Source organism: Dendrobates tinctorius, unplaced genomic scaffold (assembly GCF_039654945.1).
Source record: "Dendrobates tinctorius isolate UK_male_01 unplaced genomic scaffold, ASM3965494v1 ptg000236l, whole genome shotgun sequence".
In the NCBI taxonomy this organism is placed as follows: Eukaryota; Metazoa; Chordata; class Amphibia; order Anura; family Dendrobatidae; genus Dendrobates; species Dendrobates tinctorius.
In genome coordinates, this window is record NW_027361903.1 from 4,742,521 (window position 1) to 4,856,708 (window position 114,188).

At 45.0% G+C, this 114,188-nt stretch overlaps 2 protein-coding genes across 10 annotated transcripts; one reads left to right on the forward strand and one right to left on the reverse strand.

Annotated features, from left to right (window-relative positions):
• Window positions 1-7,385: 7,385 nt before the first annotated feature.
• Window positions 7,386-83,942, reverse strand: NHLRC2 (NHL repeat containing 2). Of its 3 annotated transcripts, none has more exons than XM_073556633.1 (11): window positions 83,761-83,942; window positions 72,433-72,585; window positions 69,667-70,014; window positions 66,516-66,637; window positions 66,150-66,279; window positions 53,062-53,140; window positions 44,594-44,825; window positions 15,723-15,845; window positions 14,390-14,599; window positions 9,933-10,149; window positions 7,386-9,347 (listed from the first exon to the last, which is right to left on the reverse strand). In XM_073556633.1, exons 1-11 carry the CDS (start codon window positions 83,921-83,923, stop codon window positions 9,091-9,093), a joined length of 2,034 nt encoding a protein of 677 aa, XP_073412734.1. In that variant the 5' UTR covers window positions 83,924-83,942; the 3' UTR covers window positions 7,386-9,090. The 3 variants fall into 3 exon arrangements, with proteins under 3 accessions (XP_073412734.1, XP_073412733.1, XP_073412735.1); XM_073556632.1 differs by having other exon boundaries at window positions 69,559-70,014; XM_073556634.1 differs by lacking the exon at window positions 72,433-72,585 and having other exon boundaries at window positions 69,559-70,014.
• Window positions 83,943-83,977: 35 nt separating this feature from the next.
• On the forward strand, window positions 83,978-104,226 carry DCLRE1A (DNA cross-link repair 1A). 7 transcript variants are annotated; one of them, XM_073556629.1, is made up of 10 exons: window positions 83,978-84,095; window positions 89,211-89,631; window positions 91,376-92,521; window positions 93,090-93,223; window positions 93,939-94,057; window positions 95,153-95,296; window positions 95,915-96,060; window positions 101,982-102,136; window positions 102,639-102,780; window positions 103,382-104,226. In XM_073556629.1, exons 2-10 carry the CDS (start codon window positions 89,220-89,222, stop codon window positions 103,540-103,542), a joined length of 2,559 nt encoding a protein of 852 aa, XP_073412730.1. In that variant the 5' UTR covers window positions 83,978-84,095; window positions 89,211-89,219; the 3' UTR covers window positions 103,543-104,226. The 7 variants fall into 7 exon arrangements, with proteins under 7 accessions (XP_073412730.1, XP_073412727.1, XP_073412728.1 ...); XM_073556626.1 differs by lacking the exon at window positions 83,978-84,095 and adding an exon at window positions 84,286-84,442; XM_073556627.1 differs by lacking the exon at window positions 83,978-84,095 and adding an exon at window positions 84,322-84,448 and having other exon boundaries at window positions 102,622-102,780.
• Window positions 104,227-114,188: the final 9,962 nt, after the last annotated feature.

A 114,188-nucleotide genomic window follows, 5' to 3' on the forward strand; every position in this document is an offset into this window, starting at 1 on the left:
ATGCTTTCAAGATAAGCGATATGCTGCGCCATGAAGTGCCATTGTTATATAGTCCAATTGGTGTTTTTTACACCCCATTTGTTGTAGGTATTACCGTTGATTGACGGAGACATGTTGGGGGTTCATTTATATGACCTGTGCCTTTAGGAAGTTGATTTACCTAGGTATGTCATTGAATATTTCTAGATTACTATCTTTTGAGGCTGTACGCATGTCTGCACTGTGGGTTGCTGTGAGGGATGCGTGGTGAGTCCACAGTGTTTCCCTTGCTTTACCGGGACTGGCGTGCCCGGTTTTCATGGGACCATTGCGACATTCATCCTTGTTTTGTGCGGGCCCCATTGTTCTATACATGCGCCATGTATGCCCGCATACATAGATTCACAACACAAGTGTATATGCGCATAAGCGCGTTATTAACTTTTGTAAATTCTTGTAATTCCTAGTTTGGTATGGGCGTCACTTATGCCCTTATACATAGATTCATAATATAATATAAAATAATATAATATAAAGTTTATATGCGCGCAAGCGCAATATTAATTTTTGTAAATGGTAAATAGAAATAATATAGGACTTTTTTGCGATCATATGATATGGGTATACTCCTATCATTGGCTAATGAAACTCGTGATTTTGCACATGCGCGGTTTTTATCATATTAGGCTGGCATAGTAAGCATAGGACCTTCTTGCAATCACATGACATCTGTTCACCATTTTTATTGGCTGGTAGAACCCACGTGATTCCGCACATGCGCGGTTCACATTGCAATAGTCATAGGACCTTAAGCGCACAGGCGCAGTTGTGTTTCTACAATGAGGAAGTGTTTTTAAAATCAGGTGCGAAATCTATACTGGCCTATAGCGATAGCTGCTAGGGTATAAAAATGGGATATAGCCTCCTTCTTCCTGACAAGCCTCCATTGATGAAGCATTGCGAAACACGTGTCGGGGCATGAGGGACGCTATAGGCAGCACTTTTATACATTGGTAGGTTGTAGTGATTTTTTGTCACACTTGCACAGTATTTATATTCTATAGCTTACAATTATGCACTGTGAAATATCCGCTAGATGAGATGCTCCTTTATTGTTGCATATTTTTAGATAATTAATATTGGACATGGGAGCAAGTGAAATTCTATATCTCTCTCCTGGTGCTCTCACTGCATATTGATTTAATAGCCCTCCAATGAATATATCACTATATGGTGTTTCTATGGTTTTTGTCTCTCATAATTTATCCAGCACCTTCTCTTTTTAATGTTGTGATATTGATATTTAAATAAAAATGGTTTTTTACAAGGTACCATTGTGTGGAAACTTCTTATAAATTATTTAATGAGGTGACCACAAAAGAGGTTATCCCCATGTACAAGAATATAACTATTATAATACTGCTCCTATGTACAAGAATATAACTACTATAATACTGCCCCCTATGTACAAGAATATAACTACTATAATACTGCCCCCTATGTACAAGAATATATCTACTATAATACTGCTCCCTATGTACAAGAATATAACTACTATAATACTGCCCCCTATGTGCAAGAATATAACTACTATAATACTGCCCCCTATGTACAAGAATATATCTACTATAATACTGCCCCCTATGTACAAGAATATAACTACTATAATACTGCCCCCTATGTACAAGAATATAACTACTATAATACTGCCCCCTATGTACAAGAATATAACTACTATAATACTGCCCCCTATGTACAAGAATATAACTATTATAATACTGCTCCCTATGTACAAGAATATAACTACTATAATACTGCCCCCTATGTACAAGAATATAACTACTATAATACTGCCCCCTATGTACAAGAATATAACTATTATAATACTGCTCCTATGTACAAGAATATAACTACTATAATACTGCCCCCTATGTACAAGAATATAACTACTATAATACTGCCCCCTATGTACAAGAACTACTATAATACTGCCCCTATGTACAAGAATATAACTACTATAATACTGCTCCTACGTACAAGAATATAACTACTATAATACTGCCCCCTATGTACAAGAATATAACTACTATAATACTGCCCCCTATGTACAAGAATATAACTACTATAATACTGCCCCTATATAAGAATACTAGCTGAAGAGCCCGGCACTGCCCGTGCATAGTAACTAACTGTGGTTAGTTATAGCAAATTATAATTATCCTCCATCCCATAGTCCCGTGCCCATATACCCATCATACATATCCACGATCCCATAGGCCCGTGCCCATATACATATCCGCCATCCCATAGTCGAGTGCCCATATACCCACACATCCTTCATCTCATAGTCCCATGCCCATATACCCATCATACATATCCTCCATCCCATAGTCCCATGCCTATATACATATCCGCCGTCCCATAGTCCCGTGCCCATATACCCATCACACATCCTCCATCCCATAGGCCCGTGCCCATATACCCATCATACATAGTCTCCATCCCATAGGCCCATGCCCATATACCCATCATACATATTCGCCATCCCATAGTCGAGTACCCATCACACATCCTTCATCTCATAGTCCCATGCCCATATACCCATCATACACGTGATGGTGTGATATGTTATGTGGATATCATTTTTTTGTATATTCCTATTTTTAACAATTCCAGTTATTTTCATAGTGTTTTTCTCATTACATTGTAAGTCTACAGCCTCACTGTATCTGTCTCTTGATGACCCCTTGTAGTGCATTAATCCCCAAGGCCCTTTGTTCTCCTCTGGGAGGCCTGGAAACCGCCCCAACTTGTTTTGACTACCCCTGGACAAGGAAGGGGGTGGGGAGAACAGCAGCTGGACAAGTCAGTTCCGGTGTGGACAGGATGGTGTACAGACAGCACTTCAGAGAGAGAAGGACCCATTTTATCCTCTGGTGCTAGAGTTTTGGAATCTCGTTTCCCTGGACATTTTATCCTGTTACTGGACTACATTCTTATTCTGGACTATCTTATCCTTTGTGTGGTGGACTGAATATGGACCTTTTCGTATTTTTGCCTGAATAAAGGTCTTGGAATTGTTCACGCTTTGCTTGCTCTGTTGATTGTGTGATACCAGAGAAGGACCCAGTGACAATACATATCCGCCATCCCATAGTCCCGTGCCCATATACCCATCACACATCCTCCATCCCATAGTCCCGTGCCCATATACCGTATATTTCGGACTATAAGACGCACCGAACCATAAGACGCACCCCAATTTTCAGAAGGAAAATTGGTAAAAAAAAATAATGTGTCAAATGAGGGTCCGTCTTACAGTCCGAATTCAGCTTACCTGGGAAGGGATCCGGCACAGGTGGAGTAGTCACAGGGGTAATTCAGTGGTCCAGGCTCGTGCGGTGGCGGCTCTGTGCTGGGGCAGTTGCGCTGGGGCAGGTGGGCTGTGCTGGGGCAGCTGTGCTGGGGCAGGTGGGCTCTGCGGGGTGAGGGTGGCGGCGGGTTGTGCTCCGGTGCAGGAGCGGCGGCTCTGCCGGCATTTCCTCGCAGCCCGGAGGCCCCCGCACATCCTTTGCTGGCCGCCGCCATGTTGCGGTGGCCTCCGGGAACATGGACGCCGGAAAGATGGCGCATGCGCGGGTTCAGATCTCGTCCCGAGATCTCGGGTGACGAGATCTCGTTGCCAAGATTTGAATCTCGTCCCCCGAGATCTGCATCCCATAGGCCCGTGCCCATATACCCATCATACATACATTTGTGGCCAAAAGTATTGACACCCCTGCTATTCTGTCAGATAATACTCAGTTTCTTCCTGAAAATGATTGCAAACACAAATTCTTTGGTATTATCTTCATTTAATTTGTCTTAAATGAAAAAACACAAAAGAGAATGAAGCAAAAAGCAAAACATTGATCATTTCACACAAAACTCCAAAATTGGGCCTAGAAAAAAGTATTGGCACCCTCAGCCTAATACTTGGTTGCACAACCTTTAGCCAAAATAACTGCGACCAACCGCTTCCGGTAACCATCAATGAGTTTCTTACAATGCTCTGCTGGAATTTTAGACCATTCTTCTTTGGCAAACTGCTCCAGGTCCCTGATATTAGAAGGGTGCCTTCTCCAAACTGCCATTTTTAGATCTCTCCACAGGTGTTCTATGGGATTCAGGTCTGGGCTCATTGCTGGTCACCTTAGAAGTCTCCAGTGCTTTCTCGCAAACCATTTTCTAGTGCTTTTTGAAGTGTTTTGGGTCATTGTCCTGCTGGAAGACCCATGACCTCTGAGGGAGACCCAGCTTTCTCACACTGGGCCCTACATTATGCTACCAAATTTGCTGGTAGTCTTCTGACTTCATAATGCCATGCACACTGTCAAGCAGTCCAGTGCCAGAGGCAGCAAAGCAACCCCAAAACATCAGGGAACCTCCGCCATGTTTGACTGTAGGGACAGTGTTCTTTTCTTTGAATGCCTTTTCTCCTGTAAACTCTATGTTGATGCCTTTGCCCAAAAAGCTCTACTTTTGTCTCATCTGACCAGAGAACATTCTTTCAAAACGTTTTAGGCTTTTTCAGGTAAGTTTTGGCAAACTCCAGCCTGGCTTTTTTATGTCTCGGGGTAAGAAGTGGGGTCTTCCTGGGTCTCCTACCATACAGTCCCTTTTCATTCAGACACCGACGGATAGTACGGGTTGACACTGTTGTACCCTCGGACTGCAGGGCAGCTTGAACTTGTTTGGATGTTAGTCGAGGTTCTTTATCCAACATCCGCACAATCTTGCGTTGAAACCTCTTGTCAATTTTTCTTTTCCGTCCACATCTAGGGAGGTTAGCCACAGTGCCATGGGCTTTACACTTCTTGATGACACTGCGCACGGTAGAAACAGGAACATTCAGGTCTTTGGAGATGGACTTGTAGCCTTGAGATTGCTCATGCTTCCTCACAATTTGGTTTCTCAAGTCCTCAGACAGTTCTTGGGTCTTCTTTCTTTTCTCCATGCTCAATGTGGTACACACAAGGACACAGGACAGAGGACAGAGGTTGAGTCAACTTTAATCCATGTCACCTGGCTGCAAGTGTGATTTAGTTATTGCCAACACCTGTTAGGTGCCACAGGTAAGTTACAGGTGCTGTTAATTACACGAATTAGAGAAGCATCACATGATTTTTCGAACAGTGCCAATACTTTTGTCCACCCTCTTTTATGTTTGGTGTGGAATTATATCCAATTTGGCTTTAGGACAATTCTTTTTGTGTTTTTTCATTTAAGACAAATTAAATGAAGATAATACTGCCCCTATGTACAAGAATATAACTACTATAATACTGCACCTATTTACAGGAGTATATCTACTATAATACTGCCCCTATGTACAAGAATATAAATACTATAATACTGCTCCTATGTACAAGAATATATCTACTATAATACTGCCCCTATGTACAAGAATATATCTACTATAATACTGCTCCTATGTACAAGAATATAAATACTATAATACTGCCCCCTATGTACAAGAATATAAATACTATAATACTGCCCCCTATGTACAAGAATATAACTACTATAATACTGCACCTATTTACAGGAGTATATCTACTATAATACTGCCCCTATGTACAAGAATATAACTACTATAATACTGCCCCCTATGTACAAGAATATAACTACTATAATACTGCTACTATGTACAAGAATATAAATACTATAATACTGCTCCTATGTACAAGAATATAAATACTATAATACTGCCCCTATGTACAAGAATATAAATACTATAATACTGCCCCCTATGTACAAGAATATAACTACTATAATACTGCTCCTATGTACAAGAATATATCTACTATAATACTGCTCCTATGTACAAGAATATAAATACTATAATACTGCTCCTATGTACAAGAATATATCTACTATAATACTGCTCCTATGTACAAGAATATATCTACTATAATACTGCTCCTATGTAGAAGAATATAAATACTATAATACTGCTCCTATGTACAAGAATATAACTACTATAATACTGCCCCCTATGTACAAGAATATAACTACTATAATACTGCTCCTATGTACAAGAATATATCTTCTATAATACTGCTCCTATGTACAAGAATATAACTACTATAATACTGCTCCTATGTACAAGAATATATCTACTATAATACTGCTCCTATGTACAAGAATATATCTACTATAATACTGCCGCTATATACAAGAATATATCTACTATAATACTGCTCCTATGTACAAGAATATATCTTCTATAATACTGCTCCTATGTACAAGAATATAACTACTATAATACTGCTCCTATGTACAAGAATAAATCTGCTATAATACTGCTCCTATGTACAAGAATAAATCTACTATAATACTGCTCCTATGTACAAGAATATATCTACTATAATACTGCCCCTATGTACAAGAACATAACTACTATAATACTGCTCCCTATGTACAAGAATATAACTACTATAATACTGCCCCTATGTACAATATAACTACTATAATACTGCTCCTATATACAAGAATATAACTACTATAATACTGCCCCCTATGTACAAGAATATAACTAATACTGCTTCATATGTACAAGAATATAACTACTATAATACTGCCCCCTATATACAAGAATATAACTACTATAATACTGCTCCCTATGTACAAGAATATAACTACTATAATACTGCTCCCTATGTACAAGAATATAACTACTATAGTACTGCTCCTATGTACAAGAATATATCTACTATAATACTGCTCCTATGTACAAGAATATATCTACTATAATACTGCCCCTATGTACAAGAACATAACTACTATAATACTGCTCCCTATGTACAAGAATATAACTACTATAATACTGCCCCTATGTACAATATAACTACTATAATACTGCTCCTATATACAAGAATATAACTACTATAATACTGCCCCCAATGTACAAGAATATAACTAATACTGCTTCATATGTACAAGAATATAACTACTATAATACTGCCCCCTATATACAAGAATATAACTACTATAATACTGCTCCCTATGTACAAGAATATAACTACTATAATACTGCTCCTATGTACAAGAATATAACTACTATAATACTGCCCCTATGTACAATAATATAACTACTATGATTCTTTTGATACTGACAGAACCAATTATATCCTATATGGGCCTTCTGGTTCTGGGTGACGATCCTTACCTGCATTTCCTTGTCTCTAGAGCATCTCACAGTAGAGCGCTTGTCACCATGAATACCTGTAGACAGCCTTCTTTGGTATCACGGATTCCTTGATTTTCCTAACAGTTTGTTACAATGTGTCAGTGCAGATATAATGTGCAGTAATGTGGCTTCAGACTGTAAAGACACCAGAGGAACCAGTTTTTACACCAATCTGTAAAGTGTCATTTTTGTACTTTAATAATCGAAATCTTAACAGTAGACAGCCAGGGAGCGGCGCACAGAGCGGTGTCAGTGCAGTGAGGGGTCATCTAGACATGTGTAAATAAGGCGATGTGCACCTTTGTCGTGAAGGCCAAAACCTCTATGTCTCTGCTGAGGCTTCGGCTGCTCTTTGTGCTGCTGGATTGTGGAGCTGCAGGTTGCGACCTCCGTGGGCCTTCCCTGTGCAGCCGATCGCTCTGTTCCCACTTCTCTCCATGTCACTGACTTGCTGCAGATCGAAGCAGGAGGAGAGCGAGAAGCAGAAATAAGGCACCAAAGTCATCAGTCATATGTGACAAGGTAACGGCGCTGCTTTATCCGTCCCATCAGCGCCTCGGAGGGTGGGTTCCTCACCATCAGTCAGGTGATCCGTCCAGCGCCTCGGAGGGCGGGTACCCCGCCATCAGTCAGGGGATCTGTCCAGCGCCTCGGAGTGTGGGTAACCCGCGATCAGTCAGGGGATCCGTCCAGCGCCTCGGAGGGCGGGTACCTCACTATCAGTCAGGGGATCTGTCCAGCGCCACGGAGTGTGGGTAACCCGCGATCAGTCAGGGGATCCGTCCAGCGCCTCGGAGGGCGGGTACCTCACTATCAGTCAGGGGATCTGTCCAGCGCCACGGAGTGTGGGTAACCCGCGATCAGTCAGGGGATCCGTCCGGCGCCTCAGAGGGCGAGTTCCCTGCTATTAGTTAGGGGATCGGTCCAGCGCCTCAGAGGGCGAGTTCCCCGCTATTAGTTAGGGGATCGGTCCAGCGCCTCAGAGGGCGAGTTCCCCGCTATTAGTTAGGGGATCGGTCCAGCGCCTCAGAGGGCGAGTTCCCCGCTATTAGTTAGGGGATCGGTCTAGAGCCTCGGTGGGTGGGTACCCCGCTATTAGTCAGGGGATCCGTCCAGCGCCTCAGAGGGCGAGTACCCCGCTATCAATCAGGGGATCCATCCAGCGCCTCAAAGGGCAAGTACCCCGCTATCAATCAGGGGATCTGTCCAGCACCCTGGTGTAGTTTCTATTATGGATGCAGACAGAACCCGATATATGAACGCTGGACCTGACTACATCGCAGACATACAGGTTTACACAGGAGCCGTATACACAACAGTGGTCGCTGCTGAAGGTTCACATCTCATTGTAGAAGGGAAGGTTCGCAAACTTACTCTGCGTTTCTATACCCCATCACTGATGAGATCTCTGCTTGCTGTCAGATCACAGAACCGCACAGGACTGTGGTTTTGCTACAACGTATCGGTCAGATCAATCCAGAACAGGATCTGATGATCCCGCTGAGATTTCCTACAGACACATCATATCCAGCCTTCAGCTTTGTGACCGGACCCAGGCAGGACAAGCTATCCCCGCTCACTGACAGAATGCAGAGATCTGAGGAAGCACAAATTATTATTATTATTTTAGATAGAAGCAGAACTTAATGCATTGATGAAGCCATATAACATGGGACTGGATTTAAAGGGCACCTGTCACACATTATGGGCTCGGTGGGTGACATGTAAGGCACTTGGGTCCACAAATATCATGTGATGTGGGGCAGGTTTAAGGCACTAGTAATAAATAAGAATTTGTGAGGGGCTTCACAAGTCGCCGGGGGGGGGGGGGGGGGGGGGGGTAGGACAGGGCGCCTTCCCCATCTGCTACCGGCAGTGAGCTAGAAGGTGTAGGACAGGGGCAGCGGAGCGGCGCTGCTCTTCTCCCCAGGGGTAACATGCAGCGGCTGCGAGAAGGACACGGACTTCATCATACACACGGTGTCCTGGGTGCAGTAGTACACACAGACGCCGACGCGCAGCTCTGGATCAGCGCAGGGGAACTGCAGGGGGAGCGTCACCTCCATGGGGACGGGTGTAGTCAGCGTCCCCATCTCACCGTAGGTTTTCTGTCCAGCAAGAAGCCAATCATGATGACCTGGGGAGGACAAGCAGATCTCTTACTCCAGGCACAATGGCACCTGAGCAGACAGTGTAAAGGAGAAGGCAAAATGCATGCAATGCATAGTGTTAACTACACTCTCTGCCCCATTATGGGCTGAGCGTTGCTGTTCGTCCCCCGTGCTTTACACTGCAGTTCAGCTCCATTAGTGTCTTTAGCTGTGCTAATCTATCACCCAAAAAGACTGCAGATAAATTTAATCAGCGATGAGACAATGATTCTCTGCTGCACTGGGAGCGATGGAAGCTACAGAGAAGCACGTTATACTCCGGTCACATCCAGAGCTGCACTCACAGTTCTACAAGCTGCTCTTTGGAGCTCACCTTCATTCTGCAGGCAGGTCTGCACTCTGGAGCAGCCTTTGTGCTGAGCATTCCTGTAGCGAACCAAGAGGGATTGTGCGACTGCAGCTTTGGAAGTGACTACAGTACAAATGGACATATTATATGTCACCCAGTAGGGGGCGGCGGTGAGATACTTGATCCTGATAAATTGTGCATGCAGCTTTGGATGTGATTAGAGCAGAAACCATGATGTAAGTAAGCATTACACGTGGATTACCTTCTGTGAATAGAAACCAGAAGCTGGGGGCGCCTTCCGTCAGCTTTGCCCCTGCAGGAAGCTGGAGATTCAGGACAAGTTGCAGGGTCTGGCCGGGGGATACAGGTAGGGGCTCCAGCTGAACATTAGGGGTAGATTTCGGCAGCTTTGGGCTCTTGATCCGTATCGGCAGCGCACTGTCCGTCACATCACCCACCTCGCTGGAGAGCACGGGAAGCTGCAAGAGAGGCGTAAATATCAATGACCCAGTATACAAAATTACCTCCAACCCCAGGAGCAAAAAAATCTCACTGAGCACCCACAGCCCGGACCCGAGCGTGAAAATCACTGCAACGGCCTCCATGACAGAGTTCCTGCCGTTACGCGTCTACAGCTCCTAGCAGAGCAGTGTGTCGCCATGGTGACCAATGTCAAACCCTGCTGTCCTGGTTCCACAGAAATGATGGGAGGCAGGAAGGGTGGACACAGTCCGGGAGACCGTGCTCTGCCAGGAGCGGTCTCACAGATTACCACCATCATTTGTAAAGTTCATTTTATTTATTTGCTTGCACTGTAGTAAAGGGTGTGTAAACTTCGGCAATATTTTTATATTGGTATCGGTTTTTGAAATTTTGAACATTTAGTAAACCAGAGAATTAAAACCGCTCTGCCCCGACCCCTCCTCAAGCTCTGACCGCCGATTCCCGAATCTTCGCTGATTGACTGGCTGTGTACAGCAGGGCGACACTATGGACACATTTGGTGGAACTAAAGCTGCACAACTAAATGATCACATAGTAGACAGACAATGTATATTTAACATCTCTGCTGCAGAGCTGCATTCATAATGATGCTCAGTGGAAACTGTGTAAGCTCTGTGTAGGCCCTGAAAACGATGGGAGATTTCAGCTCCGCAGCCTGCAGAACTCTGAATGCAGTGGTCATATAACAAGACGCCACTATATCACATCTATGTGCACGCTTAGGTCAGCACTAGATCTGCACCTAATATACCGCCACGGACTAGAGATCTATAGCGGCCATCTCTGGTATCTGTGGGGAGCGGCCTGATTGTAAGATAAGCGGCGCCAAGATGGTCTGGTTGCTGCTCATCCAGCCCCTGAAATAAGACTGGTGATGTCCGGATACATGTGGCTGGTGAGGCTCGGACCCCAGGACTTCTACTCTCCCCGAGAACGGGAATGGCTTGGTACGTCGCCCCAGTGACTCAGAATCCACAATGGCTTGGTAAATTTCCCCCGTGGCTCAGATTCCTGACGGCTTGGCACGTCTCCCCATGGCTCAAATTCCGGAATAGCTTGGTACGTCTCCCACGTGGCTCAGATTCCAGAATGGCATGGTACGTTTCACGTTCGTTTGGCTCAGATTCAGGAATGGCTTGGTACGTCTCTCCCGTGGCTCAGATTCTGGAATGGCTTGGTACATCTCCCACGTGGCTCAGATTCCAGAATGGCATGGTACGTTTCACGTTCGTTTGGCTCAGATTCAGGAATGGCTTGGTACATCTCCCCCATGGCTGTTTCCGGAATGGCGTGGTATGTCTCCCCTGTGGCTCAGATTCCAGAATAGCATGGTACGTTTCACGTTTGTTTGGCTCAGATTCAGGAATGGCTTGGTACGATTCCCGCGTGGCTCAGATTCCAGAATGGCTTGGTACATCTGTCACGTGGTTCAGTTTCCGGAATGGCTTGGTATGTCTCCCCTGTGGCTCAGGTTCCGGAATGGATTGGTTCGTCTCCCGCGTGGCTCAGTTCCTGGAATGGCTTGGTACATCTCCCCTGTGGCTCAGATTCCAGAATGGCATGGTACGTCTCACATTTGGCTAAGATTCAGGAATGGCTTGGCACGTCTCCCGCTTGGCTCAGATTCCGAAATGGCTTGGTACGTCTCCCCTGTGGCTCAGATTCCAGAATAACTTGGTACGTTTAACCCAAGGCTCAGATTTTGTAAAGGCTTGGTACGTCTCCCCCGTGGCTCAGATGCTGGAATGGCTTGGCACGTCTCACGCGTGGCACAGATTCCGGAATGGCTTGGCACATCTTCCCCATGGCTGAGATTCCGGAATGGCTTGGTACATCTCCATGGCTCAGATTCCGGAATGGCTTGGTACATCTCCCCTGTGGCTCAAATTCCGGAATAGCTTGGTACGTCTCCCTCGTGGCTCAGATTCCAGAATGGCTTGGTACGTCTCCTGCGTGGCTCAGATTCCAGAATGGCATGGTACATCTCCCTCGTGGCTGAGTTTCCAGAATAGATTGGCACGTCTCACACGTGGCTCAGATTCCAGAATGGCTTGGCAACTCTCACACGTGGCTCAGATTCCGGAACGGCTTGGCACGTCTCCGCCAAGGCTCAGATTCTGTAAAGGCTTGGTACATCTCCCCTGTGGATCAGATTCTGGAATGGCTTGGCACGTCTCCCACGTGGCTGATTCCGGAATGGCTAGGTACGTCTCCCTCGTGGCTGATTTTCCAGAATAGCTTGGCACGTCCCACACGTGGCTCAGATTCCGGAACGGCTTGGCATGTCTCCCCCAAGGCTCAGATTCCGGAAGGGTTTGGTACATCTCCCCTGTGGCTCAGATTTCGGAATGACTTGGTAAGTCTCCCTCGTGGCTCAGATTCCGGAATGGCTTGGTACGTCTCCCTCGTGGCTCAGATTTCGGAATGACTTGGTACGTTTCCCTCGTGGCTCAGATTCCGCGTCTGGTATAGTTTTGTTGTTAGAGAAGTTCTGGGAGTTTATAAAAGTCAACAATAAAAGAAGATTTGTACAGAACAAAAGACGCCGATTCTGTGCTGACAGCGAAATGAAGCCCGGCAGCGGCGTGCGGAGTTCACCGCGGCGGTAGCTCTGCATATTGTGGGATCCGGGGAAGCAGTTGTACACATCCACACAGCACAATGTGTGTGGGTGTCAGCGGGGGGGAGGGCGCCTTTATTTGATGACTGATGCGTCTCATTATATTGGCAGGTCCTGCGATGCATCTCACCCCAGATTTCTGCACTGTCTGCCGGATTGATGTGCGGACGCCCACCTCGCTGAGAAAACAAAGACCCCGACTTACAGGAAAGTTTTGCTGCGGCGCAGAGTAATCCAATAGAAACTCACACAATTCAATTATCAGGCAGGACGGCGAACACAAAATGTATCCGGAGATGAGCGGTGCCGCTTCTCCGCACCCGTCATGGAGGTCACAAACAGCAACTTCTTAAAGAGACAGAGTCAAACTATACACACGTCTTAAAGGAATATTCTCATTTTACCCTCAACCAGGGTTGCTGATTTAAAGCAGTAGTTTGCGGCTGAATTTGCCATTGTGTATTGGGAGATGTTTACCGGCATATATATGCATAGTATTTTCTTATCTGTAAAGGAGCCCACGAGACGACCATCTTTTGGGTAGAGTTCTCAGGTGGCACCTGGCAAGGGTTAAAATGTCCCATGTATGGATATGCCATAAAGGAGTATGTTGGGAATACCCCTTTAAGGGCGTGGCGCTTTAAGCCAATTTTTTTTGTATTTTCCATTTGTCTGGTTTCTGGTGCAGGTGTCGGCTTCTAGTAGGAGGCCGTGAGCACGGACAGCACACACGGCGTACGATCGCCGCCTGCTCCTGACAATCACATGTACGGCAACATACTGCTGAGGTGTAATTTATCGCTACAAAAGTGTAAAAGTGCAGAGACAGATCTGGTGACGTCGTTCAGGACGGGGGACGTGGGGTGGAATAGGACCAGAAATGTTCACCGGGGACAAGATCGATGGGAGCCCAACCTCATACAGAACAGGCCGATGCGCGGGGGAAAGAGCCAGAACGGCCGACGTGCGGGGGGGGGGGAAGAGCGGCGCATTGCAGCTCAGCACAACATGGTTATATCCGGCCGCCACTGCTGGAGCAAGTAACATCTGAGTGGGAAGGAGCGGAGTCCCGGGAGCTCCAGACGTACAATGAAGGTATGCAGTGAGGTTTGATCATCAGCGGAGGGTCCGATCCAGCAGGTGAAGGCAGCCACAATGAGGACAAGAAAAGGGTCTCATGCCATCCTATGACTACAGGCACTTTTCTGTGCCAGAAACGCATCAGGTTTCCTTTATTTTATCTGAATCAATAAATGTTACCATTGTATCAGGATGGGAGTGACGAGGTAAACCATGTTCTTTTCCTAACAGCTGATTAATGGGGTCAGACTCCTACCGATCTGCCCTGGGGCGCTGGGCCCCCTGATTCATTACCGATGACTTATCCGAAGAATCAATCTATTGTGATGGGACATAATATCCTGTAACACGGATCGGATTACCTGGCCCGACCGCCGGGACGTCTGGTCTCAGCCTTGTGTATGACGGACACCAGCAGTCGGGACAGGTAATCCGGTCAGAGATTCACGAGGTGCAAAGCTTAAATATGGACATGAGAGATACAAGAAGAATCAGAACAAACCCCAGCCACGCACCACAGACACCATCTTGGTTTGCATGTCCAGAACTTTTATCTGGTGATTATTGGTATCGGCGACGTACAGTAACCTTCCATCTGGCGCGGCGCAGAGACCTCCCGGTTCACTGAATGATGCCTCCATGAAGCTCGGGCCCGGAGCATTGCCCGCCTGCCCTGTACCCGCCAACGTGACGCAGCTCTTGGAATTCGGATCCACGGCTTTGATCTGAAAAGAAAATGGATCAATATAATAACTTTTGATTTAATTGACGCGATATCAGGAAATGTCTCTGGAGAACGACAACTGGACATTTGTCCGCGCACTTTACAACCCAGATCATTAGTGATCGTCGTCAGGTCTGACCTGGAATAGGCCTTTCTTCACAAGCTGGATCCATAAACAGCATTCAGTCTGTGGCGGGACAATTTCCACCTGATCTGCGCTGCAGGATATTTCCCAGAGGTGCTAGAAGTGAACGTGAGCTGCAGAACTGAAAACGGCCATGGCGCGGTGTATGGAGCCATGCACATCCGGGGGCTGCAAACAGCTGAACAGTGAGGGTCCCGCGTGTCAGATCCCCACCCTATCCAATCAACACCTTCCGAGCTGTATGAACTCTAGCACTATCCAAAAAATCAATGCGCCTCTGCTGCCTCCAGAAGCCTCCGCTGTCACAAGAGTTGCAGGCAAATGCGTGCAAACCGGCCTGCGGCCGACAAATAATCTGGTCTACTCCCGGAAATTAGTTGGAAACGCTTCCCCCACACAGTCACTCCCATTCTCCCGTATCATATGAATGCGGAGCATGATGTCACATAACACAATGGATTTTACTTAATGCAAAAAATTATAATTATGGTAGATTACGAAAAAAAAAAAAAAAATCACTATTTAAAAAAATAATAAAAACAATAGGACGCCTTCAGAAACGTGCGGCCTCCACAAGACGTCAGCGCAATCTGCCGCATTATCATATCACAAAAAAACTGATCACAGATTCAGAATTAAGATTTGAGCACAAAGGACTCGATCTGTGATTAATTGCTGCAGATCTAGAAGAACAAAAACCAAGAATCACATTATCCTCCAAATCACGGACAATATGGAGGAGGAGGGCGGGGAGGATATTCATCATAAAATACAGGACGCGGAGAACTGAACCCGATCCGACCACAGACCCAGACTGGTCACTGCAAGATAAACAATGATAACACCGGCAGTCCTATGTAACGCCACAGGCCGAACTCTGGATTTATTAATGTTTCACTAATGATATTTCTTACAATCAGCACAAACACATTTTGTTTTCTGCCTTTAATTTAAAAAATAAAAAGTAAATCAGCCTCACCTTATGATTATAAGAATCTGCCACATACAAGACCCCACTAGTCTGCGCCCAGGACACCCCCAGTGGATGCTGCAGCTTCACATTGATCCCTGCTCCATCGACATCACCGAACGCAAAAAGGTTCTGAGAAAGCAACAAAGTATAAAAATCATTGCCAGAGAAGAAACGCGGAAGATACCGAAACCACAAGTAGGTACAAGAATATTAAATAACTACTATAATACTGCCCCCTATGTACAAGAACATAACTACTATAATACTGCCCCCTATGTACAAGAATATAACTACTATAATACTGCTCCTATGTACAAGAATATAACTACTATAATACTGCCCCCTATGTACAAGAATATAACTACTATAATACTGCCCCCTATGTACAAGAATATAACTACTATAATACTGCCCCTATGTACAAGAATATAACTACTATAATACTGCTCCTATGTACAAGAATATAACTACTATAATACTGCTTCTATGTATGAGAATATAACTACTATAATACTGCCCCTATGTAAAAGAATATAACTACTATAATACTGCTCCTATGTACGAGAACATAACTACCATAATACTGTCCCCTGTGTACAAGAATATAACTACTATAATACTGCTCCTATGTACAAGAATATAACTACTATAATACTGCCCCTATGTACAAGAATATAACTACTATAATACTACTCCTATGTACGAGAACATAACTACTATAATACTGCACCCTGTGTACAAGTATGTAACAACTATAATACTGTCCCCTATGTACAAGAATATAACTACTATAATACTGCTCCTTATGTACAAGAATGTAACTACTATAATAATGCCCCTATATACAAGAATATAACTACTATAATACTAATCCCTCTGTACAAGAATATAACTACTATAATACTGCTCCTATGTACAAGAATATAACTACTATAATACTGCCCCTATGTACAAGAATATAACTACTATAATAGTGCCCCCTATGTACAAGAATATAACTACTATAATACTGCTCCTATGTACAAGAATATAACTACTATAATACTGCCCTTATGTACAAGAATATGACTACTATAATACTGCCCCCTATGTACAAGAATATAACTACTATAATACTGTCCCCTATGTACAAGAATATAACTACTATAATACTGCTCCTTATGTACAAGAATATAACTACTATAATACTAATCCCTATGTACAAGAATATAACTACTATAATACTGTCCCCTATGTACAAGAATATAACTACTATAATACTGTCCCCTATGTACAAGAATATAACTACTATAATACTGCTCCTTATGTACAAGAATATAACTACTATAATACTAATCCCTATGTACAAGAATATAACTACTATAATACTGCCCCCTATGTACAAGAATATAACTACTATAATACTGCCCCCTATGTACAAGAATATAACTACTATAATACTGTCCCCTATGTACAAGAATATAACTACTATAATACTGCTCCTTATGTACAAGAATATAACTACTATAATACTAATCCCTATGTACAAGAATATAACTACTATAATACTGCCCCCTATGTACAAGAATATAACTACTATAATACTAATCCCTATGTACAAGAATGTAACTACTATAACACTGCCCCTATATACAAGAATATAACTACTATAATACTAATCCCTCTGTACAAGAATATAACTACAATAATACTGCTCCTTATGTACAAGAATATAACTACTATAATACTAATCCCTCTGTACAAGAATATAACTACTATAATACTAATCCCTCTGTACAAGAATATAACTACTATAATACTGCCCTTATGTACAAGAATATGACTACTATAATACTGCCCCCTATGTACAAGAATATAACTACTATAATACTGTCCCCTATGTACAAGAATATAACTACTATAATACTGCCCCCTATGTACAAGAATATAACTACTATAATACTAATCCCTATGTACAAGAATGTAACTACTATAACACTGCCCCTATATACAAGAATATAACTACTATAATACTAATCCCTCTGTACAAGAATATAACTACTATAATACTGCCCTTATGTACAAGAATATGACTACTATAATACTGCCCCCTATGTACAAGAATATAACTACTATAATACTGTCCCCTATGTACAAGAATATAACTACTATAATACTGCCCCCTATGTACAAGAATATAACTACTATAATACTAATCCCTCTGTACAAGAATATAACTACTATAATACTGCTTCTATGTACGAGAATATAACTACTATAATACTGCTACTATGTACAAGAATATAACTACTATAATACTGCCCCTATGTACAAGAATATAACTACTATAATACTGCCCCTATGTACGAGAATATAACTACTATAATACTGCCTCCTATGTACGAGAACATAACCACTATAATACTGCCTCCTATATACGAGAACATAACTACTATAATACTGTCCCCTTAGTACAAGGATATAACTACTATAATACTGGCCCCTATGTACAAGAATATAACTACTATAATACTGCCCCCTATGTACAAGAATATAACTACTATAATACTGCCCCCTATGTACAAGAATATAACTACTATAATACTGCCCCCTATGTACAAGAATATAACTACTATAATACTGTCCCCTATGTACAAGAATATAACTACTATAATACTGCTCCTTATGTACAAGAATATAACTACTATAATACTAATCCCTATGTACAAGAATATAACTACTATAATACTGCCCCCTATGTACAAGAATATAACTACTATAATACTAATCCCTATGTACAAGAATGTAACTACTATAACACTGCCCCTATATACAAGAATATAACTACTATAATACTAATCCCTCTGTACAAGAATATAACTACAATAATACTGCTCCTTATGTACAAGAATATAACTACTATAATACTAATCCCTCTGTACAAGAATATAACTACTATAATACTAATCCCTCTGTACAAGAATATAACTACTATAATACTGCCCTTATGTACAAGAATATGACTACTATAATACTGCCCCCTATGTACAAGAATATAACTACTATAATACTGTCCCCTATGTACAAGAATATAACTACTATAATACTGCCCCCTATGTACAAGAATATAACTACTATAATACTAATCCCTATGTACAAGAATGTAACTACTATAACACTGCCCCTATATACAAGAATATAACTACTATAATACTAATCCCTCTGTACAAGAATATAACTACTATAATACTGCCCTTATGTACAAGAATATGACTACTATAATACTGCCCCCTATGTACAAGAATATAACTACTATAATACTGTCCCCTATGTACAAGAATATAACTACTATAATACTGCCCCCTATGTACAAGAATATAACTACTATAATACTAATCCCTCTGTACAAGAATATAACTACTATAATACTGCTTCTATGTACGAGAATATAACTACTATAATACTGCTACTATGTACAAGAATATAACTACTATAATACTGCCCCTATGTACAAGAATATAACTACTATAATACTGCCCCTATGTACGAGAATATAACTACTATAATACTGCCTCCTATGTACGAGAACATAACCACTATAATACTGCCTCCTATATACGAGAACATAACTACTATAATACTGTCCCCTTAGTACAAGGATATAACTACTATAATACTGGCCCCTATGTACAAGAATATAACTACTATAATACTGCCCCCTATGTACAAGAATATAACTACTATAATACTAATCCCTCTGTACAAGAATATAACTACTATAATACTGCTTCTATGTACAAGAATATAACTACTATAATACTGCTCCTATGTACAAGAATATAGCTACTATAATACTGCTCCTATGTACAAGAATATAACTACTATAATACTAATCCCTCTGTACAAGAATATAACTACTATAATAATGTCCCTATGTATAAGAATATAACTATTATAATACTAATCCCTCTGTACAAGAATATAACTACTATAATACTGCCCCCTCTGTACAAGAATATAACTACTATAATACTGCCCCTCTGTACAAGAAAAAACTACTATAATACTGCCCCTATGTACAAGAATATAACTACTATAATACTGCCTCCTATGTACGAGAACATAACTACTATAATGCTGCCTCCTATATACGAGAACATAACTACTATAATACTGCCCCCTGTGTACAAGAATATAACAACTATAATACTGTCCCCTATGTACAAGAATGTAACTACTATAATACTGCCCCTATATACAAGAATATAACTACTATAATACTAATCCCTCTGTACAAGAATATAACTACTATAATACTGCTCCTATGTACAAGAATATAACTACTATAATACTGCTCCTATGTACAAGAATATAACTACTATAATACTGCCCCTATGTACAAGAATATAACTACTAGAATAGTGCCCCTATATACAAGAATATAACTACTATAATACTAATCCCTCTGTACAAGAATATAACTACTATAATACTGCTCCTATGTACAAGAATATAACAACTATAATACTGTCCCCTATGTACAAGAATATAACTACTATAATACTGCTCCTTATGTACAAGAATGTAACTACTATAATACTGCCCCTATATACAAGAATATAACTACTATAATACTAATCCCTCTGTACAAGAATATAACTACTATAGTACTGCTCCTATGTACAAGAATATAACTACTATAATACTGCTCCTATGTACAAGAATATAACTACTATAATACTGCTCCTATGTACAAGAATATAACTACTATAATACTGCCCCTATGTACAAGAATATAACTACTATAATACTGCCCCTATGTACGAGAATATAACTACTATAATACTGCCTCCTATGTACGAGAACATAACTACTATAATACTGCCTCCTATATACGAGAACATAACTACTATAATACTGTCCCCTTAGTACAAGGATATAACTACTATAATACTGGCCCCTATGTACAAGAATATAACTACTATAATACTGCCCCCTATGTACAAGAATATAACTACTATAATACTGCCCTTATGTACAAGAATATGACTACTATAAAACTGCCCCCTATGTACAAGAATATAACTACTATAATACTAATCCCTCTGTACAAGAATATAACTACTATAGTACTGCCCCTATGTACAAGAATATAACTACTATAATATTGCTCCTTATGTACAAGAATATAACTACTATAATACTAATCCCTATGTACAAGAATATAACTACTATAATACTAAAATACTGCCCCTATATACAAGAATATAACTATTATAATAATTCTCCTATGTACAAGAATATTACTATAATACTAATCCCTCTGTACAAGAATATAACTACTATAATACTGCTCCTATGTACAAGAATATAACTACTATAATACTGCCTCCTATGTACAAGAATATAACTACTATAATAGTGCCCCTATGTACAAGAATATAACTACTATAATAGTGCCCCCTATGTACAAGAATATAACTACTATAATACTGTCCCTATGTACAAGAATATAACTATTATAATAATGCTCCTATGTACAAGAATATAACTACTATAATACTAATCCCTCTGTACAAGAATATAACTACTATAATACTGCTCCTATGTACAATATAACTACTATAACACTGCCCCTATGTACAAGAATATAACTACTATAATACTGCTCCTATGTACAAGAATATAACTACTATAATACTGCTCCTTATGTACAAGAATATAACTACTATAATACAGCCCCCTATGTACAAGAATATAACTACTATAATAATGCCCCTATATACAAGAATATAACTACTATAATACTAATCCCTCTGTACAAGAATATAACTACTATAATACTGCCCCTATGTACAATATAACTACTATAATAGTGCCCCCTATGTACAAGAATATAACTACTATAATACTGCTCCTATGTACAAGAATATAACTACTATAATAGTGCCCCCTATGTACAAGAATATAACTACTATAATACTGCTCCTATGTACAAGAATATAACTACCATAATACTGCTCCTATGTACAAGAATATAACTACTATAATAGTGCCCCCTATGTACAAGAATATAACTACTATAATACTGCTCCTATGTACAAGAATATAACTACTATAATACTGCCCCTATGTACAAGAATATAACTACTATAATACTGCTCCTATGTACAAGAATATAACTACTATAATACTGCCCCTATGTACAAGAATATAACTACTATAATACTGCCCCTATGTACGAGAACATAACTACTATAATACTGCCTCCTATATACGAGAACATAACTACTATAATACTGTCCCCTTAGTACAAGGATATAACTACTATAATACTGGCCCCTATGTACAAGAATATAACTACTATAATACTGCCCCCTATGTACAAGAATATAACTACTATAATACTGCCCTTATGTACAAGAATATGACTACTATAATACTGCCCCCTATGTACAAGAATATAACTACCATAATACTAATCCCTCTGTACAAGAATATAACTACAATAATACTGCTCCGAGGTACAAGAATATAACTACTATAGTACTGCCCCTATGTACAAGAATATAACTACTATAATACTAATCCCTCTGTACAAGAATATAACTACTATAATACTGTCCCTATGTACAAGAATATAACTACTATAATACTAATCCCTCTGTACAAGAATATAACTACTAAAATACTGCCCCCTCTGTACAGAATATAACTACTATAACACTGCCCCTCTGTACAAGAATATAACTACTATAATAGTGCCCCCTATGTACAAGAATATAACTACTATAATACTAATCCCTCTGTACAAGAATATAACTACTATAATACTGTCCCTATGTACAAGAAAATAACTACTATAATACTAATCCCTCTGTACAAGAACATAACTACTATAATACTGCCCCTATATACAAGAATATAACTACTATAATAATGCTCCTATGTACAAGAATATAACTACTATAATACTAATCCATATGTACAAGAATATAACTACTATAATACTGCCTCCTATGTACGAGAACATAACTACTATAATACTGCCCCCTATGTACAAGAATATAACTACTATAATACTGCCCCCTATGTACAAGAATATAACTACTATAATACTGCCTCCTATGTACAAGAATATAACTACTATAATACTGCCCTTATGTACAAGAATATGACTACTATAATAGTGCCCCCTATGTACAAGAATATAACTACTATAATACTAATCCCTATGTACAAGAATATAACTACTATAATAGTGCCCCCTATGTACAAGAATATAACTACTATAATACTAATCCCTATGTACAAGAATGTAACTACCATAATACTGCCTCCTATGTACGAGAACATAACTACTATAATACTGCCTCCTATATACGAGAACATAACTACTATAATACTGCCCCCTATGTACAAGAACATAACTACTATAATACTGCCCCTATATACAAGAATATAACTACTATAATAATGCTCCTATGTACAAGAATATAACTACTATAATACTAATCCATATGTACAAGAATATAACTACTATAATACTGCCTCCTATGTACGAGAACATAACTACTATAATACTGCCTCCTATATACGAGAACATAACTACTATAATACTGCCCCCTATGTACAAGAATATAACTACTATAATACTGCCCCCTATGTACAAGAATATAACTACTATAATACTGCCTCCTATGTACAAGAATATAACTAATATAATACTGCCCTTATGTACAAGAATATGACTACTATAATACTGCCCCCTATGTACAAGAATATAACTACCATAATACTAATCCCTCTGTACAAGAATATAACTACAATAATACTGCTCCGAGGTACAAGAATATAACTACTATAGTACTGCCCCTATGTACAAGAATATAACTACTATAATTTTGCTCCTTATGTACAAGAATATAACTACTATAATACTAATCCCTATGTACAAGAATATAACTACTATAATACTAATCCCTCTGTACAAGAATATAACTACTATAATACTGTCCCTATGTACAAGAATATAACTACTATAATACTAATCCCTCTGTACAAGAATATAACTACTATAATACTGCCCCCTCTGTACAGAATATAACTACTATAACACTGCCCCTCTGTACAAGAATATAACTACTATAATAGTGCCCCCTATGTACAAGAATATAACTACTATAATACTAATCCCTCTGTACAAGAATATAACTACTATAATACTGTCCCTATGTACAAGAAAATAACTACTATAATACTAATCCCTCTGTACAAGAACATAACTACTATAATACTGCCCCTATATACAAGAATATAACTACTATAATAATGCTCCTATGTACAAGAATATAACTACTATAATACTAATCCATATGTACAAGAATATAACTACTATAATACTGCCTCCTATGTACGAGAACATAACTACTATAATACTGCCTCCTATATACGAGAACATAACTACTATAATACTGCCCCCTATGTACAAGAATATAACTACTATAATACTGCCCCCTATGTACAAGAATATAACTACTATAATACTGCCTCCTATGTACAAGAATATAACTACTATAATACTGCCCTTATGTACAAGAATATGACTACTATAATAGTGCCCCCTATGTACAAGAATATAACTACTATAATACTAATCCCTATGTACAAGAATGTAACTACCATAATACTGCCCCTACATACAAGAATATAACTACTATAATACTAATCCCTCTGTACAAGAATATAACTACAATAATACTGCTCCGAGGTACAAGACTATAACTACTATAATACTGCCCCTATGTACAAGAATATAACTACTATAATACTGCTCCTTATGTACAAGAATATAACTACTATAATACTAATCCCTATGTACAAGAATATAACTACTATAATACTAATCCCTCTGTACAAGAATATAACTACTATAATACTGTCCCTATGTACAAGAATATAACTACTATAATAATGCTCCTATGTACAAGAATACAACTACTATAATACTAATCCATATGTACAAGAATATAACTACTATAATACTGCCCCTATGTACAAGAATATAACTATTATAATAATTCTCCTATGTACAAGAATATAACTACTATAATACTGCTCCTATGTACAAGAATATAACTACTATAATACTAATCCCTCTGTACAAGAATATAACTACTATAATACTGCTACTAGGTACAATATAACTACTATAACACTGCCCCTATGTACAAGAATATAACTACTATAATACTGCTCCTATGTACAAGAATATAACTACTATAATAGTGCCCCTATGTACAAGAATATAACTACTATAATAGTGCCCCCTATGTACAAGAATATAACTACTATAATACTGCTCCTATGTACAAGAATATAACTACTATAATACTGTCCCTATGTACAAGAATATAACTACTATAATACTGTCCCTATGTACAAGAAAATAACTATTATAATAATGCTCCTATGTACAAGAATATAACTACTATAATACTAATCCCTCTGTACAAGAATATAACTACTATAATACTGCTCCTAGGTACAATATAACTACTATAACACTGCCCCTATGTACAAGAATATAACTACTATAATACTGCTCCTTATGTACAAGAATGTAACTACTATAATAATGCCCCTATATACAAGAATATAACTACTATAATACTAATCCCTCTGTACAAGAATATAACTACTATAATACTGCTCCTATGTACAAGAATATAACTACTATAATTCTGCCCCTATGTACAAGAATATAACTACTATAATAGTGCCCCCTATGTACAAGAATATAACTACTATAATACTGCTCCTATGTACAAGAATATAATTACTATAATACTGCTCCTATGTACAAGAATATAACTACTATAATACTGCTCCTATGTACAAGAATATGACTACTATAATACTGCCCCCTATGTAAAAGAATATAACTACTATAATAATGTCCCCTATGTACAAGAATATAACTACTATAATACTGCTCCTTATGTACAAGAATGTAACTACTATAACACTGCCCCTATATACAAGAATATAACTACTATAATACTAATCCCTCTGAACAAGAATATAACTACAATAATACTGCTCCGAGGTACAAGAATATAACTACTATAGTACTGCTCCTTATGTACAAGAATATAACTACTATAATACTAATCCCTATGTACAAGAATATAACTACTATAATACTAATCCCTCTGTACAAGAATATAACTACTATAATACTGCCCTTATGTACAAGAATATGACTACTATAATACTGCCCCTATGTACAAGAATATAACTACTATAATACTGTCCCCTATGTACAAGAATATAACTACTATAATACTGCCCCTATGTACAAGAATATAACTACCATAATACTAATCCCTATGTACAAGAATGTAACTACTATAACACTGCCCCCATATACAAGAATATAACTACTATAATACTGCCCCCTCTGTACAAGAATATAACTACTATAATACTGCCCCCTCTGTACAAGAATATAACTACTATAACACTGCCCCTCTGTAAAAGAATATAACTACTATAATAGTGCCCCCTATGTACAAGAATATAACTACTATAATAGTAATCCCTCTGTACAAGAATATAACTACTATAATACTGCTCCTATGTACAAGAATATAACTACTATAATACTGCTTCTATGTACGAGAATATAACTACTATAATACTGCTACTATGTACGAGAATATAACTACTATAATACTGCTTCTATGTACAAGAATATAACCACTATAATACTGCTCCCTATGTACAAGAATATAACTACTATAATACTGCTTCTATGTACAAGAATATAACTACTATAATACTGCTCCTATGTACAAGAATATAGCTACTATAATACTGCTCCCTATGTACAAGAATATAACTACTATAATACTGCTCCTATGTACAAGAATATAACTACTCTAATACTGCTCCTATGTACGAGAATATAACTACTATAATACTGCTCCTATGTACAAGAATATAACTACTATAATACTGCCCCTATGTACAAGAATATAACTACTATAATACTGCCCCTATGTACAAGAATAAAACTACTATAATACTGCCCCTATGTACGAGAACATAACTACTATAATACTGCCTCCTATGTACGAGAACATAACTACTATAATACTGCCTCCTATATACGAGAACATAACTACTATAATACTGCCCCCTGTGTACAAGAATATAACTATAATACTGTCCCCTATGTACAAGAATATAACTACTATAATACTGCTCCTTATGTACAAGAATGTAACTATAATACTGCCCCTATATACAAGAATATAACTACTATAATACTAATCCCTCTGTACAAGAATATAACTACTATAATACTGCTCCTATGTACAAGAATATAACTACTATAATACTGCCCCTATGTACAAGAATATAACTACTATAATAGTGCCCCCTATGTACAAGAATATAACTACTATAATACTGTCCCTATGTACAAGAATATAACTACTATAATACTGCCCCCTATGTACAAGAATATAACTACTATAATACTGCCCCCTATGTGCAAGAATATAACTACTATAATACTGTCCCTATGTACAAGAATATAACTACTATAATACTGCCTCCTATGTACAAGAACATAACTACTATAATACTGCCTCCTATATACGAGAACATAACTACTATAATACTGTCCCCTTAGTACAAGGATATAACTACTATAATACTGGCCCCTTAGTACAAGGATATAACTACTATAATACTGGCCCCTATGTACAAGAATATAACTACTATAATACTAATCCCTCTGTACAAGAATATAACTACTATAATACTGCTTCTATGTACAAGAATATAACTACTATAATACTGCTCCTATGTACAAGAATATAACTACTATAATACTGCTCCTATGTACAAGATTACAACTACTATAATACTAATCCCTCTGTACAAGAATATAACTACTATAATACTGCCCCCTCTGTACAAGAATATAACTACTATAATACTGCCCCTCTGTACAAAAAAAAACTACTATAATACTGCCCCTATGTACAAGAATATAACTACTATAATACTGCCTCCTATGTACGAGAACATAACTACTATAATACTGCCTCCTATATACGAGAACATAACTACTATAATACTGCCCCCTGTGTACAAGAATATAACAACTATAATACTGTCCCCTATGTACAAGAATATAACTACTATAATACTGCCTCCTATATACGAGAACATAACTACTATAATACTGCTCCTTATGTACAAGAATATAACTACTATAATACTGCCCCATATACAAGAATATAACTACTATAATACTAATCCCTCTGTACAAGAATATAACTACTATAATACTGCTCCTATGTACAAGAATATAACTACTATAATACTGCCCCTATGTACAAGAATATAACTACTATAATAGTGCCCCCTATGTACAAGAATATAACTACTATAATACTGCTCCTATGTACAAGAATATAACTACTATAATACTGCCCCTATGTACAAGAATATAACTACTATAATAGTGCCCCCTATGTACAAGAATATAACTACTATAATACTGCTCCTATGTACAAGAATATAACTACTATAATACTGCCCCTATGTACAAGAATATAACTACTATAATACTGCCCCTATGTACGAGAATATAACTACTATAGTACTGCCTCCTATGTACGAGAACATAACTACTATAATACTGCCTCCTATATACGAGAACATAACTACTATAATACTGTCCCCTTAGTACAAGGATATAACTACTATAATACTGGCCCCTATGTACAAGAATATAACTACTATAATACTGCCCCGTATGTACAAGAATATAACTACTATAATACTGCCCTTATGTACAAGAATATGACTACTATAATACTGCCCCCTATGTACAAGAATATAACTACTATAATACTAATCCCTCTGCACAAGAATATAACTACAATAATACTGCTCCGAGGTACAAGAATATAACTACTATAGTACTGCCCCTATGTACAAGAATATAACTACTATAATATTGCTCCTTATGTACAAGAATATAACTACTATAATATTTCTCCTTATGTACAAGAATATAACTACTATAATACTAATCCCTCTGTACAAGAATATAACTACTATAATACTGCCCCCTCTGTACAAGAATTTAACTACTATAACACTGCCCCTCTGTAAAAGAATATAACTACTATAATAGTGCCCCCTATGTACAAGAATATAACTACTATAATACTAATCCCTCTGTACAAGAATATAACTACTATAATAGTGCCCCCTATGTACAAGAATATAACTACTATAATACTGCCCCTATATACAAGAATATAACTACTATAATACTAATCCCTCTGTACAAGAATATAACTACTATAATACTGCTCCTATGTACAAGAATATAACTACTATAATACTGCTCCTATGTAAAAGAATATAACTACTATAATACTGCCCCTATGTACAAGAATATAACTACTATAATACTGCCCCTATGTACAAGAATATAACTACTATAATACTGCTCCTATGTACAAGAATATAACTACTATAATACTGCTCCTATGTACAAGAATATAACTACTATAATACTGCCCCTATGTACAAGAATATAACTACTATAATACTGCCCCCTATGTACAAGAATATAACTACTATAATACTGCCCCCTATGTGCAAGAATATAACTACTATAATACTGCCCCTATGTACGAGAATATAACTACTATAATACTGCCTCCTATGTACGAGAACATAACTACTATAATACTGCCTCCTATATACGAGAACATTACTATAATACTGCCCCCTATGTACAAGAATATAACTACTATAATACTGCCCCCTATGTACAAGAATATAACTACTATAATACTGCCTCCTATGTACAAGAATATAACTACTATAATACTGCCCTTATGTACAAGAATATGACTACTATAATACTGCCCCCTATGTACAAGAATATAACTACTATAATACTGCCCCCTATGTACAAGAATATGACTACTATAATACTGCCCCCTATGTACAAGAATATAACTACTATAATACTGCTCCTTATGTACAAGAATATAACTACTATAATACTGCTCCTTATGTACAAGAATATAACTACTATAATACTAATCCCTATGTACAAGAATATAACTACTATAATACTAATCCCTATGTACAAGAATATAACTACTATAATAGTGCCCCCTATGTACAAAAATATAACTACTATAATACTAATCCCTATGTACAAGAATGTAACTACCATAATACTGCCCCTATATACAAGAATATAACTACTATAATAGTAATCCCTCTGTACAAGAATATAACTACAATAATACTACTCCGAGGTACAAGACTATAACTACTATAATACTGCCCCTATGTACAAGAATATAACTACTATAATACTGCTCCTTATGTACAAGAATGTAACTACTATAACACTGCCCCTATATACAAGAATATAACTACTATAATACTAATCCCTCTGAACAAGAATATAACTACAATAATACTGCTCCGAGGTACAAGAATATAACTACTATAGTACTGCTCCTTATGTACAAGAATATAACTACTATAATACTAATCCCTATGTACAAGAATATAACTACTATAATACTAATCCCTCTGTACAAGAATATAACTACTATAATACTGCCCTTATGTACAAGAATATGACTACTATAATACTGCCCCTATGTACAAGAATATAACTACTATAATACTGTCCCCTATGTACAAGAATATAACTACTATAATACTGCCCCTATGTACAAGAATATAACTACCATAATACTAATCCCTATGTACAAGAATGTAACTACTATAACACTGCCCCCATATACAAGAATATAACTACTATAATACTGCCCCCTCTGTACAAGAATATAACTACTATAATACTGCCCCCTCTGTACAAGAATATAACTACTATAACACTGCCCCTCTGTAAAAGAATATAACTACTATAATAGTGCCCCCTATGTACAAGAATATAACTACTATAATAGTAATCCCTCTGTACAAGAATATAACTACTATAATACTGCTCCTATGTACAAGAATATAACTACTATAATACTGCTTCTATGTACGAGAATATAACTACTATAATACTGCTACTATGTACGAGAATATAACTACTATAATACTGCTTCTATGTACAAGAATATAACCACTATAATACTGCTCCCTATGTACAAGAATATAACTACTATAATACTGCTTCTATGTACAAGAATATAACTACTATAATACTGCTCCTATGTACAAGAATATAGCTACTATAATACTGCTCCCTATGTACAAGAATATAACTACTATAATACTGCTCCTATGTACAAGAATATAACTACTCTAATACTGCTCCTATGTACGAGAATATAACTACTATAATACTGCTCCTATGTACAAGAATATAACTACTATAATACTGCCCCTATGTACAAGAATATAACTACTATAATACTGCCCCTATGTACAAGAATAAAACTACTATAATACTGCCCCTATGTACGAGAACATAACTACTATAATACTGCCTCCTATGTACGAGAACATAACTACTATAATACTGCCTCCTATATACGAGAACATAACTACTATAATACTGCCCCCTGTGTACAAGAATATAACTATAATACTGTCCCCTATGTACAAGAATATAACTACTATAATACTGCTCCTTATGTACAAGAATGTAACTATAATACTGCCCCTATATACAAGAATATAACTACTATAATACTAATCCCTCTGTACAAGAATATAACTACTATAATACTGCTCCTATGTACAAGAATATAACTACTATAATACTGCCCCTATGTACAAGAATATAACTACTATAATAGTGCCCCCTATGTACAAGAATATAACTACTATAATACTGTCCCTATGTACAAGAATATAACTACTATAATACTGCCCCCTATGTACAAGAATATAACTACTATAATACTGCCCCCTATGTGCAAGAATATAACTACTATAATACTGTCCCTATGTACAAGAATATAACTACTATAATACTGCCTCCTATGTACAAGAACATAACTACTATAATACTGCCTCCTATATACGAGAACATAACTACTATAATACTGTCCCCTTAGTACAAGGATATAACTACTATAATACTGGCCCCTATGTACAAGAATATAACTACTATAATACTAATCCCTCTGTACAAGAATATAACTACTATAATACTGCTTCTATGTACAAGAATATAACTACTATAATACTGCTCCTATGTACAAGAATATAACTACTATAATACTGCTCCTATGTACAAGATTACAACTACTATAATACTAATCCCTCTGTACAAGAATATAACTACTATAATACTGCCCCCTCTGTACAAGAATATAACTACTATAATACTGCCCCTCTGTACAAAAAAAAACTACTATAATACTGCCCCTATGTACAAGAATATAACTACTATAATACTGCCTCCTATGTACGAGAACATAACTACTATAATACTGCCTCCTATATACGAGAACATAACTACTATAATACTGCCCCCTGTGTACAAGAATATAACAACTATAATACTGTCCCCTATGTACAAGAATATAACTACTATAATACTGCCTCCTATATACGAGAACATAACTACTATAATACTGCTCCTTATGTACAAGAATATAACTACTATAATACTGCCCCATATACAAGAATATAACTACTATAATACTAATCCCTCTGTACAAGAATATAACTACTATAATACTGCTCCTATGTACAAGAATATAACTACTATAATACTGCCCCTATGTACAAGAATATAACTACTATAATAGTGCCCCCTATGTACAAGAATATAACTACTATAATATTGCTCCTTATGTACAAGAATATAACTACTATAATACTAATCCCTCTGTACAAGAATATAACTACTATAATAGTGCCCCCTATGTACAAGAATATAACTACTATAATACTGCCCCTATATACAAGAATATAACTACTATAATACTAATCCCTCTGTACAAGAATATAACTACTATAATACTGCTCCTATGTACAAGAATATAACTACTATAATACTGCTCCTATGTAAAAGAATATAACTACTATAATACTGCCCCTATGTACAAGAATATAACTACTATAATACTGCCCCTATGTACAAGAATATAACTACTATAATACTGCTCCTATGTACAAGAATATAACTACTATAATACTGCTCCTATGTACAAGAATATAACTACTATAATACTGCCCCTATGTACAAGAATATAACTACTATAATACTGCCCCCTATGTACAAGAATATAACTACTATAATACTGCCCCCTATGTGCAAGAATATAACTACTATAATACTGCCCCTATGTACGAGAATATAACTACTATAATACTGCCTCCTATGTACGAGAACATAACTACTATAATACTGCCTCCTATATACGAGAACATTACTATAATACTGCCCCCTATGTACAAGAATATAACTACTATAATACTGCCCCCTATGTACAAGAATATAACTACTATAATACTGCCTCCTATGTACAAGAATATAACTACTATAATACTGCCCTTATGTACAAGAATATGACTACTATAATACTGCCCCCTATGTACAAGAATATAACTACTATAATACTGCCCCCTATGTACAAGAATATGACTACTATAATACTGCCCCCTATGTACAAGAATATAACTACTATAATACTGCTCCTTATGTACAAGAATATAACTACTATAATACTGCTCCTTATGTACAAGAATATAACTACTATAATACTAATCCCTATGTACAAGAATATAACTACTATAATACTAATCCCTATGTACAAGAATATAACTACTATAATAGTGCCCCCTATGTACAAAAATATAACTACTATAATACTAATCCCTATGTACAAGAATGTAACTACCATAATACTGCCCCTATATACAAGAATATAACTACTATAATAGTAATCCCTCTGTACAAGAATATAACTACAATAATACTACTCCGAGGTACAAGACTATAACTACTATAATACTGCCCCTATGTACAAGAATATAACTACTATAATACTGCTCCTTATGTACAAGAATATAACTACTATAATACCCCCTCTGTACAAGAATATAACTACTATAATACTGTCCCCATGTACAAGAAAATAACTACTATAATACTAATCCCTCTGTACAAGAATATAACTACTATAATACTGCCCCTATATACAAGAATATAACTACTATAATAATTCTCCTATGTACAAGAATATAACTACTATAATACTAATCCCTCTGTACAAGAATATAACTACTATAATACTGCTCCTATATACAAGAATATAACTACTATAATACTGCCCCTATGTACAAGAATATAACTACTATATTAGTGCCCCTATGTACAAGAATATAACTACTATAATAGTGCCCCCTATGTACAAGAATATAACTACTATAATACTGTCCCTATGTACAAGAATATAACTATTATAATAATGCTCCTATGTACAAAAATATAACTACTATAATACTAATATGTCAGTACAAGAATATAACTACTATAATACTGCTACTAGGTACAATATAACTACTATAACACTGCCCCTATGTACAAGAATATAACTACTATAATACTAATCCCTCTGCACAAGAATATAACTACAATAATACTGCTCCGAGGTACAAGAATATAACTACTATAGTACTGCCCCTATGTACAAGAATATAACTACTATAATATTGCTCCTTATGTACAAGAATATAACTACTATAATATTGCTCCTTATGTACAAGAATATAACTACTATAATACTAATCCCTATGTACAAGAATATAACTACTATAATACTAATCCCTCTGTACAAGAATATAACTACTATAATACTGCTCCTATGTACAAGAATATAACTACTATAATACTGCTCCTATGTACAAGAATATAACTACTATAATACTGCCTCTATGTACAAGAATATAACTACTATAATACTGCTCCTATGTGTAAGAATATCACTACTATATTACTGCCTCTATGTACAAGAATATAACTACTATAATACTGCTCCTAGGTACAAGAATATAACTACTATAATACTGCTCCTATGTACAAGAATATAATTACTATAATACTGCTCCTATGTACAAGAATATAACTACTATAATACTGCTCCTATGTACAAGAATATGACTACTATAATACTGCCCCCTATGTAAAAGAATATAACTACTATAATAATGTCCCCTATGTACAAGAATATAACTACTATAATACTGCTCCTTATGTACAAGAATGTAACTACTATAACACTGCCCCTATATACAAGAATATAACTACTATAATACTAATCCCTCTGAACAAGAATATATCTACAATAATACTGCTCCGAGGTACAAGAATATAACTACTATAGTACTGCTCCTTATGTACAAGAATATAACTACTATAATACTAATCCCTATGTACAAGAATATAACTACTATAATACTAATCCCTCTGTACAAGAATATAACTACTATAATACTGCCCTTATGTACAAGAATATGACTACTATAATACTGCCCCTATGTACAAGAATATAACTACTATAATACTGTCCCCTATGTACAAGAATATAACTACTATAATACTGCCCCTATGTACAAGAATATAACTACCATAATACTAATCCCTATGTACAAGAATGTAACTACTATAACACTGCCCCTATATACAAGAATATAACTACTATAATACTAATCCCTCTGTACAAGAATATAACTACAATAATACTGCTCCGAGGTACAGGAATATAACTACTATAGTACTGCTCCTTATGTACAAGAATATAACTACTATAATACTAATCCCTATGTACAAGAATATAACTACTATAATACTAATCCCTCTGTACAAGAATATAACTACTATAATACTGTCCCTATGTACAAGAATATAACTACTATAATACTAATCCCTCTGTACAAGAATATAACTACTATAATACTGCCCCCTCTGTACAAGAATATAACTACTATAATACTGCCCCCTCTGTACAAGAATATAACTACTATAACACTGCCCCTCTGTAAAAGAATATAACTACTATAATAGTGCCCCCTATGTACAAGAATATAACTACTATAATAGTAATCCCTCTGTACAAGAATATAACTACTATAATACTGCTCCTATGTACAAGAATATAACTACTATAATACTGCTTCTATGTACGAGAATATAACTACTATAATACTGCTACTATGTACGAGAATATAACTACTATAATACTGCTTCTATGTACAAGAATATAACCACTATAATACTGCTCCCTATGTACAAGAATATAACTACTATAATACTGCTTCTATGTACAAGAATATAACTACTATAATACTGCTCCTATGTACAAGAATATAGCTACTATAATACTGCTCCCTATGTACAAGAATATAACTACTATAATACTGCTCCTATGTACAAGAATATAACTACTCTAATACTGCTCCTATGTACGAGAATATAACTACTATAATACTGCTCCTATGTACAAGAATATAACTACTATAATACTGCCCCTATGTACAAGAATATAACTACTATAATACTGCCCCTATGTACAAGAATAAAACTACTATAATACTGCCCCTATGTACAAGAACATAACTACTATAATACTGCCTCCTATGTACGAGAACATAACTACTATAATACTGCCTCCTATATACGAGAACATAACTACTATAATACTGCCCCCTGTGTACAAGAATATAACTATAATACTGTCCCCTATGTACAAGAATATAACTACTATAATACTGCTCCTTATGTACAAGAATGTAACTATAATACTGCCCCTATATACAAGAATATAACTACTATAATACTAATCCCTCTGTACAAGAATATAACTACTATAATACTGCTCCTATGTACAAGAATATAACTACTATAATACTGCCCCTATGTACAAGAATATAACTACTATAATAGTGCCCCCTATGTACAAGAATATAACTACTATAATACTGCTCCTATGTAAAAGAATATAACTACTATAATACTGCCCCTATGTACAAGAATATAACTACTATAATACTGCTCCTATGTACAAGAATACAACTACTATAATACTGCCCCCTATGTACAAGAATATAACTACTATAATACTGCCCCCTATGTACAAGAATATAACTACTATAATACTGCCCCCTATGTGCAAGAATATAACTACTATAATACTGTCCCTATGTACAAGAATATAACTACTATAATACTGCCCCTATGTACGAGAATATAACAACTATAATACTGCCTCCTATGTACGAGAACATAACTACTATAATACTGCCTCCTATATACGAGAACATAACTACTATAATACTGTCCCCTTAGTACAAGGATATAACTACTATAATACTGGCCCCTATGTACAAGAATATAACTACTATAATACTGCCCCCTATGTACAAGAATATAACTACTATAATACTAATCCCTCTGTACAAGAATATAACTACTATAATACTGCTCCTATGTACAAGAATATAACTACTATAATACTGCTCCTATGTACAAGATTACAACTACTATAATACTAATCCCTCTGTACAAGAATATAACTACTATAATACTGTCCCTATGTACAAGAATATAACTACTATAATACTAATCCCTCTGTACAAGAATATAACTACTATAATACTGCCCCCTCTGTACAAGAATATAACTACTATAATACTGCCCCTCTGTACAAGAAAAAACTACTATAATACTGCCCCTATGTACAAGAATATAACTACTATAATACTGCCTCCTATGTACGAGAACATAACTACTATAATACTGCCTCCTATATACGAGAACATAACTACTATAATACTGCCCCCTGTGTACAAGAATATAACAACTATAATACTGTCCCCTATGTACAAGAATATAACTACTATAATACTGCCTCCTATATACGAGAACATAACTACTATAATACTGCTCCTTATGTACAAGAATATAACTACTATAATACTGCCCCATATACAAGAATATAACTACTATAATACTAATCCCTCTGTACAAGAATATAACTACTATAATACTGCTCCTATGTACAAGAATATAACTACTATAATACTGCCCCTATGTACAAGAATATAACTACTATAATAGTGCCCCCTATGTACAAGAATATAACTACTATAATACTGCTCCTATGTACAAGAATATAACTACTATAATACTGCCCCTATGTACAAGAATATAACTACTATAATAGTGCCCCCTATGTACAAGAATATAACTACTATAATACTGCTCCTATGTACAAGAATATAACTACTATAATACTGCCCCTATGTACAAGAATATAACTACTATAATACTGCCCCTATGTACGAGAATATAACTACTATAGTACTGCCTCCTATGTACGAGAACATAACTACTATAATACTGCCTCCTATATACGAGAACATAACTACTATAATACTGTCCCCTTAGTACAAGGATATAACTACTATAATACTGGCCCCTATGTACAAGAATATAACTACTATAATACTGCCCCGTATGTACAAGAATATAACTACTATAATACTGCCCTTATGTACAAGAATATGACTACTATAATACTGCCCCCTATGTACAAGAATATAACTACTATAATACTAATCCCTCTGCACAAGAATATAACTACAATAATACTGCTCCGAGGTACAAGAATATAACTTCTATAGTACTGCCCCTATGTACAAGAATATAACTACTATAATATTGCTCCTTATGTACAAGAATATAACTACTATAATATTGCTCCTTATGTACAAGAATATAACTACTATAATACTGTCCCTATGTACAAGAATATAACTACTATAATACTAATCCCTCTGTACAAGAATATAACTACTATAATACTGCCCCCTCTGTACAAGAATTTAACTACTATAACACTGCCCCTCTGTAAAAGAATATAACTACTATAATAGTGCCCCCTATGTACAAGAATATAACTACTATAATACTGCCCCTATATACAAGAATATAACTACTATAATACTAATCCCTCTGTACAAGAATATAACTACTATAATACTGCTCCTATGTACAAGAATATAACTACTATAATACTGCTCCTATGTAAAAGAATATAACTACTATAATACTGCCCCTATGTACAAGAATATAACTACTATAATACTGCCCCTATGTACAAGAATATAACTACTATAATACTGCTCCTATGTACAAGAATATTACTATAATACTGCTCCTATGTACAAGAATATAACTACTATAATACTGCCCCTATGTACAAGAATATAACTACTATAATACTGCCCCCTATGTACAAGAATATAACTACTATAATACTGCCCCCTATGTGCAAGAATATAACTACTATAATACTGCCCCTATGTACGAGAATATAACTACTATAATACTGCCTCCTATGTACGAGAACATAACTACTATAATACTGCCTCCTATATACGAGAACATTACTATAATACTGCCCCCTATGTACAAGAATATAACTACTATAATACTGCCCCCTATGTACAAGAATATAACTACTATAATACTGCCTCCTATGTACAAGAATATAACTACTATAATACTGCCCTTATGTACAAGAATATGACTACTATAATACTGCCCCCTATGTACAAGAATATAACTACTATAATACTGCCCCCTATGTACAATTATATGACTACTATAATACTGCCCCCTATGTACAAGAATATAACTACTATAATACTGCTCCTTATGTACAAGAATATAACTACTATAATACTGCTCCTTATGTACAAGAATATAACTACTATAATACTAATCCCTATGTACAAGAATATAACTACTATAATACTAATCCCTATGTACAAGAATATAACTACTATAATAGTGCCCCCTATGTACAAGAATGTAACTACCATAATACTGCCCCTATATACAAGAATATAACTACTATAATACTAATCCCTCTGTACAAGAATATAACTACAATAATACTACTCCGAGGTACAAGACTATAACTACTATAATACTGCCCCTATGTACAAGAATATAACTACTATAATACTGCTCCTTATGTACAAGAATATAACTACTATAATACCCCCTCTGTACAAGAATATAACTACTATAATACTGTCCCCATGTACAAGAAAATAACTACTATAATACTAATCCCTCTGTACAAGAATATAACTACTATAATACTGCCCCTATATACAAGAATATAACTACTATAATAATTCTCCTATGTACAAGAATATAACTACTATAATACTAATCCCTCTGTACAAGAATATAACTACTATAATACTGCTCCTATATACAAGAATATAACTACTATAATACTGCCTCCTATGTACAAGAATATAACTACTATATTAGTGCCCCTATGTACAAGAATATAACTACTATAATAGTGCCCCCTATGTACAAGAATATAACTACTATAATACTGTCCCTATGTACAAGAATATAACTATTATAATAATGCTCCTATGTACAAAAATATAACTACTATAATACTAATATGTCAGTACAAGAATATAACTACTATAATACTGCTACTAGGTACAATATAACTACTATAACACTGCCCCTATGTACAAGAATATAACTACTATAATACTAATCCCTCTGCACAAGAATATAACTACAATAATACTGCTCCGAGGTACAAGAATATAACTACTATAGTACTGCCCCTATGTACAAGAATATAACTACTATAATATTGCTCCTTATGTACAAGAATATAACTACTATAATATTGCTCCTTATGTACAAGAATATAACTACTATAATACTAATCCCTATGTACAAGAATATAACTACTATAATACTAATCCCTCTGTACAAGAATATAACTACTTTAATACTGTCCCTATGTACAAGAATATAACTACTATAATACTAATCCCTCTGTACAAGAATATAACTACTATAATACTGCCCCCTCTGTACAAGAATTTAACTACTATAACACTGCCCCTCTGTAAAAGAATATAACTACTATAATAGTGCCCCCTATGTACAAGAATATAACTACTATAATACTAATCCCTCTGTACAAGAATATAACTACTATAATAGTGCCCCCTATGTACAAGAATATAACTACTATAATACTGCCCCTATATACAAGAATATAACTACTATAATACTAATCCCTCTGTACAAGAATATAACTACTATAATACTGCTCCTATGTACAAGAATATAACTACTATAATACTGCTCCTATGTAAAAGAATATAACTACTATAATACTGCCCCTATGTACAAGAATATAACTACTATAATACTGCCCCTATGTACAAGAATATAACTACTATAATACTGCTCCTATGTACAAGAATATAACTACTATAATACTGCTCCTATGTACAAGAATATAACTACTATAATACTGCCCCTATGTACAAGAATATAACTACTATAATACTGCCCCCTATGTACAAGAATATAACTACTATAATACTGCCCCCTATGTGCAAGAATATAACTACTATAATACTGCCCCCTATGTGCAAGAATATAACTACTATAATACTGCCCCTATGTACGAGAATATAACTACTATAATACTGCCTCCTATGTACGAGAACATAACTACTATAATACTGCCTCCTATATACGAGAACATTACTATAATACTGCCCCCTATGTACAAGAATATACCTACTATAATACTGCCCCCTATGTACAAGAATATAACTACTATAATACTGCCTCCTATGTACAAGAATATAACTACTATAATACTGTCCTTATGTACAAGAATATGACTACTATAATACTGCCCCCTATGTACAAGAATATAACTACTATAATACTGCCCCCTATGTACAAGAATATGACTACTATAATACTGCCCCCTATGTACAAGAATATAACTACTATAATACTGCTCCTTATGTACAAGAATATAACTACTATAATACTGCTCCTTATGTACAAGAATATAACTACTATAATACTAATCCCTATGTACAAGAATATAACTACTATAATAGTGCCCCCTATGTACAAAAATATAACTACTATAATACTAATCCCTATGTACAAGAATATAACTACAATAATACTACTCCGAGGTACAAGACTATAACTACTATAATACTGCCCCTATGTACAAGAATATAACTACTATAATACTGCTCCTTATGTACAAGAATATAACTACTATAATACCCCCTCTGTACAAGAATATAACTACTATAATACTGTCCCCATGTACAAGAAAATAACTACTATAATACTGCCCCCTATATACAAGAATATAACTACTATAATAATTCTCCTATGTACAAGAATATAACTACTATAATACTAATCCCTCTGTACAAGAATATAACTACTATAATACTGCTCCTATATACAAGAATATAACTACTATAATACTGCCCCCTATGTACAAGAATATAACTAATATAATACTGCCTCCTATGTACAAGAATATAACTACTATATTAGTGCCCCTATGTACAAGAATATAACTACTATAATAGTGCCCCCTATGTACAAGAATATAACTACTATAATACTGTCCCTATGTACAAGAATATAACTATTATAATAATGCTCCTATGTACAAAAATATAACTACTATAATACTAATATGTCAGTACAAGAATATAACTACTATAATACTGCTACTAGGTACAATATAACTACTATAACACTGCCCCTATGTACAAGAATATAACTACTATAATACTGCTCCTATGTACAAGAATATAACTACTATAATAGTGCCCCCTATGTACAAGAATATAACTATTATAATACTGTCCCTATGTACAAGAAAATAACTATTATAATAATGCTCCTATGTACAAGAATATAACTACTATAATACTGCTCCTAGGTATAATATAACTACTATAACACTGCCCCTATGTACAAGAATATAACTACTATAATACTGCTCCTATGTACAAGAATATAACTACTATAATACTGCTCCTATGTACAAGAATATAACTACTATAATACTGCCTCTATGTACAAGAATATAACTACTATAATACTGCTCCTATGTGTAAGAATATCACTACTATATTACTGCCTCTATGTACAAGAATATAACTACTATAATACTGCTCCTAGGTACAAGAATATAACTACTATAATACTGCCCCTATGTACAAGAATATAACCACTATAATACTGCTCCTATGTACAAGAATAAAACTACTATAATACTGCCCCTATGTACAAGAATATAACTACTATAATACTGCCCCTATGTACAAGAATATAACTACTATAATACTGCCCCTATGTACAAGAATATAACTACTATAATACTGCCCCTATGTACAAGAATATTACTATAATACTGCCCCCTATGTACAAGAATATTACTATAATACTGCCCCCTATGTACAAGAATATTACTATAATACTGCCCCCTATGTACAAGAATATAACCACTATAATACTGCTCCTATGTACAAGAATATAACTACTATAATACTGCTCCCTATGAACAACAATATAACTACTATAATACTGCTCCTATGTATAAGAATATAACTACTATAATACTGCCCCTATGTACAAGAATATAACTACTATAATACGGCCTCCTATGTAGAAGAATATAACTACTATAATACTGCCCCTATGTATAAGAATATAACTACTATAATACTGCTCCTATGTATAAGAATATAACTACTATAATACTGCTCCTATGTACAAGAATATAACTACTATAATACGGCCTCCTATGCACAAGAATATAACTACTATAATACTGCCCCTATGTATAAGAATATAACTACTATAATACTGCTCCTATGTGTAAGAATATAACTTCTATATTACTGCCTCTATGTACAAGAATATAAGTTCGAATCCCACCAAGGACAACATCTGCAAGGAGTTTGTATGTTCTCCCCGTGTTTGCGTGGGTTTCCTCCCACACTCCAAAGACATACTGATAGGGAATTTAGATTGTGAGCCCCTTCAGGTACAGTGATGATAATATGTTCAAACTGTAAAGCGCTGCGGAATATGTTAGCGCTATATAAAAATAAAGATTATTATTATTACTATAATACTGCTCCTATGTACAAGAATATAACTACTATAATACTGCTCCTTATGTACAAGAATATAACTACTATAATACTGCCCCTATGTATAAGAATATAACTACTATAATACCGCTCCTATGTACAAGAATATAACTACTATAATACTGCTCCTAGGTACAAGAATATAACTACTATAATACTGCCTATATGTTCAAGAATATAACTACTATAATACTGCCCCCTATGTACAAGAATATAACTACTATAATACTGCTCCTATATACAAGAATATAACTACTATAATACTGCCCCCTATGTACAAGAATATAGCTACTATAATACTGCTCCCTATGTTCAAGAATATAACTACTATAATACTGCCCCCTATGTACAAGAATATAACTACGATAATACTGCTCCTAGGTACAAGAATATAACTACTATAATACTGCCTCTATGTTCAAGAATATAACTACTATAATACTGCCCCCTATGTACAAAAATATAACTACTATAATACTGCTCCTATATACAATATAACTACTATAATACTGCCCCCTATGTACAAGAATATAACTACTATAATACTGCCGCTATGTACAGGAATATAACTACTATAATACTGCCCCCTAAGTACAAGACTATAACTAACCTGCTGCACAGTTCTTCGCATACGTCAATGAGGCAGGTGCATTAATCCCCAGTCTGCTATATTGGGGCATGCAGAGCAGTTCTGGGTGACGGCACTGTGTTTGGCCCATACGTGCTCTCACATGCGCCCAGCACTCCTACATGTAGCTCTCGGCACAGATCGCTTCTCTCTGTATTAGGGTGGTGTCCCCTTTAAGAGAACTTACCATTGGATCGCGCTCGCCGCCCACGATATGTTTCACGGCTCCATCTTTCAAGGAAACGCTCCTGATGGAGCTGCTCTCACTGTCGGCCACAAACAGGCAGTTCCAGGGGTCTCCACTACAAACGGACAATCCGGATGGCTGAGCAAAGCCCGCCTTGTGGGGGTACGAATTGTTCCGATTTTCCTCATTTCCGCTCCCAGCAAAGCGAATGCAGGATCCTGGAGGGAGGAGGCTGGAGAGGGAGAGAAGGACCAGATTACCAAGATCCTGAAAAGAAGCGCTCACCAGAAGACCCAGCGTCCTCCACATTGTCAGGAAGTCCCAACTTATAAAGATTTCATAGGCTCCACCCTCTTATTAAAACTCCTCCCTTGTTTGTGCTGTAGCGTCTAGATAATTTTCTTTCATTTCTACACAAATGAAAATTTTCTCTCCACGTTCTGCCTATCGGCCGTGCTCGCATCCATATCTGTAAGCCAATCTGGACAAGGAGATCTGCAGTATAAAGTATGGTGGACGAGCAGCAGCCGGGGACCATGAAGACAAGACGTAATTTTCTCACACTCCTTACAACGTAGCTAAGCTGGATGTGTCCTAATGCAGAAGTGCTGTAGTGTAAAGCATGGTGGATCCACAGAACTAGAGTGCATTACATGAACGCAGCTAAGGGGGAATCTATCCTTATGCCTGCTGACAGTTTCCAAAAAACAGAATAGTGAGTGCAGCTCTGGAGTATAATACAGGAGGTAACTCAGGATCAGTAATGTAATGTATGTACACAGTGACTGCACCAGCAGAATAGTGAGTGCAGCTCTGGGGTATAATACAGGATGTAACTCAGGATCAGTAATGTATTGTATGTACACAGTGACTGCACCAGCAGAATAGTGAGCGCAGCTCTGGAGTATAATACAGGATGTAACTCAGGATCAGTAATGTATTGTATGTACACAGTGACTGCACCAGCAGAATAGTGAGCGCAGCTCTGGAATATAATACAGGAGGTAACTCAGGATCAGTAATGTAATGTATGTACACAGTGACTGCACCAGCAGAATAGTGAGTGCAGCTCTGGAATATAATACAGGAGGTAACTCAGGATCAGTAATGTAATGTATGTACACAGTGACTGCACCAGCAGAATAGTGAGTGCAGCTCTGGGGTATAATACAGGATGTAACTCAGGATCAGTACTGTATTGTATGTACACAGTGACTGCACCAGCAGAATAGTGAGTGCAGCTCTGGAGTATAATACAGGATGTAACTCAGGATCAGTAATGTATTGTATGTACACAGTGACTGCACCAGCAGAATAGTGAGCGCAGCTCTGGAATATAATACAGGAGGTAACTCAGGATCAGTAATGTAATGTATGTACACCGTGACTGCACCAGCAGAATAGTGAGCGCAGCTCTGGAATATAATACAGGAGGTAACTCAGGATCAGTAATGTAATGTATGTATACAGTGACTGCACCAGCAGAATATTGAGTACAGCTCTGGGGTATAATACAGGATGTAACCCAGGATCAGTAATGTAATGTATGTACACAGTGACTGCACCAGCAGAATAGTGAGTGCAGCTCTGGAGTATAATATAGGATGTAACGCAGGATCAGTAATGTAATGTATGTATACAGTGACTGCACCAGCAGAATATTGAGTACAGCTCTGGGGTATAATACAGGATGTAACCCAGGATCAGTAATGTAATGTATGTACACAGTGACTGCACCAGCAGAATAGTGAGTGCAGCTCTGGAGTATAATACAGGATGTAACTCAGGATCAGTAATGTAATGTATGTACACAGTGACTGCACCAGCAGAATAGTGAGTGCAGCTCTGGAGTATAATACAGGATGTAACTCAGGATCAGTAATGTAATGTATGTACACAGTGACTGCACCAGCAGAATAGTGAGTGCAGCTCTGGAGTATAATACAGGATGTAACTCAGGATCAGTAATGTAATGTATGTACACAGTGACTGCACCAGCAGAATATTGCTTACAGCTCTGGGGTATAATACAGGATGTAACTCAGGATCAGTAATGTAATGTATGTACACAGTGAATGCACCAGAAGAATAGTGAGTGCAGCTCTGGAGTATAATACAGGATGTAACACAGGATCAGTAATGTAATGTATGTACACAGTGACTGCACCTGCAGAATATTTAGTGCAGCTCTGGGGTATAATACAGGATGTAACCCAGGATCAGTAATGTAATGTATTTACACAGTGACTGCACCAGCAGAAAAGTGAGTGCAGCTCTGGGGTATATTACAGGATGTAACTCAGGATCAGTAATGTAATGTTTGTACACCGTGACTGCAACAGCAGAATAGTGAGTGCAGCTCTGGAGTATAATACAGGAGGTAACTCAGGATCATTAATGTAATGTATGCACACAGTGACTGCACCTGCAGAATAGTGAGTGCAGCTCTGGAGTATAATACAGGATGTGACTCAGGATCAGTAATGTAATGTTACTTTCCGTAACCACTCCAACCATATACACTTTCGCCCAGCCTCCCCAGTCCCACTAACAGGAGCTCTGTGGAACGCTCGCTCTATCTGCAACTAACTTTCCTTCATCCATTATCTTTTTATTACCAACAAACTTTCCTTCCTCGCCATCACCCCTTCTGACACAGTCTCTCCTGCTGCACTCTCATATGGTGGATTCCACCTTTCCCACAACCCCCGCCCCAGCTGCAAGCATGGTGGAGGAGCTGACTTTCTCCTGTCAGTTAACTGCTCCTTCACCCCAATCCCACTGCCACCCTCGGTTACCCTCCCTTCCTTCGAGGTGCACTCTGTGCGCATCTACTCCCCTCCAACTAGCTGTCATATACCGCCCTCCAGGGCCAGCCACCACCTTCTTTGACCACTTCACCACCTGGCTACTCCATTTCCTTTCCACTGATATCCCCACTATCATCTTGGGCGACTTCAACATCCCCATTGACACTTCCCTCTCAGCTGCCACTAAACTTCTATCTCTCACTTCCTCCTTCGGCCTCACTCAATGGTCTTCTGCAGCCACTCACAAAGATGGCCACACACTGGACCTCATCTTCACCCGCCTCTGCTCCCTATCTAACCTCTCTAACTCACCTCTTCCTCTCTCTGACCACAACCTACTTACATTCTCTTCCCTCTCCTCCTCAGGTCCACAATCCCCACCTCAAAAACTCACACATCCTCGCAGAAATCTTCAACACCTCGATCTACACTCACTGTCTGAATCCCTCCTCCCTCTTACAGACATAAGTTCCCTACACAATGCGGATGCCGCTCTAAATAACACCACAATAGCTGTAGCTTTGGAATCAGTTGCCCCTCTCAAACATACCAAAACTCGCAAAATCAACAGACAGCCCTGGCACACCAGTCTGACCAAAGAACTGAGGCGGGCTTCCAGGGCTGCTGAGCGGAGATGGAAAAAATCCCACTCCAATGAGGACTTCATCACATTCAAACAGTCCATCACTACTTTCAAGGCCACACTCGCCACAGCTAAACAAACCTACTTCTTATCTCTCATATCCTCCCTGTCTCACAACCCTAAACAGTTATTCAACACCTTCAATTCTCTCCTCCGCCCCCCAGCACCTCCTCCCTCTCCACTCATCTCAGCTGAAGACTTTGCCTCATTTTTCAAGCAGAAGATTGATAACATCAGAGACAGTTTTGGTCAACAACCCCCAGTGCCCTTCCTCCTACCTGCCCTGCCCTCCTCCTCCAAAACCAACTTCTCCACCATTACAGAAGATCGATTCTCCACCCTACTCTCAAGATCACATCACACTACCTGTGCACTTGACCCGATCCCATCCCACTTCATCCCAAACCTCACCACAGTCTTCATCCCAACCCTAACCCATCTCTTCAACCTATCACTAACAACTGGTGTTTTCCCCTCAAGCTTTAAACATGCCTCAATCACACCTATCCTCAAAAAGCCCTCTCTTGACCCATCCTCTGTATCTAGCTATCGCCCCATATCACTTCTCCCATATGCCTCAAGACTACTGGAACAACACGTCCATCTTGAGCTATCCTCCCACCTCTCCTCCTGTTCCCTCCTTGACCACTTGCAATCTGGCTTCCGGCCACACCACTCCACTGAAACTGCCCTAACTAAGGTCACCAATGACCTACTAGCTGCCAAGGCCAAGCGACACTACTCTGTCCTCCTCCTCCTGGACCTGTCCTCTGCCTTTGACACAGTGGACCATTCCCTATTACTACAGACCCTCTCATCCCTTGGTATCACAGACTTGGCCCTATCTTGGATTGCGTCATTCAGCGTCTCTCATTCGCACACCACCTCCTCACCGCGCCCCCTATCCGTCGGAGTCCCACAAGGTTCAGTCCTAGGGCCCCTGCTCTTCTCCATTTACACCTTCAGCCTCGGACAGCTCATAGAATCTCATGGCTTTCAGTATCATCTCTATGCTGATGACACACAGATCTACATCTCTGGACCAGATATCACCTCCCTACTAACCAGAATCCCTCAATGTCTGTCCGCTATTTCATCCTTCTTCTCCGCTAGATTTCGAAAACTTAATATGGACAAAACAGAATTCATCATCTTTCCCCCATCTCACGTGACCCCCCCCAACAGACCTATCCATTAAAGTAAACGGCTGCCCACTCTCCCCAGTCCCACAAGCTCGCTGCCTCGGGGTAATCCTTGACACTGATCTCTCCTTCAAACCACATATCCAAGCCCTTTCCACTTCCTGCCGACTTCAACTCAAAAATATTTCACGGATCTGTACATTCCTCAACCAAGAATCTGCAAAAACCCTAGTCCATGCCCTCAATCTCCCGCCTTGACTACTGCAACCTCCTGCTCTGTGGCCTCCCCTCTAACACTCTCGCACCCCTCCAATCTATTCTTAACTCTGCTTCCCGACTAATCCACCTGTCCCCCCGCTATTCCCCAGCTTCTCCTCTCTGTCAATCCCTGCACTGGATCCCCATTGCCCAGAGACTCCAGTTCAAAACCCTAACCATGACATACAAAGCCATCCACAACCTGTCTCCTCCATACATCTGTGACCTCGTCTCCCGGTACTTACCCGCATGTAACCTTTGATCCTCTCAAGATCTCCTTCTCCACTCCCCCCTTATCGCTTTTTCCCACAACCACATACAAGACTTCTCCCGTGCTACCCCAATCTCTGGAACTCTCTACCCCAACACATCAGACTCTCACCTACCATGGAAACCTTCAAAAAGAACCTGAAGACCCATCTCTTCCAACAAGCCTTTAACCTGCAGTAAGCATCGATCCACCAAACCGCTGCACGACCAGCTCTACCCTCACCTACTGTATCGTCACGCATCACTTGTAGATTGTGAGACCTCGCGGGCAGGGTCCTCTCTCCTCCTGGACCAGTCGTGACTGGTATTGTTTAAGATTACCGTACTAGTATTTATTATATACACCCCTCCTCACATGTAAAGTGCCATGAAATAAATGGCACTATAATAATAATAATAATAATAATAATAATAATAATAATAATAATAATAATAATAATAATAATAATAATAATAATAATAATAATGTGCACAGTGACTGCACCAGCAGAAAAGTGAGTGCAGCTCTGGGGTATAATACAGGGTGTAACTCAGGATCAGTAATGTATGTACACAGTGACTGCTCCAGCAGAATAGTGAGTGCAGCTCTGGGGTATAATACAGGGTGTAACTCAGGATCAGTAATGTAATGTATGTACACAGTGACTGCACCAGCAGAATAGTGAGTGCAGCTCTGGGGTATAATACAGGGTGTAACTCAGGATCAGTAATGTAATGTACAGTGGGGCAAAAAAGTATTTAGTCAGTCAGCAATAGTGCAAGTTCCACCACTTAAAAGGATGAGAGGCGTCTGTAATTTACATCATAGGTAGACCTCAACTATGGGAGACAAACTGAGAAAAAAAAATCCAGAAAATCACATTGTCTGTTTTTTTTTTCATTTTATTTGCATATTATGGTGGAAAATAAGTATTTGGTCAGAAACAAGCAATCAAGATTTCTGGCTCTCACAGACCTGTAACTTCTTCTTTTAGAGTCTCCTCTTTCCTCCACTCATTACCTGTAGTAATGGCACCTGTTTAAACTTGTTATCAGTATAAAAAGACACCTGTGCACACCCTCAAACAGTCTGACTCCAAACTCCACTATGGTGAAGACCAAAGAGCTGTCAAAGGACACCAGAAACAAAATTGCAGCCCTGCACCAGGCTGGGAAGACTGAATCTGCAATAGCCAACCAGCTTGGAGTGAAGAAATCAACTGTGGGAGCAATAATTAGAAAATGGAAGACATACAAGACCACTGATAATATCCCTCGATCTGGTGCTCCACGCAATATCCCACTCCGTGGGGTCAGAATGATCACAAGAACGGTGAGCAAAAATCCCAGAACCACGCGGGGGGACCTAGTGAATGAACTGCAGAGAGCTGGGACCAATGTAACAAGGCCTACCATAAGTAACACAGTACGCCACCATGGACTCAGATCCTGCAGTGCCAGACGTGTCCCACTGCTTAAGCCTGTACATGTCCGGGCCCGTCTGAAGTTTGCTAGAGAGCATTTGGATGATCCAGAGGAGTTTTGGGAGAATGTCCTATGGTCTGATGAAACCAAACTGGAACTGTTTGGTAGAAACACAACTTGTCGTGTTTGGAGGAAAAAGAATACTGAGTTGCATCCATCAAACACCATACCTACTGTAAAGCATGGTGGTGGAAACATCATGCTTTGGGGCTGTTTCTCTGCAAAGGGGCCAGGACGACTGATCCGGGTACATGAAAGAATGAATGGGGCCATGTATCGTGAGATTTTGAGTGCAAACCTCCTTCCATCAGCAAGGGCATTGATGATGAAACGTGGCTGGGTCTTTCAACATGACAATGATCCAAAGCACACCGCCAGGGCAACGAAGGAGTGGCTTCGTAAGAAGCATTTCAAGGTCCTGGAGTGGCCTAGCCAGTCTCCAGATCTCAACCCTATAGAAAACCTTTGGAGGGAGTTGAAAGTCCGTGTTGCCAAGCGAAAAGCCAAAAACATCACTGCTCTAGAGGAGATCTGCATGGAGGAATGGGCCAACATACCAACAACAGTGTGTGGCAACCTTGTGAAGACTTACAGAAAACGTTTGACCTCTGTCATTGCCAACAAAGGATATATCACAAAGTATTGAGATGAAATTTTGTTTCTGACCAAATACTTATTTTCCACCATAATATGCAAATAAAATGAAAAAAAAACAGACAATGTGATTTTCTGGATTTTTTTTTCTCAGTTTGTCTCCCATAGTTGAGGTCTACCTATGATGTAAATTACAGACGCCTCTCATCTTTTTAAGTGGTGGAACTTGCACTATTGCTGACTGACTAAATACTTTTTTTCCCCACTGTATGTACAGAGTGACTGCACCAGCAGAATAGTGAGTGCAGCTCTGGAGTATAATACAGGATGTAACTCAGGATCAGTAATGTAATGTATGTACACAGTGACTGCACCAGCAGAATAGTGAGTGCAGCTCTGGAGTATACTACATGAAGTTTTCAGAAAATGACGTCTTCTGTGTGCTACAGGGTGGGTCATGGGGGCACGGACTTTGCCCACCCCAACAGCCTCCTCTGCTTCTAGTACCAGGCACTTATTATTCAGTGACCTGCCTTCTTTTCATAATTCCACGCTGCCATAATTGTATGTGTGCGTTGGGAGCCGGCGTCCCTTGTGCAGGACTTTGATAAAATGGCGCCGGATGTGGAGCGTTTGGAGATCGAGATTTTGGCTTAGTGAAAAATTTACCGAGTTGAAATCTCGATCTCCGCATGCACCACATCCGGCGCCATTTTATTGAAGTCCTGCACAAGGGACGCCGGCTCCCAGCGCACACATACAATTATGGCAGCGGGGAACTTTAAGGATGCGGGTCACTGAATAATAAGTGCCTGGTACTAGAAGCAGAGGAGGCTGTGGGGCTCAGAGAAGCCCCAAAGCACAAGACGTCACATTATGAAAACTTATGAGCGGCCCCTTCCCATCAGGAGTCAGTATCGCAGCCGCTACGGCCATGGCTGCAGTGTGTCGGCCTCCAGCCTCCTTTCCATAAACCTTATAGAGACCCCTGTGAGGCGTCAGGAGCTGCCGGCGATGAGCACACGCTCACATTACACGCTCATCCCTGCACTCAGGAGCAGAGACGAGAGAATCTGGTCAGATTCGGTTCTGTATTCGATCGGTAGCGAATATCGTTCCTGCAATATTCATCACTCACAGCCGGACGTCACTGGGAGAAAAATCACCGAATATGTTCAGAACCGATCACCAAACACTGAGTCAGCGCCAGAACGGCAAATCCCGAGTCACCAACCAAATCCGAGCATTCACTCTCCTCAGGAGTCACTGCGGGGGCCGAACACTCACCTGCCCCGCGGCAACGAGCCCTCCTCCAAAAACAGAGCCCAAATCTGATGAGTCCCGGCCATCGCGATCCACAGCACCCCTGTGACAGAAGAAAGGAAATCACACAGGACCTGGAGGTTATATCAGCACTGGAGCGTTATAAGAGGGGCTGATATCAGTCACATATGGTGTAATGTCTGGGGGTTATATCAGTACTGGAGCGTTATAAGAGGGGCTGATATCAGTCACATATGGTGTAATGTCTGGGGGTTATATCAGCACTGGAGCGTTATAAGAGGGGCTGATATCAGTCACATATGGTGTAATGTCTGGAGGTTATATCAGTACTGGAGCGTTATAAGAGGGGCTGATATCAGTCACATATGGTGTAATGTCTGGAGGTTATATCAGTACTGGAGCGTTATAAGAGGGGTTGATATCAGTCACATATGGTGTAATGTCTGGGGGTTATACCGTTGTGGCCAAAAGTATTGACACCCCTGCAATTCTGTCAGATAATACTCAGTTTCTTCCTGAAAATTATTGCAAACACAAATTCTTTGGTATTATTATCTTCATTTAAATTGTCTTAAATGAAAAAACACAAAAAGAATTGTCCTAAAGCCAAATTGGATAGAATTCCACACCAAACATATAAAACAGGGTGGACAAAAGTATTGGCACTGTTGGAAAAATCATGTGATGCTTCTCTAATTTGTGTAATTAACAGCACCTGTAACTTACCTGTGGCACCTAACAGGTGTTGGCAATAACTAAATCACACTTGCAGCCAGTTAACATGGATTAAAGTTGACTCAACCTCTGTCCTGTGTCCTTGTGTGTACCACATTGAGCATGGAGAACAGAAAGAAGACCAAAGAACTGTCTGAGGACTTGAGAAACCAAATTGTGAGGAAGCATGAGCAATCTCAAGGCTACAAGTCCATCTCCAAAGACCTGAATGTTCCTGTGTCTACCGTGCGCAGTGTCATCAAGAAGTGTAAAGCCCATGGCACTGTGGCTAACCTCCCTAGACGTGGACGGAAAAGAAAAACTGACAAGGGATTTCAACGCAAGATTGTGCGGATGTTGGATAAAGAACCTCGACTAACATCCAAACAAGTTCAAGCTGCCCTGCAGTCCGAGGGTACAACAGTGTCAACCCGTACTATCCGTCGGTGTCTGAATGAAAAGGGACTGTATGGTAGGAGACCCAGGAAGACCCCACTTCTTACCCCGAGACATAAAAAAGCCAGGCTGGGGTTTGCCAAAACTTACCTGAAAAAGCCTAAAACGTTTTGGAAGAATGTTCTCTGGTCAGATGAGACAAAAGTAGAGCTTTTTGGGCAAAGGCATCAACATAGAGTTTACAGGAGAAAAAAAGAGGCATTCAAAGAAAAGAACACGGTCCCTACAGTCAAACATGGCGGAGGTTCCCTGATGTTTTGGGGTTGATTTGCTGCCTCTGGCACTGGACTGCTTGACCGTGGGCATGGCATTATGAAGTCTGAAGACTACCAACAAATTTTGCAGCATAATGTAGGGCCCAGTGTGAGAAAGCTGGGTCTCCCTCAGAGGTCATGGGTCTTCCAGCAGGACAATGACCCAAAACACACTTCAAAAAGCACTAGAAAATGGTTTGAGAGAAAGCACTGGAGCCTTCTAAGGTGGCCAGCAATGAGTCCAGACCTGAATCCCATTGAACACCTGTGGAGAGATCTAAAAATGGCAGTTTGGAGAAGGCACCCTTCAAATATCAGGGACCTGGAGCAGTTTGCCAAAGAAGAATGGTCTAAAATTCCAGCAGAGCATTGTAAGAAACTCATTGATGGTTACCGGAAGCGGTTGGTCGCAGTTATTTTGGCTAAAGGTTGTGCAACCAAGTATTAGGCTGAGGGTGCCAATACTTTTTTCTAGGCCCAATTTTGTAGTTTTGTGTGAAATGATCAATGTTTTGCTTTTTGCTTCATTCTCTTTTGTGTTTTTTCATTTAAGACAAATTAAATGAAGATAATAATACCAAAGAATTTGTGATTGCAATCATTTTCAGGAAGAAACTGAGTATTATCTGACAGAATTGCAGGGGTGTCAATACTTTTGGCCACAAGTGTATCAGTACTGGAGCGTTATAAGAGGGGCTGCTATCAGTCACATATGATATAATGTCTGGGGGTTATATCAGTACTGGAGAGTTATAAGAGGGGCTGCTATCAGTCACATATGGTGTATTGTATGGGGTTATATCAGTACTGGAGCGTTATAAGAGGGGCTGCTATCAGTCACATATGGTGTATTGTATGGGGTTATATCAGTACTGGAGCGTTATAAGAGGGGCTGATATCAGTCACATATGGTGTAATGTATGGGGTTATATCAGTACTGGAGCGTTATAAGAGGGGCTGATATCAGTCACATATGGTGTAATGTCTGGAGGTTATATCAGTACTGGAGCGTTATAAGAGGGGCTGATATCAGTCACATATGGTGTAATGTCTGGGGGTTACATCAGTACTGGAGCGTTATAAGAGGGGCTGATATCAGTCACATATGGTGTATTGTCTGGGGGTTATATCAGTACTGGAGTGTTATAAGAGGGGCTGATATCAGTCACATATGGTGTAATGTCTGGGGGTTATATCAGTACTGGAGTGTTATAAGAGGGGCTGATATCAGTCACATATGGTGTAATGTCTGGGGGTTATATCAGTACTGGAGCGTTATAAGAGGGGCTGATATCAGTCACATATGGTGTAATGTCTGGGGGTTATATCAGTACTGGAGCGTTATAAGAGGGGCTGATATCAGTCACATATGGTGTAATGTCTGGGGGTTATATCAGTACTGGAGCGTTATAAGAGGGGCTGATATCAGTCACATACGGTGTAATGTCTGGGGGTTATATCAGTACTGGAGCGTTATAAGAGGGGCTGATATCAGTCACATACGGTGTAATGTCTGGGGGTTATATCAGTACTGGAGCGTTATAAGAGGGGCTGATATCAGTCACATACGGTGTAATGTCTGGGGGTTATATCAGTACTGGAGCGTTATAAGAGGGGCTGATATCAGTCACATATGGTGTAATGTCTGGGGGTTATATCAGTACTGGAGCGTTATAAGAGGGGCTGATATCAGTCACATATGGTGTAATGTCTGGGGGTTATATCAGTACTGGAGCGTTATAAGAGGGGCTGATATCAGTCACATATGGTGTAATGTCTGGGGGTTATATCAGTACTGGAGTGTTATAAGAGGGGCTGATATCAGTCACATATGGTGTAATGTCTGGGGGTTATATCAGTACTGGAGCGTTATAAGAGGGGCTGATATCAGTCACATATGGTGTAATGTCTGGGGGTTATATCAGTACTGGAGTGTTATAAGAGGGGCTGATATCAGTCACATATGATGTAATGTCTGGGGGTTATATCAGTACTGGAGCGTTATAAGAGGGGCTGATATCATAGAATCATAGAATCGTAGAGTTGGAAGGGACCTCCTGGGCCATCTGGTCCAACCCCCTGCTCAAAGCAGGATTCGCTAAATCATCCCAGTCAGATGTCTGTCCAGCCTCTGTTTGAAGACTTCCATTGAAGGAGAACTCACCACTTCTCGTGGCAGCCTGTTCCACTCATTGATCACTCTGTCAAAAAGTTTTTTCTAATATCTAATCTGTGTCTCCTCCCATTCAGTTTCATCCCATTGCTTCTAGTCTTTCCTTGTGCAAATGAGAATAAAGTTGATCCTTCTACAATGTGACAGCCCTTTAGATATTTGTAGATAGCTATTAAGTCTCCTCTCAGTCTTCTCTTTTGCAAACTAAACATTCCCAAATCCTGCAACCTTTCCTCATAAGACAGGGTTTGCAGACCGGTCACCATTCTGGTTGCTCTTTTCTGAACTTGCTCCAGTTTGTTGATGTCTTTTTTAAAATGTGGTGCCCAAAACTGGACACAATATTCCAGATGAGGTCTGACCAAAGAGGAGTAGAGGGAAATAATGACTTCACGTGATCTAGACTGTATGCTTCTGTTAATACATCCTAGAATTGCATTTGCCTTTTTTGCTGCTGCATCACACTGTTGACTCATATTCAGTCTGTGATCTATTAGTATACCCAAGTCTTTTTCACATGATATCAGTCACATATGGTGTAATGTCTGGGGGTTATATCAGTACTGGAGCGTTATAAGAGGGGCTGATATCAGTCACATATGGTGTAATGTCTGGAGGTTATATCAGTACTGGAGCGTTATAAGAGGGGCTGATATCAGTCACATATGGTGTAATGTCTGGGGGTTATATCAGTACTGGAGCGTTATAAGAGGGGCTGATATCAGTCACATATGGTGTAATGTCTGGAGGTTATATCAGCACTGGAGCGTTATAAGAGGGGCTGATATCAGTCACATATGGTGTAATGTCTGGTGGTTATATCAGTACTGGAGTGTTATAAGAGGGGCTGATATCAGTCACATATGATGTAATGTCCCGCTTATAACACTCCAGAACAGATATGATGTAATTTATGGAGATTATATCATTATTATACAGTACAGACCAAAAGTTTGGACACACCTTCTCAAAGAGTTTTCTTTATTTTCATGACTATGAAAATTGTAGATTCACTCTGAAGGCATCAAAACTATGAATTACCACATGTGGAATTATATAATTAACAAAAAAGTGTGAAACCACTGAAAATATGTCTTATATTCTAGGTTCTTCAAAGTAGCCACCTATTGATTTGATTACTGCTTTGCACACTCTTGGCATTCTCTTGATGAGCTTCAAGAGGTAGTCACCGGAAATGGTCTTCCAACAGTCTTGAAGGAGTTCCCAGAGATGCTTAGCACTTGTTGGTCCTTTTGCCTTCACTCTGCGGTCCAGCTCACCCCAAACCATCTCGATTGGGTTCAGGTCTGGTGACTGTGGAGGCCAGGACATCTGGCGTAGCACCCCATCACTCTCCTTCTTGGTCAGATAGCCCTTACACAGCCTGGAGGTGTGTTTGAGGTCATTGTCCTGTTGAAAAATAAATGATGGTCCAACTAAACACAAACCGGATGGAATAGCATGCCGCTGCAAGATGCTGTGGTAGCCATGCTGGTTCAGTATGCCTTCAATATTGAATAAATCCTCAACAGTGTCACCAGCAAAGCACCCCCACACCATCACACCTCCTCCTCCATGCTTCACGGTGGGAACCAGGCATGTAGAGTCCATCCGTTCACCTTTTCTGCGTCGCACAAATACACGGTGGTTGGAACCAAAGATCTCAAATTTGGACTCATCAGACCAAAGCACAGATTTCCACTGGTCTAATGTCCATTCCTGGTGTTCTTTAGCCCAAACAAGTATCTTCTGCTTGTGGCCTGTCCTTAGCAGTGGTTTCCTAGCAGCTATTTTACCATGAAGGCCTGCTGCACAAAGTCTCCTCTTAACAGTTGTTGTAGAGATGTGTCTGCTGCTAGAACTCTGTGTGGCATTGACCTGGTCTCTAATCTGAGCTGCTGTTAACCTGCAATTTCTGAGGCTGGTGACTTGGATGAACTTATCCTCCGCAGCAGAGGTGACTCTTGGTCCTTTCCTGGGGCGGTCCTCATGTGAGCCAGTTTCTTTGTAGCGCTTGATGGTTTTTGCCACTGCACTTGGGGACACTTTCAAAGTTTTCCCAATTTTTCGGACTGACTTTCATTTCTTAAAGTAATGATGGCCACTCGTTTTTCTTTACTTAGCTGCTTTTTTCTTGCCATAATACAAATTCTAACAGTCTATTCAGTAGGACTATCAGCTGTGCATCCACCAGACTTCTGCACAACACAACTGATGGTCCCAACCCCATTTATAAGGCAAGAAATCCCACTTATTAAACCTGACAGGGCACACCTGTGAAGTGAAAGGTGACTACTAGAGTTGAGCGACTTTGGTCGGATCGGGTTTCGTGAAACCCGAATGAAACAAAATAAGTTTCAGATGAAACTCGTCCGACTAGAGCAAAAAAAGTCGGAGTTTCGTCCGACTTTTATTTCCCATTGACTTGCATTGGGGTCGGGTTTCGGACGAAACTCCGACTTTGTTTTGCTCTAGTCGGACGAGTTTCATCTGAAACTTATTTTGTTTCATTCGGGTTTCACGAAACCCGATCCGACCAAAGTCGCTCAACTCTAGTGACTACCTCTTGAAGCTCATCAAGAGAATGCCAAGAGTGTGCAAAGTAGTAATCAAAGCAAAAGGTGGCTACTCTGAAGAACCTAGAATATAAGACATATTTTCAGTTGTTTCACACTTTTTTGTTAATTATATAATCCCACATGTGGTAATTCATAGTTTTGATGCCTTCAGAGTGAATCTACAATTTTCATAGTCATGAAAATAAAGAAAACGCTTTGAATGAGAAGGTGTGTCCAAACTTTTGGTCTGTACTGTATGTCTGCATTATTCGGACACCGCTATGATTTATAACACCACTTTACCATATTGTTAGTAGGAGTGTTCTCTCCTTTCTCCATGCTTTACACTGCAGCTCTGCTTATTCATGTAGTTGGAAATCAGTAGAGAAAGATGTAGACTCTTACAGTGAACACAATGATTAAACTATAAGCAATTTAGAGAGTAAAAAAAATAAAATCAGAAATTGGCGCATGCACAGAGGGGGAGGAGCCTAACTGTGGGCAGGGCTGTAATATTCCGTATTCCACAGTTACATTCCTCATTACTTTTTTCACCATTATCATTTACGGCTTAGAGTCCGGATGGTGAGACCCCAGGAGCAGCGGTCACACCTGGGGGAGCGCGGGGACACGTCACATGACGTCATTATAATGGCTGCTGTTACGTAATACACAGTCCCGCTGCATCCTCCTCCGTTCACGCTCCCGGTTTGCTTCCTGGAGGGCGGGGGGCTTCTCGGATGTCCCATGGGGGCAGCAGACGACGCTGATGATATGCATTTGTTATCCCGTATGTGCAGAGCTTCCATTAATTACAGATAATTCATCTGCGGAGGGTCTCTGCTATCAGGCGTCTCCATCGTCCCCTCCCTGCGAGGAATCGTGACGGCCGCTTCCCCCATCACATGTAATTGGCGACTTGCTGACAGCTCATTGTGCCGCTTAATCACAGAGAATATTTATATTTATCACGGCGTGAAGAACAAGTCGCCATCACAGCCACGGGAACAATGCAGGAAGATTACAGCTCCGCAGGAAGTGAACGGGGGCGAACAGCGAACCGCCAGGTGACTCAGTGCAGCCTGTGAGGACCCAGATCAGTGACACTACTGACCCCACAGCGGCCCGATGCCCTCGCAGGGTTGGCCATGACCACAAGCTGCTGCTTCTTCTGAGCTTTCCAGCCATGTCGTTCCTGCAGGATGGTGGGCATGAATCAGTGGCGCGAGGCCCGGTATGGCGATAGGGGCATGCACCCCTGCAGGAGGCGGACAGGTACTACTGTGTGCGATCCTAGAGAACGTGGAAAATGCCCAAATCATATCATGGGTCAGGCCCGATGATAGACCCGAGACATAGCACCCGGCTTACCCAACGCCAGTACCTTCCTGTGCAACCTCACATTATAAGCCACACCCCTTTATCTCAGGCCACACCCACATGTCCAAGAGCAGCACAAGAACACAAGACTGATATATTTAAGGATTTTTTGGGGAGGGCGCTAACTGAATTTGTTTTGGTGATGTTAACTCCTGCTGGTTACCCCAGGATTTCTACAGAACACAAAATACCTCAAAACATAAAAAAACAAAAAAATATCAGCAAATAAAATTTTAAGAGAACTGATGATGTAGAGAGCCGGAGGCTGCAGTGCGACTCATGGCTTCTGCTTGCTCGGTGCGGCATTTAGCAGACGCCATGAAAAACCAGAACTCCTGTAAATGTCAGAAAAGGCCCAAAAGTTACCCCGACGTCTTCCAAGGCCGCAGCCCTACACTGGCGGATGGGACGGATTCTCCATGATGCTGATGTGATCTTCTACACTGACAGGTGTGTCTACTTCAGCCATACTATGGACGAGATCCTAGCGAGAGAAGGTTTGTGTCACCTGGAATGTGTTGGTTTCTGATTTCACCATTATTGCACCCGCACACGAAGGGGGCAACAAGGAAACTTCAACAGAACTCTGGAACCTGAGGAGACTCCTGACTATCCTTAACAAATTATTAAACAGCATGCTTTTAAGTACTTGGATAAGAATACAGTAATTAACCAGAGCCAGCATGGGTTTGTAGCAACCAAGTCATGCCAGACTAATCTAATTTCCTTCTATGATGGAACCACTGACTGGGTGGATGAGGAAAATGCGGTAGATATAGTGTATCTCGACTTCAGCAAAGCATTTGATAAAGTATCTCACACAATCCTTATTGAAAAAAATTACCAAGTATGGGATTGACAAGGCTACAGTTAGGTGGATTCATAACTGGCTCAGTGATCGTACTCAAAAAGTGGCGATAACTTGTTACACAGCCAATTGGAAAAGTGTTACAAGTGGGGTCCACAAGGCTCTGTCTTGGCCCCAGTGTTACAAGTGGGGTCCACAAGGCTCTGTCTTGGCCCCAGTGTTACAAGTGGGGTCCACAAGGCTCTGTCTTGGCCCCAGTGTTACAAGTGGGGTCCACAAGGCTCTGTCTTGGCCCCAGTGTTACAAGTGGGGTCCACAAGGCTCTGTCTTGGCCCCAGTGTTACAAGTGGGGTCCACAAGGCTCTGTCTTGGCCCCAGTGTTACAAGTGGAGCACCACAAGGCTCTGCCATGGCCCAAGTGTTACAAGTGGGGTACCACAAGGCTCTGTCCTGGCCCCAGTGTTACAAGTGGGGTACCACAAGGCTCTGTCCTGGCCCCAGTGTTACAAGTGGGGTACCACAAGGCTCTGTCCTGGCCCCAGTGTTACAAGTGGGGTACCACAAGGCTCTGTCCTGGCCCCAGTGTTACAAGTGGAGCACCACAAGGCTCTGTCCTGGCCACAGTGTTACAAGTGCGGTACCACAAGGCTCTGTCCTGGCCCCAGTGTTACAAGTGGAGCACCACAAGGCTCTGTCCTGGCCACAGTGTTACAAGTGCGGTACCACAAGGCTCTGTCCTGGCCCCAGTGTTACAAGTGGAGCACCACAAGGCTCTGTCCTGGCCCCAGTGTTACAAGTGGGGTACCACAAGGCTCTGTCCTGGCCCCAGTGTTACAAGTGGAGCACCACAAGGCTCTGTCCTGAACCCAGTGTTACAAGTGAGGTCCACAAGGCTCTGTCCTGGCCCCAGTGTTGATAAACATTTTTATATATGATCTAGATAAAGGAACTGAAGGTAAACTGATCAAATTTGCAGATGAAAAAGATAGGAGGGATAGCCAACACTAGAGAAGACAGAAGGATCTAAATTCAGAAGGATCTGAACAAACTAACGGTGGGCAGCGACTAACAGAATGGTTTTTAACAGGGAGAAATGCAAAGACTGGGAGGAATATAACTAAGCAACAGCACGTGTGATAAAGACTTGGGTATACTAATAGATCACATATTATACAGGAGTCAACAGTGTGATGCAGCAGCAAAAAAGGGAAACACCATTCTAGGATGTATTAAGAGAAGCATAGAGCTTAGATCATGTGAAGTCATTATCCCCCTCTACTCCTCTTTCTGGAATACTGTGTCCAGTTCTAGGTACCACATTATATAAAAAGACATTGAAAACCTGGAGCAAGTTCAGAGAAGAGCGACCAGGATGGTGGACGGACTGCAGAGTATGTCCTACAAGGAACTGTGAAAGGATCTGGGAATATTTAGTTTGCAAAAAAGAAGGCTAAGAGGAGACTTTATAGTGGTCTACAAGTATATCAAGGGCTGTCACATTGTAGAGGGATCATCTTTATTCTCATTTGCACATGGAAACACAAGAAGCAATGGGATGAAACTGAATGGGAGGAGACACAGATCAGAGAGTAAAAAAAACCTTTTTGACAGTGAGGGTGATCAATGAGTGGAAAAGGCTGCCACGAGAGGTGGTGAGTTCTGATTCAATGGAAGTCTTCAAATATAGACTGGACAGACATCGGTCTGAGATGGGTGAGTGACTTTTGCATTGAGCCGGGGGGCTGGACACGATGACCCTGGAAGTCCCTTCCAACGCAAACATCCAATGACCCGACCAAGATGCAAGGTAAATATATAACGGGCTCCAGTGTTTTCATTCTATAACCATACAGTGGCATGTAAAAGTTTGGGCACCCCTGGTCAAAATTACTGTTGTTGTGACCAGTTAAGCAAGTTAAAGATGACACATTTTCTCTGTATTTTAGGCCAAAAAAATTATATATTGTCATTTTTTACATTTTAAAAACTACAATAAGGAAAATAGGCCAATGCAAAAGTTTGGGCACCCTGCATAGTTAGTACCTAGTAGCACTCCCTTTTAAAAATATCACAGCTTGTAAACGCTTTTAGTAGCCAGCCAAGAGTCTTTCAATTCTTGTTTGATGGATTTTCATCCATTCTTCCTTGGAAAATTCTTCCATTTCTGTGAGATTCCAGGGGCGTCTTGCATGCACTGCTATTTTGAGGACTAGCCACAGATTTTCAATGATGATCGAATCGGGGGACTGTGAGGGCCATTGAAAAACCTCTAGCTATCGCCTTTTGAGGTAGTCTATTGTGGATTTTGATGTGTGTGATCATTATCCATTTTGTAGAAGCCATCCTGCTTTCAAATTCAGCTTTTTCACACATGGTGTTATGTTTGCATCAAGAATTTGTTGAAATTTCATTGACTCCATTCTTCCCTCTACCTGTGAAATGTTCCCTGTGCCATTGTCTGCAACACAACTCCAAAGCATGATTGATCCATCCCCATGCTTAATGGTTGGAGAGATGTTCCTTTCCTGAAATCCTATGCAATTTTTTCTCTGCACATATCTTTGATCATTGCGACCAAAGAGTTTTATTTTAACTTCAACGATTCACAGGACTTGTTTCTAAAATGCATTGGGCTTGTTGAGATGTTTTTTTGCATACCTCTGATGCTGAATTTTATGGTGAGGGTGCAGGAGAGGTTTTCTTCTGATGACTCTTCCATGAAGGCCATATTTGATAAGGTGTCTCTGAACAGTAGAACAATTACCACAACTCCAGAATCTGCTAAATCTTTCTGAAGGTCTTTTGCAGTCAAGTGGGGGTTCTGATATGCCTTTCTAGCAATCCTACAAGCAGCTCTCCCTGAAATTTTGCTTGGCCTTCCAGACCTTATCTTGACGTCCACTGTTCCTGTAAACTGCTATTTCTGAATTACATATTGAACTGAGGAAAGGACAACTTGAAAACGCTTTGCTATCTTCTTATAGCCTTCTCCTGCTTTGTGGGCCTGCACCATTTTCAGAGTGCTAGGCAGCTGCTCAAAAGAACCCATGGTGGCTGTTTTTTCGCACAAGGTTAGAGGAGGCTATGTGTTTCTAAACCTGTGGAATCTGCATCAGCTGGCCTTTCCTAACATTGAGGGTGAACAAGTCATAACCCTTACAGGCTAATTAAGGTCTGAAACCTTGGTCAAAGTTATCTGAGCACACAAATCTCCAAAGGTGCCCAAACTTTAGCATCGGACCATTTTTCTTTTTGTAATTTTTAAAATGTGAAAAAAATTACAATGTGTATTACTTTTTAGCCTAAAATACAAAACAAATGTGTCATCTTTAACTTTAGGCCTTTTAGAGATCATTTTATCTTCAACTTGCTTAACTGTTCACAATAACAGTAATTTTGACCATGGGTGCCTAACCTTTTACATGCCACTGTAGCTGCAGCCGTGCGCACGGTCAGCACCAGGGATTATGCCAGATTATACTGCACAGAACTTTGATTCCAATGGTCACATCTATAATAATAAATGCCCTAAACAGCTTCCGGTTGTAACAACGTCCAGTTGTAACCGGTGACGTCACCGCACGCCTCTTTCCATGTTAACCCTCAACACACACACTCCTCTCACCTTTCACCATCTCCACTCACGTCCACTCACTCTTTCACTCCACATACGACCCTTTCTCTCACTCAGTCTCTCATACTCACGCCGTCATTGCCGCTGATCCACGATCCCCGACATCTTCTTCCGCCGGCACCATCCTGGATCCAGACGTCCTCCACGCCGGCGACATGTTCTTGCGGCGACGCCATTTTGGATCGGCGAAATCCCGCGATAGTCAAGATGGCGTCGCCGCAAGAACATGTCGCCGGCATGGAGGACGTCGGGATCCAAAATGGCGCCGGCGAAATCTCGCCGACGCCATTTTGGATCCCGACCGCATCCACGCCGGCGACATGTTCCTGCGGCGACGCTATTTTGGATCGGCGAAATCCCGCGATACTCAAGATGGCGTCGCCGCAAGAACATGGCACCGGCGAGGACGACGTCGGGATCCAAAATGGCGTCGGCGAAAACTCACAAGATTTCGCCGACGCCATTTTGGATCCAGACGTCGTCCACGCCGGCGACATGTTCTTCCGGCGACGCCATCTTGAATATCGCGGGATTTCACGATACTAAAGATGGTGTCGCCACAAGAACATGTCGCCGGCGTGGACGACGTCTGGATCCAGGATGGCGCCGGCGGAAGATGTCGGGGATCGTGGAGCAGCGGCGATGACGGCGTGAGTATGAGAGACGGAGTGAGAGAAGGGGTCGTATGTGGAGTGAAAGAGTGAGTGGAGATGGTGAAAGGTGAGAGGAGTGTGTGTGTTGAGGGTTAACATGGCAAGAGGTGTGATGCTATCCTCCCGATGCGATAGCATCAGGCCATAATCTAGTTTGTTAAATAAGTGTTGACTGGACCAAATTTAAAAAAAAAAAAAAAAAAAAACAACTTTACTGGGAACCAGAAATCTGGCTGCTCTGGTTGTCTACACTCCCTTTCTTCTGTCACAGGACCGCTGCAAACAATCACACCAGATCTTAGACGGAAGATCATCACTTTTGGTGCCATCACAAACCACCAAAGCGGCGACAACAGGCGAGTACGGTTAATCTTTACCACATCCATGATCCCAATAGAGTTTATAGATCCCAAGTGATCCGTTTAAAACAAATGACTGCAGAAGATAAAACACAGACGCACCTGGAGAGCCAAAGGCAACATCCCACGGTGAGCTGACCGGCTGCTGTTCTCCTCGAGCGCCGCCTTCCTGGTCTACACCCTGACTGCCGGTCCCAGCCACAGTGCTCACCCATAGGGTGTCCAGATCCACCTGGCAGCAAGAAAGGAAAAAGAAAAGATGATACATGATAGATAATAGCCAGATAACAAACATTAAAATTGAGGCAAATTCACACACGATAAACGACAACCAGTCTAATTGCAGCAATATTGGCCGACAGTCTCCTCCATTGTGGCCTCGTGTGTGTCCCCCTCTTAGGACAGGTGACATGGTGATTCGGAGCTGGGGACACAGGGGCCCTTCTTGCATGGACAGATAACTTGTACCTTCCTGATGAGATGGTTTTCTGTATCGGCCACATAGATGGTTTTATCTCGTATAGCGACACCTTGAGGGGAATTAAATAAGCAGCGGGAGAAGCCTCCATCCCTGCGGCCGCTGTCAGGACCTGCACAGAACACAACATCCGGTCACATTAATATACATTACAGTGGTGGGACATTAAGGCTATGTACCCACGTAAGCAGAAAAAACGGACTCCTTCCCAGGAAAAACGGGCTTTTTTGCGCGATTTTTGCTCATTTTTTACGTGTTTTTTATGCATTTTTTACAGGAGCATCTTCCTGCTCATAGAATATAGTTAGAAATGCGGATTTTTCCGTGAAATTAATGAGCATGCTGCGTTTTTTACCGATGTGCACAAAAGTGCAGAATTCATTAAAATGAATGGGATGCTTCTTGTAAGTGTTTTTGCCAGTAAAAACGCTTAAAAAGACGCTTACGCGGGTACACAGCCTTAGTCTTCACAGATTTGACCCATCACTGACTGTCTCATTCAGGAAGACGAGCGCCTTTGCTAATGACATTCACCTAGTGGAGGAGGAGCAGAGGGTGCAGGAGCAGGGGGGCGCAGCGCGAGGATAGAGCAGGGGGGCGCGGGAGGAAGAGGAGCAGGGGGCCGCGGGAGGAAGAGGAGCAGGGGGGCGCTGCGGGAAGATTGAGGAGCAGGGGGCGGCGCGGGAAGATTGAGGAGCAGGGGGCGGCGCGGGAAGATTGAGGAGCAGGGGGCGGCGCGGGAAGATTGAGGAGCAGGGGGCGGCGCGGGAAGATTGAGGAGCAGGGGGCGGCGCGGGAAGATTGAGGAGCAGGGGGCGGCGCGGGAAGATTGAGGAGCAGGGGGCGGCGCGGGAAGATTGAGGAGCAGGGGGCGGCGCGGGAAGATTGAGGAGCAGGGGGCGGCGCGGGAAGATTGAGGAGCAGGGGGCGGCGCGGGAAGATTGAGGAGCAGGGGGCGGCGCGGGAAGATTGAGGAGCAGGGGGCGGCGCGGGAAGATTGAGGAGCAGGGGGCGGCGCGGGAAGATTGAGGAGCAGGGGGCGGCGCGGGAAGATTGAGGAGCAGGGGGCGGCGCGGGAAGATTGAGGAGCAGGGGGCGGCGCGGGAAGATTGAGGAGCAGGGGGCGGCGCGGGAAGATTGAGGAGCAGGGGGCGGCGCGGGAAGATTGAGGAGCAGGGGGCGGCGCGGGAAGATTGAGGAGCAGGGGGCGGCGCGGGAAGATGAGGAGCAGGGGGCGGCGCGGGAAGATGAGGAGCAGGGGGCGGCGCGGGAAGATGAGGAGCAGGGGGCGGCGCGGGAAGATGAGGAGCAGGGGGCGGCGCGGGAAGATGAGGAGCAGGGGGCGGCGCGGGAAGATGAGGAGCAGGGGGCGGCGCGGGAAGATGAGGAGCAGGGGGCGGCGCGGGAAGATGAGGAGCAGGGGGCGGCGCGGGAAGATGAGGAGCAGGGGGCGGCGCGGGAAGATGAGGAGCAGGGGGCGGCGCGGGAAGATGAGGAGCAGGGGGCGGCGCGGGAAGATGAGGAGCAGGGGGCGGCGCGGGAAGATGAGGAGCAGGGGGCGGCGCGGGAAGATGAGGAGCAGGGGGCGGCGCGGGAAGATGAGGAGCAGGGGGCGGCGCGGGAAGGTAGAGCAGGGGGCGCAGGAAGATGAGGAGCAGGGGGCGCAGCGCGAGGATAGAGCAGGGGGGCGCGGGAGGAAGAGGAGCAGGGGGCGCGGGAGCTCGGAGAAGCTCCCGGAGAGGCCATTATTATCTAGTGTATACACAGTGCACACGGAGCTCCCTCTAGTGGTGGTGGCAGACAGTATTTTACAACACTATGACCATGTCGGGGGATTTAGCGCTCTCACGCCTTTAACGATACAATAAGTAATGATTCCACATTGCATGTGGTGGAGACTTGGTGTAATCTCTTCACATTTAGGACATCCATGCACTTTTGTGAGGAGCGGTGTCCGTGCCATCAGCAGAAACAGCCGGGATCAGCTCATTAACCCTTTGCGTGCTGCAGTTCACAGTAACAATGACATTTACAGTGTCTGAGTCCTAATAGAACAGAGCTAAGAAGCAGTTTGCTCCAATGTGTCAGTGAAGGTAAATCAGTGTGAAGTCTCAGCTGTTTAAAGGGAATCTGTCGCGCAGGAGATATATCACCTATTAATATACAGGTAACAAATGTTACACCGGTCCTACTGTCGGCCTCATATTAATGGTCTTGATGCTGAGAAATGTTATATTCTGTCTTTATGTTAATGATTTCTTCCAGGCTCCGGGGCATGTGGTGCGTGGAGAAAGTCTCTGCCGCCTGTCCTCAAATACTTACCCCCTCCCATCAGCGTCAGTCCTGGCCCCGGAACCCTGCACCCTCCACAATAACCTGTACCTCATCCTCCCTTCTGTGGGCGCTGCATTCAGGGATCTTCTGTGCAGGTGCTGGCGAGTCACTGGGACCTCCGATGCACACGCACATAAGATGCTCTCCCTGCAATGTCATCACTAGGAACCATGTGTGCATGGCGATGACTATGGAGGGAGGAAATGGGGAGAGCACCTTATCGGCGCGCACACACCTGAGGTCACTGGAGCGGAAGTCACAGACGCCTGCGCATAAGATCCCTGAGTGCAGCGCCCACAGAAGGGAGGATGACGTATGTATTTCTGAGGGAGTGCAGGCGTGGGATTTCAGGCACAGAACTGATGCTGATGGGAGGGGGTAAGTATTACAACGAGGAGAGGAGGCAGTGATTTCCTCCACGCACTGCACGCCCCAAAGCCTGGAAAAAATCATTAACATAAAGACAGAATATAACATTTCTCAGCAACAAGACCATTAATATGAGGCCGACAGGTAGGACTGGTGTAACATCTCTATCACCTGTATGCCCATATTAATAGGTCATATACATCCGGGGGGACAGACTCCCTTTAATGACAGGACAGGGTTTTAGAATTCCTCAGCTGTGAGATATAATTTATAAAAACAAACAACAGATGAGAGTACAACACCATGTTCTCCATATGATCCCGTTCTCACCTCCCACAGTGTGCAGGATTCGGCCGTCCATGGACACGACCAGGATCCTGTGATGTCCGGTATCAGAGATCACCAAGGTGTCACCTGACGGATCTACGGCCACCTTACCGGGAAAGAGCAGCGGGGACGGGGGCAGCGAGTCCTTGTACAGCCGCCGCGGTATCCGGTCCTCCTTTATTTCACGTTTCTCCTTGTAGAACTTTAGCGCCATAGAAGTGAAGAGGAACAAGTTCTCCTTGTGTCCTTCTCCCACCAGAGAGAACAGGAGGTTTCCCTGAGGGCCGAGCAGGACGAGGGTCGGCCAGCAAGACACCTGCAGCTCCTGCCACAAGGTGGCGTCGGCGTCGTTCACCACCGGGTGGCTGATGCTGTACCGCAGAACGGCGCTCTTTATATTCTCCAGGACCCGCTCGTTAGGAAACTTGGCTGAATGCACCCCGATAACGACGAGTCCGTCTGCAGAAAGAAAGCTAGGTCTACAAGGACATCAAAGTGAGAACCAACATCGATCATCCCTGCAGGCTAATGGAAGAAAAGGCCGCGGACACGAAGGTAGCGGAATCCTGGTGTTTTTTATTAGTGCAGGAGCAGCAGGACCTTCGGGGGCTCAGGACCTTGTAGAATCACGGCTGGAGTTTCCCTTTAAGTGATGATGACTGCTGGAGGATAATGGAGGCCGTGCTGAGAAATGGCCGGACCTATAGAACTCCTCGTCCTTCCCACTGCCCCTCTAGGTCCCTGCTGTCCTGCAGACACATCCTGCGACTCGTCCCCTTCTGTACACCTGGACGCTGACACGTAAAGCCCCCATAAGGATGAGACCATCATCAGTCACACCGCTTCTCCACTGTCCCCTCTCCTGACTCCCCCCATAATAATAATATAATACATTTTATTTCTATAGTGCCGGCATATTCCGCAGCACTTTACATTTCAGAGGGGACTTGTACAGACGATAGACATTACAGCATAACAATAATCACATAGATCATAACAGATACCAAGAGGAGTGAGGGCCCTGCTCGCAAGCTACAGTCTATGAGGAAAGAGGGAGACACGAAAGGTGGGTGGTAACAGTTGCCCTGATTGTATGGACCAGCCATAGTGTTAAGTGTGTAACAGTACAGACACAGAGGGCTAATGGATGCATAAAGCATGTGGGAACATGATGCGGGGAACCTGGTTATGGTAAAACTTTTGGCTGTGCCACACAGGGATAGATTAGGTTAATGTGTTGAGGCGATAGGCCAGTCTGAATAAATGAGTTTTCAGGGCACGCTTAAAATTGTGGGGATTGGGGACTAATCGTATTGACCTGGGAAGTGCATTCCAAAGAATTGGCGCAGCACGTGTAAAGTCTTGGAGACGGGAGTGGAAGGTTCTGACTATTGAGGATGCTAGCCTCAGGTTATCAGCAGAACGGAGGGCACGGGTAGGGTGGTAAACTGAGACGAGGGAGGAGATGTAGGGTGGTGCTGAGCCATGGAGGGCTTTGTGGGTGAGGGTAATAAGTTTATACTGAATTCTGGAGTGGATGGGTAGCCAGTGTAATGACTGGCACAAGGTAGAGGCATCGGTGTAACGATTGGTGAGGAATATGATCCTGGCTGCAGCATTCAAGACAGATTGGAGGGGGGAGAGTTTGGTAAGAGGGAGACCGATTAGAAGAGAGTTACAATAGTCCAGACGAGAATGAATAAGAGAAACAGTAAGAGTTTTTGCAGAGTCAAAGGTAAGAAAAGGTCGAATTCTAGAAATGTTTTTGAGGCGCAGATGACAAGAGCGAGCCAGTGATCGAATGTGGGGGGCAAAGGAAAGCTCGGAGTCAAGTATGACCCCAAGACAGCGGGCCTGTTGCTGGGGAGTAATAGTGGAACCACACACAGAAATGGCAATGTCGGGTATAGGTACATTAGTAGCGGGAGGAAACACCAGGAGTTCAGTCTTTGACAGGTTCAGTTTCAGATATAGTGAGGACATGATGTTAGACACAGCGTTTAGACAATCGCCGGTGTTTTCTAGAAAGGCTGGCGTGATGTCAGGAGAAGAAGCGTATAATTGGGTGTCATCAGCATAGAGATGGTACTGGAAACCAAATCTACTGATTGACCAATAGGGGCAGTGTACAAGGAGAAGAGGAGGGGGCCTAGAACCGATCCATGAGGGACCCCAACAGTAAGGGGAAGGTGAGAGGAGGAGGAACCGGCAAAAGAAACAGTAAAGGAGCGGTCAGAGAGATAAGAGGAGAACCAGGAGAGAACGGTGTCCTTGAGGCCAATGGAGCGGAGCATAGTGAGGAGGAGCTGGTGATCCACAGTGTCAAATGCTGCAGAGACATGGACGCTCGGCTGGGCACTTGTGTTTTCTAGGACCCCCTAACCCCCTCTCACAGATCACTCTTAGGCAACTAGATATGTAGATGAAGACCAATGGAGCGGCATGTAAAGGCACCGGTTAGGTTCTTACATACTGAGGCAGTGGTTCGGTCAGGTAGATCCTTTCTAATGAAAATAAATCCTATTTTATTTAGAGATCCAAAGGGTCAGTCTGAGAAATCTGATATAAAAGCCATATGCAAATGAAGCAGTGAGTGCAAAGGGGCGTGTAAGTGTGGAGAAGAGGCGGGTCTAATGCCCTGACTCCTCCCCTTTCTCTTCCTGCCAGATTTATGGTTTCTTTGCTGGATTTCTCCTGTCTGGCACATTGGATCTCTACAGGTCCTCTATGATGCCCAGATCCTTCCCTCTGAAGAGTCGGGGGCCACACACACCTGAAGGGTGGACTTCCCCTATCGCCAGGCTGCACTCTGCAGCATACAGATATGGTGGGAGCACTCGTGCTACGGTCCCTGAGGAGTTGCGGCAGATCCAGTACCTGAGTCAGAGAAGCGCCGCTCTAGGCGGTGCAGGTCAGGGAGGACGTGCATACAGTTGATGCAACAATAGGTGAAGAAATCCAACAGCACAACCTTCCCTGCGAGATCCCGGTGTAGGGAAACTGCGCCGTCCGTGTTCAGCCATTCCAAACCTGCAAAGTGCAAAAGAGACTAATAAAAATCAAGTAAGAACAAAGCAGCCATGAAGGCACCGTCACAAGAGCAGCGCTCCCCGCCCATGTCTGCAAGTTGTGCATCATAAAAAGCAGCCTCATGACTACAATGATGGGGGTCCTGGGCACCGGCATCACAGTAGAAGAGACCCTGCGTTACCAGAAAGAAACGCGAGACTGATGAAGACACGTTGTGTAATCTGCTCCAGATTCTACACCTGAAAATTAAAAGATTACACTGTGGAGTTTACAATTCTGCAGAGCTGAAATCTCCCAGCATTCCCTCCAGTCCCATCACCGCATCTGCCAATATGTGAGGCCACACAGTGCGATAGACGGCACGCATGAATCTCCATCCACCTGCAGTGGCCTCATGGAGACACACCTTCCCATAACCGGACGGTCGGTGTCTGATGCCCGGGAGCGTAAAGTCAGTGACGCAGAGGCTGCAGCGGGCGGTGTTATGAATGAGTCACCGAAGGAGGAAAAAACAAAAATACAAGCTAAGTCCAGAAAACCGGAGAGGTTGGTAGCTATCGGATTGCAGACCCCTGATCCTATCCACAACAACTAACAGTAGCCGTGGGGGGTTCCTACGATGCCCTAGACCCCTCGATCACAGCCGGAGAACTAAATAGGCCTAAAGAAAGAAAGGGGAAATCTAAACTGCCCCAGAGAAGACCCCAAAGCAATAGGCAGCCCCCAACATATAAGGACGGTGAAGCAAGATGAAAACACTAACACAGATAGAAAGATAGATTGAGCAAACGATGGGGCCCAACCTAACTAAAAAGGACAGGATAGGAAAGCTGCTGTCTGCAATCAGCAAAAAAACCCTACCAAAAAATGTCCCAACCGTCTGATAGGAAAAACAGGCCCTGAAGTCGCTAGGACTTCAAAAAGACTATATCAGCACTCAGGTAAATTCTGAAGACAGAGCAAAGAGACAAACTGATCAGAGACAAAAATGGAATTCAGCTCACCCCCGACCGGGGATGGCTGAACTCCAAAAACCAAGGTAAACAAAACTAAAAAGTTCAATAGCAGAGCAAAAACTTATCTTTGGGAAGCAGGAGTCAGACTGGTCTCCAAGAATCCAGCAGAGAAATCACCAGCGACTCAGAAGGGCGTCGGCTGCCTTATATCCAGTCAGAATTTCCTGTTATCCAGTCATCATCTACCAGATCAGGTGTTTGGTAATCAGCCTCACTACCTTCCTTCACCAGAAGAGGGAGTTCATCAGACATCGACGGTGAAGGGGAAAATGAACTCACATCAGGGCGGCATGTGTGTGCACAGGATCAGTAATGTATGTACAGTGACTGCCCCAGCAGTATAGTGAGTGCAGCTCTGGGGTATAATACAGGATGTAACTCAGGAAATGTAATGTATGAACACAGTGACTGCACCAGCAGAATAGTGAGTGCAGCTCTGGAGTATAATACAGGATGTTTCTCAGGATCAGTAATGTAATGTATGAACACAGTGACTGCACCAGCAGAATAGTGAGTGCAGCTTGGGGGTATAATATAGGATGTTTCTCAGGATCAGTAATTTAATGTATGTGTACAGTGACTGCACCAGCAGAATAGTGAGTGCAGCTCTGGAGTATAATACAGGATGTAACTCAGGATCAGTAATGTAATGTATGTACACAGTGACTGCACCAGCAGAATAGTGAGTGCAGCTCTGGGGTATAATACAGGATGTAACTCAGGATCAGTAATTAAATGTATGTGTACAGTGACTGCACCAGCAGAATAGTGAGTGCAGCTCTGGGGTATAATACAGGATGTAACTCAGGATCAGTAATGTAATGTATGTACACAGTGACTGCACCAGCAGAATAGTGAGTGCAGCTCTGGAGTATAATACAGGATGTTTCTCAGGATCAGTAATGTAATGTCTGTACACAGTGACTGCACCAGCAGCATACTGAGTGCAGCTCTGTACACGCCCAGGAAGAGGAGGAGCGTCGCAGCTAAGCGTCTGCAGGCTGGGGTTTTGCCAAGCTCCTGGGAAGGGAGGTTTTTCATGCAAGGACTTTCCATCTGCCCCCTTCCCAGGAAAGAGGACTTTCCCTGGGACAGAGCGCCGGGGCTGTGCCCCTGGCTCCCACCCCCCGGCAAGCCAGCTGGGGGTGGGGGGGCCTCATCCACCATCAGGAGGCCCAAGGCACAGCCAGCCAGACCCAGGGATGGGGAAAAAGCGGACCCCAGGGGGCCGCAAGGCTCCAGGGTCCGGGACCCCTGAAGTGAAGGCTGTGGCGGGCCCTTCCCCCGGAGGTGCAGCAGCCGGCAGAGGTGAGGCGGGGCCCCCCCTTAACATCTGGGGCTCCAAGGTTGCGGGAGAGCCAGCTACCGCCTACGCCTCCCGCATCCATGCCCACCTCTCAGAGTACGAGGAGGCCGGCAAGCAGCTCAGGAGACTCCGGGGGGAGTTGGAGGGAGCCCAGGTCATCAGTAAGAACAGGCTCCCTGCCTCAAAGAGAGCGGAGGTCGCCGCCACAGTCAAGCGGCTGAAAGGGGAGATTCGGGCCCTGGAGGACCGGCGAAGTACCATCATGGCCGGCAGCGGCCCCTTCCAGGAGAAGCTTCACAACGAGGACCGGTTCAGGGCCATAGCCGGTGGGTCTCCTGGGGGGTCAGGAGTCCCCATCCAGGTGGAGGAAAGCGAGGAGGAGGAAGAGCAAGATGGCGCCCACACCACACCCGGGCCACCTCCACCTGAAGACCTGAAGGACACCAGCAGGCGTAACATGCAGCGGGATAGCCCCCGAGCAGGTGGCCCTCCCGCTGGACTCCAGCAACACGGAGGAAAGCGGGAGCGAGGGGGAGGATGGAGGGAGCGGGAGTAGTTCTGAGGGGGGCTGCGTCATCCTTAAACAAGTACGGCAGATGGAATCCCCAGCACGGTTTGGCACGCTGTTGTTTGGGTATGAGGTCTGCCCGGAGGATGAGGCAACCGGGAGGAGAAGAAACAGGAGGCGCAGGCGTAAGGCCTCTGAAGGCGTGGAGGAACAACTGGTTTTTGCTCCTCTTCCCGGGGCCCCTCTGTCCCGCTGTGTGGAACCCGCTACCCACCCCGGCTCAGGCCCTGTGGTGGGTCCGCAGCAAGGGAGCGGGGAGAGAGATGACTGTTGTGACCTGACTGTCGCATCTGGTGACAGTTCAGACCAGGGCAGCGACATGGAGGTCGGTGCTGGTTGTGGTGTTGGTGGTGTCCGGGCTCAGCCCTCAGTGGCAGGGGGGGCTGGCCTGGCACCAGGTAAAATTGGTACAGCCAGGGCCGCACCTCCGGCGGCGAGTGCTGGGGCTTCTGGGCCCCCCACGTACAGATCCGTTAGGTCTGGATCGCTGGTGGGGGTCCAGAAGCCAAGAAAGGGCGATCCAGCAATTAAATCGCAGCTCAAGTGGTGCAAGGTGCTGGTAGCTCCCCTATCGGCGCCCGTGGTGAGAGCGGGGTCTCCGGCACGTCGACCCAAAAAGGGGTCCGTGCAGGGGGCTCCGCCACCATTGGGTGATGAGGGGGAGTGGCCGGCCTTGCCAGTGTCGAGCGGTGGGCACACTGTGGCGGCGGTGGTCCGTGAGGGGGGCGAGGCCTCCCCGAGTGTTGCCCGGCCTGCAAAGGCTGCGGCATGCGGGGAGGGCGTGTCCTCCTCGGCCATAGTCCCGCCCGCTACGTCCGCGTCACCCGGGGGTGTGTGGCCTCGCAAAGGGGCCTCTGCTCTGCCCGTGGTGGCTGTGGCTGGCAGGGGGGGGCATGGCCTCGGCGGTCGCGGCTCCGCCCGCTGTGCTCGCATCACCCCGGGGGGCGTGGCCTCGCAAGGGGTGACTGCCCGGCGTGGAGTGACTGCGACCGGCAGGGGGGGGCGTTACCCCCTGACTGCATTGTGCCCCTGTACAGATGGTGGAGGAGGATAATGCTATGTGCTGTTATCAGGGTCTGCTGATTCCTGGAGGACGTTACCCCCTGACTGCATTGTGCCTCCTGTACAGATGGTGGAGGAGGATAATGCTATGTGCTATTATCAGGGTCTGCTGATTCCTGGAGGACGTTACTCCCTGACTGCATTGTGCCCCCTGTACAGATGGTGGAGGAGGATAATGCTATGTGCTGTTATCAGGGTCTGCTGATTCCTGGAGGACGTTACCCCCTGACTGCATTGTGCCTCCTGTACAGATGGTGGAGGAGGATAATGCTATGTGCTATTATCAGGGTCTGCTGATTCCTGGAGGACGTTACTCCCTGACTGCATTGTGCCCCCTGTACAGATGGTGGAGGAGGATAATGCTATGTGCTGTTATCAGGGTCTGCTGATTCCTGGAGGACGTTACCCACTGACTGCATTGTACCCCCTGTACAGATGGTGGAGGAGGATAATGCTATGTGCTGTTATCAGGGTCTGCTGATTCCTGGAGGATGTTACCCCCTGACTGCATTGTGCCCCCTGTACAGATGGTGGAGGAGGATAATGCTATGTGCTGTTATCAGGGTCTGCTGATTCCTGGAGGATGTTACCCCCTGACTGCATTGTGCCCCCTGTACAGATGGTGGAGGGGGATAATGCTATGTGCTGTTATCAGGGTCTGCTGATTCCAGGAGGATGTTATCCCCTGACTGCATTGTGCCCCCTGTACAGATGGTGGAGGAGGATAATGCTATGTGCTGTTATCAGGGTCTGCTGATTCCTGGAGGACGTTACCCCCTGACTGCATTGTGCCCCCTGTACAGATGGTGGAGGAGGATAATGCTATGTGCTGTTATCAGGGTCTGCTGATTCCTGGAGGACGTTAACCCCTGACTGCATTGTGCCCCCTGTACAGATGGTGGAGGAGGATAATGCTATGTGCTGTTATCAGGGTCTGCTGATTCCTGGAGGACGTTACCCCCTGACTGCATTGTGCCCCCTGTACAGATGGTGGAGGAGGGTAATGCTATGTGCCGTTATCAGGGTCTGCTGATTCCTGGATGATGTTACCCCCTGACTACATTGTGCCCCCTGTACAGATGGTGGAAGAGGATAATGCTATGTGCTGTTATCAGGGTCTGCTGATTCCTGGAGGATGTTACCCCCTGACTACATTGTACCCCTGTACAGATGGTGGAGGAGGATAATGCTATGTGCCGTTATCAGGGTCTGCTGATTCCTGGAGGACGTTACCCCCTGACTGCATTGTGCCCCCTGTAGAGATGGTGGAGGAGGATAATGCTATGTGCTATTATCAGGGTCTGCTGATTCCTGGAGGACGTTACCCCCTGACTGCATTGTGCCCCCTGTACAGATGGTGGAGGGGGATAATGCTATGTGCTGTTATCAGGGTCTGCTGATTCCTGGAGGATGTTACCCCCTGACTGCATTGTGCCCCCTGTACAGATGGTGGAGGGGGATAATGCTATGTGCTGTTATCAGGGTCTGCTGATTCCTGGAGAACGTTACCCCCTGACTGCATTGTGCCCCCTGTAGAGATGGTGGAGGAGGATAATGCTATGTGCTGTTATCAGGGTCTGCTGATTCCTGGAGGACGTTACCCCCTGACTGCATTGTACCCCCTGTACAGATGGTGGAGGAGGATAATGCTATGTGCTGTTATCAGGGTCTGCTGATTCCTGGACTTCGTTACCCCCTGACTGCATTGTGCCCCCTGTACAGATGGTGGAGGAGGATAATCCTATGTGCTGTTATCAGGGTCTGCTGATTCCTGGAGGACGTTACCCCCTGACTGCATTGTGCCCCCTGTACAGATGGTGAAGGAGGATAATGCTATGTGCTGTTATCAGGGTCTGCTGATTCCTGGAGGATGTTACCCCCTGACTGCATTGTACCCCCTGTACAGATGGTGGAGGAGGATAATGCTATGTGCTGTTATCAGGGTCTGCTGATTCCTGGACTTCGTTACCCCCTGACTGCATTGTGCCCCCTGTACAGATGGTGGAGGAGGATAATCCTATGTGCTGTTATCAGGGTCTGCTGATTCCTGGAGGACGTTACCCCCTGACTGCATTGTGCCCCCTGTACAGATGGTGAAGGAGGATAATGCTATGTGCTGTTATCAGGGTCTGCTGATTCCTGGAGGACGTTACCCCCTGACTGCATTGTGCCCCCTGTACAGATGGTGAAGGAGGATAATGATATGTGCTGTTATCAGAGTCTGCTGATTCCTGGAGGATGTTACCCCCTGACTGCATAGTGCCCCCTGTACAGATGGTGGAGGAGGATAATGCTATGTGCTGTTATCAGGGTCTGCTGATTCCTGGAGGACGTTACCCCCTGACTGCATTGTGCCCCCTGTACAGATGGTGGAGGAGGATAATGCTATGTGCTGCTATCAGGGTCTGCTAATTCCTGGAGGACGTTACCCCCTGACTGCATTGTGCCCCCTGTACAGATGGTGGAGGAGGATAATGCTATGTGCTGTTATCAGGGTCTGCTGATTCCTGGAGGACATTACCCCCTGACTGCATTGTGCCCCCTGTACAGATGGTGGAGGAGGATAATGCTATGTGCTGTTATCAGGGTCTGCTGATTCCTGGAGGATGTTATCCCCTGACTGCATTGTTCCCCTGTACAGATGGTGGAGGAGGATAATGCTATGTGCTGTTATCGGGGTCTGCTGATTCCTGGAGGACGTTATCCCCTGACTGCATTGTGCTCCCTGTACAGATGGTGGAGGAGGATAATGCTATGCGCTGTTATCGGGGTCTGATGATTCCTGGAGGATGTTACCCCCTGACTGCATTGTGCCCCCTGTACAGATGGTGGAGGAGGATAATGCTATGTGCTGTTATCAGGGTCTGCTGATTCCTGGAGGACATTATCCCCTGACTGCATTGTGCTCCCTGTACAGATGGTGGAGGAGGATAATGCTATGCGCTGTTATCGGGGTCTGCTGATTCCTGGAGGATGTTACCCCCTGACTGCATTGTGCCCCTGTACAGATGGTGGAGGAGGATAATGCTATGTGCTGTTATCAGGGTCTGCTGTCTCCTGGAGGACGTTACCCCCTGACTGCATTGTGCCCCCTGTACAGATGGTGGAGGAGGATAATGCTATGTGCTGTTATCAGGGTCTGCTGATTCCTGGAGGACGTTACCCCCTGACTGCATTGTGCCCCCTGTACAGATGGTGGAGGGGGATAATGCTATGTGCTGTTATCAGGGTCTGCTGATTCCTGGAGGACGTTACTCCCTGACTGCATTGTGCCCCCTGTACAGATGGTGGAGGAGGATAATGCTATGTCCTGTTATCAGGGTCTGCTGATTCCTGGAGGATGTTACCCCCTGACTGCATTGTGCCCCCTGTACAGATAGTGGAGGAGGATAATGCTATGTGCTGTTATCAGGGTCTGCTGATTCCTGGAGGATGTTACCCCCTGACTGCATTGTGCCCCCTGTACAGATGGTGGAGGAGGATAATGCTATGTGCTGTTATCAGGGTCTGCTGATTCCTGGAGGACGTTACCCCCTGACTGCATTGTGCCCCCTGTACAGATGGTGGAGGAGGATAATGCTATGTGCTGTTATCAGGGTCTGCTGATTCCTGGAGGACGTTACCCCCTGACTGCATTGTGCCCCTGTACAGATGGTGGAGGAGGATAATGCTATGTGCTGTTATCAGGGTCTGCTGATTCCTGGAGGATGTTACCCCCTGACTGCATTGTGCCCCTGTACAGATGGTGGAGGAGGATAATGCTATGTGCTGTTATCAGGGTCTGCTGATTCCTGGAGGACGTTACCCCCTGACTGCATTGTTCCCCTGTACAGATGGTGGAGGAGGATAATGCTATGTGCTGTTATCAGGGTCTGCTGATTCCTGGAGGATGTTACCCCCTGACTGCATTGTGCCTCCTGTACAGATGGTGGAGGAGGATAATGCTATGTGCTGTTATCAGGGTCTGCTGATTCCTGGAGGATGTTACCCCCTGACTGCATTGTGCCTCCTGTACAGATGGTGGAGGAGGATAATGCTATGTGCTGTTATCAGGGTCTGCTGATTCCTGGAGGATGTTACCCCCTGACTGCATTGTGCCCCCTGTACAGATGGTGGAGGGGGATAATGCTATGTGCTGTTATCAGGGTCTGCTGATTCCTGGAGGATGTTATCCCCTGACTGCATTGTGCCCCTGTACAGATGGTGGAGGAGGATAATGCTATGTGCTGTTATCAGGGTCTGCTGATTCCTGGAGGATGTTACCCCCTGACTGCATTGTGCCCCCTGTACAGATGGTGGAGGGGGATAATGCTATGTGCTGTTATCAGGGTCTGCTGATTCCTGGAGGATGTTACCCCCTAACTGCATTGTGCCCCCTGTACAGATGGTGGAGGAGGATAATGCTATGTGCTGTTATCAGGGTCTGCTGATTCCTGGAGGACGTTACCCCCTGACTGCATTGTGCCTCCTGTACAGATGGTGGAGGAGGATAATGCTATGTGCTGTTATCAGGGTCTGCTGATTCCTGGAGGACGTCACCCCCTGACTGCATTGTGCCCCCTGTACAGATGGTGGAGGAGGATAATGCTATGTGCTGTTATCAGGGTCTGCTGATTCCTGGAGGACGTTACCCCCTGACTGCATTGTGCCCCCTGTACAGATGGTGGAGGAGGATAATGCTATGTGCTGTTATCAGGGTCTGCTGATTCCTGGAGGACGTTACCCCCTGACTGCATTGTTCCCCTGTACAGATGGTGGAGGAGGATAATGCTATGTGCTGTTATCAGGGTCTGCTGATTCCTGGAGGACGTTACCCCCTGACTGCATTGTGCCTCCTGTACAGATGGTGGAGGAGGATAATGCTATGTGCTGTTATCAGGGTCTGCTGATTCCTGGAGGATGTCACCCCCTGACTGCATTGTGCCTCCTGTACAGATGGTGGAGGAGGATAATGCTATGTGCTGTTATCAGGGTCTGCTGATTCCTGGAGGATGTTACCCCCTGACTGCATTGTGCCCCCTGTACAGATGGTGGAGGGGGATAATGCTATGTGCTGTTATCAGGGTCTGCTGATTCCTGGAGGATGTTATCCCCTGACTGCATTGTGCCCCTGTACAGATGGTGGAGGAGGATAATGCTATGTGCTGTTATCAGGGTCTGCTGATTCCTGGAGGATGTTACCCCCTGACTGCATTGTGCCCCCTGTACAGATGGTGGAGGAGGATAATGCTATGTGCTGTTATCAGGGTCTGCTGATTCCTGGAGGATGTTACCCCCTAACTGCATTGTGCCCCCTGTACAGATGGTGGAGGAGGATAATGCTATGTGCTGTTATCAGGGTCTGCTGATTCCTGGAGGACGTTACCCCCTGACTGCATTGTGCCTCCTGTACAGATGGTGGAGGAGGATAATGCTATGTGCTGTTATCAGGGTCTGCTGATTCCTGGAGGATGTTACCCCCTGACTGCATTGTGCCCCTGTACAGATGGTGGAGGAGGATAATGCTATGTGCTGTTATCAGGGTCTGCTGATTCCTGGAGGATGTCACCCCCTGACTGCATTGTGCCTCCTGTACAGATGGTGGAGGAGGATAATGCTATGTGCTGTTATCAGGGTCTGCTGATTCCTGGAGGATGTTACCCCCTAACTGCATTGTGCCCCCTGTACAGATGGTGGAGGAGGATAATGCTATGTGCTGTTATCAGGGTCTGCTGATTCCTGGAGGATGTTACCCCCTAACTGCATTGTGCCCCCTGTACAGATGGTGGAGGAGGATAATGCTATGTGCTGTTATCAGGGTCTGCTGATTCCTGGAGGATGTTACCCCCTAACTGCATTGTGCCTCCTGTACAGATGGTGGAGGAGGATAATGCTATGTGCTGTTATCAGGGTCTGCTGATTCCTGGAGGATGTCACCCCCTGACTGCATTGTGCCTCCTGTACAGATGGTGGAGGAGGATAATGCTATGTGCTGTTATCAGGGTCTGCTGATTCCTGGAGGATGTTACCCCCTAACTGCATTGTGCCCCCTGTACAGATGGTGGAGGAGGATAATGCTATGTGCTGTTATCAGGGTCTGCTGATTCCTGGATGATGTTATCCCCTGACTGCATTGTGCCCCCTGTACAGATGGTGGAGGGGGATAATGCTATGTGCTGTTATCAGGGTCTGCTGATTCCTGGAGGATGTTACCCCCTAACTGCATTGTGCCCCCTGTACAGATGGTGGAGGAGGATAATGCTATGTGCTGTTATCAGGGTCTGCTGATTCCTGGAGGACGTTACCCCCTGACTGCATTGTGCCTCCTGTACAGATGGTGGAGGAGGATAATGCTATGTGCTGTTATCAGGGTCTGCTGATTCCTGGAGGATGTTACCCCCTGACTGCATTGTGCCCCTGTACAGATGGTGGAGGAGGATAATGCTATGTGCTGTTATCAGGGTCTGCTGATTCCTGGAGGATGTCACCCCCTGACTGCATTGTGCCTCCTGTACAGATGGTGGAGGAGGATAATGCTATGTGCTGTTATCAGGGTCTGCTGATTCCTGGAGGACGTTACCCCCTGACTGCATTGTGCCCCCTGTACAGATGGTGGAGGAGGATAATGCTATGTGCTGTTATCAGGGTCTGCTGATTCCTGGAGGATGTTACCCCCTGACTGCATTGTGCCCCCTGTACAGATGGTGGAGGAGGATAATGCTATGTGCTGTTATCAGGGTCTGCTGATTCCTGGAGGACGTTACCCCCTGACTGCATTGTGCCCCCTGTACAGATGGTGGAGGAGGATAATGCTATGTGCTGTTATCGGGGTCTGCTGATTCCTGGAGGACGTTACCCCCTGACTGCATTGTGCCCCCTGTACAGATGGTGGAGGGGGATAATGCTATGTGCTGTTATCAGGGTCTGCTGATTCCTGGAGGACGTTACCCCCCTGACTGCATTGTGCCCCCTGTACAGATGGTGGAGGAGGATAATGCTATGTGCTGTTATCGGGGTCTGCTGATTCCTGGAGGACGTTACCCCCTGACTGCATTGTGCCCCCTGTACAGATGGTGGAGGAGGATAATGCTATGTGCTGTTATCTGCTGATTGCTGCGGGGCTGAGCGATGACACTACAGTGAGGTCCGGGCAGTAAACAGTGATGGGGCAGAGTCTCCACACAGAGGAAACATGTTGGATGCTTCATATATCTACACCCACAATCCTGCCGGCAGTTCGGTACCTGGGGAGAAGTCTGGCGCCCTGAGCGCGGCCGCCCGGACATTCACGCTCTCCAGATACTCCAGCACCAGCCGCTGCCTCTTCTCCTCAGTCTCCGCCTCCTGCAGGGCGCCCTCCAGCGGGCTCTGTAACTCCAGCAAATCGTTTAGGCTGCAAGCCGCCATCTTGCTCCCCCTCTTATGATTGACAGCTGTATGTGTTACCAGGCAACAGCAGCTGCATTCATGACGTCAATTTCCCATCCGCCTATTCGCCCGTCCACTTTCAGTGTAACCCTTTACAATTTTTGGAGATCAGGCGCATATATTCCGGATCAATACTTCTCAGTGAATACAGGTTTTATTATCAATATTTATCTAGCTAAAAACTGTTTGTATTTTTACTACTGTGGCGAATGTGCGGACGACATTAATAGATTTATTTTGCAGGACTTCTTTTCTATTCCGTTTGTATCGATTCGACACAGTCAAAATATTGTAAAATTATAAAAAAGGAAAAAATCAGTGATAAAATAAATAAACGATAATTTGTTACATCGAGAAAAACTTAGATTTCATTCAAAGGAGAAAGAGAAGATTATTATTCCCGATATGTGTGGAAATCAAAGGAAAGTGCTGCCGCGGATGTGCTGGCAGAGGCGGGGAGGCCGGGAAAAGAGCGCGGAGAGCACGGAGCAGCGGCGGGTAATGGTGGGGAGCGACCCTGAGGGACTGTGGAGAGTGACCCTGCCGGGCTTTGGGGAGTGACCCTGCGTGACTGTGGGGAGTGACCCTGCGTGACTGTGGGGAGTGACCCTGCCTGGCTGTGGGGAGAGACCCTGCGTGACTGTGGGGAGTGACCCTGCGTGACTCTGGGGAGTGATCCTGCGTGACTGTGGGGAGTGACCCTGCGTGACTGTGGGGAGTGACCCTGCGTGACTGTGGGGAGTGACCCTGCGTGACTGTGGGGAGTGACCCTGCGTGACTGTGGGGAGTGACCCTGCCTGGCTGTGGGGAGAGACCCTGCGTGACTGTGGGGAGTGACCCTGCCGGGCTGTGGGGAGTGACCCTGCGTGACTGTGGGGAGTGACCCTGCGTGACTGTGGGGAGTGACTCTGCCGGGCTGTGGGCAGAGACCCTGCGTGACTGTGGGGAGTGACTCTGCCGGGCTGTGGGCAGAGACCCTGCATGACTGTGGGGAGTGACCCTGCGTGACTGTGGGCAGAGACCCTGCGTGACTGTGGGGAGAGACCTTGCGGGGCTGTGGGGAGTGACCCTGCCGGGCTGTGGGGAGTGACCCTGCGTGACTGTGGGGAGTGACCCTGCGTGACTGTGGGGAGTGACCCTGCGTGACTGTGGGGAGTGACCCTGCGTGACTGTGGGGAGTGACCCTGCGTGACTGTGGGGAGTGACCCTGCCGGGCTGTGGGGAGTGACCCTGCGTGACTGTGGGGAGTGACTCTGCCGGGCTGTGGGCAGAGACCCTGCGTGACTGTGGGGAGTGACTGCCGGCCTGTGGGCAGAGACCCTGTGTGACTGTGGGGAGAGACCTTGCGGGGCTGTGGGGAGTGACCCTGCGTGACTGTGGGGAGTGACCCTGCGTGACTGTGGGGAGTGACCCTGCGTGACTGTGGGGAGTGACCCTGCGTGACTGTGGGGAGAGACCCTGCGTGACTGTGGGGAGAGACCCTGCGTGACTGTGGGGAGAGACCTTGCGGGGCTGTGGGGAGTGACTCTGCCGGGCTGTGGGGAGTGACTCTGCCGGACTGTGGGGAGTGACCCTGCGTGACTGTGGGGAGTGACTCTGCCGGGCTGTGGGCAGAGACCCTGCGTGACTGTGGGGAGTGACTCTGCCGGGCTGTGGGCAGAGACCCTGCGTGACTGTGGGGAGAGACCTTGCGGGGCTGTGGGGAGTGACCCTGCGTGACTGTGGGCAGAGACCCTGCGTGACTGTGGGGAGAGACCTTGCGGGGCTGTGGGGAGTGACCCTGCCGGGCTGTGGGGAGTGACCCTGCCGGGCTGTGGGGAGTGACCCTGCCGGGCTGTGGGGAGTGACCCTGCCGGGCTGTGGGGAGTGACCCTGCCGGGCTGTGGGGAGTGACCCTGCGTGACTGTGGGGAGTGACTCTGCGTGACTGTGGGGAGTGTCCCTGCCGGGCTGTGGGGAGTGACCCTGCGTGACTGTGGGGAGTGACCCTGCCGGGCTGTGGGGAGTGACCCTGCGTGACTGTGGGGAGTGACCCTGCGTGACTGTGGGGAGTGACTCTGCCGGGCTGTGGGCAGAGACCCTGCGTGACTGTGGGGAGAGACCTTGCGGGGCTGTGGGGAGTGACCCTGCGTGACTGTGGCGAGTGACCCTGCCGGGATGTGGGGAGTGACCCTGCGTGACTGTGGGGAGTGACTCTGCCGGGCTGTGGGCAGAGACCCTGCGTGACTGTGGGGAGTGACTCTGCCGGGCTGTGGGCAGAGACCCTGCGTGACTGTGGGGAGAGACCTTGCGGGGCTGTGGGGAGTGACCCTGCGTGACTGTGGGCAGAGACCCTGCGGGGCTGTGGGGAGTGACCCTGCGGGGCTGTGGGGAGAGACCCTGCGGGGCTGTGGGGAGAGACCCTGCGGGGCTGTGGGGAGAGACCCTGCGGGGCTGTGGGGAGAGACCCTGCGGGGCTGTGGGGAGTGACCCTGCCTGGCTGTGGGGAGTGACCCTGCCTGGCTGTGGGGAGTGACCCTGCCTGGCTGTGGGGAGTGACCCTGCCGGGCTGTGGGGAGTGACCCTGCCGGGCTGTGGGGAGTGACCCTGCCGGGCTGTGGGGAGAGACCTTGCGGGGCTGTGGGGAGTGACCCTGCCGGGCTGTGGGGAGTGACCCTGCGTGACTGTGGGGAGTGACTCTGCCGGGCTGTGGGCAGAGACCCTGCGTGACTGTGGGGAGTGACTCTGCCGGGCTGTGGGCAGAGACCCTGCGTGACTGTGGGGAGTGACTCTGCCGGGCTGTGGGCAGAGACCCTGCGTGACTGTGGGGAGTGACTCTGCCGGGCTGTGGGCAGAGACCCTGCGTGACTGTGGGGAGAGACCTTGCGGGGCTGTGGGGAGTGACCCTGCGTGACTGTGGGCAGAGACCCTGCGTGACTGTGGGGAGAGACCTTGCGGGGCTGTGGGGAGTGACCCTGCCGGGCTGTAGGGAGTGACCCTGCCGGGCTGTGGGGAGTGACCCTGCCGGGCTGTGGGGAGAGACCCTGCGTGACTGTGGGGAGTGACCCTGCCGGGCTGTGGGGAGAGACCCTGCCGGGCTGTGGGGAGTGACCCTGCCGGGCTGTGGGGAGTGACCCTGCGTGACTGTGGGGAGAGACCCTGCGGGGCTGTGGGGAGAGACCCTGCGGGGCTGTGGGGAGAGACCCTGCGGGGCTGTGGGGAGAGACCCTGCGGGGCTGTGGGGAGAGACCCTGCGGGGCTGTGGGGAGTGACCCTGCCGGGCTGTGGGGAGTGACCCTGCCTGGCTGTGGGGAGTGACCCTGCCTGGCTGTGGGGAGTGACCCTGCCGGGCTGTGGGGAGTGACCCTGCCGGGCTGTGGGGAGTGACCCTGCCGGGCTGTGGGGAGTGACCCTGCCGGGCTGTGGGGAGAGACCTTGCGGGACTGTGGGGAGTGACTCTGCCGGGCTGTGGGCAGAGACCCTGCGTGACTGTGGGGAGTGACTCTGCCGGGCTGTGGGCAGAGACCCTGCGTGACTGTGGGGAGTGACTCTGCCGGGCTGTGGGCAGAGACCCTGCGTGACTGTGGGGAGAGACCTTGCGGGGCTGTGGGGAGTGACCCTGCGTGACTGTGGGCAGAGACCCTGCGTGACTGTGGGGAGAGACCTTGCGGGGCTGTGGGGAGTGACCCTGCCGGGCTGTGGGGAGTGACCCTGCCGGGCTGTGGGGAGTGACCCTGCCGGGCTGTGGGGAGTGACCCTGCCGGGCTGTGGGGAGAGACCCTGCGTGACTGTGGGGAGTGACCCTGCCGGGCTGTGGGGAGAGACCCTGCCGGGCTGTGGGGAGTGACCCTGCCGGGCTGTGGGGAGTGACCCTGCCGGGCTGTGGGGAGTGACCCTGCCGGGCTGTGGGGAGTGACCCTGCCGGGCTGTGGGGAGTGACCCTGCCGGGCTGTGGGGAATGACCCTGCCGGGCTGTGGGGAGTGACCCTGCCGGGCTGTGGGGAGTGACCCTGCCGGGCTGTGGGGAGTGACCCTGCCGGGCTGTGGGGAGTGACCCTGCCGGGCTGTGGGGAGTGACCCTGCCGGGCTGTGGGGAGTGACCCTGCCGGGCTGTGGGGAGTGACCCTGCCGGGCTGTGGGGAGTGACCCTGCGTGACTGTGGGGAGAGACCCTGCCGGGCTGTGGGGAGAGACCCTGCCGGGCTGTGGGGAGTGACCCTGCCGGGCTGTGGGGAGTGACCCTGCCGGGCTGTGGGGAGTGACCCTGCCGGGCTGTGGGGAGTGACCCTGCCGGACTGTGGGGAGTGACCCTGCCGGGCTGTGGGGAGTGACCCTGCGTGACTGTGGGGAGAGACCTTGCGGGGCTGTGGGGAGTGACCCTGCCGGGCTGTGGGGAGAGACCCTGCCGGGCTGTGGGGAGTGACCCTGCCGGGCTGTGGGGAGTGACCCTGCGTGGCTGTGGGGAGTGACCCTGCGTGGCTGTGGGGAGTGACCCTGCGTGGCTGTGGGGAGTGACCCTGCGTGGCTGTGGGGAGTGACCCTGCGTGACTGTGGGGAGTGACTCTGCCGGGCTGTGGGGAGAGACCCTGCGTGACTGTGGGGAGAGACCCTGCCGGGCTGTGGGGAGAGACCCTGCCGGGCTGTGGGGAGAGACCCTGCGTGGCTGTGGGGAGTGACCCTGCGTGGCTGTGGGGAGTGACCCTGCGTGGCTGTGGGGAGTGACCCTGCGTGGCTGTGGGGAGTGACCCTGCGTGGCTGTGGGGAGTGACCCTGTGTGGCTGTGGGGAGTGACCCTGCGTGACTGTGGGGAGTGACTCTGCCGGGCTGTGGGCAGAGACCCTGCGTGACTGTGGGGAGTGACCCTGCCGGGCTGTGTGGTCCCGGGAGGAGGAGCCAGACAGATAATCTTCATTCTCCTCTGTATGAAAACGTTACATTGCTCTGACCTTTGTTATTCTATGAGCCTCAGATCGGCCGAGACTTCCCAATGTTAGTCAGTGTGTGCGAGAAAGAATAATAATTTTTCCATTAATTTGTGGAGAACTCATAGATCTTGGAACATTCCCTGACCAAATACTATTTACAGCTGACGGTTTGTTACAGTTGTTTCTCACCGGTGCTGATACATTGCAGCAAACTATCAGTTTCAGAGGGCAATTTCCTCTGTTTACCTCACAGCGTTGGGCCTGATACATTGTAACAAACCCTCTGCTCAGCCTTTATGGGTTTTCATCCTCTGGGTGTGCCGCCATTTTCTCATCCTGAACATTTTCCTTCTCGTTTTCTCAGCATTTAGCAATGTCCGACAATGAAGATGATATTTGGGATTATAAATCTCTCCAGAAGCAAAAAGATCGAGTCGTGGACAAAGCAGAATGTCAGGAACAGGCGAGAAGGTCGGGGTCTCAGTCTAAAAGACGGGGTAACAAGAGGAGAAATGCCCCAAAGAAAACAAGGAACACCCAGACCGTCCCCTCAACACAGCCTGCCCCGGAGCTGGCCGTGCAGGGGCCGGGCTCTGAGGAGGACGCACCGTCTACACCCAAAAGAAAAAAAGCTGAAACTGTGGAGACTCCGACGCCAGAGACCCCTCAAAACAGACACAGCAGCCATTGTCCCAGCTGCCAGATGCCGTTCTCCATATTACTGGTACAGACGCCGCGATGGCACGTCAGCGAATGCTTGGACGCTCCGTCCACCGCACAGACAGGTACAGGAGACGCCTTTTACCGTTCTAATCTTAAGGGGATGATCACCCAGGCGGCCAAAAACATCGCGTTACTGCAATGTGTGGATAAGCACCAAAACCCATGTCAGTCTGCGTGCACAGGGTTAACCAGCAGCAAAGCCCGGAGGGGTCACACGAGCATTTTCCACTTTGGTCACAGGTTTCCCTCAAATTTCACGTTTTGTATTGTACAAAGTGAAAATTTCAATGAATTTGACACAAGATTTACACAGAATTTCTACACGTGTCCCCGCAGGAAATACATGACGGGTGCATTCACCCGAGCGAATCACTGGTGGCATCTATGAGGAATTTGACATATCCCACTGGTTGAGGCAGAATACTGCGCTCTGCTCGTGGGGGGCCTTGAAGTCTCATGGCAGTGTGTAAGCGGGACCTTAACCCCTTCATGATGTGGGACGCAAATATATGTCCTATACCAGGTGCAGATACGGAGGAACTAAGCCCGCTCCATACATGGTGGCTTCCAGATGTGTCATATAGCAGCACTTTACCAATGGCAGCGGACGGAGCGAGCTCCAATCACTGCTGTTTAACCATTTAGATGCTGCAGGTTCAGGTCCCTTGGAGGACTAAAAAAGTAAAGAGTGAAAGCTAATAAAGCTGCAAAAAAATAAAATATCGAATCATCATCCCCCTGCCCCACACTTATTCCCAGTTTAAAAAACATATAAATTAAAAAACAGCAAACTTAATATTACCATGTCCAAGAAATATAAAGGTAATAATCTAGATTATGACGCCATAAAGAAAAGATAAATTCTAGAATTGGAGTTTTTGGTCATTTCACTTTTGCAAAAAAAAAAAAAAGAATAAAAACAGATTAAAGTGATGCCAAAACAGTATCAATAAAAACATCAGCTCTTCGGATGTACAGCACCATGGAGTCAATGGTGCTATAAAAATAAATACTAATAGTGCAAAAACAAGGCATCAACCATCGGGTCTCAGAAAATGACGACGCAAATCACTTTTGTCTTTTGAAACTATTAGAATAGTAAAAGAAACTATACAAGTTTGGTGTCGCTGTGATCGCTTCGACCCGGAGAATCAGGTTATGAGTTAATTTTTACCACACAATGAATGCCGTGAACCTAAAAAACAACGCCGAGTGGATTTACATGTTTTTCTTCACCATTTTGCTGCCACTTGGATTTTTCCCCCATTTTTTAGTAAGTTTCATTGTAATATGAGTGAGGACATTCAAAGCTATATCTTGTCCTGCAAAAAAACCAACAAACCCCCATATGTTTTTGTAGGTGGAAACCTAAAAAAAATTATGGCTCTTGGAAGAAGTAGGGGGTCTTATCCGGTTGGGAAAAGGTTAAAGGGGGCTGTTGGGGTATAAGATAGGTCATTAATGTGTGATCTGTGGAGTTATGAACTTTCCCTAGGACCCGCAGCAATCAACAGAATAAAGGGGCCCCTTCATTACAGGGCCTGGTACGTATTGATGAGAGACCCCATATTGGGTACTGCAGTGGGGGGACGGCGTCATTATTGAGTTCTGAGACTGGACTGCTCTCTTTTCTGGGAAAAGAGCCGCACTCGTATTCGGTCCTCAGGGCAGCGAATTCCTGGGTAGCTATGAGCCATCTCAGCCGTAACACTTGCCACATTAGCAGTGGGGGTTGGTAAAGGAGGACAGGGGGGGATACAAGGCTCCGATCCCTTCTCATGGGTGGTCTTTCTGTTCTCTTTGCAGAATGCCCTGATGGTTTTTGCTGCTCGTCCTCGTTTCCTTCTCACTACAAGCGATATTCCCATTTCCTGCTGGCACAGAGGCGTGCTGTGGATCAGCTTTCAATCTCGCCTCCCTGCACCCCCGATCTGACACTACCTGGAGTCGATAAATCAAGTGTTTCCAGTGGTTTCATTCCCTCAATCTCTAAGGAGATGACAAAGCTGAACTCGCCCAAGTCCCAGTCTCCCTCCAGCTCCCAGGAGTCGACGAGGAGAACTTCCCTGGATATGTGGCTCTCCTCACCATCCAAAGCCTCTCAGGAAACCTCCAACCTAATCACTGCCGACGTAGACCCCGATCTATGTGATAGCGCCATTTCCTACTCCCCACTCGTCAGTGATCAGGAGCTCTTCAGTGACGATGAGGGTGACGTGCCAACCTCAGGAAGGACGCCCCTTCCCATCACATCGCCTATGAACAACAGTAAAGCAGTAGAAATCCCCCCACAGTGCAATACTAGTTATCGGCCCCCTCGCCATGATAATGGGGGCAGCTCCTCTGTGAGGACTCATTCTGGTGAGGATTATTGGTCTCAGTGCAGCACACCTGTGTCAGGTGTCAGTGAATGGCCTCCGGAGCAGCTGTGTCCAGCGGGTGCGGCCGACCTCAGCTCTAATGATCAGCTCCTCATAGATCTCATTAAGACAGAGAAAGTCGCAGCCGCTGGAGTAAAGTTTCAGCCTTGTGCACCGATCCCTCAGCACACAATAGAAGCTGAGCCTCCGACGTCAGAATTACAGGAAAGATTCACCCAGGGGTCTCAAGCCATGACGTCCGTGCCCTCGTCCAAAGCCAAGAAGCAGATGGACATTGGGGTTTTCTTTGGTTTGAAACCCAAAGTGGTGAAAGCAGCGGCCGAGGTGAAGGTGCCTCTAAAAGTGCAGAGCCTGAACGCAGTCGCCTCGCAGAACGAGAAACCGCCGCGGAAGAGAAAGGCGACGAGTTCTCTCAGCGACTCTTGCGGAGTGGTGGGGAACGTCAATGAGATCCCAGTATTGTCAACAACCGAAACCGAAAAGAAAGGTGGAAAGAGGTTCCGGCAAAACTCCACCACGGAGCAGGGGGGAAGGGGAAGGAAGCAATGTCCATTCTACAAGAAAATCCCGGGTGAGTGTTCACGCTGGTTACGTGCCCTGTCCTCTTACCTCAGTGCTGGTCTTCATGTGTGAGTCCTAGAAATAATTTTGTTGAGGCTTCTGTGCTTTTCTCATATCTGTGCTTCATCCCAAGGGTGTAAATATGGAAAATCCTGCATTATATTCCCTGCAGCGTGTGAATGGGGCCGAGCAGTAAGAATGGTGGAATAGCTGGTCAGTGAAGCCTATCTGTCCATTTCTTTGCCTTGTGCCGCTTTGTTACTGTGTGGTCATCAAACAACCTGACCAATCTCGGAGGTCCGCCATGAGGCGTGACTAATCGCACAGTGCAATGATCATGCCTCACGCTGTCCCCGGGGGCTCACACTGAGGGGCTTACTGTGAGACAGTCGGGTTGTGCTTGTCTGAGGAGATGGTGTCAGATGTCTTTACCAAAATGGCAGACGCAGGTTTTCTGGCCACCTTGTTAGGGGCTCCTGTGCCCTCCAGGCTGATGCTGTATCCGCCATGTTCACAGCTGATTCTCGCTTGTCTTTGATTTTTTTTTTTTTTTTTTTTCTTTTCTTATCTTCTCTTAGGCACTGGTTTTGCCGTGGACGCTTTCCAGTACGGGGAAATAGACGGCTGCTCTGCGTATTTCCTTACCCACTTTCACTCCGATCACTATGGTGGCCTCACAAAGAAATTCCGCTTCCCTATTTATTGCAGTAAGGTACGGGCTGCTTGTCTCTGCTCCTCAGAAATATCTGGTCTTTATGCAGAAGGTGCGACCTCGGCTGCCCTGAGTCAGTGAGTCCCATTCACTTCTGTGGTAATGGGTCTTCACCTGCTCGACTGCCTCTAGTGAACATGTTTTCTGTGGCCGGCACGTAAATGCCAGATAATTCCATTTAAGCAAATCTCCAGCTTCCTTATAGGTTTATTTTTCAATTTCTTGGTATTCTCAAGATCTCTGCTTGCTGCCAACATGAGTATCCAAAGACTGAAAACCTGTCCTGGCCAGTGCTAACACAGCTGCAGTGCTTGCTACTATGTATCGGAGCAGACGTCTTTAAGTTGCAGACCTCTGTTCACATTGCGCTCTGACCGTACAGTTGTGTTGTGTTCCTCACTGGCTCTGGGCTTTTCTAGTCTTTGGCTGTTACAATATGCAGCTGACTCCATCCTGCTGATTGTGCTGGTCGAGTGTGAGGCGTGCGGCCCCAACTATCACGTCTCGTGTGAAGGGATTTGCACACTGTCCGTGCATGAAGGCGCTGGCTGCAGTAACCACATGACGGCACAGCTGTTGTAACCTGTCATAGCTGCTCTACTCTCTGTGTCCGGTTGCTTCCAGCCTCTTCGGGGACAGGTGTAACCTGTGCTCAGCTGTATACATGTCTGCAGGATATCGATGTGCCATCTGTCATTGCTTTCATCTTTTCCAGATCACGGGGAACCTGGTGCAGACTAAACTGCGAGTAGAGAAGGAATTTATCACCTGCTTACCCATGTACACGGAGTGCCTCGTGAATGGCATCAAAGTGGTGCTGCTGGACGCCAACCAGTACGTATCCTCCGTGAATGGTGCAGCATTGACGCTGAGAAACCACTAATCATTTACTGTTTTCTGCTTTAACCTGGTTGTAAGATCACAGAGAAAATGGTAAAACATGTCTGCTCTTCCTGCTGACGACTTATAACTTAAGAGGTTGTCTGGTCTGAAGTGACAAGTCTGCAGTCACATAGCGTGAAAGTGACTGCAGACTTGTGAATCCTCACAGCTCTGCAGTGTGAAGATTCTCTGATGGGGAGAGGCAGTCACAGGAGTGTATGTATGCGATATGCATACTGCCGGCCGGAATCCGACTGTTTCCAGCCATATGCAATACATTTGCATTTAGCGAACCAAAACAATCTAATTAGATTTTGGCCTGGAGTATGTATATCATACCTGCTGTCACGTGACTGCCTTTCCCAGCACTGGAGAATCCTCACAGCCCGTTCTATGTGAGAGTCACAAGTCTGCAGTTACACAGACTGACTGCAGACTTGTCGTTTTACACCATACAGTCCCTTTAAGCTGTGAGTAATAAACCACGTGGTCTGCCTTCCCGATGGCCGTGTACACGCAGTGCGGCTTGTTACAGCAGCTCCATGTATCACAAAAAACGAGAATAAATATAATGGCTTAAACATCTGCAAGTAATGAAAAGGTTTGACCCTTTCTTATAGACTTGCTGGGCACAGATCCTCACCAGTCTCATCGTCTATTCTAATCGGTGGATAAGAAGCATTCTCTTTGTATTTATCAGTGACCTGATAGTTCTCATAGCTGAGGGCTTGTTACAATTGCATCTAGTCTACGTAATGCTCCGTGATGCTGATAAATATTACCTGCACTGATGTGTTGTAACAAATAGGACAGGAAAGGTTTATTCTCTTCAGGTGATTTGTGTGGACCGAAGCAAATCCTCAGCTGTGAGAAGTCTCCTCATCATTTCAACATGGGCTCCTGGTTGTGGAGCTCTGATGTTACTGTATCTTCATCTGATGGAGAGCAAAGCGTGCACATAGACGGGGAGGACTGTGTCCAGGTACCGCTGATCCCCCTCCATCGTAAATAATCCTTCTCATGTCTCTTCCTTCTATCACATTTTAGCTGCCCGGGGGCCGTTCTGCTGCTTTTTATTCTTCCTAATGGAACCACAGTATTACATACAGGAGACTTCCGTGCAGAAACCTCAATGGAAAGGTATCCAGCACTGCTTGGGAGGAAGATCCACACCTTGTACCTGGACACCACGTAAGACCACATATGTCTGTATAAAAGGAGGACACAATGAGCCAGATGTGTATATGTAGAATTAACTTATACTCCAGAGCTGTACTCACTATTCTGCTGGTGCAGTCACTGTGTACATACATTACATTACTGATCCTGAGTTACATCCTGTATTATACCCCAGAGCTGCACTCACTATTCTGCTGGTGCAGTCATTGTGTACATACATTACTGATCCTGAGTTACATCCTGTATTATACCCCAGAGCTGCACTCACTATTCTGCTGGTGCAGTCATTGTGTACATACATTACTGATCCTGAGTTACATCCTGTATTATACCCCAGAGCTGCACTCACTATTCTGCTGGTGCAGTCACTGTGTACATACATTACTGATCCTGAGTTACATCCTGTATTATACCCCAGAGCTGCACTCACTATTCTGCTGGTGCAGTCACTGTGTACATACATTACATTACTGATCCTGAGTTACATCCTGTATTATACCCCAGAGCTGCACTCACTATTCTGCTGGTGCAGTCACTGTGCACATGCATCACTTGCCCTGCATTATTCTCTAGGGCTGCATGCGTTTTCTTGGCTATTCTCCTTACTTTGTCCCGTCCTCCCTCTCGCAGGTACTGTAGCCCGGAGTACACCTTCCCTCCGCAGCAGGAGACGGTTCAGTTTGCAGTGAACACTGCCTTTGAGATGGTGACGTTACATCCTCGGACTCTGGTGGTCTGCGGAACGTATTCTATTGGAAAGGAGAAGGTGTTTTTGGGTAAATATATGTTTTTTTTTTTTGTTTTTTTTTTCCCCTTCTGTCTTGCATGTTACTTGGTGACTATGTACGGAGCTGCTGCAGTGGATTTCAGGGTCTTCTCCATTCTCGCTGGGTGCACTTAGTTGGGCTGTCAGGAGATGTCTGCGGTTTTTTCCATCCTTGCAGTCTTTATTAAAGAAAAGCTCTGCTGCTTTGAGAACTGGGGGCGATCGTCACCCTAGCAGTGTTAGATTACAGCTCTGAGAGCGCAGTCCGTCCGCAGGGCACGTGATACGGGTATACATCATCGAGGCTGAAGCGCCAGGACAATCGCTCTCAGCCGGCCTCTGGCCTCAAACCGCCTGTGTTATACGGCTTCTTGCAGGCAGCGAGTGGCAGACATCAGTGAACAATGGCTTTTTCTGCTTCCATCCCGATCAGTTGGTCACATGCCTGGATATATTTCATTATGATTTGCACCATTTTCAGGTATAAATTTTATAGTAAGTTTTCATTCCATCGTCCTAATTTTGGAAAGTTAATAAGTTTTCTGTGTCGTCCTCAATACGTCTTTCCCCATTATTTTGGGGGCTTCTTGTCTCCTTTTCCTGCATGTGTAAAGTGCTTGTATCAAGTCAGTAAGTTTTGCTCTATTTCTGAAGATAATGTGTTGGATTCAATGAGACTTTCTCCAGTTCCGAGAATACGGCTCCGACAAGCAGCATGTGGACGGAGCGGGGGTCCATGTGCACCGCAGCCCCAGTCTGTCTTCTGGGACATGGGGTCCCCAATCATCACAAATCTATAGATTTCCAGGACGTCCACCTGACAGCACCATGGAGGACGTCCTCCTCCTCCTTACAGGGACAGGAAGCACACGAGAGGTTAAAGGTCACGTCCCACCCCCTCTCCCTCAGTGTTTTTCCTGTCCCTGCATGGAGGGACACACGAGAAGCTTACCGGAGGGGCTCAGGGGATCGTACGGCTAGTCCAAGCCTTCCCCTGTCAAGAGGTCCCGGGGCCGAAACTCTCCAGTGGGGAGTCCCTCTGCCCCAAAGGCCAGGAGCAGGACGACGCTCCTGGAGGGAGCCGTTCCTCCCTATGGGAGGCTCTCGGCTCCAAAAACTCACCGCCACGGCAGGTGATGGTCGGCTCCCCGCAGGCGGCTGGCTGGGCGGGCACCGACGGACGACTGGCGCAGCGGCGCTGGGAGGCAGGAATGAGGCCTCCGCAGTCCGCCATAGCAGGCAAAGAGGCCGGAGTGGCAGTCCGCCGCAGACGGATGGGGGTTGACTCCCCACGGCGGCAGGCCGGAGGAGGCCGCCATAGCCGCGCGCAGAGCAGGAAGTGGAGGAGGCGGCCTAACGCGAGAGGCCGCGCGTCACATCCGGTGACGTCAGACGCCGGCCTTTGAATCCCGCGCGCGCTTGCGGCGCTTCTGAAGCCACAGAGCGCTCGCTACAGAAGCCACACAGCGCTCGCCTCTGGGGTCCACAGCGCGCACTCCTAAGGCACAGAGCGCGCTTCTGGAGATCCAGGGAGCACGCTTCGGAGGTCCATAGCTCCCTGCGGACCGCGCCAGGATGGAAGGGGTCGCTCCAGCAGGCGGAGGGGTAAGTGCGCATAGCGCAGACCACCCTCTCCCACCCATTACCCCAACCCAGATCTGAGTAGGTGCCCCTTCTGTATTAGGAGAAGGGAGCCCCGACAGAATCCCCCTTGGGGGCGAAGGACCCGGCAAAGGCCACCTCCAAATCGGTCAGATGCCCAGTATGCAGGGTAAAGCTGCCAGACGCATATAACAAGACCCTATGCGGACCCTGTACCTCAAGGGCCGTAGGCGAGGAACAGCCATCCCTCCTAGCCGAGATGAGATCGCTGATAAGGGAGGAAGTTCGGGCCTCTACATCCAGCCTCGCACGGCGTCAGTCCCCCAGCCCAGGGCTTTTTGATCCTGAGGAAACCCGGGCACGGGAGGAAATTCCTAAAATAGATGTCCCAGTCGCTAAAGTTACCAAAAAGACGGCTATCCCATTCGAGGACTCATCAGGTCTTCGAGACCCGATGGATAGGAAGGCAGACGTCTTATTAAAAAGAGCGTGGGAGACGTCGGCGGCTCTCATTAGGGCCAACATAGCAGCCACCTCGGTGGCCAGGTCTATGTTTTTGTGGATGGGGCAGTTGGAAGAGCACCTAACCAACAAGACCCCTAGATCACACATCCTAGCATCCCTTCCGCTCATGAAATCGGCTACGGCATTCCTATCAGATGCGTCAGCCGAATCGGTAAGATTTGCAGCCAGAAACAGCTCCCTCTCCAACGCAGCCCGAAGAGCAGTCTGGCTCAGATCCTGGTCGGGGGACAACGCTTCAAAAACTAAGCTATGCGCCATCCCCTTCTCGGGCCTGAGGGTATTCGGGCCAGCCCTAGATAACATTCTAGAGCTGGTGTCTGATAAAAAGAAGGGATTCCCGGAGGGAAAACCCAGACGACCCCAGTCCTTTAGGAGAGGCTCCTTTTCTACGAGGCAGACCGAGTTCAGGGGTCGGGCAAGGTCCAGTAGAGGCTCCTATAAGGGCTCCTTCAGCCAGACCGGAAGGGACAGAGGTCCTCCATTCACATCAACCTCTAGATCGAGGAGGCAATGACGCCATAGGTATTGGGGGGAGACTTCGCCACTTCGCAACAAACTGGTCCCGAGTCACCCACAATCAGTGGGTCCTCAGAACCATCGCGGAGGGCTACAATATAGAGCTTTATTCACCTCCCCCCGAAAGATAAATTACCCCCACTGTCGTCCTGGAGGACTCCGCAATGTGGACGGATCTACAGGACATGGTAAAATCAAAGGTCATAGTACCAGTTCCCCCATCAGAAAGAGGGAAAGGGCACTATTCGTCCCTGTTCTCGATCACAAAACCGTCTGGCGAGGCCCGTACCATCATAAACCTGAAACCACTAAATGCCTGGGTCAAGTACAAGAGATTCCGGATGGTATCGGTCCGATCCGCAACCCTCCTGATAGATCGGGACGCCGTCATGTGCACTCTAGACCTAAAGAAGGCCTACTACCAGGTCCCTATCCATCCCTCATCCCAGAGACTGCTAAGGTTTGCGGTCAGTTTACCAGCCCGGACCTGCCACTTCCAGTTCCAGTGTCTTCCATTCGGGTTGGCCTCACCTCCCAGAATCTTTACAAAGCTGGTGGGAGAAGTAGTGGCCTACCTGAGAGATCAGGGTATTGTGATCATACCCTATTTAGACGACTTCCTACTGGTGGCAAGATCCAGGGAAGCGCTCGTTCGCGACAGAAACCGAGCAACTGCGGTAATGGAGTTCATTGGATGGGTGATCAATTGGGAGAAGTCGAACATCAGACCAGAAACCAGGAAAATATTTCTCGGGTCCTCCTAGACTCAACCGACAGAATATCCTGGCTACCCGAACAGAAGCAGAGGACTATTCAGACCAGAACCAGAGACCTGTTGAGACGTCAGTGCTCCATAAGAGAGGCAATGGAGGTCCTGGGCCTCATGACGGCCTGCATCCAGTGCGTCCGATGGGCCCAATTCCACTCAAGATCACTGCAGAAAGAGATCCTTGCGAGGTGGGACAGAAGTCAGGCGTCGCTAGACAGACCTCTAAGGCTGCCAGAACGAGTAAGAGAGTCCCTTCGGTGGTGGACACGGTCCAGAAACCTTCAGGTGGGCGTATTTTGGACAGCCTCTCCATACGTGGTAGTCACCACGGACGCCAGTGTGTGGGGTTGGGGAGCCCACATAGAAGGGAAAATCTTCCAGGGGAGATGGCCAGTAGACATCAAGACCAGATCCTCCAATTTCAGAGAACTCTACGCGGTCTGGGAAGCGCTACGGCGGAACCAGTCGATACTAGAGAATCGTCATGTCCGTATACTATCCGACAATATGACGACAGTGGCATTCCTGAAGCACCAGGGAGGACCCAGACATCAACCACTACAGGACCTAGCGGGAAAAATATTCGCTTGGGCAGAAAGAACAGTCCGATCAGTGACCGCAGTACACCTAGAGGGTTCCCAGAACGAAGTAGCAGACTACTTGAGCAGACAACGGATCCTCCCGACAGAATGGGAACTGAACGAAGAGATCTTCAACCATCTCTGTCAGCGTTGGGGGACCCCCAGTATAGATCTCTTTGCAAGCCGAAAGAATTCGAAAGTCCCCAGATTCTATTCCCTGAATCCGATGGACCACCCAGAAGGTGTGGATGCCCTGAGTCAGACCTGGGGAGAATCCCTCTCCTACGCATTCCCGCCACTGGCCCTCATACCGACAGTGCTCAGGGAAATACGCGAGGACCACGCACGAGTGATGTTGATCGCTCCATACTGGCCAAAGAGAAGCTGGTTTCCCCTTCTAGGAGCCATGGCAGTCGGAAATCCAGTCGAGCTACCCCTGTGGAAGGACATCATCCACCAGGGCCCGATCTACCATCCAAACCCAGCAAGACTTCATCTATCGGCTTGGATCCTGAGAGGGACATCCTGAAGACAAAGGGATTGTCGGACCAGGTCATATCCACCCTACTGGCCAGTAGGAAACCGGTGACATCCGCAATCTATAGAAAGATATGGAAAAGATTCTGTCTGGAGGGTGGCAGGTCCGATCTCGTGGCAGGCACCCCTGACCTCCCTAGCATACTAAGTTTTTTGCAGGCAGGTTTTAATAAAGGCCTTAAGCCTAGCACGCTAAAGGTCCATATTTCAGCCTTATGCGCCTTCTTCGTTTACCAGCTAGCGGCTCATCCCTGGGTAATAAGATTTATAAAGGCCACGCAGCGCCTGCGCCCCACGATTAGGCTACTCACCCCGCCGTGGGATCTGGGTCTGGTACTCAGGTCCCTCTGTACAGACCACTATGCCCTAGGGGAGAAAATAACATCTCTGCCCTCACCCGTAAAACGGCCTTCCTAGTAGCCATTACCACGGCCAAAAGGATAGGGGAGATCCAGGCCCTGTCCACTAAGGACCCATATCTACAGATATGAGGGGATAGTATAATCCTAAGGTTAGTCCCGGCATTTACCTGAAGGTAGTCTCCTCAAAGAATCTAAACCAGGAGGTAGTGTTACCATCGTTCTGCGACAATCCCCGTAATAAAAAAGAACAGCGTCTTCTCTCGCTGGATGTGAGGCGCGCGGTGCTAGACTATCTAGAAGCCACCGATAGCTGGCGCATTGACCCAAACTTGTTCATCCTTTTTGGGGGTAAAAATAAGGGGAAGAAAGCCTCTAAGGCATCTATCGCGCGCTGGATTACCTCAGTAATCTCTGACGCCTACCAAGCCGAAGGCGTTAGCCCGCCAGGGTCCATAAAAGCCCACTCTACGAGGGCGGTATCAGCCTCATGGGCTGAACGGGCGGGGGCCTCGGTTGACCAAATCCGTAGAGCAGCAACCTGGGCCAATCTGAATACATTCTGCAAGCACTACAAGCTTGACGTGTTGGCTGGTCAGCAGACCGCATTCGGGAGAAAAGTTCTCCAGGCGGTAATCCCACCCTGAGGAGGTGCTTTGGTACTCTCCATGGTGCTGTCAGGTGGACGTCCTGGAAAATAGGTATTAGACCTACCGGTAATGATGTTTCCAGGAGTCCATCCTGACAGCACGGGTATTTCCCTCCCTGTTATGTTATGCTATGTTGTATTTTGATATGTCATATGCTGTAATATGATTGTTTCATTAAACTGTTACTAGCATCATCCACCTTGCGGTACTTGTTAAATCACTGAGGGAGAGGGGGTGGGACGTGACCTTTAACCTCTCGTGTGCTTCCTGTCCCTGTAAGGAGGAGGAGGACGTCCTCCATGGTGCTGTCAGGATGGACTCCTGGAAACATCATTACCGGTAGGTCTAATACCTATTTTTATTTCTTGATGGTTTTTCTCTCCTACTTGCAGCAATTGCTGATGTTTTGGGCTGTAAGGTTTGCATGTCCCAAGACAAGTATAAGACGATGCAGTGTCTGGAGTCGGCGGAGATCCGAGCCCTGGTGACCACGGACTGGCACAGCACTGCGCTGCACGTCCTTCCTATGATGCAGGTAAACTTCAAGGTAAGTTTCTGCGCTGCTTTGGTCAGGACTTGTGTGTTTAGGGCTTAGTACAGATAAGACTGTGGTCACAAGAACGAATGTGGCCCCAGCTCCAACACTACTGGGGGGGGGGGGGGGTCTGGGCAGGTGCCATCTGCCATCCCCTGCAGACTCTTCTAGTACACTCGCATCACGGGGTGGCATCAGTTGAGATGTTACATGTACATCATTGATTACTAATACAACCCCTTCCCAAATGCTGAAGTCCTCTGTGTTTAACTACAAAAGTAAAATCCTCCTCGGCTCCCGGTCTTCCGCGGCTCACGTGACGCCATCATTGATTGCACATTGCAATGTCCCTGATCTGGTGCTGACATTGCTTATTACACCGGCGACTTCAGCATTTAGGATGTGTGGTCCAGCAGCAGGTGATGCTTTTAACTAAAGTCTGCTCTATCTGCATGAAAATCGTGCATCAACCTGAGCATCATCAACCTTCTCCTCAGGTGTTTTTTGCTTGCAGGGTCTCGCTGCCCACCTCAACAAATTCTCTGGGAAATACGACCGTGTCTTGGCCTTCAAGCCAACAGGATGGACGTATTCTGATGGCTGCAGTTCGGTGGCTGAGATCAGACCGGAGGTCCGAGGGAAGATTACTATGTATGGTATGTATGAGGCCTTGCTGCTAACATCCCGGCCTTTCTACGTGTGTACGGCACAATATGACGTCTGTTGCAGCGGTGTCAGTGGCATTTATCAGTCAGTGTCCAAATCCTGGCAGGGACCTGAATGCTACAGTTCTGACTTCCAGGAGCCACCACTAGGGGGAGCTCATGGTGAATGTATGCAGGGCGCTCCCTCTAGTGGTGACAAGCTCATCCTGCAGATGATTAGAGCTGCAGATCACTGGATCCGCCTGGTCTGTGACCCCCAACACCGGACTGATCTCCTTATAGTGACTGATGTCTGTGCGTGAGCTAATACAGGGCCGGAGGCCGATCCAGGGTCAGGAAATGTAATGTAAATAAATTTCAAAAACTGACGTCACATCCAAGCATAAGCATAGTGTGAACAGGTGCTTAACCTAGAGTCACCAACTCGTATACATTCAAGCAAAAAAGGAAGCTACAGTGTGCTTTCTTTTTTGCTTGAAGGAAATGTAATGTAGGGAGAATTGTCTCCGAGTCAGATGTCGCAGTCGGGGTGTCTGTGGCACATGACTGACTGTGATGGGTCTTATGTGTGATCTCTGCTGCTTCCCCGCAGGGATCCCATACAGTGAACACAGCAGCTTCTCCGAGATGAAGAGATTTGTGCAATTTATAAAACCGCAGAAAATCATCCCGACCGTCAATGTGGGGAGCTGGAAATCCCGCACGGCCATGGAGAGATATTTTGCTGAATGGCTTTCGGAGAGCACGAAGTGAGAGCCGGTTCTGCAGGGTCCGGATGTCTCCTAAATGGACTGTGCGCCGTCCTGTCTGGACCGCACAGACCCCGATCTCCTAATTATACGTAACCTAAAGGGGTCTACAGAGATGTGCGACAGGACCGCTGTAGGGTCATAATCTATACATATTTCCAGCTTCACTTCCGCACCAAGATCTCTGCTTGCAGTCAGTGAATGGGAACATTATTTAAATGCAGAGATCCTGACCAAGGTAGAAGCGAAGTCTGCTGGAGTCCTAGCACTTATCAGGCCGAGACTGAGGTCATTGTGTGAATGTGATGGAGGAAGAGCAGAAACAGAGACCGGATGCATCACTGCCCACCTCTCCCAAAGACCACCGCCCTCCGGAGGCTGAGCGGCCTGCAGAGTCACAAGCCCGGGCCACGCTCACACCTGTGACTGTATGGAGGAGCCCCGGCTGTGCGGTATCTCCGCCGCCGAGTCTCGCTGCACTTATTTTTAACGGTGCTCTTGTTTTCGTCTTTGTGGACCTTTTGCAAAACTACTAGGGCGTGCTGGGAGTTGTAGTTTTGCAGACCACGATCTCACAGGGTGGGATCTGCCGCCATCTTTGTCTTGTGTCCATCATACAAAATTGTTAATGTAATGAAATTATGTTATCTAATGGGAAATGTGCAAAAATATATAACAGAAATCTCTTGTGAGGTGTTTTTTTTTTTTTTAACTAAAAAATAAATTTCTTAAGATTTTTTTTTTTCAGTTTTCTATTGGTGTTGTCATAATGTATCTTTCTGTGTGCTGATATAAAATCTTTATACGTCAGAGCTCTGCATTCAACGTAGATGTGAGAAACTACAGTCACCACTAGGGGGAGCTCACTACATACAGATTTATACAGTCACCACTAGGGGGGAGCACACTACATACAGATATATACAGTCACCACTAGATGGAGCTCGCTACATACAGATATATACAGCCACCACTAGAGGGAGCTTGCTACATACAGCTATATATAGCCACCACTAGGGGGGAGCTCACTACATACAGCTATATATACAGCCACCACTAGGGGGGAGCACACTACATACAGATATATACAGTCACCACTAGAGGGAGCTCACTACATACAGCTATATATACAGCCACCACTAGGGGGGAGCTCACTACATACAGATATATACAGTCACCACTAGGGGGGAGCTCACTACATACAGATATATACACAGTCACCACTAGGGGGGAGCTCACTACATACAGATTTATACAGTCACCACTAGAGGGAGCCCCACCTGGGGGCTTGGTAAGTGATCTCCAGGCCACACACTGGGATAGATCCAGTGCAGGTCCCACTCCCATCAGATAATAGTATTTCAGAGGATGATGGGGGTGTTGCAGATGATAGCAGTAGTAGCGGGGGTCGCCTCGTCTTGCAGCAGATCCGTCAGCTAGAGTCCCCAGTAAATCATGCCCACCTGAAGTTTGGGGATGAGGACTGCGGGGATGAGGCAACCAGGAGGGGGAAAAAGAAACAGGAAGAAAACATCGGAGTGGTTGGTGTTTGTCCCCCTTCCTGGGACCCCCTGGTCCCGCTGTGTGGAGCCCGTTATCCACCCCGGCCTGGGACCTGCAGTGGGTCCCGTGCGAGGGAGCGGGGAGAGTACAAGTCACGGGGCGGAGGTCGCAGGCTCTGCTGGCGGTAGCAGAGAGGGCGAGAGTGGGCTTGCGGCTGCTGAGCCGGACAGTGTGCATAGTCTGGAGTGGGGCCCTGTGGCAGACGGAAGTAACACCTGTGGAGGTGTCCAGGCCCGATCCTTGGTGAAAACTGGGGACGGCCTGGCGCCTGCTGTTGACGCTCGGGAGGTGGAGACTGTGGGTACCTTGCCGTTGGTGGTGCGCTGTCAGCCGGAGCCGCATCATCGGCGGCATGTGCTGTGGTGTCGGAGCCCCCCACATGCACATCCGATGTTGGGTCAAAGTCAGGGACCCCGGCACCGGTTATCTCGGATGCAGCTGTAATGGCTGCGGCAACACCAGCCCGGCCTGCACCCTCGCCGGAGAGTGTCGCACCACTGGAGTCCTCTGCATGTGTGTCATCTGTATCTGAGGGGGACCCGGTGGTGAAGTGCACACAGGAGCGTGGAGATGGTCTGCAGGAGACGCTGGAGCAATAGTCTGCAGCCGCCAGCACATGCTCTGCTGAAAAGCAGGGTGTAGTAATTAAACCCTGCAGTATCATTCTTAAAGGGGCAGCTGCACTGCAAATAGCAACCCCCCAGCAGAAAGCAGTATAAAAAATATAAATAGAAATGTAAATAAGAATGGAAGTGGTGTGAATAGTGTCTGTGACAATGGTGGAGGGGCGGTTTCTGCTGGAGGTATGGTTGGTGTGAATTCTGCTAGTGAAAATAGTGGGGCTGAGGTCAGTGAGGTGGAGATGGTTGACTGTGAGGTTGAGAGTTCAGGAAATTTAGGGGCTGGTCCATCGCCCCCCTCACCTGCAGGCACCATTAGTTATGCGGCTGCTGCAGGTGGGATTCTGCGGGGGTCTTCCTCATCTCCGGACCCAGGGAATGATGCTTTTCGCTGCCGTTTCCTGGAGGCCCTCAAAAAAGGGGAGCGGACGACCAATGTAGAGGGAAGAGAGGTGGAGTTGTCCTACTGGCTAGATAAGTTTGGTCTAGCTGCCTTCCAAGAGAAAAGGGGAGGGGAGACCGTGTGGTCCCTCCCGACAGCTGGGCAGGGGGTCTCCAGGAGAAATGTAGTTCGTCTTCGTTGGAGGGGAGATGAGGCATGTCCATCCAGGACAAATGTGGTGAAGATGGACTTCAGGGCTATTGACATCTTTGCTCTGATACATCCTTTTCGGACCTCCACCTTTGATATCAGCTTTGTTCGGTCGGAGGGCTTGGAGCTCTTTTGGTCGAATTATGAGCTGGTAAAGGAGGAGCCCGGCTGGCAAGGGTTTGCAGTGGAGGCAATTTCTCGCCAAAGTGGGCCGAAGAAAGTGACCGTTTTAACATGTAATGAGTCTCTTTCTGGCATCGACATAATGACCTGGTTGAGCCGGTACGGCGAGGTTGTGGAGGTCCCTAAGAAGAACCGGGAAGATTTTGGCATCTGGTCAGGAGGCTGGACCTTCATGGTAAAGTTGAAGAGTTCAGGGGGCACTGTCACCCACATCCCTTCCTCAGCTTTCCTGGGAAGGGATCGGATTCTGGTCTACCAGGGGCAGCCAAAGGTCTGCCACAGGTGCGGTGATCATCGCCACTTCAGCGCGGGCTGCAAGGTGCAGAAATGTGCCTTGTGTGGTGAGGTGGGTCACCTCGTCGCATCTTGTGTCATTCGATGTCACCTGTGTGGTGATCTAGGTCACCCATTCAGCCGCTGCCCTTGTTCCTTCTCTAATGCCATGGTCAGGCGGAGGGGAGCCGTGAGGAAGTTCTTGGCGGTGCAACCTCTGCAGAGGTTGGAGGTGGCAGCGGGAGAGGAGCTGAGTGGCCGATGAGGAATGGCAGGGCTAGGGGCCCCTCTTACCAGCGGAGGCAGGCAAGGTGTCAGGAGGGCAGGGGGCAGGAGGAGCCTCGGGAAACTGGGGTGATGGCTGCCCCCTCCTCCGAGGGGACAGCCCATGTCACTGAGGCCCCAGGGGAGGAAGCAGAGAATGAGGAGATCAGATGGATGGAGAATGAGGAGGTGGCTGATCTCTCAGATGCCTCCCAATATGAAAGTTTTGATGAGGATGGAGGGGAACAGCCAAAACAAAGGGGTGACAAGGGTACCAAGCGTGCCAAAAGTAAAAAAAAAAGAAAAAGAAGGGAGATGGAAAATCTAAGGAAGGTCCCACCGACTCTCCTCTGATCCCCCTCTCTAACCGGTTCCAAGCCCTTGACGACCCTGCTGAGACGGAGGTCGGGGGTGAGGTTCCGAAGCTAACATCGGGAGGGTCTTTGGGAGGGGGCGGAGTCCCTTCTCCAGAGGGTGTGTCTTCCTCAGGAGTTGGGGTCAACCCTGGGTCTGGAGATGAGAAAGAGGTGGGAGGGATGGATACCTCTGTCTCTCTGAAAAGAAGAGGGGGGGCTTCATCGTCCCGAGATGAACGGCTAGGAAAATGGGTGGTGGGAAGAAAAAGGCCATCTAACTCGATCACTCATGATAGCGGCACCTACCCCGTTGACTCTGGCGACCATTAATGTCGCTAGTGTAAAGTCTGATTCGGCTAAATTTGCGGCCTTTGATTTTCTCACCCGATTTGAGGCTGACATTTTGTTTTTGCAGGAGACCAGACTTACAGATATGGGGGCCATAAGCAAGGCGGAGAGCGAGTGGAGGTGCGGGTCCTCGTACTGGTCTCTTGCGGACGAGCCGTGTAGCGGGGTGGCAGTCCTTTTTAACACTGCATCGGTTGAATGCTGGAGAGTGTAGAAATGGGGAGGTGCCTGGTCTTAGACGTCTTCATGAGGGGACAGGAGCGTCGGCTTATTAACATCTATGGTCCACAGTCAAAGTGGGACCGTAAATGTCTCTTCCTGAAGATTAAACCCTATCTTTTTACGAGCCGGCAGGTGGTCTTTGGAGGTGACTTTAATACTGTCACAAGGCTTTGTGATAGGGGAGGCTCCATTGACCGGCTGGCTTATGATAGTAATACTCTAAGGGTATGTGCACACGTTGCAGAAAATTTCTGCACAAAAACATGAATCCCTTCCCAGAAACCGCACCTATTTTTCCGTGGCGGTTTTTGTGCGTTTTTTGCGCGGTTTTGATGCGTTTTTTGCCGCAGTGGTTTCTAAAAGCATGGGAGAAGCCTAAACCGCGGAAAAAAACGCAAAATTAATGTGCATGCTGCGGTTTTTACCGTGATGCGGTTTTTTCGCGGTAAAAAACACATCAATGTGCACTCAAAGTGAAAAATGCATAGAAATGACTGTGCACCTTATTTTTAGCGGTTTTATAGCGGTTTTATAGTGAAAACCGCGGTAAAAACCGCTAAAAAAACGCTGTGTGTGAACACAGCCTTAATAGCATAGCTAGTGACGCTTGCCTGGTGGATGTCCACATCCGGCACACCCCAGGTCACAGTGGTTTCACCTTTCATAGAGGTAGCTGCAGGTCTAGGATAGACAGGTTTTTATTGAAGGAGGAAGCCATCTCTTCAGCAGTGTCCGTTGTTGAGGTGGAGTTCTCCGATCACTGATTTCTTTTTCTGTGAATGTTTCAGAAACCCCTCGGATGGGAAAAGGACTATGGAAGCTGAATTCGTCCCTCTTGGAAGGAGCAGAGATAAGACAATCCTTTGAGGACTTTCTTCAGAGCCAGGTTCCACTTTTGGATCTCTGTAGCGATAAGTTAGAGTAGTAGGAGATGTTCAAGGAACGGGTTGCGAGTTTCTTCCGCCAGCTCTCGAGCCTCAGGAGCCTGAGGAGGTACCGCCTGTATCAGGGTCTGAGGAAGAAACTCGAACAGCTCGTCTCGACTGGGGGTGACCGTGAGGAAATCTCCAGAGGGAAGTCTTTACTCGAGGTGTCAGTACGATAGGCACACATCTTTGGTTTTTGAGAGGGATTTCGGGAGGTACCGCTCGCCCGACCCTTACAGAAACTAAGATGTCAGTGAATTGTAAGGTGGTGACAGGTTTGGTCAACAGTACGGGTTCCCTGAACAGATCCAAATCAGGGATCCTGGAGGTGACCAGATCTTTCTACTCACTCCTCTTGGGGCAGAGGGATCTGGATCGGAACGTGATGTCGGCTTTCCTGGCCGAAGCCATCCCTGAGCCAGGGGATGTCCCCTCGCTTCACGTTTTGACAGAGGAAATCAGGGAAGAGGAAGTGCGACTGGCCATTTATGAGCTTCGGCCTAAGAAATCGCCAGGTCCGGATGGCTTAACATCTGAGTTTTATAAGACCTTCAGGGACTCCTTGGTCCCCCTCTTGACTGAGGTGTTTAACGAGTGTCTCTCCTCAGGCACTCTTTCCCGGTCAATGAGGCAGTCGGCCCTGATTATCCTGTCAAAGGGTAAGGACTTGTCCCGTATTGAGAATTGGCATCCCATAGCGCTTCTCAATACGGACCGGAAGGTTCTGGCAAAGATGCTGTTCAAACGGCTGGTGAAATTTGCACCCCGGCTCCTTTCGGGGACCCAGCATTTCTCTGTTCCAGGCCGCAGCACTTTTAGTGCTGTGCTCGGTGTCCAAGAGGCAGTGGAGCAGGGTAGGGCGGGTCACTGGAAGGGGTATTTGCTGTCTTTAGACCAGGCGAAGGCTTTTGATCGGGTGAATCATGAGTACCTCTGGTCCGTCCTTCTGAGGTACGGTCTGCCTGGGGGGTTTGTGAATTGGCTAAAAATCTTGTATGACGGGGCAGAGACCTTCCCGCTCGTGAATGGTTGGTCTGGCCGCCCTTTTGAGGTTGGGTCTGGGGTCCGCCAGGGCTGTCCGTTGAGCCCGCTGTTATACGTGTTCGCGATAGATCCCCTTTTAAGGAGGATTGAGCGCGGGCCTTTGGCGGGATTCAGGATGGACCAGGCGGCCCCAGAAGCCACTCTGAGGTTGGTAGCGTATGCCAATGATGTCTCCCTTTTCGTGTCCTTGGGTGAGGAGGCGGAGTGGGTCATGTCTGTGGTTGGTCGCTACTCGGAGGCTTCTGGGTCTAGAATTAATCAGGAAAAGTGTGAGAGTCTCTGGCTGGGAGGGGGAGACCCTAGTTTTGGTCTCCCGGACACTCTTCCAGAGCCCCAGGCATCGGCAAAAATTCTAGGCATCGAATTTGGCCCGGGGGACTACCCCCAGCAAAATTGGGAGGGCAGACTTAAGATCGCTGCCCAGAAGGTGGATCAAAGGAAGGGTTGGGCTTTGACTCTGAGGGAAAGGGTTAGCCTGGTTAAGGGTTTTTTGCTACCCTTGTTAATATACCTGGGCAGTGTTTGCATGTTGCCAGAGCCGCTCTGGACACGGGTCTACAGCCTGTTTTTCCAGATGTTATGGGGAAATAGGCTGAACCTAGTCAAGCGAGAGGTCACATATCGCACAAGGAGACTAGGAGGGTTGGGTATGGTCAATCCAGTGGTGTTTCTAGTAAACACTTTTGTCAAGATTAACATCGCCAACTTCTGGTCAGAGAGGGCTCCTCCATGGGTATTTTCCTGCAGGGGATGGCTTCTGCCCTTCTTCCAGGAATGGGAGACAGGAGGGCAAGTGAAGGACCTACGCACATCGCATGGACATCTCTCAGCTTATGCTACCCCGGTTCTGAAGGTAATCTGCCGGTGGGGTCTGGGAATGTGGGAGCTCAGGACCATGTCGAGGAAATTCCTTGACAGGAGGGTCCTGTTGACCCATTTCCAGAAGCCTCTGGTGCTCAAAGATTGCCCAAGTCGGGATCTGGAGGGAGGGCTGAGGTTATTGAATTCTACACAGGTCCCCTTGAAGTTTTGGGACTAGGCTTGGTGCTGCTTCCATGGGAAACTATGTAAGGGACAACCTGAAGTGTAGGAACTCCGTAGATCGGGGTTGTCCCCGTGAGGAGTGTTGCGACACGCTGGAAAGCATGGAGCACTTCCTCCTTCTGTGTCCTTTTAATACAGGGGTCTACAACAGGGTGGGTGCTTCCATAGGCTGGCTTCGGCTGGCACACGTTTCCTATGCGGAGTGGGCGTATGAGGCATTCAGATCCCTGGGTGGCCGAGATCGGGGCACTTTATTTCTAGTCAGTTTAGTCATCAGGTTTTACACGTGGAACGCACGGTGCTTAGTGTCAACTCAGCAGAAAATCCTCCCCCGGGACGAGGTTGTTAGGAGCATTCTGGGTGGCCTGGTGAAGGTGCGCTCTCTGGAGTATGACAGGCTGTGTGCAGTGAGGGCCTCTCTTCTCTGGAGAGGGTTCTCATTTAATGTACCCTAGGGTTTAGATAAGCAGGTAAGTGGTAGGGACAGGTAGATGGCTTCAGTAGGGACAGGTAGATAGGGGCAGGACAGGGACAGCCGGGGGACAGTTAGGTAGGCACGTGGTGAGTTAGGTAGGGCAGTAGGGGCAGGCAGGGAGAGTATATGTCTAGACAGGTAGGGACGGCTGGTAGAGTAAGGATTGTTAGGATAGAAGCCTGTCATCTCCGGTTTCCTGGTGGCGGGCTGAGGGCTTTTCACTATCAGATTTTTGTTTTGCAGAAGTGAAATACTGATATAGGGCTTACAGGCACCAATCCTGGCTCTGGGTAAGTGTTGTGATATAGAGAGTGATGTAGCATTGTATTGTAGGGTGATGATCCTGTGTCTTGTAAGCAGGAGGTCATGAGTTCCTCAGTGAGCTTATTTTTGTATTGTGTGGGTTTTTTTTTTTATGGTGGGTGGGTTGGTGGTGGGTTTGTTATAGGTGTATTTGTTGTTATAGTTTTATTTGCTGTGTAAAAAAAAATAATATAAAAATGGAAAAAAAAAATGTGTGGTTTATGGTTTAGATAGATGTGTTTTAAGCCAGTTGGCTTTTATGTTTCTTTTTGGGTGATGGACCAGAGGTTTCTTTGTCAGGTTTGGTGTGACATGTGTATGTGTGTATGTGAAGAGACAATTTGCATAATTAGCATATTAATAGAATGTTTCTTCTCACCTTGGGTGAGGTAACCTGGGGTGGAGGAGATCTGGAGGAATCAAAAAGACGAGTAAAGGACAGAAAACAGCATAAGAGAGAAAGATGAAGGAGGAAGCTTCTCTGAGAAAGAAGACAGAGTTTGACTTTTGTTTGCTTTTGCGGGGGTTGCTTTGCCTGGGGGCAGTTATGCTGGACTCGGACTTTGCTTTGGACTGGGGGGTAATGTTGGACTCGGACGGTTGCTTTTGCTGGGGTTTGATTTTTGCTATTTATTGATTGTAAGTTTTGTATTTTTATAATAAAAAAGTTCACTACATACAGATTTATACAGTCACCACTAGAGGGAGCTCACTACATACAGATTTATACAGTCACCACTAGAGGGAGCTCACTACATACAGATTTATACAGCCACCACTAGAGAGAGCTCACTACATACAGATTTATACAGTCACCACTAGAGGGAGCTCACTACATACAGATTTATACAGCCACCACTAGAGGGAGCTCACTACATACAGATTTATACAGTCACCACTAGAGGGAGCTCACTACATACAGATTTATACAGCCACCACTAGAGGGAGCTCACTACATACAGATTTATACAGTCACCACTAGAGGGAGCTCACTACATACAGATTTATACAGCCACCACTAGAGAGAGCTCACTACATACAGATTTATACAGCCACCACTAGAGAGAGCTCACTACATACAGATTTATACAGCCACCACTAGAGAGAGCTCACTACATACAGATTTATACAGCCACCACTAGAGGGAGCTCACTACATACAGATTTATACAGTCACCACTAGAGGGAGCTCACTACATACAGATTTATACAGCCACCACTAGAGAGAGCTCACTACATACAGATTTATACAGTCACCACTAGAGGGAGCTCACTACATACAGATTTATACAGCCACCACTAGAGAGAGCTCACTACATACAGATATATACAGCCACCACTAGAGGGAGCTCACTACATACAGATTTATACAGTCACCACTAGAGGGAGCTCACTACATACAGATATATACATCCACCACTAGAGGGAGCTCACTACATACAGATTTATGCAGTCATGACTAGAGGGAGCGCACTACATACAGATTTATACAGTCACCACTAGAGGGAGCTCACTACATACAGATATATACATCCACCACTAGAGGGAGCTCACTACGTACAGATTTATGCAGTCATGACTAGAGGGAGCGCACTACATACAGATTTATACAGTCACCACTAGAGGGAGCTCACTACATACAGATATATACAGCCACCACTAGAGGGAGCTCACTACATACAGATTTATGCAGTCATCACTAGAGGGATATGTTTGATATGTTTTATGCAGGTTTGTAATTTCCATGTGCCATAAAATGAAATGTTTGTGACCAGGCCTGATGGATCACTGTGAGATTGATGTCCTGGAATTGGAGGCATCTTACATGATCGATAGAGCGGAGCGCTGTCCTCGGAGGGACGGTGTGCGGGCTCATACAATGTCTGTGACCCCGTGAATCGGCGCAGGACGCCCCCTCGTCCGGGCAGTGATTGGAGCGAGTCTGGACGAGAGGTCTCTATGAGACTCAGTCATTATTGCATTTGTCCCTTTCTTTAGCTTTTTTGCGCTTTTTTTTCTCCCATATTTTTGTTTTCCTCTGGATTTTTTTTCATGTTCGTCATTGTGGTCGCAATTTGGACTTTGTTTTTTGGGCGATTCATTAGTTGTTACTTATTACACAAATTGCTATATTGCTCTAATCCACTTATCGCAAACTTTGTCACATTTTACAGAACGGCGACGTCTTGCAGAGTGAAGCGCCTCTTTGATTTTGTACATGAGTCATGAACCACGTGCGATATTGAAGAATTACCGTAGGTGCAAAAAAAAAAAAGTCAATGAAAACCACAAGACAAAAAAGAAAAGGAAGTAAAAAAACCCTGCAAATTATGAATCGGTCCCTCGGGGTCCTGAAATCGGAGGTCCACGGTCAGCGACTGCCGTATGCCTTCCTTGCTGGTTCTATTGTGGGGATGCAGAAGTGTTTCCTGCAGAGG

Excerpts from the sequence above, each read along its gene's own strand:
- NHLRC2 (XM_073556632.1), bottom strand. The coding sequence starts at position 83,923 with ATGGCGGCTTGCAGCCTAAACGATTTGCTGGAGTTACAGAGCCCGCTG. Across the intron at positions 53,141-66,149 it reads TGTTGCCTTTGGCTCTCCAG|GGGTGCTGTGGATCGCGATG; the intron begins GTGCGTCTGTGT and ends CTTCTGTCACAG. Across the intron at positions 10,150-14,389 it reads AAACCAAGATGGTGTCTGTG|CTTCCCGTGCTCTCCAGCGA; the intron begins GTGCGTGGCTGG and ends CCTCTCTTGCAG.
- DCLRE1A (XM_073556625.1), top strand. The coding sequence starts at position 84,350 with ATGTGTGGAAATCAAAGGAAAGTGCTGCCGCGGATGTGCTGGCAGAGG. Across the intron at positions 89,632-91,375 it reads TCCGTCCACCGCACAGACAG|AATGCCCTGATGGTTTTTGC; the intron begins GTACAGGAGACG and ends TTCTCTTTGCAG. Across the intron at positions 102,781-103,381 it reads AGGGAAGATTACTATGTATG|GGATCCCATACAGTGAACAC; the intron begins GTATGTATGAGG and ends GCTTCCCCGCAG.